This window comes from Cotesia typhae, unplaced genomic scaffold (genome assembly GCF_013202065.1).
Source record: "Cotesia typhae breed Kobodo isofemale line unplaced genomic scaffold, CoteBio_Ctyphae scaffold_45, whole genome shotgun sequence".
In the NCBI taxonomy this organism is placed as follows: domain Eukaryota; kingdom Metazoa; phylum Arthropoda; class Insecta; order Hymenoptera; family Braconidae; genus Cotesia; species Cotesia typhae.
The window spans coordinates 534,309-678,487 of record NW_027423777.1 but is presented as its reverse complement, the minus strand read 5'-3'; the positions used below and the strand labels follow the sequence as shown (position 1 = coordinate 678,487).

General features: G+C 30.2%; 13 protein-coding genes and 2 pseudogenes across 16 annotated transcripts; 7 read left to right on the top strand and 8 right to left on the bottom strand.

The window, feature by feature from the left end:
• Window positions 1-9,612: 9,612 nt before the first annotated feature.
• Phm (Peptidylglycine-alpha-hydroxylating monooxygenase) lies at window positions 9,613-33,382 on the bottom strand. Of its 2 annotated transcripts, none has more exons than XM_074257662.1 (2): window positions 33,183-33,382; window positions 9,613-12,463 (listed from the first exon to the last, which is right to left on the bottom strand). In XM_074257662.1, the coding sequence occupies exons 1-2, from the start codon at window positions 33,303-33,305 to the stop codon at window positions 11,561-11,563; spliced, it is 1,026 nt and encodes a 341-aa protein (XP_074113763.1). In that variant the 5' UTR covers window positions 33,306-33,382; the 3' UTR covers window positions 9,613-11,560. The 2 variants fall into 2 exon arrangements, 1 of the variants encoding a protein (XP_074113763.1); XR_012480816.1 differs by lacking the exon at window positions 9,613-12,463 and adding an exon at window positions 32,294-32,588.
• LOC141536987 (uncharacterized) lies at window positions 24,094-26,081 on the top strand. Its single transcript, XM_074257824.1, has 3 exons — window positions 24,094-24,388; window positions 24,546-25,441; window positions 25,585-26,081. Exons 1-3 carry the CDS (start codon window positions 24,219-24,221, stop codon window positions 26,079-26,081), a joined length of 1,563 nt encoding a protein of 520 aa, XP_074113925.1. The 5' UTR covers window positions 24,094-24,218.
• LOC141536872 (uncharacterized) lies at window positions 26,385-27,975 on the bottom strand. Of its 2 annotated transcripts, none has more exons than XM_074257651.1 (2): window positions 27,659-27,975; window positions 26,385-27,583 (listed from the first exon to the last, which is right to left on the bottom strand). In XM_074257651.1, exon 2 carries the CDS (start codon window positions 27,358-27,360, stop codon window positions 26,428-26,430), a length of 933 nt encoding a protein of 310 aa, XP_074113752.1. In that variant the 5' UTR covers window positions 27,361-27,583; window positions 27,659-27,975; the 3' UTR covers window positions 26,385-26,427. The 2 variants fall into 2 exon arrangements, with proteins under 2 accessions (XP_074113752.1, XP_074113753.1); XM_074257652.1 differs by having other exon boundaries at window positions 26,385-27,561.
• A 3,486-nt stretch (window positions 33,383-36,868) lies between the features above and the next one.
• On the bottom strand, window positions 36,869-39,450 carry LOC141537022 (uncharacterized). The gene is made up of 2 exons (XM_074257861.1): window positions 38,313-39,450; window positions 36,869-37,008 (listed from the first exon to the last, which is right to left on the bottom strand). Exons 1-2 carry the CDS (start codon window positions 39,448-39,450, stop codon window positions 36,869-36,871), a joined length of 1,278 nt encoding a protein of 425 aa, XP_074113962.1.
• A 267-nt stretch (window positions 39,451-39,717) lies between these two features.
• Window positions 39,718-40,871, bottom strand: LOC141537021 (uncharacterized). Its single transcript, XM_074257860.1, has 4 exons — window positions 40,683-40,871; window positions 40,429-40,597; window positions 40,136-40,329; window positions 39,718-40,065 (listed from the first exon to the last, which is right to left on the bottom strand). Exons 1-4 carry the CDS (start codon window positions 40,869-40,871, stop codon window positions 39,718-39,720), a joined length of 900 nt encoding a protein of 299 aa, XP_074113961.1.
• A 10,371-nt stretch (window positions 40,872-51,242) lies between these two features.
• Window positions 51,243-52,235, bottom strand: LOC141537020 (uncharacterized; the record flags this gene model as incomplete). Its single annotated transcript, XM_074257859.1, has 1 exon — window positions 51,243-52,235. A coding segment is annotated over one exon (993 nt), but the record flags the coding sequence as incomplete, so codon positions are not given.
• LOC141536868 (uncharacterized) lies at window positions 52,094-52,915 on the bottom strand. The gene has a single exon (XM_074257647.1). It carries the CDS (start codon window positions 52,725-52,727, stop codon window positions 52,236-52,238), a length of 492 nt encoding a protein of 163 aa, XP_074113748.1. The 5' UTR covers window positions 52,728-52,915; the 3' UTR covers window positions 52,094-52,235.
• A 7,959-nt stretch (window positions 52,916-60,874) lies between these two features.
• On the top strand, window positions 60,875-62,066 carry LOC141537019 (uncharacterized). Its single transcript, XM_074257858.1, has 3 exons — window positions 60,875-61,181; window positions 61,454-61,618; window positions 61,685-62,066. The coding sequence occupies exons 1-3, from the start codon at window positions 61,039-61,041 to the stop codon at window positions 62,064-62,066; spliced, it is 690 nt and encodes a 229-aa protein (XP_074113959.1). The 5' UTR covers window positions 60,875-61,038.
• A 290-nt stretch (window positions 62,067-62,356) lies between these two features.
• Window positions 62,357-62,926, top strand: LOC141537018 (uncharacterized). Its single transcript, XM_074257856.1, has one exon. It carries the CDS (start codon window positions 62,357-62,359, stop codon window positions 62,924-62,926), a length of 570 nt encoding a protein of 189 aa, XP_074113957.1.
• A 6,210-nt stretch (window positions 62,927-69,136) lies between these two features.
• Window positions 69,137-73,051, bottom strand: LOC141537017 (uncharacterized). The gene is made up of 2 exons (XM_074257855.1): window positions 71,755-73,051; window positions 69,137-69,204 (listed from the first exon to the last, which is right to left on the bottom strand). Exons 1-2 carry the CDS (start codon window positions 73,049-73,051, stop codon window positions 69,137-69,139), a joined length of 1,365 nt encoding a protein of 454 aa, XP_074113956.1.
• Window positions 73,052-81,194: 8,143 nt separating this feature from the next.
• LOC141537016 (methionine aminopeptidase 2-like) lies at window positions 81,195-83,457 on the bottom strand (annotated as a pseudogene).
• A 3,937-nt stretch (window positions 83,458-87,394) lies between these two features.
• On the top strand, window positions 87,395-98,571 carry LOC141537015 (uncharacterized). The gene is made up of 11 exons (XM_074257854.1): window positions 87,395-87,708; window positions 88,404-88,662; window positions 88,724-88,786; window positions 89,731-89,934; window positions 90,124-90,280; window positions 90,791-90,935; window positions 91,003-91,085; window positions 91,187-91,492; window positions 97,620-97,743; window positions 97,835-97,914; window positions 97,993-98,571. The coding sequence occupies exons 1-11, from the start codon at window positions 87,395-87,397 to the stop codon at window positions 98,328-98,330; spliced, it is 2,073 nt and encodes a 690-aa protein (XP_074113955.1). The 3' UTR covers window positions 98,331-98,571.
• Window positions 98,572-100,879: 2,308 nt separating this feature from the next.
• On the top strand, window positions 100,880-103,845 carry LOC141537014 (methionine aminopeptidase 2-like; annotated as a pseudogene).
• Window positions 103,846-118,492: 14,647 nt separating this feature from the next.
• Window positions 118,493-119,898, top strand: LOC141536887 (uncharacterized). 2 transcript variants are annotated; one of them, XM_074257669.1, is made up of 3 exons: window positions 118,493-118,707; window positions 118,884-119,468; window positions 119,656-119,898. In XM_074257669.1, exons 1-3 carry the CDS (start codon window positions 118,524-118,526, stop codon window positions 119,712-119,714), a joined length of 828 nt encoding a protein of 275 aa, XP_074113770.1. In that variant the 5' UTR covers window positions 118,493-118,523; the 3' UTR covers window positions 119,715-119,898. The 2 variants fall into 2 exon arrangements, with proteins under 2 accessions (XP_074113770.1, XP_074113769.1); XM_074257668.1 differs by having other exon boundaries at window positions 118,872-119,468.
• A 5,659-nt stretch (window positions 119,899-125,557) lies between these two features.
• Window positions 125,558-126,111, top strand: LOC141536968 (uncharacterized). Its single transcript, XM_074257794.1, has 2 exons — window positions 125,558-125,644; window positions 125,733-126,111. Exon 2 carries the CDS (start codon window positions 125,742-125,744, stop codon window positions 126,078-126,080), a length of 339 nt encoding a protein of 112 aa, XP_074113895.1. The 5' UTR covers window positions 125,558-125,644; window positions 125,733-125,741; the 3' UTR covers window positions 126,081-126,111.
• The last annotated feature ends 18,068 nt before the right edge of the window (window positions 126,112-144,179 follow it).

The following is a 144,179-nucleotide window of genomic DNA, read 5'->3' as shown; positions in this document are numbered from 1 at the left end:
AGTCTACTGTTTATAAATCATTTAACAAAAATGTTTTTAGCTGTGTAAATGAAAATAAATTCAATCAAATTTTGTTTGAAATTAATTGCCTCAAAATTTTTGAGACTTCATGCATTGCTCCAAAATGGATCGAACAACAATTTAATTGTTTTGTTTTTGCATGTAGTTTTGGAAAAAAAAATATAAAAAAAAAATTCCATGGTTTTTTTGATTTTTGATCTGACTTTATTGAAAAAATAATTAAATCTCTTGAATGATTATTATTTTTAATTTTTGTTTTTATTTTTTTTCTCGGATTTTGAAGTTTCCTCAATCTGCTGAAAAATTTTCAGGAGAAATAATATTTAAAAAAAAATTTTTTTTTTTCATTTCTAAAAAAAAATAGAAAGAAAAAAAATGCCACTAAAATTTTCAGGAGATTTGCAGAAAATACTAAAGTATTTTATAAAAAAAAAAAAAAAAATCAAAAATCAAAAATGGCAATCATCCCGAAATTTTTGTTTTCTTCCAAAAGTTTAAAAAAAAAAACGTTGAATATGAATCCACATTATTATTTTCATTTTTTTCTCGAAAGTACATTTAAAAACAAGAATTTTCAAAAAAACAAAACATCCCAGTAAGCCAATTTTCAAAAAAGTTATGGTTATTTACCAAAAAAAAAAAGATTATTTTTTTAAATAACTCATAACTTTATTTTTGGTTGGGTAAGAAAATTCGAAAAAATTCTGACAATTGTTTTCAATAGGGTAGAGAAAGATAAAAAAATTTCAGAAAAATCGTCACCATATAGATTTAGTTTATAACAATGGTAAGATGTGAATTAGCTCATCGGTCGTACGGTGTAAGGGTTAGTTATCGATCTGGTAAGCGCGCGTCTCAGGTTCGAATCTCGGTTAGAACAGATTTTCAATTTATTTCTATAGTTAGCAAATGTTAGGTCTAAATTAAGAATCACACGTTATTGAACTTGCGATAGCTGTACATCAACAATAAAATATAGATATGACACTGTCAAAATCCTTCTTTTATCATTTTTTATCAAATGGCATATGAGCTGGACATAGCATGCCTCTAACGGCAGCCATTTTTATCTGGATCCATTCCTCTTTCCTTTCTTTCTCCTCGTCTACATTATATTAACAAATAAGAACCTTTTTTCCGGTAGAGATGTAGGCTCAGTAGGCTCAATTTATGGTTCTAAAACCGTGATTTCGGCCTAACTTTGGTAAAAGCGGACAAAAATACCACTTGTAGGCTGAAATTATGGTTCTGATACACGCGTCATCGTAGTCGAAAAAATCTAAAACCATAATTTCAACTTATAACTCCTCCGGTAGGTTGTGGAGACTCAAAATATGTTTTTAATTTTGACTCGGGTTAACACCGGACTTACACCGGTTTTTTTTTAACAGAAATCGGTTCATTCATTCAAAAGTTATTGCGTTTTAAAAATCCAAAAAATAGTGTTCTATGAAACTTCTATCAGACTTTTAAACTCAAAGAGCGTAAAAGCACAGAAAAGGTATCTTTTTGAGCTCGAAGAGCTCAAAAAAACGGCTACGTATTAACGGACTTAGCGGGAAGTTGCAGAGATGGCCTTTAGGGTCAACTGTTTTTAAAATTTTTTAATGTCTTATAGCTATAGTTATTTTAAATAAAATTTTAATTTCAATTAGTTGATCTATCTTCTAATATTTTTTCTATCAGTATACGTCTTGTTTCATTTATAAATACATATACATATACAGATATTGAAATTTTTTACGATGTAGTTTTCACTTTTCACTCAAAATACCATATAAGTCTTTGAAAAAAATGAAATTTACTCTTTAGAATGTTCTGAAATTAACTTGAAACTTTTTTGTCTTCGAAAACAGCAACAACTAAAAAATTTGAGTTCCAATGTTATTTGTATGAAAAGTCCATAATATCTTCAGCTAGTCAATAATATCTTCAGCCATTTTTACCGCATATCTAGAACCCCGAGAAAGAAATTCTTGGGCAAAGAATATGCGTTTTGCCAAATCATGACTAACTTTATCGACCGACGAGTATTACCATCAATTATTGACTAAGTCAATCAATAGTTCAATTGTTTTACGAAGAAGAAGCATAATAGTCAAGAAATTTAATACTTATCACGGTTGGAAAACATTATCAATAAATAACAGCGGTATTGATAACCACTCTCCAACCTAATTTTACTTTCACCAACAATATACAGTACCGCTATTAATTCACGGAGGACAGTTTAAAAACATAAATGAAATAAAACCAATATAAATGTGTATATTTATACTTAGAGTATAAATGCTGAGATTTATTATATTCTGGTTAAGGTTAAATGTTTTGCTCCATGCAAATGTATGAATGAGGATCGATTCACGTGCGACTCCTACTGATAATCTTTGTTAACGAATAGCCAAAGATGCCGACAGGTTTAACCGGTTTTCTCTCAATTTCATTTGTCATATATATGTATAGTAGTTATTTGTGTATGTATAAAATAAGATTCAGCACTAGACTAAGAAATTTACAAAGACTTACCACTTCCCAGCATTCCATCGATTGACATCATGACAAGTGGGTCGTGATCATAGTGTAAGATACTCACTATAAGGTCTCTATCATTTTGCTAAACTTCTGAAATACCAAACCACCGAAATAATAAAAAACTAATAAGATAGAAGTGATTATTTGAGTATTTACAATTATTCGCATCAATCATATTACTAACCAACCCGTGTGAGTATTTAGCAAAATATCGTGATCAAATAACGAATGATCATATTATGATGTGGGAATGGCTAATATTCATTACTATAGTATACTATTGAAAATCCGAACAAAAACAGTTTCACTGTAAAAAATCGCGCCAAGTCCACGTTCATAAGATTTTTAAGAAAAAAAAATTTTTTTTCTTTACAAAAAGATGTAAAATCAAAATATTAAAAAGTCCAAGCAACCGATATGATTTTATATCATTTTCAGAAGTTAAAAAACATTTTGTGGTTGCAAAATATTATACTTTTTATGAAATTCGTAAAATCGATCTACTAAGAATGAAAAAAAAATTTGACATACAAAATGACGCACACCAAGTACGTTCCAAAATTATTTCTTGAATTTATAAATTTACAACAAAATTTTTTTTAACTTCCGAAAATTATATAAAATCATATCGGTTGCTTGGATTTTTTAACATTTGATTTTGTATCTTTTTGTAAAGAAAAAAAAATTTTTTTTTTCTTAAAAATCTTATGAACGTGGACTTGGCGCGATTTTTTACAGTGAAACTGTTTTTGTTCGGATTTCAGTATTTTTTGTAATTATATGAAAAATTGACAATTGGTACTGAATTAAATCTTGCGTTAGCTGCATTTTTCATAGCAAACGTAGCAAACTATCTTCTTGAAGCTACAGTTTATGTAGAAATAATTCCAGCGCTCCCTGGCGGGTGTAGGTGCAAGCTGTAAAATATCGTTTCCTAACTGTAGTTTCCCATCTATAGAAGGATGACCATGCATTCTCGAATTATTTAGTCTGTGGCATGTCACTTTCTGCATAAGAAAAAAGTCAGGATCTAAAACTCTGGGTCGCTATAGTTTGTGCTAGTGAATTTAATTAATTTTAAATGGAATTTATTATTTTCAAAGACCATCATTAATTAATATTGATAATATAACATATAACGTATTATGATAGAGTATCATTGAAAACAAAAAAGGTCTGTAGAATTAATAAAATTTTGCAACCTGAAAATATCATTCTGCTTACGGTAAACACAGTCGGTAGCCTGGCGCTCCGTTTACAACGGATTTGAACGGAACTTGGCGCCAGATTCTACCGAATCTGTGGATATAATGTTTTTATTATAAACTGAGTGGACAAAGTTTTCGTCACTCGTGTGTTATCACACTCGCTTAGCTCGTTGCGCCAACCTTTACATTCCGTGAAAAAATATTCTGATCAGATCTGATATGGCTTAATATGGAAATTGGCCATATCAAACTTGATATGGCCTAATCAGGGCTGATATGGCCACGTCGAGATGTAGACAAACTTGAAGAATAAATAAAATTTATCATGTCTGATTTAATTCCGTTGTTTAGAAAATATAAATAGCACTAATTCTTAATTTATTTATTTTAGTTGTTACATTTCAAAATACTTTTTTTTGTATCTTAATAAAAAACGTACTGCAGCACTAATGTTTCTTCAAGGAATACACAAACATATTTTTAGTTAGATGGCGTCTTAAGTAGACCGCCAAAAATTTGGTATAGTCTCAGAACGATACTGTAGAGTTGTGAGAGGTAAACAATGTTTAGCTCTCAGAGCTCAACGACGTAGAGTTGCAGGAGCCGAACGGTATTGTTACCATAAGAATACGTTAACCTATTGAAACTTTTTACAACTAACTAACTAACTACTATAGAGTTTCTATAGCAAAATTTTTTTTCCGTGTAGGACTACCTTTAAATTTGTCCAACAAAACCAATCTTTGCCGCTTCTAAGCTGTTGAAAACGTGCTGGTTGCTAGGCATGCGCTGTAAACGTTCAATAGTATATCTTGGTTTTCCAGGGCTATAATATTGATCACCGATGCCGGGTATCATCAGGGCCAGGTGCTTTTTCTGTCTTAAGAATCTTTGCCGCATCCTGTAGTTCCCTGGTTGTGAAAGGTGTTACGCTGTTTTTCGTATGATGTCTTCTTTCCCGTGGTGAATGTTTGGAAAAAAACTCCGCTACGATGCTGCTCTTTAAAACAGGTGGTTTCGGCGCTTCCAGTGAAGCCTTTCCAAGTCGTTTGACGACAATTTGGTAGGCTTTACCCCAGATGTCTTTGTCAAGGTCGTTACATATCTCTTGCCACAATTTCGCTTTGCTTGCTTTGATATCTCGGTTTAGGTTCTTTTTGGCCTGCTTGTACTAGCTCGAATCCAGATTGCTACCGTGCCAGTTTCGTCTGCGAACCATGCTCTATCTTGAAGGTTTAGATATTGTTTGCCGATGAAGCAAACGTCGATCGTCTCTTCAAAGACTCGCTGGCGAAATAACGTCTGCGCCACATTTATAACAACACTTGCTTCTGTCCGGTCCCGTACAGTTTCTTGTTTGGTGTCCAAAACCAAGGCATTTAAAGCAACGGGTTACTTTCGCAACTGGGCAGTTAACCCATCCGATAATTATACGGGCCTTGTCAAGGATTTTGATCGCGCTAGCCTCGACTATCTTGCAGAAGGCTGCTCAATTGCCTCGTAGTGTAGGTTTCATCAAATTCACATGTTTTATTTCCAGGCTGTCGGTCAAGTCACGTTTGAGTACTTCACGGACGTCGTTTTCGGTAGAGATTCCATCCAAGTCAAGGATCTCGATCGTTGTTTTCGGTGTGAGCATTCTGACTATACCGATCTTAGCAGTTCCTGTTTTTATCGCAGCCATGAAAACAGCAGTGTCTTCAGTCTTGCGACCCATTTATAAAAGAACGCCCCTGCGCTTCGTTTAATTGATAGACTTTATGTTTACTCCAGTTTCTGTCGGGTTAACCTTGGCCTTGATTTCCTTGAGGAGATCGGCGTACGTTCGCCCTTCAGCTGGTTGGACAAGCACGGACTTAGTTATTGTCTTCTTCCTCCTCGGTTTCTTTGAGCCACTCTTACTTGGCTAGTTTTGAGCTTCAGTAGATTGTGCCGCTGGTTCCTGTTCTCTTTCCTTCTTTTTTTTTTGCCAAGTCACTTTGATCCATGTGTCCTCTCGGGCAGTCTTTTTCTGTGCTGGATTGTCACTTGATAAGGAAGGGCTGGGCGTGAAAAGCTGCCTTTTCTTGTTGTTGTGCTTTTTTTGTGATGGCAGTTTCTCAGGAGTGACCAAAAGTGGCTGTGGTTTTGAGGTCATCCACGGAGAAGTTTGAGTGGTTGTCGCCGACGTCGTTAGTGATTTTTTGGCCTGTCTATATGTCATACCAATAGACGTAACCAATTTTCTGATCTCATGATGGAGATTCTTCTTGTCTTTCATAAAGTCGGTTAACTCTTCGATCTTGCTACCGAGCCTCTCTATTGGCGACTATTGGCCGGTAGCGGTCGGTGCAGAGTTAATCCTTTCTCGGTAGGTTTGAATAGTGACGGGAGCAAAAGGTCGTCCACATTTTGGAGGAACTTTCGTTGGCTGTCCATCTTCTTCCATCTGGGCTGTTTTCGTACTCCCTGTAGCATTCTTAGATAGTGGAGCCACGGGGTCCACCCCGCTGTCCGAATAACGGTCAATTGATGACGACGAGTTCAGGCCCGTTTGCACGGCTTCCCTCACCATCTTTTTCTTAATTTTTAATTAAATGGCATGGATCGGACTTGAAAATTAACTATGGCTCAGTCCTGGTTACCAGGCATGGCCCAGACTTGAAAATTAGGGGAGAGTGGGGCAAGACGACCCACCTCAAAAATTGACCAAAAATTTATTTTTATAATTTTTTTTTAATCACCACAAATTCGGGTTATTGATGAATTTTTAGCAATGCGCGTGAAAACAAAGGCAAAATGAGCCACTAAAAAGTTCTAAAGAAGTTATCTTATGATTTCATAACTTAATCATGATTAATAAAGTAAAAATCCTATTTTTCAGCTGATTTTATACACGGAGAAAAAAATATACTAATTTTTACTAAAAAATATAGGTAAAAATTACTAAATTTAGATTGTAATGTTGAACCGCTATTGAAAGTATAGGAAATATTATTAATCATATAAGTATATTTTACTTATCGTGGTTAGTAACTTTTAATATACGCATAAAGGAATTTTTACTATACTGTTTAGTAAAATATACATGTATTTTTCTGGTACCGTATTGCTGTGGTAGAAATACACAATGATACTGTAACTCTCTACGAGTTAGTATCTACTAGATGGCTCCAGTAACAATATTTTTTTTCCGTGCATCGTAAAAGCCATCAGGAAAGCTTTCTAGGACCTCAAAACGTCGAGATCTGATGAAAACTCGATTTTAGAAAGACGGGGTAAAACCAATATCTTCCCGATTTTTTAAAATTTTTCATTTCCCTAGCGGGAAGTTAAAAATTAGAAAAATGTTTGACTCAACAATTCCGAAAAAACACTTTTTTCGGTTTTCTTTCGACAATGATCTCACGAAAGAGTCAACCGATTTTGATCAGGCTGGCAGCTTTCGACGTGGTTCTTTGATGTTAAGAGCTGATTAGTTTTTTGGAATTGATCAGTACAGCCGTTTGAAAGTTATTCCAAAAAAACCACATTTGAAAAAATTTCTTTCTCTATTTTTTTTTATTTTTTCAAAATCTACCCATCCGAATCGATTCAAACTGTTTTCAAAATCGAAATCTGGTCAAACCCTTTCGAATGGCGCCAACCGCGATGGAATCGGTCAAGCCGTTCAAAAGTTATAAGAGGGTCACACACACACACACACACACACACACAGTGACAACAACGCGGGGGTAGACAGGGAAGCTTCCTGTGACTTTAAAACGCCAAGATCTGATAAAAACTCGATTTACGCAAAACAGGTTAAACCAAGTGTGACAGGGAATTTGAATTCCCGCGTGGGGGTTAGAGTCACTGTTATCTTGTCGCGGTGAGTAGGGACTACTCCGTACCTTCTGAGCGTGAGTAGCTAGTTGTAAGACTCGTCACCGGGTCGTACGGGTCGCTAAGTCCCCACCGCTGTCCCCAGAAAAACTAAGCGGGAACGAGACAATAGGAAAATTCGAGAACCTGAGTCAGAGGTTATAAAAGAGCCGGCGAGGATAAAAACAGTACCTTTTGGCGGACGAGACGTGTGAGTGTACAGTGCACAGCGACTAGTAAAACCTACCATCGAAATAAACGTAAGTAAAAATTTGCTCGAGGCTTCACGAAAGAGAGGAACGAAGCGAGCCGTTATATTCTAAATCTTTATTAAAAATTCATCCCGTCAGGCCTTTAGGCTGACGAATTTGTATCTTTGATCCATTATTTATTTTATCGGCATTTACAGGGAGAAATTCGTACGAGATATAATTGAGATCGAGGAGACGAGGAAAGAATTGACGAACTCGAGAGGCTTGAGGGAAGTTGCTGTTCGCAAAATTTTACTTGCTTCTTGGACAACTCCATCGTTGGCAGCAATTTTTGGAACTCCAGGTAATTTAGTTATTCAAGCCATTCTAATCGTAATGAGGCTGAATTAACCAGTCTAAGTTTTTCTTCTGTCGAGAATAAAATAATTGTCTCTAGTAGTCACTACGTATTAGCAAATTCCAATCGAGTTAAGTTCGTCAAGATCATTTAGTAGTTAAGACAATAAAACCTCCAACATTTATCAAGTAACTGGAAATAAGAAAATAAATAAATTCAATTCGGTCTTTTGTTTATAAGTATCAAAATTTAGTTAAAAATTAGTTCAGAAAAATTGGTAAAATTGAACAAGTGCGTAGTTAGAATAAAGGTCATTTATAAATTATGTATTAAAATTTTGGCAAATTGCGGAAGGATAAATTTAGGCCGTTTGGCTAAATTTAATTAAGCAAATTTAATTATTGAGTTTTTGATGAATTTTGGGAATTAGAGAAATTGATAAGGAAAAATTGTCAGAAGAAATTTAGTGAAATTTAGTTGAAGAATTTTGGTTGGAAAATTTGGAAAAGTAATTCTGTAGATTTTGTGATTAGAATTGTATGAAATGAATAAATTAGAAAATCGACAAGTGATTAATTTTGTAAAATTGATAATTTTGCATTAAGAATTGTTAGGGACAAGTAATGGTTATTTGGAATTAAAATTCGGAGAATTTAGAGGTAATAAAAGTTAGAGAATTTGAGTTAGCATCCGGTGGACGATGTTATAGATAAGTAAGGAATAAATGATAGAATTAGGAATCCGTCAGGTGGACGTGGAAATTGAGTAATTTGATATGCCGTCAAGTTGACGAGGAAAAATTTAGATTTTAAGGTATTCCGTCGGAGTGACGAGGTTTGGATTAATTAGTTATTTAGTGATAAGAATAATTGGCAAGGGCCAGCGTAGGTGAGAGGTTCTCACGATTAAGTTAGTTTATAAGGAAATTGTTAAGTTTGTAAATTGATTGAATAAATCATTTTAATTGTTATAAGTAATTTTTCTCAGTTTTATTTACAGCCTTTCTCGGACTTCTCACGACCCTGTCTTTTCCCCTCTCATGCTATCCCGGTTTCTGGGACACCGTGTCTAAAATCCCAGTGGCGCCCTTTCTAAAGAGGAAAGGGGTAGCTAACTGGACCTGGGCTAAACCCCCTGGTTACACAATAACTTCCTGAATTTGAAAAAAATTTGCATTTTTATTTATAGGGAAGTTATAAATGTCTTAATTGTATTCTGAATTTTCTTAATTAGACAAATTATGAAAATGTATTTATTAACTATTACTTCTCAAGAGAAACTTTTTCAATATACTCAAACAAATATCTTATTACGTTTAATTTGTTAATGATGACTTATTTAGTAAGGAAATAGAGTAATAAAGTTGATAGTATTTATTTCACATACCTATATTCTTCAGTCTTCAGTTTAATGACGAGCCAATTATGAATATGTAATGGAAAAATAATGATAGATCTAGTTTGCTTTGAAAAGATAATTACGTTACTTTAATTATAATTTATAATACAATATATATGTATACATATATATTGATACAGCAGACAAAAATACAACTTATTCTTTGTTAATTTTATACTTCATCCATTTAAGACAAAAAATATTCACCCGTTTTATTTGTATTTCTTATCCTCATTTCGTATAACGCTCATATCTAATTTAAGTACATTTTAATATTTTTTCTTTCATAGTTTTGTCATTGTCATTATCACTTTCACGTGATGGATATGATTCTTTTTTTTTTTTTTTCAATAAAAGAAAATATATATACTTTATATAATTCATCAACATAATTCAATGTATACTCTTAGATTTTTCATAATTTAAAGTAAATATAGAAAGATTTTTTACAATTCTATCAAATTAATACTTTTACTTATCCTTTCATCTCATATAAAAATTATAGATTATAACTCCTTTATGAGTGGGCATGATACCTCGTTTATACAAACAGAAACGTATTAAACTCAATCATGTACATCTTTTTTTTCAGCATCTTATACAAAAAAGTTTAAGGGAAAAGAGGCAACATAAGAACTGTCAGATAAAATTTAAATTTCAAAAATTTAATCAGTTAAATGTTTTTTTACTTTTGTAAATAATTTTCCTTCATAAGAATTTTTTTTGGGATTGATCAGTAAAGAAAAAATTCTCTAATCGACAATTGAATAAAAAACGAAATCACTCTTTCAAAATGCAAAACAAAATTTTTCTTAGGAAATTTTATTGTTCTAAGTTATCATTTCTTAACCAACGTTTTTGTAGATTTACATTGATTAAATATTCATCGAAAGTTCAATCCAAATGATTGAAAAAGAATCGTTAAGACTTGATTATAATCTAAATATACTTATTATCATAAGAACATTATCATAAATTTAGTTGGAAATGTTCAAATAAATTTGATAATTTTTGTATTCCTCAAAAAGTCTCACTTTGCCTCTTTTCATCACATAAAGACACAATAAATAAAACTTTATCTAGCTTACTTTCTTGAATTAAAAACTAAATTTAAATTAACAATAATTTTCTATATTTAATTGTAAAAAAAAAAAAAATAGTTTGTAACTATCTTGTACGAATATTTACGATACACGAGTGAAATTCGGCACACGAGGAAGCCATGCTACGAGCATCTCATAATTATTCGTACAAGTTAATTTTTGCACCCGTTTTTCTTAGAAATTTTTCTCCATATATTGGCAAAGAGTCCACAAAAACAAAAATTTCTTGTGTCAAGAAAATTTTAAGAAAAACCAAAGTTATTTTGGAGCAAAAAGAAATTTTCTTGGCTCAAGAAAATTTACCATCAAGTATAGAATTTTTTTTCTGTGCAGTTTATATTCACATTCAACTGTTAATAAATGCAACATTCAATAAAATTGACAAACTTTTAGGAATATTAGTCCAGCTATATAACATCCTAAAACATTCATTACCAACACATAGAAAATTTGCAAGCAAGTGTTACAAAAAATCACGGTAATTTTTTTTATCTTTTTACGTTAGTATTTTCATATTAAAATTCAAAGTACATTTGGTCACTTATTGAAACGAGCCAAGTAGTTTAAATAGTAAAGATGAAACATACATATTATCACATGGAATAAAATATTTTAAAATTAGAGCCCAATTGTTAGCATTTTTCCGGAAGGGGCTGATAATTTCCTTTCATCAGAATTTTTGAATTGCAAATATATTTTCAATTATACAACATCAACTATTTATAGGTAACTATTAAATTAATCTAAAGAACAGATCTTATGATTTTATCCTATAATTGAAAAGATATTCGCATAATAATACTTCCGTTGTAATATCTATTTAAAAAATTCTAGTATTCAGTCTCTAATATTGTTTGTGCATGAATACCAATTAAAATATACAAAAAAAATAATAAATACAATCATTTAAAGCGTTGATGCATTTTCAGGTATATTTTTGAGATTAGCCATCTTCCAATAAAATTCTGGTGGTCCTTGTGTGAAACAATACTTCATGTCAACAGTTTCGTTATTTTCGACGTAATACATTAGATAGAAATTGCACATTTCATCTTCTCCAGTAGAACCAATAAACGTGTCTCGATCTCGAAAACTCTCCATAGTACATCTTGCCGCGAGAATATCGCCTTTTGTTACGGTAACATTGTTGTGAACTGGATAGAACATCTGGGGAGTTAAGGGGTCCCGTTTTCCTAATTCAATCCACTTGTTATCTTTGTTGACAACGTAACCGGAAACAACCTTACCAAGTGCATGCGTATGGGTACGATAGGCAAATGGATGCAGCACTTTATTCTCCATGAACAAACAAGCTGCTTCCATGTGCTCTTTGCTTCTAGCTGGTACGACTCCCATTGTGCCAAGTAAGTAAACGCCAGCGAGTTTGTGTAGCTGCCTTGACGTGTAATGCAAAATTATGCCTGAATCGTCGGTTGTTACGCCGTCTTTGAAGTGATCGATGTGTGCATAATGGACCTGCAGTACTAAATACTTTATTTGAGAATCCTTGCCAACTTTGAATCCTACACCTTCAGGTAACGTCAACGTCGGTGCATCACGTGCCCATGCATATAAAATTTCAGATCCTTCGCTGCAAGGACTTGCCTGTCTGTATTGATCATTATTATTATTGTTAGACTTGGCCGCCATTTCACCACAATTCCACACGGCTTTCGCTGTACCAGGTGCTTTGCAGCCGTAAACCAGTATGTGATGTGCTACGTTCATCGATGCTTTTGGTTCGTAACCTACGATATAATACGTGTTGGACGTATTCATTTTCACCGGTGTACATAAGTATAGTTCGGGCTGAAATAAAAAAAAATAATACATTAATATGCAAGTATTTAATTCAAGTGCTATGTAATCAAATTTTCCCGAATCGAAATTTAAATCGTAGATTCACCGTATTAAACATTCAAATCGTAAGTTGAGCGTATTAGACGTTGAAAACGTAAGATCAACGTATTGAACGTATCCAGCGTATTGTAAATGTGAAGAGAACCAATAATGGGTAAAAATAGTAATATTAATATTGTAGTTTTAATTAAAACTACTCATTTTTAATTTTCTTAGCAGGAAGTTGAAAACTTAATTTTTTTTTGTAAAAATTCAGTGATAAAGAATTTTATAAAATTCTACAAAAAGTTATCATTTTATATACAGATTTATGAGGCAATTTTTGGTATGAAATCGTATGAATAATATTTCATAAAATTTTACATAGTTTTAAAAACTATTCCAACGCTAAAAAATTTCGATAAAACATTTCCGTTAAAAAAACGGTAAATTTTAGCTAAAAATGTAAAATCTCCCTAACAGAACTGAAAAAAAAAATTTTTTTGTCTATTTAGATTTTAAGCATGTGTAGTTATTTAAGTAGTTTTAATATTACATATTTTCACCCGTTGTTGGTTCTCTTCACATTTACAATACGTTGGATACGTTCAACATATATCCTTTTAACGTCCATTACGTTCAAATGACGATTTTAACGTTCAATACGTTGAATCTACGATTCAAATTTCGACTCGGGTTAGTTTTTAGGAATGGAAATCTATAAATTTTTGGCTTTTATGAAAAGAAAGTTGAAAAATTTTCATTTTTAATAACAGTTTTAGGGCAAACATAAACAAAGGGAAAAGGAATACCGGGAATCGAACCCGGATCTTTGAGCTACGCTTCAACAAGTCTTTCAGCTAAGATATTTAAGACATTGTCTACATTTATTATTTAGTCATCATAATAATGCGCAACAGCAATCATATTTTCATACAAAATGGGTAAAAAAAGGTTGACAGTTATTGAAAAAAAAAAATTTGGTTATTCTTAAGGTACCTTCACTGTGCACTAGAAAAAGTCAGAGCATATTCCATTACTCAGAAATTAAAAGTCTTAGTAAACAGATATTTAAACAGCTATCAAATATTTTTGGTTACGTTGATCTTACCACGTGGCTTCGAATACGTTTATATTATAATCTTCATGGCTCTATTATTGGAATTAACTTTAGATTTAGATTTAGGGCGTTGAAAGACATGGAAAGCATACTTAATTTATTAAAAATTTTTGTAAAATTGCAAATGTTTTACGAAAAAAAATATTAGAAAATTACAAACCAGTGTATAGAAAATACAATATACAATACAATTCAAGTGATCTACCAAAACATGTAAAGAAATCTACTGAGATGAGTTATAATTTTACAAACTTCATGTAATTATTCTACACGTATTGTAAAATATCAAACCGTACGTCAGTTACCGATAAAAAATTTCTAAAATTTACAAACATTTTTTGTAATTTGATTTACTCCAATATTTCGTAAAATTCCAGCAAAATATTGAAATTCAAATTACTATTAGGTGGTTGAAAGATTACAAATATTTTTTGTATTTTTAAAACTCTGATTTTTGAAAATTCCATGGTGCATATAGTGTAATTTTATTAAAAGTATTTAATACTTATACATATTTTATAATTTTGCTAAATCATTGATTAATTTTCAACAATAGGTTTTTGAAATTCACAAACATTGTGTGCAGTTTCATTTGCTACATTTTTTTGTTATAAACGATTTTATATAACAAAAAAAAACCTGTTTTTTTTTCTCTTAAATTAATTTTATGTATTATCAGATACTTCCCAGTAATTATTGACATAAAATTTTTTTAGTTTCCATCGATTATTATATATCTATCGTTAGCTTAGTTGATTTTAATGTTCGTAAGCACCTTATAAGTTTTTTCCTTTAATTACTTTAATTACCAATTATATATATATATATATATATATATATATATATATATATATATATATATATATATATATATATTTTTTTTTTTTTTTTTTTTTCGAGCTCCTGAAATTACAAAACACTTGAATAAAATTTGGTCGATGAAATAACGGTAATTGTTATGGAATATTTTCAAACAAATTGCCGATAGATGTATCGTAAATTACAAAAAATATTTTGTAATTGTTCAATACAACCAAAGTCAAAATATTTTGTAAAATTACAACACGTGATTTATAAAATTATAAAACTGTTTTAAAAATATACTTCCATCGTATTTTTTGTAAAATTACAAAAAAATTTTTAATAGAGTAGATCGAAAAAAAGTTTTTTTGACTGAACAAATACTTTATTCTGCGACTTTTGAAGGTTTTTTGCAATTTACCCTAATTTTCGGGCTGTACAGACCAAACCGATCTCAAATTCGGATTTAACGCCGTGAATTACAAAATATTTGGTGGGTTCAGCCTAATGTACAAACCACTTTTTGTTGGGTCTCGGTGTTATTATAGTTGATAATGTTAACGGTTATAATATTATTAATTTCAACAATCCAACCGAGTAATAATGATAATAAAATTTAAACCATATCGATAAGTATTAATTGATACCATTTTAAAATCTAAAGCTTATGACATAAAAATTGACTTGATTCAAGAGAACAAAATCTTTAACCCAAATTATTATTTCAAAGAGCTTATCATATTGAATCAAGCGAAAAATTCTTTATTTAAGAAAAATTTATTGTTTCAATCAAATTAATTTTTTTATCGGTATATTTTTAAGCAAACTTTGATTACTTATAATTTTTCGCTTTAATTGTTTGATATACCCACAGACATCAGGAAGTCCGAATCATTAAAAGTGTAATCAAAAATTCATAGCCTGAGGCTGAAAAATATTTTTTTATTTAAAAGAATCAATCGAAAATTTGATGCTTCTATAAAATAGATCCGGAGGCACTGTCGTGCCTCAAGCCAAGTACACGTTCAACAACACACATGAAATGTGTGTGAACGTGTAGGCGCGAGGCTACAGTGCCTTTATTCTCGAGTCAGATGTCAACATAACCTCACTTTATTTTCAACTTGATTTATTTTATTACTATATACATGTCAACACTTGTCACGCGCTTTAAATAGTTTAATTATTAGTTCTTCTTATAAAACAGCAATAATTATATAATTTTTTTCATTTTTTAGCGTTATCTTAATTTATAAAATTTTCGCTCCCCCGTTTTTCGATACTACGAAAGATTTTACTAATTTCGGTCGAATTTTTTATTTCGAAGTTGGTACTTTTCAATTTTCTGCGTATAGTATACCACCGAGTATTAGAGTTAGTCCGTTTCCATTTAACGCCTGAGATCCTCTCCGGATAGTTACTCTGTTCCAGATTTTTTATTTTTAAGTTGGTACATTACATTTTGTGAGAATAGTATACTACTGTATAGTATCAGAGTTGTTCCATTCCCATTGAAAGTTTGATAAAATAGGCGGTTAATTCAAATCTAGTCTATTTAAAATTGTAATTTTATTCTATTTTAACGTTTAATTTTCATTATTATAATCAATATTATTGTTATCATTGTTTAACTTAATTATAATAATGAATATTTGTTGTAGACATTTGATGTAAATATATAATGTGAATTGTTTTCATTACTTTTTCAGCTTTGAACTGGGATACTCCTAAATGTATCCAGCAGGTGTCACTATGTGCCAGAAAGGCGCGAATTTGAATTCATTTTAAATATTATATTAAAATTAATTCAAATTTATTGTACTCATACATAATCCTAATACATGCCCGGCTGTAAGCTGTAATGCTTTTAGATGCACCTGGCATGTCTGAAAAATTAAGCTGTTATTTTGAATTTAAATTCATTGATTATTTCTTTACATGTATTTATAAAATAATTAACACAACTTTATTTTAGAAAACTTTTTATTATTTTATTTTTTTTTAATACTTGTATATTTCTGTCTTTATCATAATTATTGTTATAGAGATATTATTATTATTATTATTATTATTATTATTATTATTATTGTTATTGTTATAGTTATGAAGATTATTATTTAATTAATCTAACATCCGGCCCTCAGTCGAAGGAATTCTAAGTAAACACATAGCGACGACTAATATAAATTATAGTAGTTATAATTTCAAAAAACGTGGGAAATTTTAAAGTTAAAAAATTCATATGAAATTTTATTATTATCATTGCAATAATAATAATAGCAATTATAATTCTTCCTGTTTATAAAAGGATGCTAAATTATTAGTTATTAAGAAAATTATTCATTTTTATTCCAAATAGCGCGCGAAAATTCAATTTTCAAAATTTCAATCAAAATTTTATTATTATATTTATAACATCTTATTCCTTGAAGGGGAAGGATGCTATACTAAAATAATAATTATTATTTGTTAATACCGATGTACATACACTATTTGTATGACTTGTATCGTTATAAGTCGACTACAATTACGTACAGTAAGTCATTTAAGTGTTTCCAGGTACAAATCAAAATTTACTATCAATTTTAAATCACATTATTTTGTTTCGTTTGCTGATAAGACTATTGATTTCTCGAGTGTTAATTTGAATAATAATATGATTAAGACAATGAATTGTGTATAATTGCCGTAGTTAACAAACGATGGAAATTATCATGCGCAACAATTACTGGCTACCATTAATGATATCGAGTATAGGTTATATATACCAAGCACAAAAAGCTTGCAAAATATTGTACGGTGACTTATTACATGGTGAATAATATAATGATCAGTAAGTAATTTTTTCTCGACTTCTGTTTTTTTCCTTTGATGTAATTATTATCATTCTCTCTTTACAGTGAAGTACAACGAGAATAAGAGCGTAAAAGATGTGATTGTAACAAAAAATGCGAGATATTATGTATGTAACAACTATTTGTTAGTAAATTATGAATAGAACCCTCTACTAAGCCTGCCTATGTATATGGTTGATAAATCCATTTTTTTGTCTCTACAACCCATGCAGGAAACCCCCAGAGTTGACAAAGGGGCCAGGCTTGGGTCAGTACTGGGAAACCTACCTGTGGCGTACCTATATTGGCCCATGCCTGGGCCAGGATGCTTAACCCAGCCTCGGCCATGCCAATGATCACCAAACCTTGGGCCAAGACTGGCTCACCCAGCCTCGGCCATGCCAATGATTATCCAAGTTTGAGCCAAGACTGGCTAACCTAGTCTTGGCCATTCATTGGTGACCCAAGCTTGGGCCAAGACTTGCTAACCTAGCCTTGGCCGGCCCAATGATTGCTCGAGCCTGAGTCAGAATTAGATTCCCCAGCCACGGCCATTCAATGGGAAATCCAAAGTTAATTAATCATTAAACAATAGAATTTTAAACAGTAAATATTTATTGCTCAACGAATATTTGTTAGCAAACGTTAAAATTGAAAATTCATTATTCAACCAAAACATTTGCGTATCGTCAAAATTGATATAGTCTTTAGAAAATTAAAATATAAAATTTACAGTTGAATTTTTAATATTGATAATTTTAAACATTAAAATTTATAATAAGATATTAAAAATATACAGAACGATGTACGAAATCTAAAGTAATATAAGAACGTGACGCTTGCATTTTTTTAATAACTAATAAACATTTGTAAAAAAATAGTTAATTTTCATCCAAACACAATATTAAATAACATAAATTATATAAATAATAAACCGTCACACTTGGTCACCATATAGATTTAGCTTATAAGAATGATGAGATGTGCATCAACTCACCGGTCGTATGGTGTAGAGGTTAGTCATCGGTCTGGGATGCGCACGGCTCGGGTTCGAATCTCGGTTAGAACGGACGCGATTTTCACTTTATTTCTATAACACCGGCCGACAAAAGAGGACTTTTTGAAAGTTGTTTTGATATGAGTGATAAATATCACTAATTTATAGTGTTATAAACATAAAATTACCTACATAATTACTCTATCACATCAGATTTTTTTACAAACAAGAAAAATGGTTTTTTCTTAATTTAAAAAAAATAATCAATTATTATATTATAAATACATATATTTGAAAACTTCTACAGAAAATGTCATATAAAATAGTCGCTATGAATCTATTTTGAGTGAGATCTTTTGCGTTTATCTGTAAAATTACGTCTGGGAGTAATTTTTTTATGGGAATCGTCAATAATATCACGTTTTATCGACCAGCAGTAATCAGCCATCATATTCACATTCCATCGCCCTTGATACCTTGTTTCCATAGTTTTGATGTCTTGGTGAAACCTTTCACCCTGTTCTTCACTATAATCACCAAGATTATCAGGAAAAAATCCAAATGTGAATCTAAAAATGGAGTTTTATGCTCATATTACACCCCAATTTTTGATACTTATTTAATAAATTTGCCACAATATTTTTATAGTCAGGATGCTTGTGATTTCCTAGAAAATTGTTGACAACATCTTTGAACGCCAGCCAAGCTTCTGATTCAGTTGTATTTAATGTCTTGTCAAATTTTTCATCGGTCATTAAAGATCTTATTTGTGGCCCATCGAATACTCCTTCTTTTATTTTTGTATCTGATAACCTTGAAAATTTTTTACTTAAGTATTTAAAACTATCATTTTCTTTATCCAATGCCTTAACGAATTGTTTCATCATACCGAGTTTAATATGAAGCGGAGGTAATAAAATTTTCTTAGGATCAATTAAATTTTCTCGTATCACATTTTTGGTTCCCGGTTTCAGATTTGTACGAGGATTCCATTGTTTTTGAACGTAATGCTTTGCTCGTGCCCTACTGTCCCACTCGCATAAAAACAAGGATATTTCGTGTATCCTGACTGCTGACCTAACAGCATAGTTATAATTTTTAGATCTCCACAAAGCTGCCAACCATGTTCTTCATATTTAATTATATCAAGTACTGTTTCTAAGTTTTCATAAGTTTCTTTTAAATGAACAGAATGAGCGACTGGAACAGAAGCATACTGATTCGTGTTGTGTAATAGAACACCTTTTAAACTCCTTTTCGAGGAATCTATAAAAAGTCTCCATTCTCTAGGAACATATTCGGCTCCTAACTTCCTAATGAGATCAGGAATATTATGACAATAAACTAATGATTCTTCTTGATTGAAAAACGGAAGAAATTCCTCTTCACGTTTCCTGTACCAAGCAAAATGTGTATTAGGAGCTAACAAATTTTTGCATCAAGTCTAGATCCCAGAAGTTGAGCAGATTCTTTAGTAAGATTTAAATCTCTAACTAAATCATTTAATTCACCCTGTGTGAATTTCTGAGGCTGATTTAAAATTGGTTCAAAAACTTCATTAGATTCTTGACGCTGCATATTTTGTTCTGATGATGTTGAGCTAAGATCAGATATTGAACTTGAAAGAGGCACTGGAATATCTGGGCCGTACGGAAGAGGACGTGTTACTGAGGTTACATTTGCGTAGACTATTTTGTTTTTATTTTTAGCATTGAAACCTTTTACATTGGTACAGCAAAAATAACAGTCATCAAAATGATTGACTTGCTCTCTCCATATCATCGGTCTACCAAAAGGTAGAGATGCTTTTTTGCCGTATGTCCACTGCCTTAATAGTTCAACACAAATAGTACTCACAAAGTTCGAAGTCCACGATCTGAGTTGAATTTTAAAGCCAAAATAAGAATTATAAGTCTTTTCCACAAATTCAGTAATTTTCAATTTCTGTTTCAAAGTCATAAAATTTCCACAAATGTAACAAAATGTATCTGGACTATTACGACACTTTCTTGAAAACATTATATTTTTCCGACAGTTTTAAATCACAAAACAACAATTGAATATTTTAAACACCAATAATGAAATGTAAACTATTTTTTTAAATAAACAAACTGACTTTAGCAAACCGTTTGTAAACAAAGTAACTATAAAGGCTTCTTTCCATGTAACACGTTTCGAATGGTCGCGTCGAGGTTCTAACTAATATATTTTCTCACAAGATGTCACTTAATTCGATAAAAAAAGCACCATGACTTATTAATTTAATTCATTTTTACTTAGCAATCAAAAATTGCGAATATATTCGTTTTATCAAAAATCTGATGTGATACGATAAAATAAGGTCTGATTTCGGTATCAGCACTATAAAATTAGTGAAAAAAATTTATTATATCTCAGAAAAAAAAAATCATGTCGGCCGGTGTAATTAGCGAAAGTTAGATTTAAATCAAGAGTCACGGTCTGAATTTGGGCTAGCTCTACATCAAAATTAAAATAAAAAAATAACACTTACAAAATTCTTTTTTTATCATTTTTTATCAAATGGCATAAACCAGACTTGAAAATTAACTATTATCCAGTTCTGGTAACTAGGCATGGGCCAGTAGTGACAATCAAACGTGGCGCAGTTTTGATTACCTAGCCTGGGCCAAGATAGGCTGACAAGCTTGGGACAGCCTTGGTTAGCAAGCATGGCCAAGATTTGGCTACCACGCATGGACCAGCCTAGGCGATCATACCTGGGCCAATGATAACAACCAAGCCTGGCACCCTGTTATCATCCCAGACTTTTACCAAAGCTGGGCCAAAGCGGGTTTACGAAAATGGGCCAGAGATTGACAGCATTGCGCCAAGCGAGGCCCATACCTGGCCCCGTCGTATTTTCCTGTATGGGAAGGGACAAATTTTAAATACTCTGTGAGAATGTAAAAAACGAAAGAACAAATGCAACGTTTTTTATGAAATATGTAATTTCTGTATTTCTAAATGGCGGAAATTGTAATTAAAAAAAAATTTCAATGTAAATATAATTTCTAAAAAAAATCTTAAATTTACTTTGATGATTTTTTTAACTATCTGTTAAGAAAATCGAAGATTTTCAAAAATCGTGAAGTCATTGGTTTTACCTCGTGTTTCGAAAATCGAGTGCTCATCACGTCAAAAGAAGAAATTTTCACAAAAAGATGTAAAATCCGAACAAAAACAGTTCCACTGTAAAAAATTACACCAAGAGCCAGAGAACTGATATGAAAAGCGATTTTACGGACAATTTTTTCAGCCCTTCCTCACCAAGTCATTAACCCTACTGATGATCATTTTGATGCAACCATATGAATCGATAACAATTGAAATTCATGCTTGTTTTCATTATTTCACGGATAAGATTGATATTTGTACAACTAAATAGCTTCCAAACATTTCATTCAGATTGAGAAAAAATGAATCAGTTTATTAATTGAATGAACTGTTAATTAAATTCACTTCATTAGAAAATATAGCATTAATAAATGTTCAAGAAACATCGGAGCCCTATTTTAAAGTAAGATTTATTTCTACTATAAATTAAAAAAAAAACAGGATTTTATCACGAAATTTGATCATTAATTTACTAAGCAATTTTTATAATTAATTCAGTAATCATTTTTCTTGCCACCAGTATATTTTTAACTTCTCGCTAAGACAATTGAAAATTTTTTGAAGGTCACAGAAAACTTACATGAGTATCCCCACGAGGGTGTCAGTGTGTGTGTGTGTGTGTGTGTGTGTGTGTGTGTGTGTGTGTGTGTGTGTGTGTGTGTGTGTGTGTGTGTGTGTGTGTGTGTGTGTGTGTGTGTGTGTGTGTGTGTGTGTGTGTGTGTGTGTGTGTGTGTGTGTGTGTGTGTGTGTGTGTGTGTGTGTGTGTGTGTGTGTGTGTGAACCTCCCATAACTTATGAACGACTTTACCGATTTCATCGTGGTTGGCCCATTTGAAAAAACATCAACGAACTTGGATTTTGAATACAATTTTGACCGATTCCGATAGATGGATTTCAAGATATCTCAAAAAAACCGTGAAAAAATTTCAGAAAAATTTTTGTTTTCAAGTGTCTTTTTTGGAATAACTTTTAAACGGCTCAGTCGATTATCTCCAAAAACTAATCAGCTCTTGATCTTGAAAAATCACGTCAATTGCCGCTTGACCAGTCAAAATCGGTTAATTCGTTCAAAAGATATCGTGAACGAAAGAAAACCGAAAAAAGTGTTTTTTTCGGAAGTACTCCTAAATTTTAACGTTTGATCAATGCGAACTTAAAAATTCTTTACGGGGCTTAAAAAACGGCGTTGAATGCTGCCAGCCACTTGAAAATCAGTTCATTCATTGGAAAGTTATTAAAAGTTGTACATTAAAAACGATGTTTAATCAAACTTCTATCAGACATACAGCAATGCTGTGAAGAGGGAAAGAACAGGAGATAAGGTGATTATTGAACTACTGATATTTGACATCAATGAGTTACCTGAGGGATATTATCACGTTATCACGATTCATCTGAAAAAATTTTGGGTACTCAATGACGCACGCCAAGTACGTCTAAAAAATTGTTTTTATTCGTTAAATTTATCACAAAATTTTTTCAATTATGGAAGATCATAACGGCTACTTGGTCCTTTTTTTTTTTTTATTTTACATCTTTTTGTAAAATTATAATTTCTCCTTGGCATTTTTGTAAATCAAGAGTTGTGAACGTGTACTTGGCGTAATTTTTTACAGTGGAACTGTTTTTGTTCGGATTCTATATTCTAAACGGAAGTATTTAAAATCGCTTTTAATCTTTTAAATACAAGCATTGAAAAAATATATTACGTCTGTTTATAGAAATTCTATACAGTAGATAAATACTTCCAAATGACTAAAAACTACTCGACTGAATAAACATTAGGGTGATTCAAAAAAAAAGAATATTTTTTTTTTCGTTTGGTACTCTGAAAAATAGGTTCCTAGACACCTCTAAGAAAGCCTCTCCAAGCATGAGTTCTTAATTGTAACGGGAAGGTCCTCCTTCTTACAGTTTTCTATTTTTTCTTATTATCAGATAGAAAAATTTATATCTCGCTTCCAACTACTTGAAAAAATATCTTGTTCCTTAGATTTTGTAGGAAATTAAATGCTCTACAAAAAGGTCTCTTACGATTTTTTCGTAAACCCAACCGTTTAAAAGATATTAACGGTTAAAGTTTGATTATTTTTGGGAAAATTTTTTATTTCTTATGAATTTTATAACTCAATGAAAAAAATCATTATGAATGATGAAACTCATAGTTTTGTAGGAAATTTACTGCTCTATAAAAATGGTCTCTTATGATTTTTCGATCAAGTTGAGCGTTTACGAGATATTCATCGTCAAACATCAATGCATATCAATTTTTCTAGTTTTTGATCAATAATTCGAAAAATTTCAATTTATTCTGTGAGTTTCAAGGAAATTTAGACAAATTTGAGTTTTTATTATAAAAGCAACTCCTATAGATGTTTTCTGTTCAAAAATTCATTTGAAAGTTTTTATTCTAATAATATTTTTTTAATTTTATCTTTAATAATTTAAAATCTTAATCGCGTTGTCATTTATTATTATGAAATTTGTTCAGTGCGTATTTTTAAATTGTTTTTCACAAAATATACATAAAATTTTCGTTCGAGGGGATTTTTGTTTTGGATTCCATTTCTTCTTATGTTTGTCTTCTGAAACTAACGCCATCTATGTTTTTTACTCTCAACTATCTTCAGTATCTACCCATTTAATACCGTATTTTCAGTGTTCCTAAAACTGATCATCTTGAATACGTAATAGGGATCGTGCCTCTAGAGTGTCACGCCAACTAGTGACTAAAACGCGAACCTTTTGAGCAATAATAATAATAATACTATCCTTCTGTAACATGTGATTTTCGATAGATTTGTTTTTTTATTGCGATAAATTTTTTAATAATTTACAATGTCTTCATCAATAAAGTCGTGTTGTATAAAAGGTTGTACAGAAAAATCTCGCAAAGAGCAAGGCATAAATTTGCCGGTGAAATTTTATACTTTTCCACAAAATACTAGTGTTTATCCGTGGAAGGAGAGTAAGCGTTTAAAATGGATAAATGCAGTGAAAAAATATGTGTAAGTAATTAACAATTATTACAAAAAATAAATACATCTTTTAAGTTAGTATAAAAAAAAATGTCTTCATATTTATTTTATTAAAGTTAGTAAGCAATCATGAGATAGATAATAATTAAATAATAAAAATATAACCTAAAATTTTTTTTTATTTCAGTAAAAATCCAAAAGACTGGAAGCCAAATAAAAGTACAAGAATTTGTAGTGTTCATTTTATTAACAATAATAAATCAGAGCATCCACTTCATCCATCGTATGTTCCTTCTATTTTTCCGGAAAAAAAAAATACTAAAAATTTAATTCAATCTGTTAAGCGTTTCGAGCGTTTAAAAAATCGTCAATCGAAAAAAAATAACAACAAGGAGTTAATGATAGTTGACAGTGTACAGAATAATAATTCAGCTGAAACTAATATTAACAATAATAATAATAATAATAATGATAATAATAATAATAATAATAATAATAATAATAATAATAATAATAATAATAATACAGGTGTCGTAAGAATGAAGCAAGACCCAGTTGGAATTGAACTTCAGGAAGATTATAATTGTGAAATAAGTGACTTAAACTATTCTCATTCAGTTACTCGAAGTATAAGTTGCCAAACTGAGGAGCTACCAGATCATTCGTCGGAAGATTCTTCGTATTTTTTCTGTAATTTGGATTGCCGAGAAGGTGTGAGTACTGCTGCAGTGCAGGTCCATTTGTCAGTAAAAAAAATGGATGACAAAATGTGTGAGGCTTCTATACCAGTTCTGAAGAAAAATGTCACGGATTCTAGTTGTGATCCTATCAATATTGAATCGATCAAAGCAAACTGTCAAGGCTTTCATGGGATTTCTTCTGTAACTTCTGATGAGACTATGAGCAATTTAACTGGTGTAACATTAGCTCTTTTTTCATGGATCTTAAATCTCCTTCCAGATAGTAAAACTAATAAAGTTGATAAAAAAACCAAATTATTAATAACTTTAATGAAACTAAAAACCGGCTTGTCATTTACAGCACTGTCTGTTTTATTCAATGTTCATCGTACTACTATTTTACGTACCTTCATAAAAACCTGCGGCAGCTTCACATTGCAATGGAAAATTTTATATTTTGGCCCTCTAAAGCTACAGTTCAAGCATCTATGCTCGAAGCATTTAAATTACATTATCCTGAAACACGTGTAATTATTGACTGTACAGAGGTGAACACCGAGGTTCCACCAGAAGTTAAGCACAGAGTTTTAATGTACTCTAATTATAAGCACCATCACACTACAAAATTTTTAGTTGGGTGTACTCCAAATGGATTTATCAGCTATTTGTCGAAGGGTTATGGTGGTCGAGCTGGTGATTGTTTTATTACTAATGATTGCGGACTAATTGATCTAATAAAGCCTGGAGATGTTGTTCTTGCAGATAAAGATTTTCCACAAATACAAACTAAAGTTGAAGAAAAAAATGCGATCTTCGTTATGCCTCCATTTTGTAACAAAGATCAATTTACACCGGAAGAAGTAGACGAAACATATAATATTGCTTCAGTCAGAATACATATTGAACGAGTAAATCAGAGAATAAAGGACTTCAAAATTCTTTCCAAAGTGCCAGTATCGTTGTTACCTCATATTGATGAAATTCTTTTTGTGATTTGTGCTATAATAAACAATCAAAAGCCACTATTCAAAGAACAAGATTAAACGTCTCACAAATGAATTGATAAATTTAACAATTGTAAAATATTTAGGTATAGAGTAAAAACTTTTTTGTCAATGTACAAATATATTTTATTTGTAAATATCATTACAATATTAACGAACATCGAAATAAATATTTTTTTACGAAGTATATTTGGTCATAATACTTGTTTTCTATCTTACACTAATAAAATCTTTTATATTTAAAATGTAATTATAGATAACTAATTACATGGAATAACATTCGTAAGTATTTTTTATTTATATTAGTACTTAAGATAAAAAATTCACTGTTTAAACTTCATTGTTAATCTTTTAATATAATAACAGAAGTAAAAGTTTTCAAGTTTTAGTACATTTTTTGCAAAAAGACATTATCACGTGCTACAGTAATTAAAACACTTCCAAGAGGTGAGTAAACAAATAAATCGCAAAATGCAATGTTAGTCACGTACATTTGCACCTGTATTTGTGTATAAATGCAATGATTTTGACTCAATTGCAAACCGTTCTCGTCATATTTTAAATATTTCACATTACATGTATGATCATGTCGATCAAAAACTGGTATTTTTTTGCAATTGTAAGGACACTTGATCTCAACTAACCGTTTTTGCCAAATATTCGCTCCATATTCTACCACTGCATCAGGTGAGCAGCTTAACCAAGGTTGACATATATTAACGATTAATCCGACTTTCATAACTTTATGTGCTGGATCAATTAACCCTTCATACTCTTTTAAAGCAATGCTTTCCATTTTCCGACCGTATGTTATTGCAGATGTTTCAAGTGTATTTGGAGTCAAAAAATCAGAAATAACTTTATCTACGTCAAAACGATTACCTTTTAGTTTATGGGCATTACTTGCAGTTATTCTTAGAACTCGTTGTTTAAACCATTCATCCGATTGAGATTGATGTAATGTTTGTACACTAATCTTAATAATTTTGTCAACATCACAACAGACCTCACTTATATAGAAATTATATGAATTTTCGTCAATCACAGTGTCTACGGAATAAATATTATTACACGACTGAAGGCTGACTATATCTGTTACCAATTTAGTTGCCTTAGTTTCCATATTTATTTTTTCGTTTATTTTTACTAAGGTTACAAGAGTTTCAGCAGCTATTATTTCTTTTTTATTCCTCTTTTCCAAATTAACCATAGTTTGAAGAGGTGAGCCAGCAAGTGAATCAGGAAAAATGAGAGATTCTAGCTTACAGACTTCAACATTTGAAAACTCATTTTCACGGTAAGGTGGTGGAGGAAACATTTCCCTTATTTTTACTCCTTTTTGGTACTGTTATAACTGTCGTTGGGATGGCTTACCCCATTGTTGACTGATACTAGTTTTTGACGAAGCTGTTTCCGGTGAATTGATGTAGTTGACTACAGCAAAAATATGCTTGCATTTTCCTGATTGTCCTGCTTTACAATCACATTTGCCTTGATTTACATGACGATCATCATTGAGCTAAACATAAAAAATTAATGAACTTGTTAAGATGAATTTGATTAAATATTTAATTACATCAAGAATGAGTAAAAATAATAAACAAATTAATACATACTGTTAGTTTGACATTATAAACTTTAGATACAGTTGTCTCTGCAACAACATTGGCGGTTATGATAACCGGATTATTTAAAATTCTTTTTTCTATCACATTCAGTACATGTCCTGACTCGAAAAGTTTTTTGCCTTTCGAATCGTTCTGACCGCGAATATTTTCATCATTTTTTATTGGCCGAAAACCATACTTTATTATTTTTTCCATTTTTTATAATTTTTTTTCATTTATTATAAACAAATTTTTGCCCATTTTGTACACACTTTTTACACTAGAGCGCGTGAGCGTCAGCTGAAGTGCTGCCTCTACAGTTAGTGCACGATCCCTATAAAATAATTCATTTTAAATAAGTCTTATAATCATCACATAAATTTATTTATCATCAATTAACCTACAATGAATAAAGAAATACGTTTTATCGGAATACCTCTACAAAGAATTTCGGAACGTAAGTTATCAAAAGTGAAAGAGGTTATGCGTGTGTTTTTCTACCAACTTAAAATTTTAAAGTATTCAATCAAACAAAGTGCTAAAAATTCAGTTGACCAAGTTATTGAACTGTGGAGAAAAATCAGATTCCAACTAGTGGAGCTCCTAATGCAGTCAAAAAATTTCTTCGCTATCACAGTCAATGGTTAAAATTACAAAAAAATTTCGATAAAAAGAATTCAGCGCAAAACCAAAAGGAAATGAAATTTCAGACTGATCTTGAACAATTATTCGACATTGTGAGCGAAAAATCCTTAAAAGTGCTTGATGATAATATTAGAAAGTTGTATTTGGATCAAAAATTCGGTACCCATAAAGAGATTATTTCTAATAATGTACCTGTATCAAACTTAACCACAACTATGATAGGAATAGATGAGAGTAGTAAGTATCTGAGATATTTAATTATTATAAAGTCAGGTAGTAGTGTAACTTTTCATAGATGACTAGATGACATTTGACTAGACAATTTTTGGAGTCCTTTCTTAATTATTTGTCATCAAAATGAATAAATTCTATACATTTTCTTCGTTTAATTTATAAAACAGATCTTATTCCAGACTTAGATCAACCGTCTACCAGTCATGCGATTGTTCCAAGTGAAAAATCAGAGTCGTTCTCTACGTATACATTAAGTGGAGTTACAAATTTTGGATCTGATTCAGAGTATGAACCTCCAATTCCGACAAAACGAGCAAAACTTGATGTCTTAACTCCTGAAGTCATTTTTGGACTCGACCGAGCTAATGTCAGCAGTAGAAATGCGATCTTTATTATTGCTCCGGTTTTACTAGCAGTAGGTATTAAAATTGAAGATACAACGCTCAGTTATAGTTCAATTCAACGAGCTCGTATGCTTCAAAGAGAAGACATTGCTAAAGGACTTAATGACAACTTTAAGACACACGATAAATACGTTGTGCATTGGGACGGAAAAATGCTGAATGACCTTGTTGGATCAAAATCTGTGGAACGGCTACCAGTTATTTTAACTGCATTTGGTACCGAACAATTACTTGGGGTTCCAAAAATGAATTCTGGGACGGCAGACAATCAAACATCAGCCATTTTATCGACATTGAGTGAATGGGGTATTACTAATTATGTTAAGGCGATGTGTTTTGACACGACGGCAGTTAATACAGGTAACTTATCAATGATAATTTAATCTAAAAAATATTTAATTATTAACGTTCTAGTTTAATTTTTATTGCTTACTGAATTTCACTTTTGAAATTATTGAAAATTATTTACTCATTTGGATTTTAAATATAATCTACAATTTGTTGAAAATATTAAATTTAACGATAGTTATCTATTTTCTTTATACAGGAATTCATAACACACATGTAAGGCAATTGAAAAGACTTTGGGAAGAGAGTTAATCTGGTTACCATGTCGTCACCACATTTTTGAGATCATATTGAGAAGTGCATTTGAAGTATATTGGCCTGTGTCATCTGGGCCAAACGTACCAATGTTCGGAAGATTTAAAAAATCATGGGATGAAATAAATAAAACTAATTATAAATCTGGAATTGAAGATACTGTTGTTGCTGATATCATTTTGGATAAAAAAATGAAATATCTAGTTTAATTGCACAATCCTTACAGGTATGATTTAACTGCGATTTTAAGAAAAAAATTTTCTTGTTTCTGACAAATTTTTAATTGTTTTTGATAGTTACTACAACCCCGAGATGACTATAAAGAATTGTTGGAATTGTCGTTGATTTTCCTTGGAGAAATGCCTCAAGAAAAATTTTTTCAAACGTCCTGGTGCAATTCATCATGCTAGGTGGATGGCGAAGGCAATTTACAGTTTAAAAATGTTTCTATTCAGAAATGAATTTAAACTTTCTAATAAAGAATTGGACGGTCTTCGGCAAATTTGTATATTTATAGTTACACTGTATTTAAAAGCTTGGTTTTCATCAACTTCTGCAACAACTGCTGCTAATCATGACTTGCAGTTTTTGAAAAATTTATTCGAGTACAAAAATATCAATTCATTGATTTCTTCAGCAACTTGTGAAAAAATGATTTTGCATTTATGGTATTTAAGTGATGAACTTGCCATTTTATCATTATTTGACGATACCGTTTCATTGGAAGTAAAAAAATATTGTTGGAGCTGTTAATACTCGTAACGGTACAGATTCTAAAGCTAAAAAATTTATAATTGATAAAAACGATTTGAATTCATTAACGCAAAAAGTCTGAGTGACTTTGTTTCTAAAAAGTCTTTAAATCTCTTTAAAATCTTTGATTTACCATATGATTTCCTTGATAAAGATATTGAATCGTGGCCTACTAATGACAGTTACATTGAAAATAAAGAATACTTTAACCAATTGAAAGTTGTTAATGATTCAGCAGAACGAGCTGTTGCATTAGTTAGTGAGTATAATCAATGCTTGACAAAAATGAAGAGCAATTCCAATACTTATTGCAAATTATCAAAGAACATCGAAAAAACTACCCAAACTGCAATAGAGGAAATTATTTACAGTAAAAGTGTACCGTTATGTTGAAAATATTGAAAATTATATGGCAGTTGATAATTAAATAAATAAATTCTTCGATAAAAAGTGAAACACATGTGAAACACACTAAATTGAATTATATATTTAAAAAAATGCACTAATTTTTTGTTTTAATGTAATCAAACATGTCCAAGACTAAAAAAACTAATTAAAAAAATAGTTCATAACATATTTCTATTCATAGAAACTCAAATTTGTCTAAATTTCCTTGAAACTCACAGAATAAATTGAAATTTTTCGAATTATTGATCAAAAACTAGAAAAATTGATATGCATTGATGTTTGACGATGAATATCTCGTAAACGCTCAACTTGATCGAAAAATCATAAGAGACCATTTTTATAGAGCAGTAAATTTCCTACAAAACTATGAGTTTCATCATTCATAATGATTTTTTTCATTGAGTTATAAAATTCATAAGAAATAAAAAATTTTCCCAAAAATAATCAAACTTTAACCGTTAATATCTTTTAAACGGTTGGGTTTACGAAAAAATCGTAAGAGACCTTTTTGTAGAGCATTCAATTTCCTACAAAATCTAAGGAACAAGATATTTTTTCAAGTAGTTGGAAGCGAGATATAAATTTTTCTATCTGATAATAAGAAAAAATAGAAAACTGTAAGAAGGAGGACCTTCCCGTTACAATTAAGAACTCATGCTTGGAGAGGCTTTCTTAGAGGTGTCTAGAAACCTATTTTTCAGAGTACCAAACGAAAAAAAAAATATTCTTTTTTTTTTAATCACCCTAATAAACATTTCATTTAAAAGTTTGATATTTTTTTGCATAGTATTATAATCGACTTTTGTTGCATTAAATCTAATAAATAAATTAAAAATACATTCATATTCTCTTGTATTTTATATGAAAGTAATACAAATTTATTTACATCTTTCATTATCATTTATCATAATTTCTAAATATAGTATACCGGTGAAGTAACATTTAGTAAATACATACTGACGAAAGTTTCCTCTGTTTATTAACTGGAGTTCATTTAATAGACGTCATAAAGTCCTTGAATTTCGGATTTTTATGAATGGATTACTCTATTCGCAAGTAAAATCAATACTGCATTATAATTTAACTCTTAATGTCATAATTAATTATTAAACTACATTTGTATTGAATAAATTTATTCCACGATTCATAAATTTTATTTAATTGAGATAATAGATATCAGCTTTAAATTTTAACTCTAAAAATTCATATTTTCATTTTGCAGATAATTGATTAAATTGAATAATCTAATTAAATGTAAGTGCATAAGAAGGAAATAATGAATAACATTGAATAAAAATTTCAAGACTGACATTAGATAAAAAAGTAATTAACTACTTAAATTTTTTACGACGATAATTTAAAGATACTGAAGTTAATAGACTTCGATTATTTTAAAAATTTTTTAACACACAAATGAATAACGAAGAAACCTCTATAAATAAAAATTAAAATTAAAAAATATCTTAAAGATACTCCTTTTCCAGAATTTATTTTTCGTAACCCCAAATATTGTCATTTTATTTTTCTCATGGAATTTTTAATAAAAAAAAAAGGACTGAAACTGATAAAAAACAAAGATGTGATTGCTGTTAGAATATTATGATGATATACTGTAATTATTATTTCATAATCAATTATTGTTTGTTTTACAATAAAATAACAGCTTGAAAAATTTAATAATAGAATTTGTTAAATAAAATGAAGTCACTAAGTTCAAGATTTTTATTTTTACATATGTTATCGATATTTTTCTCAAAAACTGAATTTATAAAGATTCAAGGTTGACTTTAAAGTATAAACGTTAGGTACCAATCATAAGAAAAACTTCATCGTAAGTTTGAAGTGCAACTTTGTTAGCGTGTGAATATCAGCAGCAGTGCTCAAAATGTTACCTAAAAAATGTTAACTATTTTTTATTGTCAATACAAAAGTATCATCTTTTAGATTTGAATTTTCCAAAACTTATTGTTAACTATTTAACTACTCCAGATTGTTAAAAATTTTACGGCAACATCGTGATAACATGTCTCTTATTCAAAAAAGAATTAAAAATGATCTCACATGTTTAATGCCCATAAGAGATAATATTAAAAAGGATTTGAAGGATTAGAAAGTGTTCAAAATGATTAAAAATCAAATCATTTTGAATTTGATTTTTAAATGAGGGGTTAAAGTCAACATTTTAAATGTTTGTTATGTTAATTTTACAGAAGCTTTTACTCAAATTTACAGTTTACTCAAATTTAGATCGAATATGTTATTTTATCAATGCCTAAAAGTGGTATGTTCCGCTTTATTACTATTGTGCAATGTATTATTGTATTAAATGTCGATCGTTAAATATTATATTATCGATTATTCAATAAAATTTAGCTGTCAATAATTAAAAAACTCAATATTAATTCATTAATAATATGAATATACTACTATTATAATTACTAAGATGTTGTGGTTCAATATTTAAAATCATGACAAAAATTACTTACAACATTTGGTCGAACATTCGGCATCAATAAAGGATACTTTTCTATTTCATTGTTACATTGTGAATTATCTATCACAAATGTTATAGATATATACAACAAAATTTTTAAATATTTCTTTTTCATCTTAACAGTAGTACACTTTTAAAAATAAATCCACCTGACAGACACTTGTCACGTACACAAAAAAACGCTGCAATCGATATTTATGAATAAGTTGACTATAGGGATATAAATATCGACGTCATATGACGTCATTAGAAGAGCTGAAGCGCTGCTAGTGACGGCGGGAGAGTTTGAAATCATTCAATTTTCAATAAAAATTAATTATGTGTAATTTTATAAAGTTTAATCTGATTTATACTATGAATATAAGGTAATTGCAAAATTCTAAAATTTTTCCTTATTTCTTACTGATTATCACTTTGAAATTTAACGTTTAAAGATTTCAACTAAATATATTGCTAAGAAAGTAATTATGGATTTCACTGAAATTATAATTATTATATTTTTTATAACATTAACTTAATACTATAATCTACTTTATTTTTCGTGTTTATACAAAAGGAAAAATTAATTTTAACGAAGATAATTTTAAGGGTAGGCTGAAATGAATTTATTTTCAAAATTTTGTTTTAAGTTATTTTTTATGAAAATTATAATACTATCGTGAAATTTTATTTCATTTGTTGTTACTTATAAAATTTATTTCATCCGTAATCAAAAAATTAAAATTAATTAAAATATTTTTATTACAGTTCAGCTTTGAGTAGGACCAAACTTTTAAATAAAGTAAATTTTTTTTTGTACCGATAAATCATTCGGTCAAAAAAATTTTTGCCTTAAAATTGTTTTTTATTAAAACTTTACCGATAAATTTATAAAGTAAGAGTGTAAATCGCTCGAAAATCTTCTTATTGGTTGACTTTTGACTTCTCCGAGCTCGGAAATTTAAAAATTATGTCAAAAAATATTTATTTAAAAATTTTTCAATGGCTATAACTTTTGAACGTCTAGTTCGATTTTAATTTATTTGACGTCATTAAACGCAGTTTTTCAAGTTAAAAGGTGTTTGTAAACACTGGAGTTGATTAGTCAAATGTTTTGAAAATTATTTCAAAAAAACTTTAAAAAAAAATTTTTTTTTTTGGTTTTTACTTTTTGAATATCTTTGAAATGGCTTGACTGATTGACTTCAAAATATAATCAGCTCGAAGGTTCAATGAACATTTTTAAATGCCGTATCGTTCGCTTTGATCAGTTGATTCGTTCTCAAGATATCGTACGACAAAATTTTATTTATATACATACATACAGACACACATAAATAGCCGGACGTCCGGTAGCAACGGCTTCCTATTAGGACCTCAGAATGTGAAGATCTGATGAAAACTCACATTCTCAAATTGGATCGGAATCTATAACTTTCTACATTTGAAAAATATTGATTTTCAAAGTGGGAAGTTAAAAATTTTTAGTTTGATCAAAGAAAATAAATTAACAAATATATTTGTTAAGTATATTTATATTTGTATTAACAAATTAGTTATTTATATTTATATTAACAAGTATATTTGTTAAGCAGTATTTATAAATACTTTTTTTTCATAAATTCCACTCGAAAAAGTTCTATCTCCAGTCGATAAAGTCGAAATTATTATCATCAAAGTAGTTTACGGTTAACCAAGAAGTTGGTGTCAGATACGTTGCCACCAACTTACCGACAACTTGTCTTCAACTTCTAAATTTACAACTGTTGGTGATAAGTTAGAGAGAAAGTTGACGACAATTGATTGCTGCAACATGTCGCCAAGTTTCTTCAGAAACTTGTCGTCAACATGGTTACTGAGTTCATTTCCAAATAGTTGCTGCCAACTTGATGACAAGTTGCGGCGGTAGACCTTGGCTACACGGAAAAAAGTAAACTGTAATAAGTAGTAGTTGATTTATAATAAGTAATGATCAACTGCTAAAAATTAATATTTCAAACATTAAAATCATGATTTTAATAATCACTATAATATTTCTCATTTAAATGTTACAATTTATTGTTTACATGAAGTACTATTTCAAACACTAATATTCGCTATAAAACAAATTTATCAATTGATATTATAAATGTGTTATTTCATATATTATTATACAGTGGAATCCCTCTATATTTGACCTCCCTTTATGTTTGACCAAATTCTATCTATATTTGACAATCCTATCTCCCACTACCAGTTTTTTTCCGACCAATGAAAAAAAACCTTAGTGGCACGTTTATTTAAATGTTAGTGGCGGAAATATTTAAATTTACAACGTAAAAATTTAGTAGAGTGAAGGCGGAACGGATAATTTTTACTTGATTTACTTCTTTTCACATTGAAATTCACTCTAAATCGATTTTATTAATATTGCCAATAAAGAAAATCTGCACAATAAATTACATATTTTTTTTTATCAAATAAAAATGAAAACATACTTGTATTTGGATCCAAAATTTGTATTCAGAGATGTTAAAAATGAATAAAATCCTTTTCTTTAGTTTAATGTAACAAATAAATTATAATTTATTTTACACAGTCCAATATACTTAAACAACAAGACTTAAGAACAATATAATTTCCATTAAATTTTAGTTTAATGTTAATTGAGATAAAAGAAACATAATTAAGTACTTTATAGATTATAAATAGTTTTTATTTATTTAACATTTTACTTCTGGTAAAAATATTATATAGAGATGCATAAAGCACCTGTGCATAGACACCAGAAGGAATATAATACATTTATAAAAATTTATACAAAATATTAGAGTAACTTAGTCAGTAGTATACAAAGTAACTTAAGAATAAATTTACTAATTTTTCACAAAATATCGATTAGTATTAATTAAAGTTTAATTGAACTAATCCATCTCGCAATACGTTTTCTTAATCTTTTATTATAATTTAGTTCTTTCAAATTATTTGGAAGTCGATTGAAGTATTTTATTGCTATGTAATTTGCATTTTTGGTACTTATTGTTCTATTAACTTTTGGAAGAGTTATCTGTTTAGACCTGGTATTAGTTATTCTCTCAAAATATAATGTCTGACAATCATAAAAGTAATAATTTAAAGCTTGGACAATAAAAGATTGTTTAATCTTCAGTGGTCTTAACAAATCATCCGTAATTTTCATTTTGTTTAACAATTTATTTTGCAGATTTACAATCGGTTTGAAAGCGTTCTCATAGGCACCACCCCATGCAATAATTCCATAGTTTACAACACTTTCAGTTTTTTATATAATTAAACAAACGTCAATTATTTATGATATGTCTCACCAACTCTTGACTAGCTTTTTGCATTATTTTCAGTACATCATCTTGATTTTTACCTTTTCTTTGGTATTATTTTATAAAATTATTTAACCCACTCAAAGCTTCTACGAAAGTGGGACAATCACCGTCTACGACGGAATCATGGATTGTCCAATTTTGGTCGTTATAGGAAATATCGTCATCCAGTTCTGCTACTATTTCAGAGTCAGCCTGATCCCGACCAGCAAGGATATCTTCATCTGATAGAGGTTGCCAGCCATTATCATCGATATCACTCCGGAGCCAGCTGTCAACTTCACGGAGAGAAATGGATGGTGGATACCACCATACCAGTATAGGCGAGAACGCCATACAGTATGGTATCGAAGATTTTTATCCATTATGAAATTGTAGACATAGATGATTCGACCATTGCGGGAATGGTAACATCGGCAATAGTTATCGCGGACGCCGCAATGCTAGTATGGCCTTCAGGCCCATACTGGCTTGTCGTATGTTCAATTCTTATGGCAGGTAGACCTAGCCAATATTGCGATATTAGCTATAACAGCATTGGAGTAACAACAATGTTTATTGAATTGCAACAGTAGGTTATGTCCGAACTATATTATGTAAATGATATTAATTATTTCATAACATGATTGTTTTTTTTTTTTGATTTCTACTTTGATATGAATTGGTTTTATTAAAGCAAAATGAAAACAAACATGACAAGAATTTATGTCTGTCTTATAAAAAGTATGAAAGAAATTATTTAAAAAATTTTTTTTTATCTGTTATTTTATTTTTTTTTCATATTATTACTATACACGATTTAATTATGATAGTTTATATCCAGCGTTTAGGAATGTAAATTTTTCCATTTCCAGCTGTTACACACCTTGTCAATGTACAAAATTTTAAGTCTGAGTAAAATAAACAGGACCAGTTTTTATGATTCATACTAATTTCATATCCTTGAAAGTGTTAATCAAAAATATATTCATCAATACATGTAACGACCAAAATTAATTTTTTAATTTGTTCCAAAAAAATTTTATATATATAATAAAATAATGGTCCGTTTTCAGCGGGCATCATCAATACTGTATTTTTCATCAATTCCTGGCTCATATACTTTATAGACGACGTTGAACAAACATTTATTACTCCAGCAGGAAGACAGTGTGCAAATAATCGATAATTAGAATCCGTTTCGATGTTTAAAATTTTAGACAGTGGAGCGGTAGTAAAAGATTCGATTTGCCTCTTAGAATTTCGGAGTAAATTGCTGAATTTCAGTTGATTCTTTACAGCTACAGTATGACAGATATTGACACGACTTATGGCGTTATAGGATGTAATTTTCCCATGTCTATGAAGCCTTTCATAGATGGAGCACTCCATGTTCCCAATAGGTCCAAATTTGAAAAATAAATCGGGATAATGAGTCAACACGTGGTGCTTAAATTTAAGAGAGCTTGGAAATAATGCCAAAAGTTTTTTTAGATACTCAGAAACAAGTACTCTAAAATATGTAATTGTATTTTTATGAAGGGCCTTAGCTGTTGTTATGTCAACAATTTTTTTCAGTAAAATGATAAGGTCCCAATGTTCATCATTCGTAGGAATTAAATCTCCTAATATCAGATTTATATTTCTAATGAGACATAACATTTCTGCTGAAGATAGAATGATACATTCATTTTTTATATGATTAAGAGTAATATCTGGTGTTTTATTCCGTTTTTCTATTGGACCATAATCAAATCCCCGTACTCTGTTATTTAGCGTATTCAAATCAAAATATTTTTTTTTAAAAATGAAATTATTAAATATTTTGCCTAAGTCATATTGACAAACTCCTTCGAGAATGTCATGCATAACGTCAACACACATAGAGTCGATCACATTGTATCCTGGTAAGTAATTGAAGCAGCTTGAACTTTTGATACCAGTTGAATCAAATTTTTTGGTCTCTATTTGAAATTCATACTGACTTTGTGTCCTAAGTAAAGACTCATCAATTTGATAGGTATCTTTTATCTGACTTCGATCAATTAAGCAGAATCTACAGCAATAATTACCAGAAAAACTGCAAATAAAACCATGAATAGCATTCATAGCCAGATTATCACCAACAACAGTGAGTAATGAAAAAAAAATGGTTTTTTCCGATGGAGTTTTTTCAAATAATATTAATCCAGTAGTCTGAAGTTCTTTTAATTCTTCTAGTAATTTATGTAAAATAATTTGATAACTGAAGTCTTTTTCATCCAGAGAATTGAAAAGTAATGTAACAAAAATATTTTCCAACTTAGATTGAAGATTGGGGGGCAAGCAAGGGATATTTATATAAACTGCACCCGTTTTTGCCAGGCCTCTATGGCTTCCTAAGGGATTATTTGTTTCATAGTCATCATGATACAATACCAATGGTAACACCAATTTATCGCCAAAAGATTTTTTCTTTTCTTTCCATAGCTGGCCTTGTAAAACATTTTGAAGTATATTAGATTCATCTGATAAACTACCCATATAATCTTGGATACTTTCAAAAATATTTGGCAATTCCAAAAAATTCTTCAATGTTACAGTTATTGAAATATACTCAATCGTGACTGGAATTTTCACACGATTTGTGACGCCTTCACTATTCCGGTAGTCTTCTCTTTCTCCAATTTTTATTTTTTGAGGAGGAACGTACGTACCATTACTTTTAAAAGCTTCTAATCTTTTAAATTCACTAGTTAAATCTTTGAAAGGATTACTCAAAACATCTTGAGTTTCACGAAAATCATATAAATTTTCTGATCTTTCACCCAAGTCTTCTAAGCGTTGTATTAATCCTGTTATAAATGTGTTTAGAGGTGAATTTTTGACGAAGTTAGAACAGCTATCAATGATGTTTTGTACACGAGCACGAGATAAATCGTTATAATTATATAGGTTGGAAATAAATGATAATGATTGTTCTGTCATATTATCGCTTAAAAGTGGTAAATTAAAAAAGTGTTCATATCTTTTAAATGAAGTCATATTTAAATGATTCAGTATCACAATTTAATATAATTAATGGTTAACTATAAATTATTATTATGTTATAAATTATAAATTACTTTATATTATTGAATCACGATCTTCAATCGTTTAAAATAAATATAATAGAATATCTTATTTTAATTATATCGTAACACTATCACTTCAACTTTAACTGTTATTAAAAACTAAGTAAGATGCTTAAAATATTTAAAGTTTAATCTTCATGTTATACTTGATGAATCCGGTCATTTTTTTTATTTTTACTGGGTATTTGTTGCCAACAGTCGATGTCTTGAATAAAAATTTCTGGATGAATATCCAGATATTGTAGCATGACTCCGGAAATTCGTAATTTCCGAAGAAAAAAAGTTCAAAATTCAATTTCAAAGCATTCAGAGGATTATCGACCTTGTACTTATAGTCATCTACAATGACATAAAAACTGGTGCACTTTTCAGGCCCTCCAACAAACAGCATGTACGGCTGAACAGTTTTCTTTTGTTGTGCAGCGACTCTTTTTTTTTCTTCGACTCGTTCGTTAATTTGCGAGTCAATCTTGAATTTAAATTACATATGAAATCGAAGAAAATTAATACAGATATAGGTGAGTAAAAGTAATATTTACCTTCACAATTGCTAAAAAATCATTCACAAAGTCAGGTTCCTTCAGCTGCTCACTTTTATCATTTTTTTTCTGAGGTGGAGTATCTCCAGACAAATTTTTCCTCTTTTTACCAGATTTTTTTGGGGCAGCTGGCTTAATACTCGTGCTTTTAAGCATGTGAGCTAATAATAATAATATTAAAACTCCATTGTTATCTAAAAAGAACTAAATATTAGTAAATGTCAATCATGATTAGTAAATAAATTAAAATGATACGATTTATATTAATTTAAATAAACATTATTTTAAATTACCATCAGGCTCTTCAGCAAGCAATGAAATTAAATTTTGAGCTACTGCATTGGAGTAAAGTTGTTCATCAATTTTCGAGTATTCTCTAATAAATCGACATAAATATGGCCAATACTCTTCGATGTGTTCATCTGATGCACTCGGTAGAATTTTTTTAAAATCAAGATGAATCTACAATTGTTTAAAATTAAAATCAAAAAATTATCGTAGCGACCATTTTATCTTAAGCAGAAGAAAGAACTGTTGCATCTATTACCAGAGTTACAGCGTTCTCGTTTTTCAGGCACTCAAATTTCGAATAAACTGACTCATTTTTATCCTTTTGCTGAATTAAAGAGTTTCGCCGTTCATCAAAAGTATCAATCCAGTATTGCTCGACTTGATCAAAAGGTTGAATGTTTGTTTCAAGCCACTTAAGTTTTTCAATGATTGTCTCTACAGTCATGTATAGAAGAATAAAGTTAGTATATTAGTTTATTATTTTGAAGAGTATATAAATAAGTAAATGATAATAAATATCATCTGCTGGAAGGGAAGAGGTTTTGCTAATTTTTTCTCGTTGAGGTGTGGATTTTAAAATTCTGCCATCTCGCAGAAATTTTTTAACGAGATTGTAGCGTTCCCACAGTTTGCCACTAGCATTGATTCTTACATCATCCTCTTGGCAAAAAGGTGTGTAATAAAGTCCTGCTTCTTCGTGAAACTGTTCTTCAATTTCTTCAGCTAATTTTATGAATCTAACTTTATCAATTCTATAGTTAAAAGAATTGTATATTTGTAAATAAAAATATTTTTATACTTTCATAATTAAAATCAAATGTTAGTACTTTCTGTCATTATTTTTAAGTGCGTTAATAGAACAAATTAAGAGACGTATGAAATCATATAAAAGAAAGCTTACGCAGTGCATGGTTAATTGATTAATAAGCAGTAAAGCTGTAAGGAAGAAAATTAGAAAATTAATAGGAAAATATTATTATTTTTTTTTAAGAGAACACTAATATTTAATAATTTTTTTTTTTTTTTATCAAACCTACACAAATTTTTCTAATTGATGCTTCCCAACTTCAAAATTTATTTTTCGTAATGCAACATTAACTTCGCGATCAATGACCTTTTTTACTAATAAAGTTCTCATATCGTCAGGAAGAATTTTTTGAGGGTTGTTCTGAAAAGAACTTAAAATAGCTAACCCTTCAAAATCCCGACTCAAATAATTTTTTAATATTTCATTTGGGTCATAAAATGTTATTGCTGAAAGGTTAATTAGGCCGACAGAAGGATCAGATAAAATATTAGATAAACTAATATCTGGCGTCATGAGCGTAACTTGGACAGCTGGGTATAAATAAAATAAAAATTAAAATTAAAATTGTATGTGTACGTATACGTGCGAAATAATAAAATGAAATGTAGAAAAATACATTATTAATGACAATAAATTCAAAAGAAGTCATATCCAATTTATGTATACTTTTCAATTTTTCTTTTACCTCTAACATTTTGAGCTGGTATTAAAAGTTAAGTGAATTTTTAAGTTTTTAATACAATTATTACATATAATATTACAATTATTTCATTTAATACAATTATTACATTTATAGTCATCAAGAAGTTAAAAAAATTTTGTCTTCCAATTTTATATTAGTGCGTCTTGATTGTAAATATATTTTTGAATTTATTATCATTATTAAATTTATAGGTAACACATTGATCAATGGCATTAATAATCATCATATAACAATCACAATAATAGAAAGCAAGGTTATAAAAAAAAAGAAAATAACGCCGTAGCATCAAACTTACGTTGCAATAATTGGTCGCCTTCCATAATCAATAAAAAACAACCCTGATAGCCAGCGCTTTCTCAGTAAGTGTTGACTTCCAGCAGTTACGGTTAATTTATACATCAAGTGGGCGGTAATTCTTCTTTCAACAACACTTGTAAGCAAATTGACGGAAATCTACGGCCGCAACTTGAATACAAGTTAACAATCAAACTTGTAGTTAAATTTCCTTTCAACTTTACTACAATTTGAAGGAAATACTTGTATAGCAAGTTTTGACGTCTATTTGCAGAGTAAGTTATAGGTAACTAATAGGTAATCGCTCGCTTTGCCAACTCTTTCCGTCAAGTTTGCTTCAAATTGCGGACGTAGATTGACAGTAAGTTATAGGTAAGGTGGCTATCAGGGAATCTAAAATAAAAATATTTCAATTTTAGGTTAGTTTGGTTAAAATTAAATAATTTATATAAGTTTATAATTTTTTGGTTATATATTATCTAATGTAAATACTTACGGATTGAGAACAATCGAAGATAAAAATTATTATTTTTTAATTTGTATTGTTTTGATTCACTACAATTTTTACTTCACTTTAGGTCAACTTAACTATTTTTTGTTATCAAACTTTCTAGAAATTTTATTTATCGGTTATGAATGGTAACTAGAACTATATAGTTTTGGCGGTAAGACAATAGTATAATTGCTTAACATGCCACAAATTATAGCGGGAACCACTAGTACCATTGCGTCATCTGCAATGTAGTATGGGTCTCAAGACCATACTGTCTTGCCAAGCCTGCTATACATACGTGTGAAAAACACAATACCACCATTACTATACTACATAGTAAATAACGCCATACTTATGGGACTCGGTACAATACTGAATTGTAATATTACACATACTATTTTGGTATGGGTCTGGAGACCATACTAACATTGTGTTAAACGCCATCCATTTCTCTCCGTGTTGTTCCGCAGAACACATTTTAAATTCTTGAACCCGTTTCATGAGTGTATAGAAAGGTTCATTACCAATTATAATTATTGATGATATTTCGGTTATTTCGCTTGCACTCAACGGAATTAACTTCTTCCAACAATTTCTGATGTCAATGTTAGTTACTTGATCCCACGCGAGAGCACATAAATTACAGGCGTCTAAAAGATTAAATGATTTTAAAAAATCATTGTCTTCAGATTCTTTATGGCTTTCATCGAGTTAAATTTTTTCTATAAGGTCATTGCGATAACAACGTTTAAATTTTTCGATAATTCCTTGATCCAAAGGCTGAATTAATGAAGTGACATTTGGAGGCAAAAACATCACAGTACAAGATTGACACAATTTATTTAATTCCTCGGCCGGCGGATGACAAGCTGCATTGTCCATGATTATAATAATCTTAGTATTAGGATTATTATCTAAGTCATGTTTTTTCTTAATTTCGGGCAAGAAAACATTAGAGTACCAACTTCTCATTATGTTACAGGTCATCCAAGAATTTTCTTGATGAGTGTAATGCACTGGTAAATTTTTCACTCCTTTAAAGCAGCGTGGTTGCGTAGATTTACCAATCATAAGCAAGGGAATTTTATGAGTACCTGACGCATTTGTGCAAGCCATTACAGTTACTCGATTTTTCGGTTTCTTGAAGCCTTTAGCATGGGATTCACTTCTTCTGACTAAAGTTTTATTTGGCATCAATTTCCAATATAAACCCGTTTCATCACAATTGTAAATGCAGTCGAGGCTTATTCCGGTCACTTCCCGTAAGTTGTTTATTTGTTCTCTAAAATTTTCACTGCCTTCGAGATTCGCAGACAACTTTTCACCGTGAATATTTTTATTTCTTAATCCATATCTCTTTTTAAATCTGTCGAGCCATCCATCTCTAGCTACAAAATTTTCTTTCCCATTTAAACGCTTATTAAATAATAAAGCTTGTTTTTGCAAAATTTTGCTAGAAACAGGACGACCCATGCTTCGACGCTGAATAAACCACTTCATAAGCTTTTGATCCAAAAGATTTTTCTCTTGTTTCTTGTAACGCTTTTTATTTATATCCCTATCACAGCTTTGCAAAACTTCTTTGGCTTTTTCGATATTAGAATGATTTTTTTTATCCACGAAATAGCTTGTTTTGACACTTTAAATTCATCAGCTAATAATTTAGCTATTTCCCCAGCGTTTAATCGTTGAACAATATTGAAACGCTGTTCAATCGACAAATTGTTTCGCTTTGCTTGTAAATACAAAATTTTTACATAAGATACAAAATGAATTACAAAAAATTGTCATGTAATTAAAAAACGTTGATTTTAAATCAGCAGACATCTAACAATTTTTTTAATTTTTATTAGAAATAAATTACACAAATACACTGTATAAAAAAACCGGTGTAAGTCCATGTGGTGTACGGTGTTAATAATTCCGGTGTTAAATTCAACACCGAAATCGGTGTAGCAGTAACGCCGTTCGCGGTGTAAATATTTTTTTTTGGTGTTAAATCGGTGTTATAGATTTTCCGGGGTTGATAATATTTTGACTGACACAATTTTTATAATTAAACTTTTTATGTTTGATAATTAAAAATAAATAATCAAAAAAAGTAAATATTTAACTTAGAAAGTTTGAAATAATAAAATATTGAGTCGATAAAAATTTTTAATTAAAATATATACACTCTAAAAAATTTCGATGTAAAAATGGGTGAAATACTGATGTGAAATTCTCTCGATGTAAATTTTCGATCCGTGTTACTTTAACACCATTATTAAAGGACAATTCTAGAACATCATATGAATAATCGGAAACTTCAAAATAGTGCATTTTAGTAATTATTTCATAACTTTTAAGTATTTTTTTTAAGATTTTCGGAATATTTCTAAGATAATTTTAGAATCAATGCAATTTATTTAAAATTTTGTCCTTAAATCTTACGTGGAACCTTTTTTGAATAATCTTAAGTCATTTTTTTAACTATTTGACAACAAATTTTGAATACTTTTAAGACATTTTTCGGATATTTTTGAGACAATTGTGGAAAATTTGTTGGAGGATTTTAGAGTGTTTTTACAACAAATTTGAAACATATTATATTTTTAGAACAATTTTACAATAATTTTGAACGTTTCTTAAATGTTATTCATAGAGATAATTTATTTTTGCACACCGATAGAAATTTTAACTTGACTCAAGAGCAAAAATCTTGAACCAAGAACACCAATTGGAAGAAAATGAATTTCTTGAGCCAAGAGGAAATATTCTTGAGTCAAGATAATTTTCTTAATTCATGAGAATCTATCTTGACTCAAGAATTTTTCCTCTTGACGCAAGAAATTCATTTTCTTCCAATTGGTGTTCTTAGTTCAAGATTTTTGCTCTTGAGTCGAGTTAAAATTTTTATCAGTGCACAGCTGTAGATTTGTCCCGTAATTAATGGATGAAAAATTTTTTGAACAATTTTAGGACGTTTTTGGGACAATTTAAGAATTTACGAATTACCCATTCACGGTGAAATTCAAAGAATTTTCTTTTACAGTCGACGCTCTCTGTATTGGACCTCTCTGTATTTGACCACATTCTTCCTCTATATTTGACGATTTTACACAGCTCTTATGGATAAGGACGAGTCAAATACAGAGAATGGTCTTGTACGGGTGAGTCAAATACAGAGAGCGTTGACTGTATAATGATAATATAATGCTATTATGTAAGCTATGGGAGACTATGTGTTACAATATGAGTTTATGTGCAAATGAAATATCAGAAAAAAAAAAGCAAAGTTATCAAATTATTAATTTATTTCGTTTAAAACATCCATTATATTGTTAGCTTGTTTTATAACATTCATTAAATCAATTTCTGCGTAATTTTAAAAATTAAAAATTTTTAAATGAATTTTACTTGTCTCATTTTGATAAATATTGAATAATAATTGTGTTTTATGGATCATGTAATATTCATACTCCGATACGGTGTAAATTTATTCTACTGTTACACCGTTATTACACCGGATTCTTAACACTGCTACACCGATGTTAATATCCAGGTGTTACATAGCGGTGTTAAAATGAGTCCATTTTAACACCGCTTTTTTTACAGTATAAAAGTATTTTTTAAATATTTTCACTCGTAATTTTTTTAAATTTCTAAATATGGAAATTTTTAAGAAAATCTTTTCACAATAATTTAATTGTTAAAAAAATCGAAAAAATTAACAGATGTCTCTTAATTTCGATATCATTTATTTAAAGTATATTTTAAATATTTTTTAATTAAGATTTATTTCAAATATATTTAGTATTTCGCAATTTACCTTACATTCTTTTACATTAATTGACATTTTTTAGCATTTATTTTATATTATGTTTGGGAAAGTAGCACTAATTTATCGTTATAATATAAGTGTATAACAAGTTATTTATTTAAGAGTATGGTGTTAATGGTTACAATACAATTATTCAAAAAGCCCATTCTCGGCGCAGTCCATATTTATAGCCAGCGTTAAATAAGCGAAGCTAACGCTATCTGTCAACTTTATCATACATTACAATCCTCCCCTTTTTAATCTTTAAATTACATTTAACATTTACATAAATTATAAATTCAGTCTTTCACGCATTTTTATTTTTCTTGTAGATCGTTTTAAATTATTAGTATTTTCTATATTAATCTTGCTATTCATTTTACCCTTCGAACTTCTATTATTTGTATTGGTCTTATTGTCATTATTTTGTATTATTTCCTTTTTATTTACATTGTCATGTTTACAACTATTATTAGAATTAATCGGAAGCCAATTATTGTTTATTACTTTACTCATAACAGATTCTTCAACATTAGTACTGCGATTATCATTACCATTACTATTATCTATACTAGTTTTATCATTCATACACTCATTCTCCGTTTCACGAAGTATTAACTGATCAATGTGACGCTTCCAAACCATATTATCATCTGTCATAACATCATACGTCACTGGGCTATGTATTTTAATAACTACTGCGGGACACCCCCCCCCCTTTCTTATATCTTTAGCATATACCATTTCATTAATTTTAAATTGTACATTTCTATTCCCTACAAAATTTTTTTGTTGTGTTTGTTGCTTATTAATGACAGTAGTGCGTAAGTCAGGTCTCAAGAAATCCAGCCTTGTTCGAAATTTCCTATTTAATTGCAATTCAGCCGGACTAATTCCTGCCGTGCTATGTGGAGTGGCACGACAATAAAATAAATACTTATCTAATGCTTCATCTCGATCATAATCGCTTACTAATATTGCATGCCTTAAGCGCGAAGCGCGCAGGTATGCTCTACTCTCGCCTAAAAATCGTGATTTTGAGTAAAACGTGATTTTCATAATTTTAACGAAAAAAATTATGGATAAAAAGCATATTGAAATAAATAATAATAACTCCCGAACATGTTAAAAAAATTTTCTTATCGATTAACTAAGAGTTCTCAGAAAAAACTCCTTTTTTGATGAATTAAATGAATATGTGCTTGGTATTCACGGGAGCACTGGGCTTGATAACACTACAACTTTGTCAAAAATCACTTTTATGATTAAATTTTTTTAATTTTATTCCTGAGGATGTTTGTCAGAACCCTTGTTAAAATTGCGAGTCAAAATAATTCCGTTTTGATACAATTAATTTTTTTCGATTGTCAGTTCTGTTACTTTTCTGTGATTTCGGCAGCCATTTATATTATTTTTCATAAGACAGGATTGCAATAACTATAAACAAGCCGCAACTATACGTAAATGATGGTATAATAACTAACTGTTTTATCATCGGTTAAAATTTTCCTTCAGCTCGATCTACAGACGGGATAATACTGCTCGCGGGAAAATTCAAAAACAAAAAAATCGAATACACGAAATAATCGTCATATTCCGTTATTGATTTAATTTCATCATATAAAATAAAATCAAAGAAAATATAAAACTTTGTTCGCTATTATTGCATGCCTTAAGCGCGAAGCGCGCAGGTATGCTCTACTCTCGCCTAAAAATCGTGATTTCGATTAAAACGTGATTTTCATAATTTAAACGAAAAAATTATGGATAAAAAGCATATTAAAATAAATAATAATAACTACAGAACACGTTAAAAAATTTTTTCTTATCGATTAAATAAGATTTCTCAGAAAAAACGAGTTTTTTCTGATGAAAAGTGAATAAGAGCGTGGTATTCACGGGTGCAATGGGCTTGACAACACTACAACTTTGTCAAAACCACTTTCGCGATTTAATTTTTTTGTTTTATTCCTGAGGATGTTTGTCAAAACCCTTGTCAAAATTGCGTGTCAAAATAATTCCGTTTCGATACAGTTAATTTTTTCGACTGTCAGTTCGGTGACTTTTTCTGCGATTTCGGCAGCCATTTATATTATTTTTCATAAAACAGGATTGAAATAACTATAAACAAGCAGAAACTATACATACATGATGGTATAATTACTAACTGTTTTATCATCTGTTAAAATTTTTCTTTAGCTCGACCTACAAAGGGGATAATACTACTCGCGGGAAAATTCAAATAAAAAAAAAGAATAATTTTTCTGACGATTTAAATAATTTGTGTATGACGTGAGCGCTTAAGGTATGCTCATTTGGATTTTCCAAACTTTTTTAAATTTTTTTTAAAATGATTTTACAGCATTTTCAGCTAGCCCATTCGAAGCCGGATGATAAGGAGCTGTTAAAACATGATTAACACCGTATTTAATTAAAAATTCTTTAAAATCTTTTGAAGTAAAAGTAGGACCATTATCTGTAACAAGTTGTATTGGTAACCCCCACATAGAAAAATAATTACTAAATACTTTGATAGTTGTCTTAGCAGTTATATTATTCATAGCTCTAATATCAACCCACTTCGAATAAGCATCAATAATTACAATGTAAGCCTCATTTTTATTAAATTCCAGAAAATCCGCATGTAACCTACAATTCGGGCCTTCTGGCCAATTCCAAACATGTAAAACTGACCTATTAGGATTATCTGAATTTTCCATGCAGTGTTTACAAAGCTTTACAATTTTTTCAATATCTTTATCTATCCCAGGCCACCATATATATGACCTAACCATAGACTTCATACGTACAATTCCAGAATGAGTAACATGTAATTCCTTCAAAATAACTTCTCTCAATGACTTTGGTATAATTAAACGATAACCCCACATTAAACAATTATTTTCTATTGTTAATTCTAAGCTGCGATTTTTATATGACGTTAATTCCTCATCTACTTGATTAGGCCACCCTTCGCGTACAAATTTAAAAACTTTTTGTAATTTATCATCGGATGCTGTTTCTCTCTGAATTAATTCACCACTAACAGTAATTAAATTATTATCAATAAAATTAAAATAAGAAAACTCGCTTTTTACCTTCTTTACTTTTTCTTCTATCTCTCTATCAGGCAACCTCGACAAGAAATCTGCTACTTGATTATTTTTACTTTGAATATGTACAATCTCGAAGTCGTAACCCAACAATAAGACTGCCCATCGTTGTAGCCTGCTTGCAGACATCACTGGCATTCCTTTTTTGTTACCAAATATATATATCAGTGGTTTATGATCTGTTTCTAACACGAATTTCCTTCCATAAATATATTGATGAAAAGTTTTAATGGCAAATATTAATGCTAAAGCTTCGCGATCTATCTGTGCGTAATGCTTTTCAGCTTTGTTTAGAGTTCTTGCCGCAAACATAATTGGTCTAATTGTTTTATCGTCACATATGTGTGATAAAACTGCCCCAAGGCCCCATGGCGATGCGTCACACGTTATTTTTATTGGTAAATTTGTATCATAATACATTAACACACTATCCGACGTTAAACTCTCTTTAGCTCTTTCAAATGCCGTTTGATGATTTTCGTTCCACTTCCATAAACAGTTTTTAGCGAGTAGTTCATATAATGGGCCTACAATGTTTTCATAATTCTTTATGAATTTCGAATAATAATTTAGTACACCCAAAAATCTTCGTAATTCTGTAACATCTTTTGGTGGATCGGTGTCTTGGATGACCTTGATCCTTGCATTTGAGACTTTAATACCATCTTGACTTAAAACATAACCCAGAAATTCTACGTTCTTTTTAAATAATTCACATTTCTCGATTCTAACGGTTAAACCGCAATCTCTAAATCGTTTTAAAACCTCTTTTAAACGTTTACTATGATCTTCTTGGTTCTTACCGTAGACTAAAACGTCATCGTAAAAAACTAAGACTCCTTCGATATCTGATAAAGTTGATTCCATCTCCTGCTGAACTATTCCAGGACCGGGTGCCACACCTTGAAACAATCGCTCACACTTAAATAACCCTTTATGAGTAGACAATGTCACGATCTCCTTAGATTCTTCATCCAATTCAAATTGCAAATATGCATTTAACATGTCAATTTTTGAAAATACCTTTGCATCTTTGAATTCCGCCAATAAATCTTGGACTCTAGGTATAGGATGTTGATACTTTTCCAAATGTGGATACAATGTTACCTTATAATCTCCGCATATTCGTATTTGACCACTTTTCTTAAATACAGTAACAATGGGCGTACCCCATTCACTATTCTTAGTAGGTGTTAAAATTTTTTCATTGACCAATCTATCGATTTCTGCTTCTATTTTTTCTTTTAGAGCATAGACTACCGGTCTAGCTCTATGGAAAATTGGTTTTACTCCTAATTTTAATTTTAAATTAATCTTTTTCCTTTTATATGTGCCCAACTTTCCCGAAAATACATCTTCGAATTCTTCAATCAATTTACTGATATATATTTCCCGGTCGTTAATACAATTTATACTCTCAAAATCCTTGCATTTAGTAATTTTAATTAGACCAAATTCTTTAATCCATTCACGTCCCACTATCGGTTTACTACTTCCCGTAAATACATATAATTCTTTCTTTTTATTTATACTGCCATAACATACATTGACCTCTATGAGTCCTACAGGTATCATGATAGCGCCTTGATAAGCCTTAAACTTCCTATCCGTCCTCTGCAATGGAAGATTCTTCAATTGTCTCTTCTTCCAAATTTCTGTCGAGATTGCTGGTATCAATTTCAAATTCCAATAGTTTACCTTCAACAATTAAATTTACTGTTAATGGCTTCACATTATGTATTTGATCTTTAATAATATTAATTCCATTAATTAACTTGTCATTATTTTCTTTTGTTTTATTATCCTTCAATAATCCATTATTTTCAACATAAAAGTTTTCGTAAAGTATTTTAATCCCTTTTCCCACTACACTATCATTCACATCTACATCAAAATAAAACATTTCCGTTAAGTCGTCATCAATATCATCTGTCTCTTCGTCAACAATATAATTATAATTCGTTTTAGCTTCTTTAGAAAAATTGGAATTAACTCTAAAATTTTTATGTCCTGAATTCATTTTATTACCAATATAATTATTCAAGTTTTTCCTTAATTTATTTTTGCATACGACAGCCAAATGACCAACCTGATTACATTCATTACATCTATAATTTTGATATCTACATTCTTTCCTTGTATGATTTTCTTTACCGCAACAATAACATGTCTTATTTGATTTATTACTAAAATCTCTTACCTGTCTTTTATTCTTATTATTAATTATATTTACCGACTCCAATACATTATCTTGTTGTGATGTCATTCTGATTACGTAGTTTGCAGTTGATTCAAATACCGTAGCTAATTCCTTGGCCTTCTGGAAGTTAATTCCTGGTTCACTTAATAATCTTTTCCTCAAAGCATTACTCCGTAATCCGAAAATAAATTGATCCCGTAGATTATCCTCTAAGTTTACACCAAATTCACATTTAGTTGCTGCCTTCTTCAACTTGACTATAAATTGCTTGATATCTTCCCCTTCCAACTGCCTGCATTCCTTGAATTTATACCTTCTTGTAATTGCACTTGTTTCAGATTGAAAATTGTCTCTTAATATGTTTGCTAATTCTTCATATGACAAATTATTTGGAACTTAAGGACTATATAAATCATGTAATAATGCGTACGTCTCGTATCCAATCAATGACAGAAACGTGGATTTCTTTCTTGAATCACTGATACCATTAGCTACGACATAATGCTCGAATCTTTCACTCCACAAATTCCAATTTTCTTCGGCTTTGTATGTATTTAAGCTCCCAACACCACCAGTCATAATTTGCATTGAATTATTTCCACTTTCAACAATTGATGCTGAATTCCCCGTCTGTGTTTTGATCGATATCAATATTTTGTTCAATTCTAGTTGCATTTCCTGCAACTTTAACACCTTATTTGTGATCTCACGATCAACCTCCGATTGCTCTTTATGCTGCTTTTCGAACTGTTGCTTTATCTCTGCAATCCGTTGACTTTCCATGAGAATCTCTTGTTGGTCTCTCTTAACGACCGATCTCTGGTGTTCAATCTGTCTTCTATCTTCTTCTAACTGTCTACGCGCTTCTTCTATTTCTTTATTCTCCATCTTGATCACTAATGCACGCGTTATCAATACATATAATATTTGTCTTTATCCTCGTCGCCAATGTTATGTTTGGGAAAGTAGCACTAATTTATCGTTATAATATAAGTGTATAACAACTTATTTATTTAAGAGTATGGTGTTAATGGTTACAATACAATTATTCAAAAAGCCCATTCTCGGCGCAGTCCTTCATATTTATAGCCAGCGTTAAATAAGCGAAGCTAACGCTATCTGTCAACTTTATCATACATTACATTTTACATTTAATATTCATTTAACATTTAATGTGATATAATTCTATGTAAATTTTAAAGTTAGATTGAGATGGTTGTTTACATATTATTTTGGGATGGCGTCTTTTACCCAGATCCCGATTACATAGATGGCGCCATTACCCAGATCCCAATTACACAGATTGTGATTACATATGTTGTGAATCCGAAAGGATTGATCACAACGCTTTCTATATATTAATATAGAATTACATATAAACAGATGACTGCAATAAATAGTAGCGGGAAAAACCCAGTAAGATTTAAAATATATGTATTTTCAATTGTAATAATATCGGTAAGAAAAATAAAAATCTTTAAATATTGTAAACTTTTCTATTTTAAATTCTATTGTTTAGTATGGGAATTTTTCTATCATAAATTTTAGGGTATAGACAAATTTATAATCACCGAAAATTCCCAAGGAAAAAACCTATAAAACTTTATTACGGTTCTGTAATTTAGACATACAAAAAACTACTTTGTTAAAATAAGTTTACGTTAAATGTAATGGTCACTTAGAATAAAATACCGAACGTTTTGGAATGAATATTCTTTACAGATTGGGAAAACCCAGTAATTTCCATTTATTTTATTGTCATAATCCTCTAAGCGGCTTATTTTCCAAAACGTTCGCTAAAAAAAGATTACTCAAATACCTAAGACTAGGCAATAAAAACCAGACATCCAGGCTGGCCACAAACAACCTGGGAACGTCATGGGCCATCGTGACGTCATTTCAACGTGGACCCATTTGCCAACTCGAGAAGGGATGCTAACTGAAGACAGGAGTTGCAGAGGCGCGCGCAACTACCCTCACTACCCTCTGGGACTCTCCCACCCCCAAAGGCATGAACTCTCAACCGAGGGAGTCGAAAACCAAGGAACTGGAGGACACTTATCAAGAAGCAAGACTGTAGTCCGTCACGCGAAATTTTACTTTTCCTGAAATTATTGTCAGTACTGGTATTTTGTAAACCATTAAATAATAAACGATAGATTTGCGCGCAATGCAAATCTAAATTAAACTAAAATAATCTGAGTGTTTTAAATTCATTTTATATATATAATTTATATTTAATTATTCAAATTTAAATCTATTCTCCCGCCTTAATCTATTTACTGCGAGTTGAACGCCCTACCGCGTTCCAACGGGCGAATTAAAAGAATTCCATAAATTTATTATAGCCAATTTAGGGCTATACAACACATAGATATTCGATGACACAAGATATACATTGCGCAGATCCCGATCACCCAGGTCAAAATTTTATAAACGGGTAGTACATATGTGTTAATGTTTATATTTGTTAATTTTTTCGATTTTAATTCAATATATGAATTAGAAAACATAAAATCGTATATAATAAATCCGAACAAAAACAGTTCCACTGTAAAAAATTACGCCAAGTACACGTTCACAACTCTTGATTTACAAAAATGCCAAGGAGAAATTATCATTTTACAAAAAGATGTAAAATAAAAAAAAAGGCCATTCGGCAGCCGAAATGGAAGTAGATTTCATGAAAATAAATGTAAAAATCTAAAGTTTTGGATGACGTTTGGTAAAAAGAGTGCAACAGCAAATTTCATATTTGGTATAGCGGAATAGGACCTACTTTTGAGATAAAACATATAGTATGGTACTCAAATTGAAGCTTATTTAAAGAGCTTTTAGATGCATTTTACAGAATTTCAATAAGTTATCCCATTCAAAAGTTATTCGAGTAAGAAAGTAAAAAAATGTAAATTTTTATAATTTTGAAAATTGTATAATCCTAGCATTTCTGAATAATTTCAAGTCTACACATATGAAATGGTACTCAAATTAAAGCTTATTTGAAGAGCTTTCAGATGCAATTAACAGAATTTCGACAAGTTATTCCATTCAAGAGTTATTCGAGCAAGAAAGTGAAGAAATATAAATTTTTATGATTTTGAAAATTTCAAAATCCTGGCATTTCTAAATTACATCTACGAACTTGACGTCGGTATCTATCTGTAGAATAATTATGTTGAGTTTGGTAAAGATCCGACGTAAATTGGCGACGCTATCGTCGTGACAAGCCGCGTTATATCTGATATATATATATATATATATATATATATATATATATATATATATATATATATACTAGCTGTTACCCGCCCGCTTTGCTGGGCGTTTACAGAATTGTATTTATACGCGTAATCCCTTTTGAAGTCAGAATTCGAGAAAAGCTATTTCTAGCTGAATTTAACATCATATGTGAATTTATTTTGTTATTAATACGCTGAAAAATATGTAACCTTGAAATTATTAAAATATTTTTAACCGAGAACACCATTTTAAACAAATAAATTTTCTTGAGTCAATAGAAAAAATTATTGCCTCAAGGATAATTTCTGGGCAACAATTGATATCGCGACATGTTAAATGCGTAAGAATTATGAGGTAGATGTGTAGGAGGAGGTGGGTAGATCAAAAGTATTTTCAAATTCAAGGTTTGCAGGAGCTAAAGCTCGGATATTAAAAATCTTAATTGTTAACACCTACCCCCGCAATCCATATTATAAGTAGGCTATCATAAAATCCGCTCTTATAGCATTCCTACATCACATACAAAAGATTCTTACCACATTTAAAACCTGTAGAAGCTATAGCTTGGAAATTAAAAATCTTAATTGTTAACACCCACCCCTGCAATCCATTTTGAGAGTAGGTTGTTATAAAATTCGCTCTTACATCATTTTGAAATCACTTATAGAAGATTCCTACCAAATTTGAGAACGATGGGAGTTATAGCTTGAAAATTAAAAATTTTCATTGTTAATAGCCACCCCGCAACCCTTTATGGGGGTGAGATATCGTGAAATTTGTTCATAGATAATTTCAACATCTCTTACAAAAGATTCCTACCAAATTTGGAGTCCATAGGATTAATAGTTTAAAAACGGGAATTTTTCATTCTTAACGCCCCCGCAAACCCTTTTGGGGGAGAAATTTCTTAAAATTCGTTCTTAGCTGACCTCTACATGGTAAAAGTAATATTCCTACTAAATTTGAAGTCGATAGGAGCTATAGCTTGAAAATTAAAAATTTTCATTGTTAAAAGCCACCCCCGCAACCCTCTGGGGGGTGAGATATCGTAAAATTCATTCATAGATTATTTCTACATCTCTTACAGGAGATTTCTACCAAATTTGGATTCGATAGGACCTTTAGCTTGAAAATTAAAAATTTTCATTGTTCAAAGTCACCCCCGCAGCCCCCATGGGGGGGGGGTGAAATATCGTGAAATTCATTCATAGATTATTTCTACATCTCCTACAGAAGATTCCTACCAAGTTTGGTGTCGATAGGAGCTATAGTTTAAAAACGGGAATTTTTCATTGTTAACGCCCCCGCAACCCCCCTTGTGGGTGGAATTCCGTAAAATCCGTTCTTAGCTGACCTCTACTCGGCGAAAGGAATATTCCTACCAAATTTCAAGTTTCTAGGTCTGATGGTTCCCGAGATATCGTGATGAGTGACTATATAGATATGAATCTCTTATATATATATATAGATATATACATACATATATAAACTTTTGAACCATATGCATTTTCCGACTCAGCTCGACAAGTATAGCCGAAATATAGCAAAATTTTACAAAAGTTCCGTCATGAGGGCCAATGCAATAGTTAGATTTCTATGAAATCTACTAAAAAAAAAACGGACCAAGTAGCCGTTATGATCTTCCATAATTGAAAAAATTTTGTGATAAATTTAACGAATAAAAACAATTTTTTAGACGTACTTGGCGTGCGTCATTGAGTACCCAAAATTTTTTCAGATGAATCGTGATAACGTGATAATATCCCTCAGGTAACTCATTGATGTCAAATATCAGTAGTTCAATAATCACCTTATCTCCTGTTCTTTCCCTCTTCACAGCATTGCTGTATGTCTGATAGAAGTTTGATTAAACATCGTTTTTAATGTACAACTTTTAATAACTTTCCAATGAATGAACTGATTTTCAAGTGGCTGGCAGCATTCAACGCCGTTTTTTAAGCCCCGTAAAGAATTTTTAAGTTCGCATTGATCAAACGTTAAAATTTAGGAGTACTTCCGAAAAAAACACTTTTTTCGGTTTTCTTTCGTTCACGATATCTTTTGAACGAATTAACCGATTTTGACTGGTCAAGCGGCAATTGACGTGATTTTTCAAGATCAAGAGCTGATTAGTTTTTGGAGATAATCGACTGAGCCGTTTAAAAGTTATTCCAAAAAAGACACTTGAAAACAAAAATTTTTCTGAAATTTTTTCACGGTTTTTTTGAGATATCTTGAAATCCATCTATTGGAATCGGTCAAAATTGTATTCAAAATCCAAGTTCGTTGATGTTTTTTCAAATGGGCCAACCACGATGAAATGGGTAAAGTCGTTCATAAGTTATGGGAGGTTCACACACACACACACACACACACACACACACACACACACACACACACACACACGTGCGCTTCCCAGACCGACGACTAACCTCTACACCATACGACCGGTGAGTTGATGCACATCTCATCATTCTTATGAGCTAAATCTATATGGTGACCAAGTGTGACGGTTTATTATTTATATAATTTATGTTATTTAATATTGTGTTTGGATGAAAATTAACTATTTTTTTACAAATGTTTATTAGTTATTAAAAAATGCAAGCGTCACGTTCTTATATTACTTTAGATTTCGTACATCGTTCTGTATATTTTTAATATCTTATTATAAATTTTAATGTTTAAAATTATCAATATTAAAAATTCAACTGTAAATTTTATATTTTAATTTTCTAAAGACTATATCAATTTTGACGATACGCAAATGTTTTGGTTGAATAATGAATTTTCAATTTTAACGTTTGCTAACAAATATTCGTTGAGCAATAAATATTTACTGTTTAAAATTCTATTGTTTAATGATTAATTAACTTTGGATTTCCCATTGAATGGCCGTGGCTGGGGAATCTAATTCTGACTCAGGCTCGAGCAATCATTGGGCCGGCCAAGGCTAGGTTAGCAAGTCTTGGCCCAAGCTTGGGTCACCAATGAATGGCCAAGACTAGGTTAGCCAGTCTTGGCTCAAACTTGGATAATCATTGGCATGGCCGAGGCTGGGTGAGCCAGTCTTGGCCCAAGGTTTGGTGATCATTGGCATGGCCGAGGCTGGGTTAAGCATCCTGGCCCAGGCATGGGCCAATATAGGTACGCCACAGGTAGGTTTCCCAGTACTGACCCAAGCCTGGCCCCTTTGTCAACTCTGGGGGTTTCCTGCATGGGTTGTAGAGACTGAAAAAAATGAATTTATCAACCATATACATAGGCAGGCTTAGTAGAGGGTTCTATTCATAATTTACTAACAAATAGTTATTACATACATAATATCTCGCATTTTTTGTTACAATCACATCTTTTACGCTCTTATTCTCGTTGTACTTCACAGTAAAGAGAGAATGATAATAATTACATCAAAGGAAAAAAACAGAAGTCGAGAAAAAAATTACTTACTGATCAGTATATTATTCACCATGTAATAAGTCACCGTACAATATTTTGCAAGCTTTTTGTGCTTGGTATATATAACCTATACTCGATATCATTAATGGTAGCCAGTAATTGTTGCGCATGATAATTTCCATCGTTTGTTAACTACGGCAATTTTTCACAATTCATTGTCTTAATCATATTATTATTCAAATTAACACTCGAGAAATCAATAGTCTTATCAGCAATCGAAACAAAATAATGTGATTTAAAATTGATAGTAAATTTTGATTTGTACCTGGAAACACTTAAATGACTTACTGTACGTAATTTTAGTCGACTTATAACGATACAAGTCATACAAATAGTGTATGTGGGGTATTCCATGCCAAATCGACCACTTTTGACCCCGACCCTTTTCGATTTGGCCGAAAGTTTTCCATCCTTTTCTACCCTATAAAAAACGGTTCTCAGAATTTTTTTGAATTTTTTTACCTAACTCCAAAAAAGTTATGAATTTTTCAAAAAAATGGCTTTTTTATTTTCAAATAGCCATAACTTTTCAAAACTAAACATTTAGGTACCTTTTTTTTTTTTAAATTTTTGTTTTTAGATGTACTTTCCGATAAAAAATATTAAAAAATTTTTGTAAGTCAATACATATGGAATTTTTCAGTTTTTTGACAAAAATCAATGATTTTTCGAAGTTCGACATTTTTTTTTTTAATTTTTTTTTTCTAAAATAAACTTTAATCAATTCCACAGTTATCCCTGTAGAACCCAGATTGGGCCGATTTCTCTTTCTATTTTTTTTATTCAATTGAAATAATATTGTTAAATTTTCAAAAATGGAAAAAAAATTTTTTTTCATAAATTTTATTTATATAATGAGATAAATACAATTCAACGATTTTACGGCATTACATTCACAATTTAGAGGCTTCATCGATGACTGTAATTAGTAAGATCAATAATTGATGCAGCTAAAATTAATTACTTTTCTCTCTGTCGTTTAAATATTTTACAAATTCTGTGTTCATTCGAATTCGAAAAGTTTTTAACTAGTAAACAACCATTTTTGTCCGGAATTATACAATGTAGTTGTTGAGTTCCTGTAATCGGTTTCGTTTTCAAAAATCGATCATTTAAATCATTTACTGCTGTGTCATAATCTTCTTCTGGGGAAAACTTCACTATAATATTCGGCAAGTTATCCGGTGCAGAAGCCCATTCAAAAAGTTCTTCTGGTGTCGTTATTTGTTTGTCTACCGCGAGTTGGAGACTTGCTCTCGCTGCAAGTCGTTTGAGAATACCACCGATTCCATCACACGGACCTTTCCCATGGGCAGTCGCAAAAAAATGCCATTCAGCAGGAATATCAAAATCATCTTCGTGGTAATATAAATTTACAAAGTTTTTAAAGTTTTTAAATTGTTGAGGAGCTCCATCAGAAAAATAATAAATCTTGTTACAACGTTCAGGAAGACTTTTCACGTAATCAGTTATTATTTCGATGAAAACATGAACAGCAACGGCATCATGTTTGTTAGAATCTGAGATAATTACTAAACTTTTGTGTTCAAGTTTGTTATTTACTGTATAATAAATAACGACTGGAAAAACTGTTGCCTGATTATTATTCCAGTGAAAACCAGCTGCCGCATTTTGTACTACGAAGGCATAATTTTCTGCAAAATCACAAATAATAACGTATTCGTTTGGTTTAAATGTTTCTTTCAATGTCTTCAAGAATTGGGCTTGCTCCTTAGCAATGAACGAATGAGGTAGAAGAATTTCTAACTCACTACAAAATTTTTCCACAAATTCTTCTGTAGGCTTAATAATAGTTTCTAAACTACTTCTCGGTTTTGATATCCAATATTTATATGTAATATTCTCGATTTCCCGGTCCTCAAAACATTTTAGTAAAATTTTAGTCAACTCATCGACCCCAGGACAGTTTTTACATCCACCTAAATAACACTGAAAAGATGGATTTTCACATATAATCATGCTCAAGTAATCGCTGTAGTGTTTAATGGGCTTTTCTGTGTTCCTTGTCAAAGAATAAATATTTGCACCTAAAATAACAGTAATTTAGTAAACTTAAAATTCACGCATTTATAATTATTAATTATTAATTCTTCTGAAGAAGAAAGCAAAACTTTTTTCAAGCTGTCGGATACCCGATTTATTTTATTGTTCAAAAATTGATTATCATTCAATTTCTTCGATGGAATCGGTGATTGATTTAACAATTCTAATGCATGGTTTATTACGGGTAATTGAGTTGCAGCGCTAACTTGGGATCCTGAGCTTGATTGTGATGCTTTGGGTTCGCTATCAAATGACATGGAACCTTAAAAAATAATAGTGAAACATATTCGCTCCGAGGGAAGGCATGGTAGGGGAATTTAAATCGACTGAAGCGTTCGCAGTGGTCACTTTGAACATTACGGGAGGCTACTATAACCGAAATTGTAAACAAAAACACGTTGAAATAATTTTTTTCTTTTTAATTTAAATAAATTAAATGAAAATGAGACACCAAAGTTGTTGTGTAGTGAATTGTCAAAATACGAGCAGAAAAAGTGAGTGCAAATTTTATAAATTTCCTACCGCTAAATGGAAAATAAATCAACGGAATCAGTGGATAGCTGCGGTTAAAAGGCTAAAGTAAGTAGTTCCATAACCTTATTGTTATCCAAAAAAAAATAATTTGGAGTATTATAAATTTTTGTAAAATTGTTAAGTTTAGAAAACGTAGATAATTTTTTTTGCAATTCTGTAATGAAAAAGCAAAGAGAAAATTTATAAGTCAATAAATTGTAATATTATAGAAATTTAATGATTAAAAGAAAAATAAAAGTTATCACAGAGTGAAAAAATTTTAATTTTGCAAAGATTTAAGATTTTGCAAAGAAATAATCAAAAATATATATTTGTAGTGTTGATGGATCACCGTGGGTTCCCAAGCCATATGATTGTATTTGTAGTGACCATTTTATTGGTGGTAAAAAATCAGAAGAGGAGTTGAGTCCTAGCTACATTCCAACAATATTTCCTTCGATTTACAAGTCTCCGAAAGTTAATGAATCTCCGGTCATAAACAGGTAAAAATTATTTGGTAAAACTAGATTAATGTTAACAACATAATTATAATAATTTCATATTTTCAGATACAAGCGTTTCATTAACCGGCAGATGAAAAAAATATCACCCCCAAAATCAAGTTCTGAACTCACTGTATTAGAACCGATGGAAGTGATAAATGAATATGATAATCCTCCGATTGTGTCTTTAAAAGTTGATCAAGAGTGTCAAGTTGATTTTTATTCAAACTCTGATGTCAATTCTCAAACCTTTATTTGCAATCGTTATGTCACAAATGATTTGTGTCATGCTGAAACTCAGACAGAAATAGTTGAAGATACTAGGCCGATAAAAATTCATGCTAGTAATAAAAATTTGTTAACAAAGAATGTGGTACAGATAAAAAAACGTTTGCTGATAAGGAAAGTCAAGCGGATAATAAAATCTTCAGAGGATTCGCATCGGTAACAAAGGATCAAGGAATCATTGATCTGGCCGGTGTATCATTCCCAAATTTTGATTTCTTATTGAGTAGACTATGTACATCTACGTCACGAAAATACGCTGTATCAAAAAAAGACCGACTATTAATTTTTTTAATGAAAATTAAAACTGGATTAACATTTTCGGCACTTGGTGTATTATTTAGTGTTCACAGAACAACAATTTCAACAATTTTTTATGAAATCCTACAACATCTTGCTAGTGCGACAAGAAATTTAGTATTTTGGCCTGATATCGACGCAGTACAAGAAACTATGCCTGATTGTTTTCTACCTGATTATAAAAACACTAGGGTCATAATTGATTGCACTGAATTCCGAATAGATATTCCTACAAGTGTCGACAACCGTGTTTTTACTTACTCACAATACAAAAAGAATTTCACGGCCAAAGTTCTTATTGGTATAACTCCTGGAGGCTTCATATCCTTGAGATCTGACGTAGCTGGAGGACGGAAATCCGATTCTCAGCTTACAATAGAGTCAGGATTGTTGGATTTATTGGAGGATGGTGACATAGTTTTAGCTGATAAATGTTTTCCAGATATTAAAACAGTGATTGACGCAAGCGGCAAGAAAGTGCAAATGGTCATGCCGCCTTTTCTAGAGAAAAAGAATGAATTTTCAAGTGAAGAAACTCAACAGACATACAGTGTTGCAAGGGTTAGGATTCACGTCGAAAGAATAATGCAGCGGTTAAGGACTTATCAAATATTGCATAAAATTCCACAACATTTGTTCCATTGCATTGATGATATTTTGCACATTTGTTGTGTTTTGGTAAATTTACAGCCTCCAATTATTTCTGAAAAAAAACGATCCTGAAAATGAGGGATAAAAATATTTTAATACTCATAAAAGTTGGTCAGTGAGTACTTGTAAAAATACAAATTTATATTTGTAAAAATTGTACATTTATTTTCAGCTATTAATTAGATTAATAATTAAGATTTTTGTAAAACATGTAACGAATAATAAAATACTTTTAAATTGATAGTATTGTAACAGACAATAACACTCTTTACTAACTTAATAAATATTAATTTTTTTTTAACTGATTATTAACTGATTACTCTTAGCTTATTTATTAAAATCACAACAATTGGTGCTTTTATACTGTTATAAATTATTGAAAATAAATTATTATATTGAAATATTTATAAGATCACTTCTGGTAAAGCTTCGTTTTTGGTTTGAATTTTCATCTTCATTATTACTACTATCTAAATTATCAGTTTTTTCATAATTGTTACTAGTATTTTCTTCATTAATGTCAGTAGTTGCTACTGTTGCAAACAAAGCGGGCAAATATTGTTCAAAATAGAATTTCTCGCTCTTCAAAATTACACTTTTTAAAAATTCTTCATCTCTGTGGACTTCTATTAGACAACAGCCATCTTCAACTGGTGAAAAAATAAAGAGATCACAAACACTCATACCACTGACGTACATTTGTACTTGAACTTGAGTGTAATAAATATCAGACTTTTTGAGATCCAACTTATTATTCATAAATTCCAAATACTTAACGTTACTAACTTGATCAGCATCATTGATAACCGGTTTATTTTCACAGGTACTAGGACATTTAAATTCAACAATTTTGGAAATACAACCGTAATCAATGACGGAAGATTCCATTTTTAAACCGTATTTAGTAGGGCTGCTGTCAATTTTGGATGGATGTAGCATGTCTGAAACCAAAGTTTCAACTGGTTTCCTGCTTAGAACTTTTATATGGTGAACATTTGAACTTGCAGAAATTCTGAAGCGTCTAGCTTGGAACCAATTGTTACAAGAAGACTGCTTAACAGTTTCACAAGACATTTGGATGATCTCATTTTCTGATAATTGCACGTTCTTCAAATAAAACTCACGGAGATTCGGATCCAGATTATACTGACTTTCATAAATAGAATATTCCTCGCAAAAAATTAAAAAATTTTCTACACATGCAGCACATTCTTCTTTCTCTAAATTCAGTTCTACTTGCGCCAACAGAGAGTTAATCACATTTCTAACTGTGTGTTTATTATTTTTGCTAAGCTGTGCTTCCATAATTCGTTTCAAAGGTGAATCGACTCTAAATCAGTCAATAAAACATTCTGAGGCTCATGTAATTGAGTGTATTTATGCGGCATAATTTTTTTGAAATACTCTCCTTTAGAATATTTGTGTTTAGCAAATTGGCGAGCGCCCGGCTTACCCCACTGCTGCTCGTGACTCGTTTTTGAAGCACTTTCTTCATTATTGATGAAATAAATTAACGCAGCAACGTGTTTACACTTGTCACTCTTATTATATACACAATTACAGTGTACATCTGTCACGTAACGTGCAGAGTTTATCTGAAATTGAAATAGAACAATCTATTAATTATATAATACTTAAACATTATTTACAGTAACAAAATAAATGATTCAGATGTGCATTACGTCTAAAGAAGTAGCATAAGGTGTAGCGTGAACCGATGCTTGCCGAATAACGCGAGATTTTATCAAAAACTTTCCAAGTTTCGTTGATGTTCCTCGACTTCTCTCACATGTCCAGCATCAACAAGTTTTTTGCCTTTGGACATTGTTTCCGGCTGAAATTCTATTTGATGGGTGATGGACTGAAATCCTGTCTTTATAATAATATCCATGTCTTTGGTTCAACTAAAAATAATGAAAAAAGTAATGAATTAAATTATTATTTACTTATTCTATTGAGAAAAACATTTCAATCATTATTTTTTATTTTTTTATTTTTTTAAGAACTATTCCGAGATTTTGACATAAATTTTAAGCAACTTAACCTTATAAATGTTTACTGCATTTCTTTATTTATTTAATCATTATACTTGTATTTTTGGTACGTTAAAGTCAATTATAAAATGTCAATAGATATTTAACGTTCACATTTTTTTTATGACTTGTTTATTATTTATAATATTCTTTTAATAAACTTTTTCTTTGGCTATTGACAAACATATAAAAACATACACTGATAGCCTCCCGTAGTTCATATTTAGTCTGGCGCTGCAGTCACACTCGGAGCGAATAGCTACTAGAAATGTATTCAAGTAACGTATAAATAATTAAAAAAACTTACGGAATGATAAGGATAATGGGAGATCCATGGCAGTTGTATTACTATCATTATCAGCCTGATCATTGTTGTCATTATTGTCACTATAGTTGTCTTCACGGTCACTTACATCAGCACTAGGATCATTACGAGCATTTGTTTGTTGCTTCACTAACTCTGAAGCTTTTTTTCGACATGAACTGCATAATAAATAATTATCATCTAATCCTAACGTTACTTTCATAATATCAGTCGCCGGACGTAAACCAATTTTTTTAAAATGAGATTCCAACTCAAAAGGATTACAACACCGATCAAATACCTTTTTTGACGCCATAAAGACAAATTAAAAAAGCGCTTATAAACTAGAGAAATTATTTATTTATACAACAAATGTAATGACAATCTTTTATAAAACACTAGATTGCACAAAAGATTTATAGGTTATGCTTTAGATCTCAAAATGAAAAAGCCGCACTTTTAATCAAAACATACCCTGATAGCCACCTTACCTATAACTTACTGTCAATCTACGTCCGCAATTTGAAGCAAACTTGACGGAAAGAGTTGGCAAAGCGAGCGATTACCTATTAGTTACCTATAACTTACTCTGCAAATAGACGTCAAAACTTGCTGTACAAGTATTTCCTTCAAATTGTAGTAAAGTTGAAAAGAAATTTAACTACAAGTTTGATTGTTAACTTGTATTCAAGTTGCGGCCGTAGATTTCTGTCAATTTGCTTACAACTGTTGTTGAGTGAAGAATTACCGCCAACTTGATGTATAACTTAACCGTAACTGCTGGGAGTCAACACTTACTGAGAAAGCGCTGGCTATCAGGGTACTAGCTTATAGCATCTAGTTTACTGGCTATAGGTAAGTCGATAATTGTTATCCCTAGTTTATCGATCTAATTGATATATTAAAATTTGAATCTTACTAAATACAGTCATCGATGAAGCCTCTAAATTGTGAATATAATGCCGTAAAATCGTTGAATTGTATTTATCTCATTATATAAATAAAATTTATGAAAAAAAAATTTTTTTCCATTTTTGAAAATTTAACAATATTTTTTCAATTGAATAAAAAAATAGAAAGAGAAATCGGCCCAATCTGGGTTCTACAGGGATAACTGTGGAATTGATTAAAGTTTATTTTAGAAAAAAAAATTAAAAAAAAAAAAATGTCGAACTTCGAAAAATCATTGATTTTTGTCAAAAACTGAAAAATTCCATATGTATTGACTTACAAAAATTTTTTAACATTTTTATCGGAAAGTACATCTAAAAACAAAAATTTAAAAAAAAAAAAGGTACCTAAATGTTTAGTTTTGAAAAAGTTATGGCTATTTGAAAATAAAAAAGCCATTTTTTTGAAAAATTCATAACTTTTTTGGAGTTAGGTAAAAAAATTCAAAAAAATTCTGAGAACCGTTTTTTATAGGGTAGAAAAGGATGGAAAACTTTCGGCCAAATCGAAAAGGGTCGGGGTCAAAAGTGGTCGATTTGGCATGGAATACCCCATGTACATCGGTATTAACAAATAATAATTATTATTTTAGTATAGCATCCTTCCCCTTCAAGGAATAAGATGTTATAAATATAATAATAAAATTTTGATTGAAATTTTGAAAATTGAATTTTCGCGCGCTATTTGGAATAAAAATGAATAATTTTCTTAATAACTAATAATTTAGCATCCTTTTATAAACAGGAAGAATTATAATTGCTATTATTATTATTGCAATGATAATAATAAAATTTCATATGAATTTTTAACTTTGAAATTTCCCACGTTTTTTGAAATTATAACTACTATAATTTATATTAGTCGTCGCTATGTGTTTACTTAGAATTCCTTCGACTGAGGGCCGGATGTTAGATTAATTAAATAATAATCTTCATAACTATAACAATAACAATAACAATAATAATAATAATAATAATAATAATAATAATAATAATATCTCTATAACAATAATTATGATAAAGACAGAAATACCCGGGAAAAAATGAATTTGCCTAACCATATATATATATATATATATATATATGATTATATATTAAATATATATAATTATATATTATTATATATAAATTTTTATATAAAATATATATAATCATATATGGACTAATGTATTATATGTATGTTTTATATAAGTCTATATATGATTAGATCTGATTAGATCTGACTTATATAGGTCTATATATGATTATATATAAGTCTATATATAATTAGATCTGATTAGACCTGAGTTATCTAGGTCCATACATGATTATATATAATTAGATCTGATTAGACCTGAGTTATCTAGGGCTATATATGATTATATATAAATCTATATATAATTAGATCTGATCAGATCTAATTTATATAGGACCATATATATATATATATATATATAATCAAACGTAAAGCTATGTACATAATTATATCTAATCAAACGTAAATTATAAATTTATCAATGATTATTGATTTTATGTTCTTTAGTAATTTTAAGATAAGTATAAGATCTGAATTTTTTTATTAATAATTGCAGATAAAGAGCTAAGTTTTATTTTATTTTATATTTCATTACTATTATTTATAAAACAATACTAAATTAATAATACATTTTGCTTATATATATTGAAGTAATACACTTATAATAGATTATGTATAATATTTCCTAAATTTTACATGATATATTTATTAGTATTTTAATAGAGTATACTTTGTTGAATTAAATCTGATTATATTCCCGAAGAAAATGATTTTGCCTAATCATATATAGTTATATCTAATTAATAATTAGTAATTATATATAACCATATGTAGACTTATATATGATTATACCTACTCATACTTGACTAATATGAATCTGTATGTAATCAGATCTGATTATATACGGGTCCATATATAATTAGATGTGATCAAACTTGGCTAACATAATTACCCTTTTATAGATTATCATGTATTATTAAATTATATATAAGTTAATATATAATTATATATAGGTTCATGCATAGTCAGACCTAAGCAAACATTTTTTTAGATATCACTTAAAGTGCAAAATGATGTTTTACAATACGCTTAAATAGTTATAAAATGAAAAATTTATTGCACTTCCTATAGGATGTCTTGGTTTGCCCTGCTACTGTTTAATAATAAAATGATTATTGGAATAAATATGTTGTTATAATTAGGTTCAGTGAAATAAGCGAATCAAGAGTATCAAAATTTAATATAAAATTAATTTTTATATTATATTTCTGATAAATTGATTTGATACGTTATATACTTCATAGAATCATCAATACTTAAAAGACGACAGCATAGCAGCCGGGAATTTCGAGACGCACTGGGATCATCAAAGTTAAGCAGCATTGCGCGTGGTTAGTAATTGGATGGGTGACCGCGTCGGAGTTATAGCTGCAAAATCATATGTGATGATTTTTTTTTTTGTTACAGGATTAGGTACGCCGAAATCAAATATTATATCCCTAAAAATAACCACATATTTAATTAGGGGTAATGATATATAATTTAATGTTGTTACATGTAGTTATATATGAGTACATAAAATTATATATAACTTATATATGATTATATATAACTCATATATGATTATATATAACTTGTATATGATTATATATAATTAGACCTGGCCAATTTTCAGGTCTAATTATATATAAGTTATATTATATATAACCATATATAATTAGGCAAAATCATTTTTTCCCGGGTATACAAGTATTAAAAAAAAATAAAATAATAAAAAGTTTTCTAAAATAAAGTTGTGTTAATTATTTTACAAATACATGTAAAGAAATAATCAATGAATTTAAATTCAAAATAACAGCTTAATTTTTCAGACATGCCAGGTGCATCTAAAAGCATTACAGCTTACAGCCGGGCATGCATTAGGATTATGTATGAGTACAATAAATTTGAATTAATTTTAATATAATATTTAAAATGAATTCAAATTCGCGCCTTTCTGGCACATAGTGACACCTGCTGGATACATTTAGGAGTATCCCAGTTCAAAGCTGAAAAAGTAATGAAAACAATTCACACTATATATTTACATCAAATGTCTACAACAAATATTCATTATTATAATTAAGTTAAACAATGATAACAATAATATTGATTATTATAATGAAAATTAAACGTTAAAATAGAATAAAATTACAATTTTAAATAGACTAGATTTGAATTAACCGCCTATTTTATCAAACTTTCAATGGGAATGGAACAACTCTGATACTATACAGTAGTATACTATTCTCACAAAATGTAATGTACCAACTTAAAAATAAAAAATCTGGAACAGAGTAACTATCCGGAGAGGATCTCAGGCGTTAAATGGAAACGGACTAACTCTAATACTCGGTGGTATACTATACGCAGAAAATTGAAAAGTACCAACTTCGAAATAAAAAATTCGACCGAAATTAGTAAAATCTTTCGTAGTATCGAAAAACGGGGGAGCGAAAATTTTATAAATTAAGATAACGCTAAAAAATGAAAAAAATTATATAATTATTGCTGTTTTATAAAAAGAACTAATAATTAAACTATTTAAAGTGCGTGACAAGTGTTGACATGTATATAGTAATAAAATAAATCAAGTTGAAAATAAAGTGAGGTTATGTTGACATCTGACTCGAGAATAAAGGCACTGTAGCCTCGCGCCTACACGTTCACACACATTTCATGTGTGTTGTTGAACGTGTACTTGGCTTGAGGCACGACAGTGCCTCCGGATAAATATTATATTAATACTAATCACTGTGATAAATATTAATGAATTTCATTAATTATTAATAAATTAATTGAGTAAAATTTTGTACATCCATATAAATACTTGTCAGCTGATCAATTGATTATTTTAGTGTACGTGAGAGGATAAATAAATCCGAACAATAACAGTTTCACTGTTAAAAATTGCGCCAAGTCCACGTTCATAAAACTCATCTTAATAACATCTGCACTTTGCAAAAAAAAATAAGACTCGTTACAATAATTTTCATTCTATACGAAAAAATACCAAGAAACCGTCATAATGTTGAAAAAATTGAAAAAAATTTGTTGAAAATTTAAAAATGAGGAAAAAATTTTTTTATCGTACTTGGCGCGCGTCATTGAGTACCCCAAATTTTTTCAGGATACATGAACATCCTTTTAATGTTTCAACATTTGTAAGTAAGTCAACCTATAAAATGCATAAATGTAATTAATGAAATATTATTTTATGATACGTTTAACAAAAGTTAGGTAAAATCAACATGGCATACGTATTTTATTTGAAATTTTTAAATTCTCCGCACATCGTTTATGATTTCAATAAAACGCCCTCTCCTGTTCGGTTATACAATTTGCTTACAAGTGAATACGCCTGCATACGTTGACTCTGTAGTGGAATCACTGCGAAGATTGAGTTGACTAAAAAATAAAACATATGGCCGACTAAATTGAGAAAATGCGGTGTGATTGCCAATGAAAATGTGTTAATTACAATTAAACGAAGCACGATCAAGTTGCTTCATGAAAGCTTAATGACGGAACTGAAAAAAATTGAATTAAAAAATTTTGTGTTATTTCAGATATCTTCACCAGACTACCATATTGACAGCTATTTTCACTAAAAATCTGAAAAAAATTTTCGAAACGGATTTTTACACTGAAACTGATATTAATCCAGTAAGCAATGTTTTTAATTCGTTGAGTATACTTCAATGATGTGAATCTATAAACATACACTGAAAAAAAAGTTTTTTTCCTCCCAGAAAACTTTTTCCTATAGTTAAAAAAAAAGTATTCTTAAAATAAGAATACCAACGTTTACTAACCATAGGAATACGTTTACTAGATATAAAAAAATATGGTATTCTTATTATTAAAATACCAAAATCAATATGGCCGACTTAACCTCGCTTGGTCGACACGAATCTGCACGATAGATAATTATGAGATACCATACTTTTATCATTCTTTATTTATAAATAATCTATCACACTAAAATTAATAAAAATGGAAAATAGTATAGTAAGCCTTTCGTTTTTATTTTCAATTCTTATCGTTGTCAAAAATTGCTATTTCTGGCTAATAACATTATTTTACTAATAATTTATTAGTAATAACTTTACTATTATAAAAATTGATTATGAGGAAAGAATGTATTATTAAAATGAGTTATAAATTTGAAATAATAACAAGTAATATAATAAAATTTTTTTATTTCTTAATCAGTTTTATTTGTTATTCATATTATAAATAGTAAAGATAAAAACTTCAATTAAAATGCGGTGGTTACTTCTAAAAACAATGACGCAATATAATATAATTTTTATCAGCTTTTGATGTAAAACTTAGTGGTTTAAAATTTAATAAATTATCATAGCTTATAATAGAACAAACTGGCATCATATCTGTAACTTCATAAACATGTTCATGTTCTCGAAATATCGTTTGAAGTCTTTGATAAATAAAAAATAGCGTATCATTTTGAGTAAAAATAAATTTAATAACTCCAAATACTGGTTCATTATTATTTTCATTCGTATATAGGACCATATTTGGCTTATAAGTACTACCATTTTTAGTTACCCAATTAACCTTGTATATAGTAGTATTAATAAAATTCGGTTGTTGATTCAAGCTATCGTTGAATATTATTGGTAAATCACTAAATTTACAAGATGACGAAGGCCCTTCTTCAAAAACAGGAGCAATATTCATTGCATAAAGTTGGCTGGCAAATTTCAATTGATGTTTAGTAACAATTGTTTGAGCAACATTTTTTTTGCAGTTACTCACCGAAGCTGGAACTGTCGATTCTCTATGCTTTCCTTCAAACCGCATGCACCAAAAATTAATTGGAGGTCCATATTCTCTCAAAATTGTTGCCAAATGAGTAGAAATATGGTCTTTCGGTTTGAGTGACCTTTTGAGTACATGACGAACTAAGAAAGAATGTTCTTTCAATAGAACTCGTAACATCAAGTGACATTCAACCTGTATTGATGGACAAGTAATTATATCAATAATTTGTCGAAGGAGAGAGTAAATCTTCCAAACTGGATCATCCTTAGGCACCAAATCCCCTACTAATAGACCAAAATGTCGAACAAATGTAAGCATTTCAGCAGCTGACATTCGTAGATGCTCATTTTTGTAGTCATGTTCAGATATTGGTAAAGGTATACTTGATTCAGTTTCACCCCAACAATGAATATTTATCCAGTGATTTAATTGCTGCAATGTAAAATATTTCTTTTCTGATATATAATATTTCATCATAGCTGCCATATCAAACACACAAATGCCTTCAAAGACATCATGCATTATGTCATTTGAATAGTTTTCAGTAACATGAAAATTGTTCAAGCGGTGAAAAGCACTTTCTTCTTTGATGCCAGTTGCAGAAACCTCATTTAGAAGTAGATCTTTAGCGTATGAAATTTTAGTCCTTATGTAGACAGGGTCTTCAAGAGAAGCCATTGATCGTTGATCCTTGTCCATTTTACAAAATCTACACGCATAATTAGCGTTAAAATTTTCTACAAAACCCAGTATTGAGTGAAGGCCCAAATCGTCACCCACAATTAAGCCCAATTTGAAATAAACTTGGGTTTTTCCGTGTGGTAAATCAAGCTCCAATCCGTTTGTTTCCAAGTCATTCAGCATATCGATAAGAAGTCTAAAAACAGCAGCATTTCCAAACTTCTCTCTGTCTTTAGAGTAAAAAAGGAGCGCGTGGAAGATCGTTTCTAATGAAGACTGATAATGTGGTGGAAAACAGGGCAATGTTATGTAACATCCACACAACTTATTGCATCCTGAGTGACTACCAAGTGCATTACCAGTCTCATAGTCATCGCAAAATAACATAATAGGAAAAACTTTTTTTGATTCAAAATCCTGTATCTTCCGTTTCCCCTTTCTCTCCTGTGATGCTATAAATTTTTTGTTGAAGAACCATCCAAGAATACTCAGATTCTTTTGGGTATGATAATTGAAAAGCATAAAAACTTTTGAAAGCAATGTCTACAGCTTCAAGAAATGACGTAAGTTGATAAGTAATGTTGTTAACGTGGACGTTATATGATTCTATTTTACTTATACCAATAACTGAAACAATCGGTTGTTCCGTTAAACCAAAGTTTTTAAATTATCTCTACGAATTTTTAATTCAGCTCTTAAATTTAATTCATCTTTAACGTGCAGTATAAATCCTTTTTGAACTTCCTCTTTACTCGGTCGCCATGGTGATAAAGTACCTGTTACACTTTGAAAAGGTCCAGGCGCAGGAAGTAAAAGTGGCAAGAGTTTCAGAATAGAAACTTTTTGAGCTCTAAATAAATAATACACAAAAATTAATTATTATTATAAACAATAAAATATGAGTTTAATAGATTTTTACCTGTAGAATTTAAATCCTCACTCTGGCTCAATGAAGAAATTTTTTTAAGAGAAGTTGTATTGATTCCGCTTTTCTCTTCTTATTACTTGAATAAGAAACTAGTTGTTTGCAAATAAATCGAAATTTAGAGATAAATTCGAGGTTTTCGTCGGATGGATGGTTAAGAAATCAATATCAATCTAGTAAAAAAATTAATAAATTAAGAATATATAAAAAACAGTAATAAATACGATTGTATAAATTTTACCAATTGGTGACCATTGGTCACGTGTTTTAGGACTGTAAACGACTCAACGTAATTTCTCATAGAAGTATCAGCAAGTAAGTGTGAAATCCTTTTCTTAGATGTATCAGCCCACAACTTTTTCACTTCAGCCCAAGGGTCTATGTTTTCCTTCAGCCACTTCACTTTCTCTGCATACTCTTCATCTGTTAACTCTGACTTTAAGTCACTTGTGAAACCTAAATGCACGGATCCAGAAATTTCATTTCGTTTTCGTTTTGTAGCTATTTTTTTTACAATAGCTCCACTAGCTAACAAATTAGCACGATACGCATTATTGTATTTAGAGTGAAATTTTCCCTTCGGCAATATTTTTGTTTTAGTAACTTTATCGTGACTATAAGGAATGTAATACGTTTCCTTGACTTCCGTAGGAAAAAGATCGACGATCAATTGACATAGCTCCACAAAACGAGCTGGAGATATCCTGTAAATAATTAAATGTATTATTAAAACAAATATTAAATAAAAGAACAAATTAACGGTTCCAGTTTGTAAAAAAAAAAATGAAATTTGCAATAAAATAAAGAGGGATTTCTGAAAAAAAAAAAAATAATAATAATAATAATTTAATTAAAATTGCTAAAAAATAATAAATCTTACACTAATTCAGGAGATGTACATATTTCAATGCTAATTATAAAATCTACCAAGTCATTTCTAAAATCTTCTGGTAAATTTCTATGCAATTTATAATGACTTAGAATTGATAATCCAGTCGCCGAAGTTCTTAACACAGAAACAAGATCTGAGATGGGATTTCTAAGATCAACACTCAAATCTGCATTGTCGATTTTACTAAAATCTAAATTTTGAAATTTCAAAGCGAAAGACTTCTCAATTTCAAGGGATGATGGAAAGCTGGAGTCATCGTCAACTAGAATAGTCAAAAAAAAAAAAAAAAAAGAAAAGAAAAATATACGAGAATCAGAAAACAATGCATAATTAAAAAGGAATGAAACAAGTAGCTTTTTATAATTAAATAAATTATAAAAGGTTGATAAAGCGAATGAGTACCTGTTAAATCAAAATTAGCAATGTTAACTTCTGAAGTGCTTTGACGTCTATCAACATTCTCAACCACAACCTACAGAATAAATAAAAAGAAAGAAAATTTGTGATTCCGTTTAAAGCACGCAAATAATTGTTATTAAACAAAAATTAATAAATAATCCTACAGGTTCTATTATTACTCCAAATTCTTTCTTCCATCTAGTTAAAAATTTAATCTGAGGACCTGTCTTTTTAATTAGTTTTTGAATTATTTCTTCATTGAGATTTTTAAATGCAATTTCATCCACTTCTTCATCTACAATAGAAAAGAATTATCCTTCATTTTTCACCTAAATATCAATATTTATAAATTTTTTATCAACCGCCTAATTTCATACAGAATTATATAATATTATTAAAAATGAAAAAAGAGGTTAAACGATACACAATAAGTTAGAAAAATAATAAATTTAATATTTATAATTATGATAATTATAAATAAACTCATGGATTTGATACTGTAAAACAATTAAATAATTATTATAATCATACAATAAATAATTAATTGAATGAATAATAATTAAACAATATAAAGAAAATAATTACCTTCAAAGATTTGTTGGAGAGATGATAAATTCCACTCTGACAATTTTTCTTGTACCCAAGAATCCATATAAGTAAAGGGGTAAATGCCAATAATAATAATAATTAATTCGTATAATTATAAATTATTTAATTAAAATAAACAAATACTTGGTAAGTAAACTCAAACACGAGGTAAACAACAAAATACGCGTTCACTGTAAATTGGAGGGAAATGAGAAAAATAGTGGCGCCACCGTCACGGTTGCCATGGTAACATAGAATTTTGTTTTAGCCCTGGTAAAAAACTTGGTATTCTCAGATTTAAAATACCAGTTTTCTTGAATCTAAAATATTTAACTGGACTTTTACTGCATACAAGTAAACTCGACTAAAAAATATTTTGTATTCTCGGTATAAAAAAACTTTTTTTTCAGTGTAACAATGTACGAAATCATATATTATATAATTAGAGCTGATAAGATATAATATATATATATATATATATATATATATATATATATATATATATATATATATATATATATATATATATATATATACAATTATACATATTTACATTACATAAATTCAAGCGAAATCGTTTTTTTTCGGGTTGAAATTCGTCCGAAAAAATTTGGGGTACTCAATGACGCGCGCTAAGTACGATAAAAATTTTTTTCTTAATTTTTAAATTTTCAACAAATTTTTTTAATTTTTTCAACATTATGACGGTTTCTTGGTATTTTTGTATTTAACTTTTTTTGTATAGAATGAAAATTATTGTAACGAGTCTTATTTTTTTTTTTGCAAAGTGCAGATGTTATTGAGATGAGTTTTATGAACGTGGACTTGGCGCAATTTTTAACAGTGAAACTGTTTTTGTTCGGATTTCATATCTTTTTGTTAAGTGTAATTTTTGCTTGCCTCTTAATACATTCTTAATTTTAAAATTGAACTTTTCCCGCGCAAAATTCGAAATATGTAAATAAATTAATTAATGCAGGTAAAGCTATTATCATATGAAAGGTTATTTGTTCGTTAATTTTGAAAATCAAATCCTAACAAAAAAATTAAAATTCTGTTTCTCTCATAGTAGCTAGTAGCATTAAAAAACTTAACGTGACTGACCCGTGTAAACTCTTTGGTTTCAATCAATTAACTAGCTTATCAATGGGGATTTTAAATTTTTTATGTATATATAGTTAAAGTTTAACATTTTTTTGAATTAAAAAAGTTGTTAATCTAGATTTAATGCTCTACTACACATTAATTTAACAATAACAATAATTATTTTGGTAATGATAAACAATGATAATGATACTTCTAACATCAATTTATCATTACAGATATAATAAATTTCATTTTTATAATGATTATTATTGTTATTGTTACAATGACATTATTGTTAATAAAAGGGACAATGCATCATACGCATAATTGTAATACATATGGCCTAAAAATTACAATTATTCGAAATCCGCTCGATTGAATAACAATGCCACCTACAGGCAACGACTAAAAAGTCGTAGAATGTGTACACTATCCAATGAGAATTGCCTAAATCTTGAACTGCTGGCCTGAAGGAAGAAAGTACAACTCAAACAATCTTTAGCCTGTTGTATATTTAGTCTAGTTAATAAATGAAATTCAATAGAAAGAATAGGTTTGAAAACCATCCACATATGAAGTTGTTTGATAGTTTGTTCTAGAAATTTTGTATTTATAAAGTATTTTAACATTCTTAATTTCAAAATTAAATTTTTCTCGCGCAAAATTGAAAATTCATAAATGAATAAATTAATGCAGGCATAGTTATTCTAATATGATAGGTTTTTTATTCGTTAATTTTGATAATCAAATCCTAATAAAAATATTGAAATTCTGTTTCTCTCATAGTAGCTAGTAGCATTAAAAAACTTAACGTGACTGATCCGCGTAAACTTCGCGGTAAAAAGCGATTAACTATCTTATTAATAGGGATTTTACATTTTTATTTATATACAGTAAAAATTTTAACATTTTTTTGAATTAAAAAAGTTGTTGATTTGGATTTAATACTCTAATACACATTAATTTAATAATAACAATAATTCATTCAGTAATAATAATGATAATGATATTTTTAACCTCAATTTGGTATTACCGATATAATTAATTTCAGTCTCATAATTTTTATTATTAGTGTTATTGTTATTATGACATTGTTGTAAGTAAATGACAGAATACACCATGCGCATAATTGTAAGATTACAATTTCACCTAAAGATTACAATTATTTGAAATCCACTTGATTGGATAACAATGCAACCTATCGGCAACGACCACAAAATCATAGAATGGTACACTATCCAATGGGAATAACCTCTGATTAAGATTGTTCATGTACAAAAAACCTTTGTTCCAACTTCAAATTGTTTATTTCTTGTTTAATTAACATTTTTAATAAGCTGAATATTTGTATTCTAAATATTTGCACTGCGCATGCGTCAACTTTACGTTTAGACTTTCAGCGCGGACTTTTGAAAATTATATTGACCAGCACAGTGATTAGAGTAAGTGTATTTTTCTTGTAATTTCAATTATAGAGGTCACAGGACAAAAGGGCAACGTGTAGTTTTTAATAACTTTATAATAAGTTTTATTTCAATAAAGTATTGAAATTTTTGTTAATTGTTATGGATTTTTTTTTTTTTTTTTTTTTTTAATAGTTCGTAGTATTCATGAAAATAGAATTGATGAAAATAAAAAAAAATGTACATGCATTGATTAACAATTCTCTCGATATTTTTAAAAAATTTAGAATGAAATGAATATTTATTAGTTATTTATTTATTTACTTAATGACATTGATATTGGCTGACGTCTAACAATTTTTATTTAATTATTTGAATTAATTAAATAGTAATTCTCAAAAAATTACACTCGTAAATTTTTTAATTTTTTACACATGAGATGTGCTTGTCACTATAATTTTCAAAAGACCGCGCTAAAAGTCTATATACGTAAAGTTGACGCATGCGCAGTGCAAATATTTAGAATGCATACATACAGCCAATTAAAAATGTTAATTAAACAACAAATAAAAAATGTGAAGTAGGAACAAATGTTAAATATACATGAACAATCAAAAATAGAGGCTTGATGACCCAAATTGTTACCAAAATATTAAAAAATGCGACAGGGGGGCTAACTTAAAGGTACATAATTAATAAATTCTTTTTAAAATAAATAAATGGAGAACGATCAAATGTTGAGAATGAATAATAAAGAACAAACGAAAAGCTGAAAACGTGATAGAAAAAAAAAATCAAAAATTAAAAGAAAAAAATTTGGGGTTCTAACTTCAGTGAGCTATCCCGTTGAATCTACAGTTTATGTAGAAATAATTCCAGTGCACTCTGGTGGTTATAGATGCAAGCTGTGAATTAACTTTTTTCAGTGTAGTTGCGTATCTATAGTAAGGTTACTACACATTTTTATTTTATCTAGTCTGTGGCGGTGACTTTTCTCCATGAAAAAAAAGTCAGGATCGAAATTTCTGGGCTTACTATAGTTTGTGCTGATAAAATTTAATAATTTTAAGTGAATTAAATGTTATAATTGATTATAATTAATTAATATCAGTAAAATAGAGTATGACTTACTTTTATGATATATCATTTTGGAAAAAGGAGTACCATATAATTAAATAAAATTTTGCAACCTCGAAATACCATCTACAGATTCGGTAGAATCTGGTGCCAAGTTCCGTTCATTTCGTTGTAAACGGAGCGCCAGACTACCGAATGTGTTTACCGTAAGCAGAACGATATTTTTAGGTTGTAAAATTTTATTAATTCTACATAACTTTTTTTTCTCCAATATTACTCTATAATTATACATTATATGTTATATTATCAATATTAATTGATAATGGTCATTGAAAATAATAAATTCTATTTAAAATTAATTAAATTCTCTAGCATAAACTATAGCGACCCAGATTTTTAGATTTTGAACTTTTTTCTTATGGAGAAAGTGACATGCCACAGACTAAATAATTCGAGAATGTATGGTAACTTTCCACTAGATGGGAGACTACAGTTAAAAAAAGAAGTTATGAGCTTGCGTCGATGCTCACTAGGGCTCGTCAATGTTACTCTAACACAAACTGTAGTTAGAAAGTTTACGATTTTATAAAATATAAATATTATGATTGATAATTTGTCTATCAATCTAAACCAAAGGATATACTTGATGGAATTTTATTAATGCTTATTAGTTACTCTACGAGAAATAAAAGTTTAACGTGATTTTATTGTCACAATGGTATGAGCGGCACATTAATAAGTCTACCAGTTACTTCTCTACCCCTTTAACACGTCTACCATAACTAACTATACCACTAGACAGCTCTACCAATTGCAAGTATACCAGTTACTTCTCTACCAACATTTAAGTCAACCAATCAGAAAATCTACCCGTTAAAAACCTTACCGCAAAACAACTCTACCAGTTTGAAACTCTACCACGTGTCAAACTATACCACAACAATCTCTACCGTTAATATCTCTACCAAAATCAATATCAACCATATAAAAGCCTACCATTTTACATCTCTACCAGTTTAATATCTACCAGAAATAACTCAACCACATAACAACAATACCAAAATTAATTTATACCAAAAAATAACTCTACCGTAATACAGCTCTAACATTTTTTAAGTCTATTAAATTAAAACTCTACCATTTCAAACACTATCAATTTTTTGTAGTAAACGCGTGAAGAAAATATTGCTTAACGTTCGTTGGTACAGTAATGAATTACCAATCTTTAAAAATTATCTAGATATAATTTGAATTATGGCGGCAACTGATAAATATAATACAATTGAAATTTTCAATATTAATAAAAATCGGCTTGTTTACTTAAATAATAACAATGAACAGCTTGCAGTCACTATGCGATTTTATTTGCACATATGTTAAATATTTTTTTTTTTTAAACAGGTAGACGGCTGTATAGATACTCACTATTGTTTTTCATTTCTTAGAATAGAAAACAGCAACTTGTTTTAATTTAAAAATTTTTAACAATTAACATTTCAACAGAAAAATTATTATAGAACATGGACAAATCCATAATCTGATTTATCTTTCTGACTCTATAAAAATCCTATATGTATTTTTGACCATATGTTCTTTAAGGAATTTTCTACAGGATTGGATATTTCTATCACTTAAAAATGTTCTGAAAAATTTAGAGGACGCGTTTTCGCATTTCTAAATAATTTATTTCAACAGAGCTAAAATGCTAAAATACTCTTTTTTTTTTTTTTTAAAGAAATATTTTAAATTACAAATTTTTAAACTAAATATTTTGTTTGAAAAGTTCAAAATTTATTTATTATTTTATTTAAAAAAACAATTCTTCTGCAAATAATTATGGCTTTGTATTATATATTTTAATCAATGACAAATAAGAAATTAACAATTTCATTGTAATTAAATAGAATCACGTTATTTTTAAGTTTTTAAATTTAAAAAAGTTGATTAGTAATAATGAATAATAACAGGGAAAAAATATAAAAAGAAATAATATACTTAATGAAGTACTATTAATCTAATTTTTTATCATTATGTCAATAAACTATATATATTCTTATAAATAAAAAAATGATGTCAGTAAAAAATATTATACATTTTTATTTTCTAAATATTTTCTAAATACAGATTATGATGGTTGTAGTATTTGACAATCCAAAAATGTTTTATACGTTAACAATACTTGTTATAAAATAAAGATTAATCAGAATAGCATTATTACGCCTATTATTTTTCGTTATAGTGTACTTTAGAGTTTAAAAATTGATCCATACAAAATATAATATATTAGTAGTAATGATAATTTTGTGGTCATCACCACGTAAAATAATTTCTATACAAGTTGAACGTAATATCAGAGTATGTTCAAACTGAGCAGTGTAGCAGCCTTTTATATCAACCAACGGAGCAAAGATCTTTCAATGTTGTTTAATATTTAACATTAGTACTTCCAACACGATCTAGCCAACGTTTACAAAATGCTAAAGTATCTATAACAATAACAAATATCAATATTAAAAATGTTTTTAACGAAAAAGAGTAATGATTTTTTTTTCTTTTGAATACTTACTGAAATTTTTGTTAATAGTATTTGACAATGATTTACTACTCTGTAATCTTAATATGGTACAAAACCAACTTCAAAGCTCTTCATGTATTGAGAACAATCATCATCATCATCATCATCATGTACATTATGTTTCAATAGCATAAAATTCATTTTTTCCATACGTGTAGCTTCTCCACCACGTACAATAGGAACAATTTTACCATCATGAATACGATAAAGCGCAATAGAATGACCATTTAAATTTTTTATTAATTGAACTTGATAAATTTTACCATCAATTTCAACCTGATATGAAGCCATAACTTCTTGAATTGCAGCATCTACTTCACACAACTGTACATCAATGCTATCAGCTTTTATTCTAGTATTAGTTGCATCACGTACTGCTTCAATAAGTTTATCATATTTTAGATTTAGATTTAGATTTTGTTTATTTAATGCCAAGGCACAGGCCAAATGGCAATTTCAATTACATAGTAAATACAGTTTTTACAAGAAGCAATTTCTGTGAGTACATAAAATAATATAATATAGTAAATATTGCACTATAATTAATTCAATTTATTTATATATAAACAAAGTAAAAAGGAAAATCATAATAAACTTGAAACTTAATGTATAAAAACAATAATTTTTAAATATAGAATTTTAATGTTATCAAATCAGATGAAAATTCCGCACAATAATTTGCGAATGGCAATTTCTTTATCCTTACTTTAATCCTTAATTTGCAATGAATTTATTTAAGTTTGTTATTTATTAGAATTTGTTTTAATTGTCAAGATTTAATAAATAATTAAATACTTCTTTTTTGAAGACTTGTAAGCTACTCGAATTTACAATTTCGCGTGGCAGTTCTTCCCAAAGCTTTATTACAGTAACCAAAAAAGATTTCTCCAAGTAGCTTGTAGTAAAAAGAGGTAGTTTGAAGGAGGTGTGCTTTTTTGCAGCCAATCGATTTGAACGTCGAACATCAGCTTCCTCAACGAATAAATTACGCAAGTACTCCGGTTTTCCATTCTCGAGCAATTTTATTTTAGATTAATTGATGAAGTAAAATCACATTCATTTACTCTACTATTAATGTAGGTACCAAAATCAATTTTAAATCCATCATATTCAAAAACGGTTTCATCACCAGCATATGGACTATTAATAGGGGTGCGACATACAGTACAGCCTTCATTATCAGCACCATTACCAACAGCTTCTTCTGGCCACGCAGCATTCTGATGCCAATTTTCTAAAATTTTAATTGACAAGTCAATGTTGTCAATTATAAGATCTGCAAAATATGCATAAGAATTTTATTAAATTCTCTCATTTTATACTAATATAATTTATAATTAAAATTATACTCTACCATTTTTAATTTTTTCATTTGATATAAAGTCCGTTACTTCGCTATTCAGCGTCGCTTTTAAAAATCTTTAACTGTAAAGCTATAAAAAAAAAAAAAAAAAAAAAAAAAGCAGAGAGAGAGAAAAGTAAATAATTTGATAATGACTGGAATAAAAAGAGACAGGTATATTAAATTTTAAATCATTATAAACTAACGCTTCTTCAAACAGGTGTTATCTAAGACGCCATAGTTGTAAAATTGCTGTTTTGGCTTCACAAAGTTACTAGCTCTGGTGATCCATTCCTCTTCCTGTGTTTTAATTCTTTCAACTACATTTCCTAAAATGAAATGAATTATTATTATTATTTTTATTTTTATCGTTATTATAGCTGTTTACAATTTGTGATAAACAAATATGTACTTGTGAATTATACTTACTCAATTTTATGTAAATTTTTGATTTTTATGTATTACTCAAAAAAATAAACTTTTTCAAGATAAAAATCATAAGCCATGCTAGTAAACAATTAATTCTACTTTTACCTTATAATGAGCCCACTAAATTTTTGAAAAGTTTCAGAGCCATTAAAAAATATTAAGCTTTTAAAATTAATTTTGCTAAACATTGACTTTTATGAGAAATGTCATTTTTATTCTATTGTACAAAAAGTGAAATTCAGTTTTCAATAAAAATAAAAATAATTTGAGTAAATAACATCTAATATTTTACGTGTAAAAAAGTCAAAGGGACATAAGAGAAAGGGAGCATAGGAGAAAATCTAACTTTTTAGAAAAAATGTTGACAAATAGATTCTACACACAAGTTTGATCTAAAAATTACCAGTCAAGCATGCAACTCAGAAATATTAAATAATATATATATATATATATATATATATATATATATATATATATATATATATATATATATATATATATATATATATATATATATATATATATATATATATATACACATACACACACAGACATAGTGACAACCTCGCGGGGATAGTCAGGGAAGCTTCCTATGACCTTCAAACGTCGAGATCTGATGAAAACTCGATTCTTGCAAAACGGGGTAAAACCAATAACTTCCCGATTTTTGAAAATCTTCGATTTTCTTAGCGGGAAGTTAAAAATATTTAGTTATTTTGATTTACTTATCTAACTAAAGAAAATGAAAAAGATTGAATATTTTATTAAATCATATATCTACACTACCCAAATTTTTTATTCTTACCCGCATGTATAATACAACGGAATATTTGATTTCCACTGTGGGGAGGTTTGAAATAATTCCCGCCGCTAGTGATGAAGAAATTTCACCGGATACTGTTTTCAGATATCTAGTTAACTCGGGCTGGAATTCTAATAATCGCTCCCAAACAGCATGGTATACATTAAAATCTCCTCTTATACTCAATAACACATATATTGCTGGACATAAAGTGTTATCATGTACGATTGATATTATAATCAACTCCTTGGCACGTGGTTGATCAGGAAGGTGCTTTATTTTAATATTAAAATTAATAAATTTATTAATATACGTTTCAATTAAGAACTTTTAAAAATTAATTTGAAAAAAATCTTAGTTAGGTGGGAGCCCTAATTATTGATAGGGACCCACCTCGGATGCCATAAGGGCGTATAAAAAAATTTTTTTTTCCGGAACTGACGCACTTTTGTATGAAACGTGAAAAAATGCAAAAAAACAAATTTTTTCAAACTAAAAATTTTTTTGGACTTAGAAAAAATAATAAAATTTTTATTATACGCCCTTATGGCATCCGAGGTGGGTCCCGGGAGCCATAAGGGCGTATCAAAAAAATTTTTTTTTTGGGAATCGACGTACTTTTGTATGAAACGTCGAGAAATACAAAAAAAATTTTTTCTTCCAACTAAAAATTTTTTTTGGAATTAGAAAAAATAATTGAATTTTTATTATACGCCCTTATGGTTCCCGGGTGCCATAAGGGCGTATAATTTTTATACGCCCTTATGGCATCTGTAACGCGATATGTAAAGCAATGAAATTATTGAGAAATCCTAATATTGTCATTTAAATAAATAAATTATCTCATGTCACCAATTGACAAATAAATTAATTACTTGATTCAAGATATAATAATTTTTAAATCTGTACATTTTACTTAAGAATTTTAATATATATACATACCAACTAATCATTTCATCCTTTAAAAGTTTCAATGAATTAAACATGTTTCTCATGCTTTTTCTTTTAACTCTGCCACTAAAGCATCAACACGATATTGAAAGTGCGTAAACAAAGGCTCATGATCGTGTTGGCCATATACTAGAATTAATCCACTGGCAGTAATTGAAGCCGTAACTTGACAAATACGATCCATTACCGCATATGCACAATAAAATTTATTTTCTTCGCCTAAACGATAAATGTGCCCTTTATCAATAAATTCATTAAAATTATTGGCCATGGTCTTCGTGAAATCTGTAAAATAATTATTGTTATTAGAATTAACTATTTTAATCCATCAGTATATTTAACATAGTCAAATTGATTAAAATTTCAATTATAGTTTGACTAATAACTAAAGTTAAAACGATTAGCAATTCGCGTCCATGTAAAACTCTTGGTTATTCCTAGCAAAATTATTAATATATCACATAAATTTTTTTCATAATTAATTGAATTCAAATATTTTTAATTTAAATTCCCGGGAATAAGACTCACCAAATTTAATTTGATTAAAAAAATTTTTTTTTTTTTTACTAAAAATTCGCTCAGTATTTCTACGTTAAAAATTATTAACCTTTCACATCGAGTGTAAGACTCTAACAGTTAGAGTCTAACTGCTGCTGCTACCGGTTGTACACCAAGGAGGAACAACAAGTTTTCGTTCTTAAACTTGAGCATGCGCAGTAACTAATATATATGAAATTAAACAAGTATTTCTTTTATATTTCTTGCAAAGACAAACAAATGAATTCCACATGAACTAGAAATTTGATACATTTGAAATTTTTGTAATTTCTCGAACAAATTAAGTATAGTACTAAAATTATTTAAAAAAATTCACGCTTTTATTTTTCTTCAATTTCTTCCTGTAAAATTTTTGGTTTAATATTTAATTTGCTATATAATTTATAAACTATCTGATAGTCTTTGAGTCTATCACCATTAAAAAAATTTTAACTACAAAAAAACTGCGTCGAACGCTGCCGATTGAATAGCTCGAAATATATACCACAGGTGATTTAGAGCTTGAATAACTCAAAACTTTGAAGTAGATCATTTTTCGTACGTTTTGAGCTCGTACACAGCGGGAAGTTTTGGGGATGGTTAGTGGGGTTAAATTTTCCAGATTATTTTTTCATCTCGTATTTTAGTGTCGTTTCTCTTTTGAAGATTACGGTAATAACTCTAAACTAATGCTCGCCATTGGTTCGGACTTCCCAAGTCCAAGGCAGTGGTACCAGATCGCGTGAAAAAATTTCCCCTTCCAAGACCTCTAGTCAGCCACACAACGTAAGCGATGTGTGTCGGTGAGCCAGAAAGGAGTGTGAATATTCGTCCGATAGCACGGGGCACGGGTCTGTGTTCTTACTAATATTCACGCACGGGTACTGGCACGGGTACAGATATAGATATAGTATTTACATTGGCCCGTGCCTCGTGCCATCGGGCGAATATTCACATACGCCAGAAAGACACCGATCGCTACTGGCGGAAAGAAGAGAAAAATACCACTGTCATGTGGTGTAAAGGAAAAACACACACAACGATTACTCGCTGTCCGTGTGAAGCCCGAGAATCCGAGCGTACCCAAGATAGAAATTAATTACGCGGAAAAAAATTTAGCATCCTGGAAACAGATTTTATGAATTTTTTTTTTTCGGCTGACAAATTTATAATATACCTACAACCGGTTATAATTCACAATAATTGCTAATGATAATTGTTACCCGATATGTCAAGCACAGTTTATATATAATTTGTAGCACATTTCTAATAAGAGTTCTTATGGGTGTGCGGTAATATTTTCGACTCCATTACGCGCTTTAAGTCGCGGGTTTAAATCCGCGGCCGGGTCTTCTTTTTTTTATTATCTATTGTGTTTCTGTAATTTTTCTTGTCTTTTCTTGTCTTTCCGTCTGCCGCGATCGTCTTCTCGCGGCTCCTGTCGGGTTTTTGAGTCACCGACACACATCGCTTACGTTGTGTGGTAAACTCGAGGTCTTGGAAGGGGAAAGTTTTTCACGCCATCTGATATAGTATTGCTGAGTGGCTGACCAGTAGTTGCAGTGCGTCGCTCGACTGAAATGGTTGAGAACTTTCGTGTCTTTATTTCCAGTGATAGTCTATTAAAAATTAATCAACCTTAATATTATTATAATTCAGTGTTGATCTGGACAATTAAGCGTACGAATTACGTATTAAGATAATTATTGTTTTAATAATTTGCGATGATAGGTCTTAGAGGTCAGCGGCTTAGAACATTGCGGTTTCTTCATGATGGTCATATGTACCATCATGATGCGCGATACAACAATGGGGATGAGGATTACGTGTGTTCCTTGAGAACATCAAGAATATCAAGATGCCCGGTTATAGCTTCTGTACACGACGATGGTGAAGTCGAAGTTGTAGGGATTCATACTCATGGTCAACGTTTCTCGGCAGAAGAGTTGAGGAAGCAGGAAATGGTGACAGAGTTGAAACGACGAGCTGTAGCTAGTAATGAACCACCGAATGAAATACTGAATGCGGTTTCTCGCGAGTAAGTATAAAGAAAAATATACATATACTGAATTTTCTATTTTTTTAAATTTTATCTGTGAAATTTTTTTATAATTTATTTGTTTTTATTAATTTTTTGACAATACTTGAAACATTTAGAAATGTTGCTTAATTTTATTTAATCATGTCTTTTTCTCATTTTTGGTGTGTATTATTACTTGCAAATTTTACAAAGAAGTTATTTTTTTACTAGTAAATTATTTATAGGAGTTTGTCGCATAAAAAGATATGCGAGTGTAGCTTAATATCTATGAGGTCATATATTAAGCTCTGTTCAAATTGTATTATTTAGTTGCTAAATAATAATGGTTTTCGTAGCAAGGGCATATATGCTTATTAAATGAGTGAAGTTGAATTTGTTTTATCAAAATTTTGATATTTTGTCAACACTAAAACTAATTTTGATTGCAATCAAAATACGTATTTTTTTTTTATCAGAATAACTCCTCGGTTAGAATACCACTTTTTTTTTCTTCACTGCACATACAGACATGTACGCTTCCTTTTTTACATCAGTTATTAAAAATCATCATATTTTTTCTTTACTTGATTTTATTTGTAGTCAGCATAATGCGATTCATATTTTTTTTTTTAATTGAATGAACGTTAGGAGACATAAACGTTTTTAGAACTTTAACTTGTATAATGAATGTACTAATAAATATATTTATTAAGGTTTATAGACATTGCTGACATTATTAATCCAGTCTCTGCTCGAGCAATAATTAATCGGGAACGAATCCAACTCCGTCCTCCAATGCCTCAAACCGTGCATCATGTGGGTCCTATGTTAGATCGTTATTTACAAGCTGCAGAAATTTATCGCGGAGAAATCCAGGCGAGTGATGGAAGTATTGCAATAGTATTTGGAAGCCAACGGATGCTAGAACGCTTAAACGAAACTGTTGAGTTGTTTGTCGACGGACCATTTCAGGTAAAAAGTTATTTCTACGATATACTAAAAATATTTATAATAACTATGAATTGATTTTTAGGCTATCCCAGATCAACCTCGCTTTATGCAGCTCCTAATAATTCATTGCCGTAAATTAGATATGGTGATTATAAACAATTAAATATACTAAAAAAATCCCGAGTAAAAAAGATTTTATAAAATTAGATACAATTATGTATAATTATATATAATTATATAAAAAAATGGTCCGATAAAATTGGATAGAAATGATATATAATTGTATAGAATTTTATAAAGTTGTAAAGGCGAATCACATAAAATTTTATATAATTTTATGCAATTGTGTCTCATTAAATATAATTCTATACAATTGTATCTAATTATATATAATTTTATATAATTCTCCTTCATGATTTTGAATAATTTTATATAATTGGATATAATTATATAGAATTATATAAAAATTATATCCAATTGTATATAGACGATATACAATTATACATATAATCGTATCTAGTTATATAAAATCTTTTTACTCGGGATAAGAAAAACTCGTAGATTGAAGATAGAAATTCTCTTTCAAATTTCTCTCTTGCTTTTGGAAATTTAGTTCAAAAAAAAATTAAAATAAATAACCGTACGAATAAGCCTTTTATGACATTATTCTGTAAAAAAAAAAAAAAAAAAAAAAATTAGTATTTGAAAATAACATTCACACATAGGTTAATTCCAGGTTTATTTTTCTGCACAAATTAAAAAAATCTTGATATTTTTCTGTAGGACCAAGTTTTTAGAACAATAAGGAAACTTTTTAAGAGATAATGAAAAAATTTTTCGTTATTGGAGAATCGGTTTAGAATAAAATATCATCAGATATACACCACATAAATTAATCTGTGAAACCTAAAGTTACGAGGTTAAAGATATAAAAAAATTTTGAAATTGACCGTAATACTTTCTTTTTCGAAACAATTTTTCTCGACTAAGAATATTTATATTCAAAAATTTTCTTATTAATACGATTATGAATGTAAAATAGTTTTATACATATAATACTTAATTATAACATATAATTGATATACTCAGGGGCTTCCTGCACTATTTATTTTATGCGAGAAAAGAACAACAGCAATATATGAAAAGATTTGGGAATATATATTGGATCGGTCACCTGAGATGGAAAATAATTTAAAGTATGTGTCTGGTGATTTTGAAAAAGCTGCAATTTCAGCTGTCAGGAATAAAATGCGATGGGTCATCTTTAGAGGATGTTGGTTTCATTTCACACGTGTAAGTTAAATTACAATTTTTCTATAAAATAACAAATTAGATTTTTCCACGTACATTCTAAGAGTTAATTAAATACATGTACTTAAGTATTTTAAAAAGTTTAAAAACGTCCTGCTGAAGTTAAAAAGTATTTGATTGTGACTGAAATTAATTTTGTGATGTGATTATTTATTTTTTTGTATATTTCAGGCTGTAACAAGAAGGTGGCGTAGATTACGCCTCATTAGAGCTCCAGAAGCTGTACTTCATCTAACTTGGGTTCTTCCATTGGTGCCAGCGTATCTTTTCCAAGAAGCATTTGAAATAATTAGAACAGAAGCTCGTGTAATCGAACGAGATCATCCTCGTATTATGTTTTTATCACATATATTGAGACATACTGGCTACCTCAAGCTGCTCGAGTATCAACTCGAAATTCACCAATTAGAACAAATAATGTTGCCGAGGCGTTTAATAGACAATTAGTAACCAGACTTGGAGGTGCTCACTTAAATTTATTTTTATTCATTGGTAATTGAAAACTCATTATGTCTATATTCTTAAGATATTTAACGTAAAAAAAAAAATTAACTGTCGAAATTTTTAATATCAATTCAGTTAAACGTCACAATTATTGTATGATTCTCTTTAAAAAGATATGTTCTCTTATTATTCGGCTATAATATATAGCAATTAAAATTTTTGAAGTTTTTATTGAATTGTATTATGTATTTTTCAAAATTTTCAGACTTCAAAGTGTTTCTTAAGAACGTAATAATTGCAACTTACTTAATATAAAAATTAAAAATTATTCAAAATAAAGGTCTTACAATATCAAAAAATAATATAATAAACTGAAAAAATTCATTTATTTCAGAAAGATTAAATTCAATAATTAGAGATGAAGAAATCAAATGGCGTAGGTTAGATCAAGGTCATGATTTAGCTGCTGAACGTCGTGCTTACCAAGCGTCAGTGGACAGTCGTATAAGGAATTATCAAATAGCCCTTGATAATGGGAGGTAATATAAAAACAAAAACAAATTTATATCCCAACTTACTTGACTATTTCAATTTCTAAATTTATAGATTCACGGTAGCAGAATTTCTTCGTACAGTCGGGTTACAACGAGTCCACGTGGCTGTTGCAGATGCCAACATACGACTACAAGGTAAAAACTAATGAATAATATGATTTTTAACTGCTACGTTGAATGATACAAAATTGACAAAAATAAATTTTTTATCAACTTCCACAAATTTAAATTAATAGACGAACAATTTGATTCTGACGACGAAATGCCGTTGTTAAGAGATTTGGCTGATCCCGTTGGTGCAAATGAAAATTTGCCTGTATTACCTGCATTACCGCCAATTCGAGAAGCGCGTCGTCACCGTCGTCGAGGCGCGAGGAGAGGTGGTGGAGTTGAGGTTGGCGGAGAAGCTGTTATTAACAATCAGCAAATCGGAGGTCGAGGTAGACCTCGTGGTAGACCTCGTGGAGCGCGAGGTGGCCGTCAAGTACATATCCCTCCAATTGCAGCCGGTATTGAACAAAACCAGCCTGTAATTATTGAAGGTAATAGTAGTTCCTTGAAATGACACTACAGCGTGTCATTTTTGTTTAATGTTTTTGCATACAGATGTTTTATGCATGCTTTCTTTGATGTGTATAAATTTTTGCATGTCTTCTACAAAATAGGAAACCGTTACGTACAATCAATTCTTTTTATTATATAATTATAGCTGAAATTGTAGCACCTGGCCCAGAAAATAATCTACCACGTGATGGCGGCAATAATAATAATAATGGTGAAATTTACGATAGAATTGAAGTAAACGAATTTGAAAATGATGAATTAGCGGATGGCAATGCAAGAACTTGTTCCATTTGTCTTATTAACATACCTAAAATGATAATTCTACCGTGTTTCCATTTATGTTTATGTTTCCGTTGCGATTTCGGTCGCCAATTAATCGACGCGGATCGACTTGAGGTTAACGCAGGATACCGACCGACGTGTCCTGTATGTCGAACCCCCATTGATAGTTCTCGTGAAGTATTCACAGCTTGATAAAATCAAAAATTCGGTTTTTATTGTATTTCGTTAAGATAATATATTTTTGTTTATTTTTAAAAATTTCTACAATGGCATGCTGGGAAATAAAATAAAAAATGTTAAAATTTTATTTGTTCGTTTGTAAAAGCATGCACTGTTAATTTCAAATACAATAATAAAATTCCAGTGTTTTTTTTTTTAAATTTAATTGCTTATAAAAATTATTATATATATACCCTATTTAACCCCCTAAGGTAAAAGCCCTAATTATTGACACGGGTGTAAATATTGACACCCTAAATTATTTTTAAATACATTCAATCATCTGTAATAAGAATGACTATCACATAAATTTTTATTAAATTCCGATTAATTAAAAAATTGAAAAAAATTACTGTCAGTTCGAAATATTAAATATTAATTATAAAAAAAAAAAAAAAAACAAAATTAGCACCAGTTCATCAAACCAGCTTACGAACGTTTATTTTCTTGACAACTTTGATCAAAAAAGCATTGAGAAAAAAAAGTTGCCGGTCAGTCCTCCATTTTTGACGAAGCTATCGGTTATTCAAAAAAATATCTAACAAATGTTATTTTAAATGAGCTGAAATAAATTTTTAAGAGTATACTTATTATTTTTTTTGTTTCTAATAAAACACAAAAAACTGTATCAATCTGTATGATTGATATCAATATCTGTATCAATCTGTATCAAAAAACTGTATCTTCTTCGTTTTTTTAAGTTATTTTTTCTAAAAATTTGAAATTTTTTTATAGTTACAACTTTTAATGTATGAAAAAGCTGCTTTTAGCGATTACTCAAGAAAAAAAAGTAATGCTAAAAGCAACAATTTTGAAAAAAATCAGAGGTTCAAACACTCATATTTTTAGAAAAAAATTATGACTAAGGAAAAAAATCAGAGTGAAATCAATAATTTCCAGATTTTTTTTAATTTCCAATTCTCTCCGTGAGAAATTGAAAATATTGTGATTTTTAAAAATTCGTCACTTTGGTTGGATAAAAAAATTTCCAAAAAGAAAATTATTTTTCAACTTCTAATCTCAAAATTTCTTTTCAAATAATTACGATGAAGTTAATTGAAGAGTCTCAACAATAATTTGAAAATTTCAGTAGAGAGTAGGGTGGGTCAAAAAAATCGAATAATTTATGTTTGACTTTATACTCTGAAAAATAGGTTCGTAGACACCTAAAAAGAATTCTCTCCAAGTATAAGCTCTTAATTATAACGGGAAGGTCCTCCGCTTTGCGGGTTTCTATTTTTTTCGAATAATCAGATAAAAAAATTTATATCTCGCTTCCAACTGCTTGGAAAATTATTCCGTGGCATAGATTTTGTGAGAAATTGAATGCTTTACAAAAAAGGTCTCTTATGACTTTTTCCAAAAACTCAACCGATTAAAAGATATTCATAGTTGAAGTTTGGCTATTTTAAGGAAAATATTCGTTTTTATTATGAATTTTATAAGTCGATGAAAAAAAATTATTTCGGATTGCGGAACTCATGATTTTGTAGGAAATTTACTGCTCTACAAAAATGGTCTCTTATGATTTTTGATTAAGTGAAGCCGTTACGAGATATTCATCGTCAAACATTAACGAATATCAATATTTCCAGTTTTTGATCAATAATTCGATAAATTTTAATTTAAACTATGAGTTTCAGGAAAATTTACATAAATTTGAGTTTCGATCGATAAAGAAATGTTATAAACAATTTTTTTAATATTGTTTTCAGTCTTGAGCTTGTTTGATTGCATTAAAACAAGAAATTAGAGCATTTTTTCGACATATAGCCAATGATTAGTTTAATTTGAAGTGAATGACATATTTCTTTGTCAAATTTAATATGAAAAGTATTGAATCAAGTGAGAAACAACCAGTATTTAACTTTTTTATAGATAAATTTTTTATTGAATTATCAATTGCAATATAATTGTCTATATTTTTAACATAACAGTACGCTATTACTATAAATAATTTCTTTTATTACAATTTGGGAATGTTTTTGATGTTCTTTGACAACTTGCAATAAGTACTGGAATTGTTCTTCATTTTTGTCAAGCATTGATTATATTCACTAACTAATGCAACAGCTCGCTCTGCTGAATCATTGACAACTTTTAGTTGTTGAAAGTATTCTTTATTTTCGAGATAACTCTCATTAGTAGGCCATAATTCAACATCGACATCAAGAAAGTCATACGGTAGATCGAAGATTTTGAAAAGATTTAATGACTTTTTAGACACAAAGTCACTCAGAGTTCTCTGCGCCAATGAATTCAAATCTTTTTAGCAATTACAAATCTTTTAGCTTTAGAATCTGTACCTTCACGAGTATTAACAGCTTCAACAATACTTTTTTACTTCTAATGGAACGCCATCGTCAAACAGTGATAAAATGGCAAGTTCATCGCTCAAATACCATAAGTGCGAAATCATTTTTTCACACGTAGCTGAAGAAATCAAAGGATTGATATGTTTGTACTCCAATAAATTTTTCATAAACTGCAAGTCATGATAAGCAGCAGTTGTTGCAGAAGTTGATGAAAACCAAGCTTTTAAATACAATGTGACTATAAAAATACAGAAATGACGAAGACCATGCAATTCTTTCTGAGAGAGTTTGAATTCATCTCTGAATAGATACATTTTCAAACTATAAATGGCCTTAGCCATCCATCTAGCATGATGAACAGCACCAGGACGTTTGAAAGAAATCTTTTCTTGAGGCATTTCTCCAAGGAAAATCAATGATAATTCCAATAATTCTTTATCTAACTTATTATAACATTTCTTTATCGATCGAAACTCAAATTTATGTAAATTTTCCTGAAACTCATAGTTTAAATTAAAATTTATCGAATTATTGATCAAAAACTGGAAATATTGATATTCGTTAATGTTTGACGATGAATATCTCGTAACGGCTTCACTTAATCAAAAAATCATAAGAGACCATTTTTGTAGAGCAGTAAATTTCCTACAAAATCATGAGTTCCGCAATCCGAAATAATTTTTTTCATCGACTTATAAAATTCATAATAAAAACGAATATTTTCCTTAAAATAGCCAAACTTCAACTATGAATATCTTTTAATCGGTTGAGTTTTTGAAAAAGTCATAAGAGACCTTTTTTGTAAAGCATTCAATTTCTCACAAAATCTATGCCACGGAATATTTTTCCAAGCAGTTGGAAGCGAGATATAAATTTTTTTATCTGATTATTCGAAAAAAATAGAAACCCGCAAAGCGGAGGACCTTCCCGTTATAATTAAGAGCTTATACTTGGAGAGAATTCTTTTTAGGTGTCTACGAACCTATTTTTCAGAGTATAAAATCAAAAATAAATTATTCGATTTTTTTGACCCACCCTAGTAGAGAGTTAAAAGTATTGAAGATAAAGAAAACACTTTTTCACTTGAAAGTATTTCAATATTATACAAAATAACATTTCAACTTATAAATATTACTGTACACCTTATCGTTAAGAAAATATTATAAAATGATTAACTTAATTAATATGAACATTGACTCAAACTCTAAATTTTTCTCACTAAAAATTTTCGTATCCGCGGAAAAAATTTCTGTTTATTTTTGCTCAGAAAATTGATCACATCGTATATCTAAATTATTTAGTTGAAGATATTTTCACTTAAGTATACATAATAAGCGAAATTGAAATAATTCTACCTTGCAAATTGACAGTAAAGACATAATTTAAAAAAATTCGAAATATTCGAACTATTCGATTCGAATTTCGAATCGAATATCACTATTCGATTCGATTCGATTCGAACACTATTCAGACACCCCTAATTAATAAGTAAATATCACTGATTGTCATTTTAAAAAATTGACTATAGTAAAAACATTACTAGAGACATTAACACAAACAAAATGTAACGATATTGATATTTGATTGCTTTAAAAAAATCAAATCATAACTTCGTCCCTAATAGTGTCAATAATAGGGGCTTTTACCTTATAAGAGGTAGAAGAACCGTTCTTAAATATCTTAGTTGTATTTTCGACTACTTAGAATAACAATGACTATGCAAAAATTGGAATATGAAAATTAAATTTTCATTGAATTTTTAAATTTTAACATCCACGTTGACGAAATTTTGGATATTATCATGTTTCTAATTTACTCATGTAATTGGTTTTGAACTATAAATGGCCTAAACAGACATTAAATTAATATTACAGCTTATAGTAACAAAATTAAACTAATATAATCCATTTTTTTTTAGTATGTGAATGAAAAAAAAAATTAATTAGTTACGTAAAAAAAATTAGTAGTATCAAAATTTCACTGTTGGAATAATATTTTTGTAATGTCATTAATATTATTAGTTATTACAAGTAAGTATAAAGTACTAAATTATTGAATATATTATCAGTAATTAATTATCTGTAGAAAATTTCTTAGAGAGCATGATCAAATATATGTACATAAAATCTTCATAGAGTAGGAATAAAATATCAGATTATGCACATATATGTATTGGGACAAGTCCCATAACAATTTTACTGTAAAATAGTTGATTGGTAAATTAATTAATTATCAAAAAAATAATAATCCAAGAAAATTTGCATTATGGCAGTATTTTTGGTTCAATTTTCATAATTCAATTTTTAATGAAATGACGAACAATATAAGATCCTCAACAGTTATATCTTATTTTTGGATGTCCATATACTTCTTTGACGTAAAAATTTTTTTCCTCGAAGATAGAAAGGTGTATTTCGAAAAAAATTCACCCTTTTGAAATGAAATTAAGAAATTTTCACATTCCCCAACTCGATATTGAAGAATTAAAAAAATTAAAAGCTTGAAATTTTTAAAATAGTTATAGTATTATAATTAATTTGTTAAAGAAATTAAAAAAAAGAAAGAAAATATATCAAGTTCTTTTGACATAATAAAAATAATAATAATATACCTAGCTGCTTAAAATTGTACTAATGATGTTTTTGAGCTCTCCGAGCTTAGAAAGATAGGTATTCTATGCTTTTGTGGATACCCATTTTCTGTTAATATTTTATTTATCGACGCTAAATTTTTTGAATTGTATTTTCGTTCCGCAAGATAGAAAGCCTTGTCTACCAAACTGTAAATTATGCCAATTTTTTGAGAGTACGGGTGTTCTGATAGATAGTTAATATTTCTTCCTGAGAAGGTTGGTTTCTTATATATATCGGTTTCTAAATGATTGTCAACTCTAATTATCGTAAGATCTAAATAATTAATTTCTCTGTTAATATTTTCTGTTTCAATCGTGAATTGTAGTCTTGGGTGGTAATTGTTGAAAGTATTGTGTATTTCAGTAATTTTGTCAGACGGTAAACATATTAAAAAATCATCTACATATTTTTTTATAAAATCTACTTCAAAATTAATATTGTTGTAACTAATTTCTATCAGTCTATCTAAAACTATTTCAGCTATTATAGGAGATTATAGGGTGAAACGTTGTGACAGTAGAGAAATAAAACAGTCTAAAAATGGATCGGGATACTCGGCTTATTATAACACATTCCTTCAACATCATCAAATTATAGCGACCGATCTTCACATCATCCTTTCAAAATAATAATAAGAATAATTTATTTCATTTTAGGAAATGTAGTTGAAAGAATTAAAACACAGGAAGAGGAATGGATCACTAGAGCTAGTAGCTTTGTGAAGCCAAAACGGCAATTCTTACAACTAACGCGCCTCAGACAATACCTGTTAGAAGAAGCGTAAGTTTATAATGCTTTAAAATTTAATATACCTATCTCTTTTTATTCCAGTCAATATGAAATAATTTACTTTTTTTTTTTTTTTTTATAGCTTTACAGTGAAAGATTTTTTAAAAGCGACGCTGAATAGGGAAGTAACGGACTTGATCTCAAATGAAATAATTAGAAATGGTAGAGTATAATTTTATTTATAAATTATATTTGTATAAAATGAGAAAAGTTAATGAAGTTTTTATGAATATTTTACAGATGTTATATTTGACAATATTGACTTGACAATTCCACATTTCGAGAATCGGCATCAAGATGTCGCGCGTCCAGAAGAAGATGATACTACTAATGGTGCTGATAATGACGATGGTGCTCGTGAAGCAGTGGTTGTAAATCGAGGAAATTGCTCAATTTGCCTCACAGCTTCGTCGACAATAGTAGTGCTGCCGTGCTTCCACTTATGCTTATACATGCCTTGTAATACAATGATGCAGCACCATTATAATCGTCAGTTAGCAGAAAATGAAGCCTTATATCCAACTTGCCCCGTTTGTCGTACACGTATTGACAGTACACGTGAAGTGTACACAACTTAATGAAGTTTGTAAGTAATCGTATGTACAATGGCTGGATCGTGTTAGATGTACTAAATATCAAATGGCATTAAAAGATCTTTGTGATAAAGCTGCTGGTGAAGCTTATCCCCCATTGGTTGATATAAAAGGCTGCTACACTGCTCAGTTTGAACATACTCTGATATTACGTTCAACTAGTATAGAAATTATTTCACGTGGTGATGACCACAAAATTATCATTACTAGTAATATATTATATTTTGTATGGATCTGAAAAGTATTTTTTTGTTTTGTTTATCTGGTAATTAATTAATTAATTATTAATTATCCGTTAAAATAATAATGAAATACATAAATTTAGAAAATAAAAATGTGTAATATTTTTAACCGACATTATTTTTTTATTTATAAAAATATTTATAGTTTATTGACATAACGATATATAATAATATAATTGGATTAATAGTACTTGATACAGTATATTATTACTTTTTATATTTTCTCTTTGTTATTCTTAATTACCACTAATTAACTTTTTAAATTTAATCTTAAAAATAACAAGTAAAATAACATAATTATATTTAACTACAATGAAATTATTAATTTCTTATTTGTCATTGATTAAAATATATAATACAAAGCCATAATTATTTGCAGAAGAATATTTTTTTTAATAAAATTATAAATCAATTTCAAACTTTTAAAAGAAAATGTTGAAATTGTTCAGTTTCTAGTAAGTATAAAGCACCACATACTGTAAAAGTGGTCCCATGCATTTATGAAACAAAAAAATTATTTTTTTGTTAATGAATAAGTTTATGTTAAAATAAAAAAAAAAAAAACTATTCAATTTTCATAATCCAATTTTTCCATGAAATGACGATCAATATAAGATTCTCAAAAGTTATATATTATTTTTGGATGTCTATACACTTCTTTGATGGAAAAATTTTATTTTCCTTGCAGTTAAAAAGGTGTGTTACGAAAAAAATTTACTCTTTTTAAAAGGAAAATAATAAATGATTCAAATTCTCTCAACTCGATGTTGAAAAATAAAGAAAATTAGTAACGTGATTGATTTATCGTAATTGTTGTTATAAAAAATTTTAATGGTGATAGACTTAAAGACAATCAGATGGTTTGTAAAATATATAGCAAATTAAAAATTAAGCGAAAATTTAACATGAAAAAATTAAAAAAACATTAGAAAAACGGTAGACCCTGAAGGCCATCCCTGCAACTTCCCGCTAATTCCATATACCTAGGTGCTTAAAATTGTACTAATGATGTTTTTGAGCTCTCCGAGCTTAGAAAGATAGGTATTCTATGCTTTTGAGCTCTTCGAGTATACAAACTAGGAAATTCAGGGTAATTTCAAAAAAAAAAAACACTTTTTTCGGTTTTCTTTCGTTCACGATATCTCTTGAACGAATTGACCGATTTTGACCGGATTAGCGGCGATTGACGTGGTTTTTCAAGGTTAAGAGCTGATTAATTAAATAATAATAATAATGGGATCAAATTTCGGAAGTTTTAAAAGAAAAAAAAATATTCATGTCAAATTTATTTGTTTCATCTTTTAAGAAATGTAAAATAAATACTTACAGTATTTACTGTGCATACATTAGTTACTGCGCATGCTCAAGTTTAAGAACGAGGACTTGTCGTTCCTTCGTGGTGTACAGCCGGTTGCAGCAGCAGTTAGAGTCTTACACTCGATATAAAAGGTTAATGATTTTCAAAGCCGAGATATATTAAGCAAGTGTTTGATTAAAAAAATAGTAAATGTAGTATATAAATAAAATAGGAAATAAAGGAAAATTTCATAGTGCATATACGGTAATGGATCGTATATGTCAATTTACGGCTCCAATTACTGCTACTCCAATTACGGCTCCAATTACGGGAATTCATTCTAGTATATGGCCGACATGAACATGAGTCTTTGTTTATTAATTAACTAAATTGCGATGATGCTTTACTAGCAGAGTTGAGACGAAAAAGCGTTACAAACATGTTTGATTTATTAAAAATCTTAAAAGAGGTTAGATGGTTTGTATTTATCATAAAATTCTTAAATTAAATGTAGCTAATCAAAAATTTTTAACTCTTGAATCAAGTAATTATTTTTTTTTAATAGATGACTCGAGATAAATTATTTATGTATATGACAATATTAATATTCCTCAATAGTGTAATTGCTTAACATATAAATATGATTTTTTTACAGCTATTTAAATGTATCTTATAATTTGTCTGATGCGGTGATGTTATTTAACATCAACGAAGCGAGAAGCCAGAGAATGATGATTATAGAAAATTTTAATGACATGGAGACCCTTTTAATACACGATGAACTAAATTGGGAACGCTATTTAATTGATCGTGAATTGAATTATTGTGAATTGGTCATAATAACGACTAAAGACATGTTTCACCGTTTCTTCAGATCTACAGAAATTTACATACCATACAAGACTGAGATAAGTAAAACTCAAATATTTAACAAAAATTAAATAGTAAGCTTTTTTTTCAAATTAATTTTGAAATTTACAGAATATATTTAGACAATGGAGCCTTCTAAATTCCCTCGAGCAACCCAACAATTTTCTTCAGTGTTTCTGTCGAGTAATCTTTTTACCGAGTAAGTCGTATTTTATAAAAACATATTTATAGTAAGGTAGTACACCCGTAAATAAAAGTGTCATATGGTCCTTATTAAGTAGACGTCGGTAGGTCCGAAAAAATTACGGAGTGAACTTGAAATGATATCCGTGTTAATTGTAAAAAATATCGCGTTCCATAAGGTTTTCATTTAGAAATTATGTCACCGCGAAACTAAACGATTGTATTCGTTTTGCTCCTGTTTATAATATTTCTGAGTTGCATGCTTGACTGGTAATTTTAGATCAAACTTGTGTGTAGAATCTATTTGTCAACATTTTTTCTAAAAAGTTAGATTTTCTCCTATGCTCCCTTTCTCTTATGTCCCTTTGACTTTTTACACGTAAAATATTAGATGTTATTTACTCAAATTATTTTTATTTTTATTGAAAACTGAATTTCACTTTTTGTACAATAGAATAAAAATGACATTTCTCATAAAAGTCAATGTTTAGCAAAATTAATTTTAAAAGCTTAATATTTTTTAATGGCTCTGAAACTTTTCAAAAATTTAGTGGGCTCATTATAAGGTAAAAGTAGAATTAATTGTTTACTAGCATGGCTTATGATTTTTATCTTGAAAAAGTTTATTTTTTTGAGTAATACATAAAAATCAAAAATTTACATAAAATTGAGTAAGTATAATTCACAAGTACATATTTGTTTATCACAAATTATAAACAGCTATAATAACGATAAAAATAAAAATAATAATAATAATTCATTTCATTTTAGGAAATGTAGTTGAAAGAATTAAAACACAGGAAGAGGAATGGATCACCAGAGCTAGTAACTTTGTGAAGCCAAAACAGCAATTTTTACAACTATGGCGTCTTAGATAACACCTGTTTGAAGAAGCGTTAGTTTATAATGATTTAAAATTTAATATACCTGTCTCTTTTTATTCCAGTCATTATCAAATTATTTACTTTTCTCTCTCTCTGCTTTTTTTTTTTTTTTTTTTTTTTTTTTATAGCTTTACAGTTAAAGATTTTTTAAAAGCGACGCTGAATAGCGAAGTAACGGACTTTATATCAAATGAAAAAATTAAAAATGGTAGAGTATAATTTTAATTATAAATTATATTAGTATAAAATGAGAGAATTTAATAAAATTCTTATGCATATTTTGCAGATCTTATAATTGACAACATTGACTTGTCAATTAAAATTTTAGAAAATTGGCATCAGAATGCTGCGTGGCCAGAAGAAGCTGTTGGTAATGGTGCTGATAATGAAGGCTGTACTGTATGTCGCACCCCTATTAATAGTCCATATGCTGGTGATGAAACCGTTTTTGAATATGATGGATTTAAAATTGATTTTGGTACCTACATTAATAGTAGAGTAAATGAATGTGATTTTACTTCATCAATTAATCTAAAATAAAATTGCTCGAGAATGGAAAACCGGAGTACTTGCGTAATTTATTCGTTGAGGAAGCTGATGTTCGACGTTCAAATCGATTGGCTGCAAAAAAGCACACCTCCTTCAAACTACCTCTTTTTACTACAAGCTACTTGGAGAAATCTTTTTGGTTACTGTAATAAAGCTTTGGGAAGAACTGCCACGCGAAATTGTAAATTCGAGTAGCTTACAAGTCTTCAAAAAGAAGTATTTAATTATTTATTAAATCTTGACAATTAAAACAAATTCTAATAAATAACAAACTTAAATAAATTCATTGCAAATTAAGGATTAAAGTAAGGATAAAGAAATTGCCATTCGCAAATTATTGTGCGGAATTTTCATCTGATTTGATAACATTAAAATTCTATATTTAAAAATTATTGTTTTTATACATTAAGTTTCAAGTTTATTATGATTTTCCTTTTTTACTTTGTTTATATATAAATAAATTGAATTAATTATAGTGCAATATTTACTATATTATATTATTTTATGTACTCACAGAAATTGCTTCTTGTAAAAACTGTATTTACTATGTAATTGAAATTGCCATTTGGCCTGTGCCTTGGCATTAAATAAACAAAATCTAAATCTAAATCTAAAATATGATAAACTTATTGAAGCAGTACGTGATGCAACTAATACTAGAATAAAAGCTGATAGCATTGATGTACAGTTGTGTGAAGTAGATGCTGCAATTCAAGAAGTTATGGCTTCATATCAGGTTGAAATTGATGGTAAAATTTATCAAGTTCAATTAATAAAAAATTTAAATGGTCATTCTATTGCGCTTTATCGTATTCATGATGGTAAAATTGTTCCTATTGTACGTGGTGGAGAAGCTACACGTATGGAAAAAATGAATTTTATGCTATTGAAACATAATGTACATGATGATGATGATGATGATGATTGTTCTCAATACATGAAGAGCTTTGAAGTTGGTTTTGTACCATATTAAGATTACAGAGTAGTAAATCATTGTCAAATACTATTAACAAAAATTTCAGTAAGTATTCAAAAGAAAAAAAAATCATTACTCTTTTTCGTTAAAAACATTTTTAATATTGATATTTGTTATTGTTATAGATACTTTAGCATTTTGTAAACGTTGGCTAGATCGTGTTGGAAGTACTAATGTTAAATATTAAACAACATTGAAAGATCTTTGCTCCGTTGGTTGATATAAAAGGCTGCTACACTGCTCAGTTTGAACATACTCTGATATTACGTTCAACTTGTATAGAAATTATTTTACGTGGTGATGACCACAAAATTATCATTACTACTAATATATTATATTTTGTATGGATCAATTTTTAAACTCTAAAGTACACTATAACGAAAAATAATAGGCGTAATAATGCTATTCTGATTAATCTTTATTTTATAACAAGTATTGTTAACGTATAAAACATTTTTTGGATTGTCAAATACTACAACCATCATAATCTGTATTTAGAAAATATTTAGAAAATAAAAATGTATAATATTTTTACTGACATCATTTTTTTATTTATAAGAATATATATAGTTTATTGACATAATGATAAAAAATTAGATTAATAGTACTTCATTAAGTATATTATTTCTTTTTATATTTTTTCCCTGTTATTATTCATTATTACTAATCAACTTTTTAAATTTAAAAACTTAAAAATAACGTGATTCTATTTAATTACAATGAAATTGTTAATTTCTTATTTGTCATTGATTAAAATATATAATACAAAGCCATAATTATTTGCAGAAGAATTGTTTTTTTAAATAAAATAATAAATAAATTTTGAACTTTTCAAACAAAATATTTAGTTTAAAAATTTGTAATTTAAAATATTTCTTTAAAAAAAAAAAAAAGAGTATTTTAGCATTTTAGCTCTGTTGAAATAAATTATTTAGAAATGCGAAAACGCGTCCTCTAAATTTTTCAGAACATTTTTAAGTGATAGAAATATCCAATCCTGTAGAAAATTCCTTAAAGAACATATGGTCAAAAATACATATAGGATTTTTATAGAGTCAGAAAGATAAATCAGATTATGGATTTGTCCATGTTCTATAATAATTTTTCTGTTGAAATGTTAATTGTTAAAAATTTTTAAATTAAAACAAGTTGCTGTTTTCTATTCTAAGAAATGAAAAACAATAGTGAGTATCTATACAGCCGTCTACCTGTTTAAAAAAAAAAAAAATATTTAACATATGTGCAAATAAAATCGCATAGTGACTGCAAGCTGTTCATTGTTATTATTTAAGTAAACAAGCCGATTTTTATTAATATTGAAAATTTCAATTGTATTATATTTATCAGTTGCCGCCATAATTCAAATTATATCTAGATAATTTTTAAAGATTGGTAATTCATTACTGTACCAACGAACGTTAAGCAATATTTTCTTCACGCGTTTACTACAAAAAATTGATAGTGTTTGAAATGGTAGAGTTTTAATTTAATAGACTTAAAAAATGTTAGAGCTGTATTACGGTAGAGTTATTTTTTGGTATAAATTAATTTTGGTATTGTTGTTATGTGGTTGAGTTATTTCTGGTAGATATTAAACTGGTAGAGATGTAAAATGGTAGGCTTTTATATGGTTGATATTGATTTTGGTAGAGATATTAACGGTAGAGATTGTTGTGGTATAGTTTGACACGTGGTAGAGTTTCAAACTGGTAGAGTTGTTTTGCGGTAAGGTTTTTAACGGGTAGATTTTCTGATTGGTTGACTTAAATGTTGGTAGAGAAGTAACTGGTATACTTGCAATTGGTAGAGCTGTCTAGTGGTATAGTTAGTTATGGTAGACGTGTTAAAGGGGTAGAGAAGTAACTGGTAGACTCACGGAGCTTAGATAAAAGGAGAACGATCGTCATGTATAAAAATGTCTACAGAATATTGAGAAAATAAAGTTTTATTGCAGAGTGCGCTGCAATCGCAGCGATCCCCAATTTAAATTTAGCGGTTGATTATTTATCAAACGAAGGTTTTATTTATTTTATGCAAATAAAAAGTTGAAAATTTCACGAAAAATAGATCAATACATAATTAAGAAAATAATTGGATGAAGTAAATTATACGGTGACGAAAATTTTAATATGAAAATTTGATTATATATTAAAAAATATACTGAAAATTAATTTTAATTGCGTTAGTACTATAAAAATGACGATATTAGAATAAGATTTTTCAAAAAATGAAAACTGTATTATTGTGTTACTAATTATATAGAACGGGAATAAAGCAGGAAATTGCAGGAAGGGTAAATTCTTATGAAAATATCACCTTATAAAAAAATAACAATTTATTTATTTACATATTTAAAAATAATAATTTTGACGGACAAATGCAACTAATGAAAATTGTTTTTATATTAATTTCGAAATTTTTCTGAGCTTCTTGCTCTTACTTTTTCTATTTGTATAATTACGATTTATTGAATTAGCTAAAAATGTCCTCTTATAGTAATAAAATAATTTAATAATTTCTTCATTAAGCTTAATCGATGTTCTTCGCAGCCTACATATGGAAGTAATTTTTCTTCGGCTATTTTATCCAAGATTTGACTCATCGTATTCATTTTAACAGTTTTCGTCCCAACAACTTGTAATACGATATTTTCTAGGCGTTCAATTAATTTATATAAATTTTCACTGGGACGTTTACAAGAATCACCCATCGCATCAATGACTGTATTACGATCTGAAAATTCATCAGACTCCAGACTACTTAAGCAATCAAAGCACCGGGAGAAACGTTGCATTTTCCTGGTGACATAGCCAGCAATATATGCTATAACATATGTACTTGTGTGTGGGACATCGTAATCATGATGTAAATGTGGATCCCGGTGATCAAGTTCTTCTTCACTGCTTTCATCCAATAAAGTTTCGAACGGTTGTTCAGCTACGCTTACGTTCGTATTATTGAAATCTTCTCGTAAATGATCACCACTAGAACTCGAATTTGTAATATCACCGTTCAACTCTGGATGATCAGGTTCTTCTTCACTGCTTTCATCCACCAAATTTTCGAAAGGTCGTTCAGCAACACTTACATTTAGATTTATATTACTATCCTCTTCACAAAATCCATCTTCAATAATTGTATCAATTTTTTCCAACCACTTCAATTTCTTATCTTTGGTTATTAGCAATGACTCTTTAGTTTCCATTAAAGATTGTAACAATTCTACAGCAGTAACGTTTGATCCTTTAAGTGGAGTAACCAACCAATGAATATGAGCAAAGTAGCCTAAAAACTTGACCAAATAGGATTGGATCGGGATGTTCGTTACACCCGCAAGCGCTCCTGACAATGCCAAAGAATTGCTGTAAATAATAATACAATGAAAAAGATGTAAATAAAAATTTCAAATATTTTAAATAATAAATATTCAGAAGTTATGAAATTTTTGACACTGAGTATAATATAAAATGTAAGTTTCTGATAATAATGTTTTAAATCGTCAATCCTAATAAATATCCGCAAATGATCGTATTAATAATTAACAATCGTTACTATGAACGATAATTTATTTAAAATCGTAATTTTTATGTAATTTTGATGTTCTACAAAATGAACTTAATGCTTAATTATAGTTAATGCTGAGAGAAACTTCTTGACACACTGAACAACATCGGAATCTGCGAAAAAATGCTAGAAATAATCAAAGAAAGATACTCCAGATCAGTGTACCAAATTGGTTCTGGAACCTTCGAATCGTTTGAAGGAGTTTCACACTGGGTGGACCAACGACAACTCCAACTAAGTAGATAAAAATAATCAAAGCAGCAATACAACAAACAACAACGATGACAAACGGAATAAAATACACGACACAGGCAGCCAAAAAGCATTAACTCCAAACAAGTTAAAAAACCTAATACTGAACCAAGTAACATTGAACCAATGGAAGATGCAGAACATACAATAGCACAAAAAAATGTACCACGATACGAGTCACTCAGCTACATAGATGATGCCTTGGTCCCTTTGAAATTGTAATCCAACCTACCCCGGGAAAAAATGATCAGACCTGATCATGCCTGTTCATGCATGATCAGGCCTGAAATCAGTTATGATCATGCCTGTTCACATTTGCATCTGTGTAACATCAGAATAGTATAATTTCTTCACTCAAAAAATAAACCACACCAAGCACAAAATCTAGACCCAGAACCAGAAAAATTCGCACTTCAGTCCCATGGTGAAATGCATCAAGGCCCTGGAAGAAAGGTAAAATGTCTTACATAGTAAGAAGCAAATCCACTAGTAAAGCAAAAAACTTGGCAAGAATACACAACCACTCTCAACGAAAATGCACCCTTAATCATGATTTGAAGGAAATTTAAAGCCTTCAAGAACCGAAGATTGACGTCCTCGTATGTTCGACCAAACCAAGAACGCACAGTCGACCTGAAAAAACGAAACTTTATAAAAGCTGATTGCCAAAAGAGCCAAATAAAATGTTATGACTCCATAGCACAACGATTCATTAGATAAGACTCTGATACCACCGCAGAACCCCCATCGGAAAACTTCACGATCTCTCAAACAGAATGAAACTCAGCTATTTTGCGGAGCAAATCAGGGACCAGGCCTAATCTCAATCAAATCGGTGACGACATAATGAAGCGTCTACCTGAAACTATAACATTGCAAATTCTCGGCTACTTTAAATACCTCATCGAATAACAGAATTATCCTGAGTCCTGGACAGAGCACCAAGTTTACCTACTTCCCAAAGGAGACACCGGGAAATTCAGACCGATCACTAAATGGCAATTAAATGAAGTAAACGTAGCGAATATTTTTATTTTACTTACTTCTAACTTATCTTGATTTAAGCGAGCTGTCATTAAATAATCAAAATGACATTCCTCATGTAAGAAATTTATCAGTTCAAGCGTTCCTCCCAATGTTATCTTCAATCCTGTTAAAGTACTTGTGGTAATTGCAAAATTAAAATCTTCCAGAATTTCAGTGTTATCAGTCGATTGCTTCTTATTTTTTCTATACTTCTGCTTTTCTTCACAGGCTTTTGCTTCCCAATCCCTCAAATATACATCAAAGTCCGTGATTACCTATAATATGAAAATAGTTTATCTAATAACTGTTAAAAAAACATGGGATAAGAAGGCACACAAGAAAGGTTTACTCGAAACAAGAAGAAAAACTAGACTCCAGAACATTTTTTTGAAGACATTCATTAGTTACAGCTCAGAAGAAAAATTGTTAAGCGAAAAAAATTTACTTAAACCCATAAAATTTTCTTAGTTCTAGAATTTCTTTATCTTGGCTTACGATTCTTTGTATGATAATAATAAGAAAGAAATGTATTGAAAAAGACAGACTGTGGTATGATTGCAAGATAAAAAGATTTTTGCGACTAACAATCAATGAAACTGAATAGAAGCATGCGGTTATAATAATGAAAGTAATGTAATCCGTCGGAGGAACTGACTGATTACATTTGGTTAATTTATTGCGTGCGTAGCACGTTTCTGTTTTGTCTTACGCAATAAATATATAATAGTATTCAACAATAACATTTTTAGAGAGTGTTGCAAATTTATATGAACATCGCCTTCTTTAAGTTCTTCCAGTTTCTATTACTTACTTTGAATCTAATTACGAAAAAAGCCATTAATTTATAGATCGATTGATTGATTGATTAATTGATTAATTGATTGATCCATTGATTGATTAATTGATTCAGCTGAAAAAAATTTGATGATTCGCAGAAATCTCAGGTTCGCTGGTATGCTGATCCTATTTCAAATTCGTATTTGATTGTGATTGTACTGAAAATTTAAAATCGATTTTTATTCATTATAATTTTGATACCTTCTGCATAGGACATTCTTCAGGACGTAAAGCGTTAACAGGGGTTCGAGAACTCATCGCTTTAATGAGATTATCAACTCTTTCCATAAATTTTACTGTAGCCTCACAATCATTCAAATCGTAACAATTATTCTTGAACGTTAGCATTGCAACTCTTACGGATTTTGAGAAAAGCTGAAAAAAGTAAAATGTACAGTTAAAAAAATTAAATATAAAATTAAAAAGAAAATTTTCAAGTTACAAATAAACAATGAACTAAGTACTGTTTCAAGCAATCGAGCTGTATGAAATAATTGAAAGCATTTTATGAAATATATTAAATACCTCTTCAGCTAAGCGGACGTTCATTTTCTGATAACCCTCTGGATTTAAATGCTCAGGTGTTAATTTATAAGCAACCTTCAAATTAGCTTTCAAATGGTTTTCGTATTTCAGTAAAGCTTCCCAGTGGCTTTTCCTCACCATTCCATCAGGCGTCTTGAGTAAAAAAAAAATAAAATTTTTATTTACACTGCTGTATAAAAGTTGAATGAATTAAAATAATCCTAACAAGAAATAAAGCTGTACACGGGAAAAAAATTTATTTCAGTCAAGAAAATGTTTGAAAGACTGAAGTCTTCCGAATTCTAAGCAAAAATTTATTTGTCTGAAGATAATTTTCTTTTGTCAAGTGAAGTTTTCAACTGAAGAAATTTCCTTCTTTTTACAAAATCTTTTTGCTGTATAAATTATTTTATTCAGTCAAGAGATTTTTTAACTTTAAGCAAGAAATGGAATCGGTACATCGGGCCAACATATATCTACCTGCGTCTCTCGAATTATTTAAATTCTGATAAGTATAGACTATCAAGTTTCTGCAATTGAAATAAAATACAGATAAAACAATAAATTTTTATCTGTTTGGTGCATTTGAAGTTTATTCCGGAAAACATCGCTAAACTGGAATTATATATAAAATAGAAGATAGTATATATGTGTATAATACAATTTACCCAGAAACTTGACCCCTCCATAATTTTGGTTCGAAAGCATTTAAGCAGGTGTGGGAAGTCAGACATGAACCACAATCGTCTAGAAGTATCATACGGGTGCGTGCAACTAAATTTTTGGTCCTCGATCCCAAAAATTTTCCAAACTCCACGATTCCATTGAGCACCGTCTGAAGTTATAACATCAACGTTCAGCCCACTGTTCTCCAATTGAATGACACAATCAATAATCAATTTATGCAGAACTTCCTTAGTAACTGCTGTCTTGCTTAAAAAGTATCCTAACACCTGCACCCACTGACCTTGAAACGGTTGAAACATGAATACTAGTGCATGATCCGCTCTTTCATTAATTAAACTATCTGGAGTGTATTCACCAAGATTGACGAACCCATTAAACTCCATACTTTTAGTGTTCAATTTAACCGCCTCACTTAATGCAATTTCATCTAATAACAGAGTACCTAAAAGAAATGTATAAAATATATATTTACAGATATAATTACGATCCGAAACCCACGAAGAAAGCGAAAAACTACGCCCATGTTAATTCAATTGCGTTCAGAACAGTAGCTGTATGGTTATCAATGATATTTATATTACAATCTAGGATAATAATGGGAAAGATGCAAAAATTAAAAATATAAAATATTGTTAATTTTCCATATTTTAGTACTTGCAGATAAATATTCTTCAAATTAAAATTGTTCTTTCTGAAATATATTCTAAAATATTTCCCTTCAGAAGTATATACTTATACGGAATATTAAGCTTTCGTTTGTTAATACCTACTATAAAAAAGCGTTAGTAAAAGAAAAGTTTGTAGTTATATGAATGAAATGATGTATACCCCTTCTGTTACATTCAGGCATACGGGAAGCTTTTAATCGTAAGGTATCAAATATTGCCTTAGGGAAACCAAAAGCACTATCTAACTTGCTTATATACTTATTTAGTGTATCTTTACACGGCAAAGGTAAGATTTGGCGAGTACGAAGTTTTTCATATACAGCAGGGCCTTTTATTCGTACCATCAAACACTCATACACCCATTCAATAGTGTAACGTCGCTGTTTTTTGTTTTAACTTTGGCTGCTTGAAAGCAAGCACGAACAGCTTCTTTTTGAGCTTCCGGTAAATGAGATATTTCTTCTTCTAATATTTGTTCTTTGACCATAGCGCACTGGCCTCGTAACCCTTCTATCTCATTTCTTAATTCAACATTCTGTGTAGTAATACAATTATAAAATTGTTTTAAAAATATTATAATACTAAGAAACTAACATTTTTACACATTTACAGTAATGAGTATAATTTAAATTAAAATTTGTGCAACAACAAATAAAGTTAAGAAAAGAAGCGAAAAACATTCACCGAAATATTTTTAGGTATTAGTTCAGAGTCATTATTTGATTTTATTACCTTCCTTTGCAAGCGATGAAGTCGTTTTGATTTCGATTGTAGTTTACGTTTCATTGTCATGTAGCGTTTATTTTTGTCACAATTATTTTTCCTTTTAGAATTTAATAATTTTTTACGCAAATTTCGGCAATTTAAACATCTCCTTTCTATTTTATAACGTTTATATTCTTCATGTGGATCTAAAATTCCGTAGCATTTATCCGAACATCTATTTTCCAAAAAGATAAATATTATAATAATGGTAATTATGTCAATTACGTACATTTATATACAAATAAAATTAACGTGCAAATTTATTTCGTTTATAACTGTGAACAAATGAAATGAACTTAAATACTTTTTTGAAGAAATCCAGAGCCACTGCAAAATTGTGATTTCCCAATTGTCCTTAATAAACTCCAAAAATCAGTCACAGATGATATTGGATGTTCATAGATACAGAAATTCCTGTTTCTACAACAGTGATCTGTAAAGAAATGCGTTCATTAGTAGGACATACAATATCTAAAATCTTGCTATAACTAAATGTAATTTTTCTTACCATGATAGTAAAATCGGTACTAATCACAATTTTCAATTTCACTTTCATTAAAACACTATCGATATGAAACAGAATTATATTTGTATCATCGTCGAATGTCCTGGACCGACTCCAATTAAATGGCAGGGCTTTATCTTTCAACATATTTATAATTATCTTTAAAGAAAACGTGCTTGAGTTTTCATCGGGATCAATATTAAAACCATTTGTGGAGGTTTGATCTTCAACTATATCATCTACATTATTGTGAACATCAGAAGTATCAATTAGAATTTGTTGTTCAGGTACAAATTCGTTTCCCATACGATCACAATTCAAAGATTCATCAGTAATCGTCTCTTCACTGTTTTCATTTTGTACAAATTTATTTTTTTCAGCATTTTGATGTATCTGAAGTTAATTTTTTATTTTTATTTCCTCGTTAAACTATAATTATTTTTTACTGGTATTATTATTATTATAATGACTCTATTCTTACCTCTTTACTTTCACCCACCAAAATATTTGTTGATTTTGGGACAGCACCCAATGCTAAATCACATTTGATCCTAGGTGATCTATAAACACTCCCATCAGGCAAATTGATTTTGTCTTCTTTAATAACGTCTTTATCTTTGAAATGGAGTTCACAAATAAAACTATTTCCAGTAAGTGTTTGTGACAATGCTGATTGCCATTCTTGGAATTTTCTAGGACACTAAATTATTAAATAATAAGAGATATTATTACTTGATTGACTTCTTATATTTACATATATATATTATCTAATAAGGTTATGTCACATACTTTTGGAACTTTGAATAATGCCGTTTGACGTTTCTTTAATTGTTTTCTTTTATTTCTCTCCGCTTTCCTACCACTCACACAATTATTTACCGCACAAACTTTAACCATTTTTAATCACTCTTTTTTCAGTAATTTTAATAATACTCAATTTTTCAATAAATAAATTTACTTGATGTGTATATTTTCATACAGCTATATAAAAATATTTTGTGACGTCAGGGGGATCGCAACGATATTACTGCCGTCCTGGTGGTAAAAATAGACACTGAAATTATGCCACTTTTTCAGCGGACAATTCATAGCATACAACGGCCTATGCCGATCGTTCTCCTTCTATCTAAGCTCCGTGGGTAGACTTATTAATGTGCCGTATGAGCACTAATTTTCCGCGGCAAAAGTACATAATTTGAATTGAAAATTTTTTCAATCACATAAAATGTTGAAATTTTTTTTTAAAAATAAAATCTCTAGAATTTACTATCTATCAACTTTACATATGAATTTTTTTAAATTAAGTTCTATTTATTAACTAGAGTCAATATCTACAAGAGCTCACATTGTTTGGATTTGGTTTCTATGGAATAGTCAGCTGATCATTGCCTTAGTAATTCTGTTCGAGTGTTCTACAGACATAGGTGGCACTGCTATACTGCGACCAAACTGCGCGGACATTCAAAACGACAATATTCTGTACATAATGCTTATATTCATTATGAGTTTGATGAATCGTATTATTTACTAACAACATAATTATGATAATAATAATATGTAATAAAAATAATCATGCTAATAATAACAATAAAAATGAAGATAATACTGATAGTCATTATAATGATAACAATAGATTGATGTTAAAAATAATTGCATTCATAATATTGAACAATACGATTATTTTATTAAATTATTAAGGATTGTAGTATTAAATCCAAATTCACAATTTCCTAAATTACAAAAAATATAAAAAGATTTTCCTACGATTTTATAAAATATAAATATTATGATTGATAATTCAAGTCTACCAATCTCATCCAAAAGATATACGCGACTAATTTTCATGAAATTTTATCGATGCTACTAGTTTCTTTACGGAAAATAAAAGCTTAATTTATTTTTATAATAATTTTATGAACATTTCATATCCGTGGGAAAAGTACAAACTTTAAATTAAGAATGTAAAAAATTTCTTATGAATACAAAAAAATTTACAGAGTAAACTACTAACTAAACTATCCAACAACCTTCTATGCGTATATTGTTAAACACATTGTTCTAATTTAATTTAATTTATTAACCAGACCAAATAGATAATACGCTAAACATTGTTTGAGTTTTACTTTCTTCAGATATACCAGCTGTTCAGGGTCTCGAGAATTCTCATTAAGCAGTGTGTACATTCTATGATCTTTTGGTCATTTCCTGTAGGTGGCATTGTTATTCGATTCAGCGGGTTTCAAATAATCATAATTTTTAGATAATTCGTATTGTAATTATGCATTTGATGCATTATCTTATTTACTAGCAACAATATCATAATAATAATAAATGATAATTTAGGAGCTGATTTTTAAAATGGTATCTTTTCATTTTTGATTAATCGAGACACACAGAACTGATTATCTCCAATTCTAAATATTTTTATTGAACTTTTTAATTTTGCTATAAAGTGCTATCGGTTATGAAGCTACAATTTGATTTTGATTTAGGAATCTTCATAATTCTTGAAGTAATAAATATTTAAGAATTAAAAAAACTGCTTTTTTTAAAATATGAAAAGATTCCCTTTTGAAAATCAGCTCCTCAATTGTAATCATATCATAATAACAAATAAAAATAATAATAGTAATATTTATAATAATGGTAATATCGACAAAACCAAAAGTAATAATAGTTATAATACTAAAATTATAATATCGACAAAGCTAAAAATAATAATAGTTACAATATATTAAAAGTAATTATATCGGTAATAATAAATTGATGTTACAAATAATAGTAATATTAATATTTATTATTATTATTATTATTAAGTTTTAAACATCATAAAATTAATAACAGTAATAATAATAATAATAACAACACCAATGATGGCAATACCACAACTAATTACAATCGGCTTATTAATTTGAGTAGTGTTTATAACTGGTCAAAACTAGTGGAAATTCAGGACCCTGATAATTTCTTCATTACACTTAATGATAGTATTAAATCACTAGTTAATAATGCCAAAAGCAAGCCTAGAAATGTCCACAATAAAAATAAACCGCGAAATCAATGGATCACTAATGGTCTCATGATCTCATGTAAGACTAAGGAGAATCTTTACTATATGTGGAGATTAAATAAAAATAATGTGGAACGTGAAATTCAGTATAAATCCTATTGTAAAATTCTCAATAAAGCAATTAAATTAGCTAAATGTAATTTTGAAGCGAGAAAAGTAAAAGACTATCATAATGATAGTAAAAAATTATGGAATTATGTGAACAGTATGCTAGGGAAAAACTCTGTAAATAAGGATATTGATTTCTTAATTAATAATAATGATAAAATTGTTGCTGATAAGAAGGATATTGCAAATAATTTTATCGATTTTTTTAGTAATGTTAGAAATAAACTTGCAAACAATCTTGGTTATCTAGAAGAAGTAAATATTGAAAGAACTGTAGAACCCAACTGTAATAGTATTTTCTTATCGCCAAAAATCAGACTGAAATTGAAAAAATTATTAATGAAATGAAAGAGAAATCAGGTGGAGTAGATAATATTCATAGTAAAGTATTAAAGTGCATTGCCAAAGATATTAGTTTACCTTTAGAATATATTTTTAATTTATGTATTAGTAATGCAATCTGGCCTAACGAGCTGAAAAAAGCTGATATAATACCAATTTTCAAATTGGCAATAAACACCTGGCAACTAATTACAGGCCAATATCACTGATATCTAATTTAGCTAAAATATTTGAAAAAGTAATTTATGTAAGATTGTACGAATTTTCTATAAGTAATAACTTGATCTCAGATAAACAGTTTGAATTCATGAAGAACAGAGGCACTGATGATGCTCTAGCTTTTGCTTCTAGTTTTATATACGATAATTTAGATAAGAATCGTGCATCAGTACTGGTTTTCTTGGATCTAGCCAAAGCTTTTGATACAGTAAATCATAAAATTTTGTTAGATAAATTGTGGCGCAAAGGAATCAGAGGTCTACCTCATAAATTGATTGTAGATTATCTAACAGGTAGAGAACAATGTGTGAAATTAAATAATTGTTCTAGTGATTATAGATTAGTAAAAATTGGTGTTCCTCAAGGGACTATCTTAGAGCCTCTTCTCTTTATAATGTACATAAATGATATATTTAGTATTCTACCTCCTCAAGCGCTTGTATCATATGCTGATGATACAGTAGTTCTATGTAGTGGATGTAATTGGTTGGTCGTTGCTGACCGTTTAACTGACTGGTTAAATAAGCTAGACCATTGGTTAAAAGGCAATCAGCTAACGCTGAATGTTGATAAATCTACTTTTATTAATTTTGGTTGTTCTACGGACAGTGTACCTAGTAATTTTCATTTGTTCATTAAAGATAGAGAGTTGAAAAGAGTTGAAAGTTGTAAATATTTGGGGATAGTTTTTGATTGCCATATGAAATGGAACATACATATTTCCGAACTAATGAAAAAAGTCAAGTACTTTACCTTCCTCTTTTATAAATTAAGTAATTGGTTAAACCCATTAATACTGAAAATTATTTATCATGGTCTTTTTGAAAGTGTTATAAACTATGGAATTATTGCATGGGGTGGTGCCTATGAGAACGCTTTAATACCGATTGTAAATCTGCAAAATAAATTGTTAAACAAAATGAAAATTACGGATGATTTGTTAAGACCACTGAAGATTAAACAATCTTTTATTATCCAAGCTTTAAATAATTACTTTTATGATTGTCAGAAATTATATTTTGAGAGAATAACTAATACCAGGTCTAAACAGATAACTCTTCCAAAAGTTAATAGAACAATAAGTACCAAAAATGCAAATTACATAGCAATAAAATACTTCAATCGACTTCCAAATAATTTGAAAGAATTAAATTATAATAAAAGATTAAGAAAACGTATTGCGAGATGGATTAGTTCAATTAAACTTTAATTAATACTAATCGATATTTTGTGAAAAATTAGTAAAATTATTCTTAAGTTACTTTGTATACTACTGACTAAGTTACTCTAATATTTTGTATAAATTTTTATAAATGTATTATATTCCTTCTGGTGTCTATTAGGGTGATTCAAAAAAAAAGAATATTTTTTTTTCGTTTGGTACTCTGAAAAATAGGTTCCTAGACACCTCCAAGAAAGCCTCTCCAAGCATGAGTTCTTAATTGTAACGGGAAGGTCCTCCTTCTTACAGTTTTCTATTTTTTCTTATTATCAGATAGAAAAATTTATATCTCGCTTCCAACTACTTGAAAAAATATCTTGTTCCTTAGATTTTGTAGGAAATTAAATGCTCTACAAAAAGGTCTCTTACGATTTTTTCGTAAACCCAACCGTTTAAAAGATATTAACGGTTAAAGTTTGATTATTTTTGGGAAAATTTTTTATTTCTTATGAATTTTATAACTCAATGAAAAAAATCATTATGAATGATGAAACTCATAGTTTTGTAGGAAATTTACTGCTCTATAAAAATGGTCTCTTATGATTTTTCGATCAAGTTGAGCGTTTACGAGATATTCATCGTCAAACATCAATGCATATCAATTTTTCTAGTTTTTGATCAATAATTCGAAAAATTTCAATTTATTCTGTGAGTTTCAAGGAAATTTAGACAAATTTGAGTTTTTATTATAAAAGCAACTCCTATAGATGTTTTCTGTTCAAAAATTCATTTAAAAGTTTTTATTCTAATAATATTTTTTTAAATTTTATCTTTAATAATTTAAAATCTTAATCGCGTTGTCATTTATTATTATGAAATTTGTTCAGTGCGTATTTTTAATTTGTTTTTCACAAAATATACATAAAATTTTCGTTCGAGGGGATTTTTGTTTTGAATTCCATTTCTTCTTCTGTTTGTCTTCTGAAACTAACGCCATCTATGTTTTTACTCTCAACTATCTTCAGTATCTACCCATTTAATACCGTATTTTCAGTGTTCCTAAAACTGATCATCTTGAATACGTAATAAAATAATTCATTTTAAATAAGTCTTATAATCATCACATAAATTTATTTATCATCAATTAACCTACAATGAATAAAGAAATACGTTTTATCGGAATACCTCTACAAAGAATTTCGGAACGTAAGTTACCAAAAGTGAAAGAGGTTATGCGTGTGTTTTTCTACCAACTTAAAATTTTAAAGTATTCAATCAAACAAAGTGCTAAAAATTCAGTTGACCAAGTTATTGAACTGTGGAGAAAAAATTAGATTCCAACTAGTGGAGCTCCTAATGCAGTCAAAAATTTCTTCGCTATCACAGTCAATGGTTAAAATTACAAAAATATTTCGATAAAAAGAATTCAGCGCAAAACCAAAAGGAAATGAAATTTCAGACTGATCTTGAACAATTATTCGACATTGTGAGCGAAAAATCCTTAAAAGTGCTTGATGATAATATTAGAAAGTTGTATTTGGATCAAAAATTCGGTACCCATAAAGAGATTCTTTCTAATAATGTACCTGTATCAAACTTAACCACGACTATGATGGGAATAGATGAGAGTAGTAAGTATCTGAGATATTTAATTATTATAAAGTCAGGTAGTAGTGTAACTTTTCATAGATGACTAGATGACATTTGACTAGACAATTTTTGGAGTCCTTTCTTAATTATTTGTCATCAAAATGAATAAATTCTATACATTTTCTTCGTTTAATTTATAAAACAGATCTTATTCCAGACTTAGATCAACCGTCTACCAGTCATGCGATTGTTCCAAGTGAAAAATCAGAGTCGTTCTCTACGTATACATTAAGTGGAGTTACAAATTTTGGATCTGATTCAGAGTATGAACCTCCAATTCCGACAAAACGAGCAAAACTTGATGTCTTAACTCCTGAAGTCATTTTTGGACTCGACCGAGCTAATGTCAGCAGTAGAAATGCGATGTTTATTATTGCTCCGGTTTTACTAGCAGTAGGTATTAAAATTGAAGATACAACGCTCAGTTATAGTTCAATTCAACGAGCTCGTATGCTTCAAAGAGAAGACATTGCTAAAGGACTTAATGACAACTTTAAGACACACGATAAATACGTTGTGCATTGGGACGGAAAAATGCTGAATGACCTTGTTGGATCAAAATCTGTGGAACGGCTACCAGTTATTTTAACTGCATTTGGTACCGAACAATTACTTGGGGTTCCAAAAATGAATTCTGGGACGGCAGACAATCAAACATCAGCCATTTTATCGACATTGAGTGAATGGGGTATTACTAATTATGTTAAGGCGATGTGTTTTGACACGACGGCAGTTAATACAGGTAACTTATCAATGATAATTTAATCTAAAAAATATTTAATTATTAACGTTCTAGTTTAATTTTTATTGCTTACTGAATTTCACTTTTGAAATTATTGAGAATTATTTACTCATTTGGATTTTAAATATAATCTACAATTTGTTGAAAATATTAAATTTAACGATAGTTATCTATTTTCTTTATACAGGAATTCATAACGGTACATGTAAGGCAATTGAAAAGACTTTGGGAAGAGAGTTAATCTAGTTACCATATCGTCACCACATTTTTGAGATCATATTGAGAAGTGCATTTGAAGTATATTGGCCTGTGTCATCTGGGCCAAACGTACCAATGTTCGGAAGATTTAAAAAATCATGGGATGAAATAAATAAAACTAATTATAAATCTGGAATTGAAGATACTGTTGTTGCTGATATCATTTTGGATAAAAAAATGAAATATCTAGTTTAATTGCACAATCCTTACAGGTATGATTTAACTGCGATTTTAAGAAAAAAATTTTCTTGTTTCTGACAAATTTTTAATTGTTTTTGATAGTTACTACAACCCCGAGATGACTATAAAGAATTGTTGGAATTGTCGTTGATTTTCCTTGGAGAAATGCCTCAAGAAGAAATTTTTTCAAACGTCCTGGTGCAATTCATCATGCTAGGTGGATGGCAAAGGCAATTTACAGTTTAAAAATGTTTCTATTCAGAAATGAATTTAAACTTTCTAATAAAGAATTGGACGGTCTTCGGCAAATTTGTATATTTATAGTTACACTGTATTTAAAAGCTTGGTTTTCATCAACTTCTGCAACAACTGCTGCTAATCATGACTTGCAGTTTTTGAAAAATTTATTCGAGTACAAAAATATCAATTCATTGATTTCTTCAGCAACTTGTGAAAAAATGATTTTGCATTTATGGTATTTAAGTGATGAACTTGCCATTTTATCATTATTTGACGATACCGTTTCATTGGAAGTAAAAAAATATTGTTGGAGCTGTTAATACTCGTAACGGTACAGATTCTAAAGCTAAAAATTTATAATTGATAAAAACGATTTGAATTCATTAACGCAAAAAGTCTGAGTGACTTTGTTTCTAAAAGTCTTTAAATCTCTTTAAAATCTTTGATTTACCATATGACTTCCTTGATAAAGATATTGAATCGTGGCCTACTAATGACAGTTACATTGAAAATAAAGAATACTTTAACCAATTGAAAGTTGTTAATGATTCAGCAGAACGAGCTGTTGCATTAGTTAGTGAGTATAATCAATGCTTGACAAAAATGAAGAGCAATTCCAATACTTATTGCAAATTATCAAAGAACATCGAAAAAACTACCCAAACTGCAATAGAGGAAATTATTTACAGTAAAAGTGTACCGTTATGTTGAAAATATTGAAAATTATATGGCAGTTGATAATTAAATAAATAAATTCTTCGATAAAAAAGTGAAACACATGTGAAACACACTAAATTGAATTATATATTTAAAAAAATGCACTAATTTTTTGTTTTAATGTAATCAAACATGTCCAAGACTAAAAAACTAATTAAAAAAATAGTTCATAACATATTTCTATTCATAGAAACTCAAATTTGTCTAAATTTCCTTGAAACTCACAGAATAAATTGAAATTTTTCGAATTATTGATCAAAAACTAGAAAAATTGATATGCATTGATGTTTGACGATGAATATCTCGTAAACGCTCAACTTGATCGAAAAATCATAAGAGACCATTTTTATAGAGCAGTAAATTTCCTACAAAACTATGAGTTTCATCATTCATAATGATTTTTTTCATTGAGTTATAAAATTCATAAGAAATAAAAAATTTTCCCAAAAATAATCAAACTTTAACCGTTAATATCTTTTAAACGGTTGGGTTTACGAAAAAATCGTAAGAGACCTTTTTTGTAGAGCATTCAATTTCCTACAAAATCTAAGGAACAAGATATTTTTTCAAGTAGTTGGAAGCGAGATATAAATTTTTCTATCTGATAATAAGAAAAAATAGAAAACTGTAAGAAGGAGGACCTTCCCGTTACAATTAAGAACTCATGCTTGGAGAGGCTTTCTTAGAGGTGTCTAGGAACCTATTTTTCAGAGTACCAAACGAAAAAAAAAATATTCTTTTTTTTTGAATCACCCTAGTGTCTATGCACAGGTGCTTTATGCATCTCTATAGAATATTTTTAACAGAAGTAAATGTTATTATTATTATTATATCCTAATGGCTATTAGTATTATTATTATATCCTAATGGCTATTATTCTAATAAGAAGTATAATTTTGAATTTGATGTATTTGTATGCAGTATTTAACTTAACATGTAATATTCATAAATAAATATTACTATAATAATTATTGTTATTATTTAATTATTGTGCATTGACGTATTTAATCTAAATTAACAATTTTTTGATTAAAAAAAAAGCGTTAAAAATTTCTTTATGTATATAAAAATTTAAAATTCCCATTGATCATCTGGTTTATTGATTAAAACTGAAGATTAAACGATTCTTAGTCATATTAAGTTTTTTAATGCTACTAGTACTATAAAATAAAAAAACTAATTTTTTGATCAGGATTTGAGCTCTTTAATTAACGAACATACGACCTTTTATATAATAATATCTTTGCCTGCAATAATCCATTTATTTGTGACTTTTTAATTTTGCGCGGGAAAAGTACAAACCTTAAATTAATAATGTTAAAATTTTTGTATGAATACAAAATTTTTCGTATAAACTACTAAATATTCTTATATGTCTATATTCTCAAACATTTTTTTCTTATTGAATTTTATTTATTACCTAAACTAAACACAGAACAATCTAAGCATTGTTTGAGTTCTACTTTCTTCGGATTAGTAGCTGTTCAAGGTCTAGAAAATTTTCATTGGACGGTGTACATATTTTATGATCTCTTGGTCATTGCCTGTAGGTGGCACTATTATTCAATTGAGCGGGTTTCAAATAATCATAATTTTTAGATGATACCTAATATAATTATGCGTTTGATGCATTTAGTTATTCAGTAACAACAGTTTCACTAAATATTTTGAGAATGCATAATAATCCTTTACTAGACGGGAGACTAAAGCTAAAAAAAGATATTTCGCAGCTTGCACTTACACCCGTCAGGGACTGCGCTGGAAATATTTTTACATCAACTGTAGCTTCAAGAGGATAATTTGCTATGAAAAATACAGCCATTTCAAGATTTAGGTTAGTAACGTAGAAAAGTGAAGTAAAATCTTAGAGAGACTCTCACAAATGTTAATAGAATAAAGTGTCGTTGCTGTACTTATTTTGTTATTTATTGACTTTTCAATTCGAGTAGAACAGTATTACATTTGGACAATAAACTTTTTAAATGACAAAATATATCAAAATAAATTCTTTCAAAATAAATTCTTGCTTTTTCTAAAATTTCTATTATAACAGTAGTTCATACCTTATTTTCCTAATATTAATTAATTGAAAAAATATGAAAAAATTGTTTAGTTCTATGAATCAGAATTATTTCGGTTCAGACAGCGTTGAATATAACTGCTTATATTTTGTCCCTATTATAATTTTTTATTTAGATATCTCTGCATAGGAACACTTTTTAACAAGAAATCTAATTTCTAATGTTTCATATTTTTGATAACAATAATATTAATTATAATACTAAAAGTAATAATATCAGTAATAATAAATTGATGTTAAAAATGACAGCAATAATAATATTTATCATTATCATTATTATTACTAAAATAATTGTTTGTTATTTTCATTGAATTAATGTGTATTGCAGTATTAAATCTAAATTAAAATTTTTTCTTATTAAGAAAATGTCAAAATTCTCTTTGTATATATAAGAAATGTATAATTTCCGTCGATAATTTAAGTTATCGATTTAAACCGGAGGCGTTTACGCGGATTAGTCAGTTAAAATTTTTTAATACCACTAGCTAATATGAGAAAAGAAAACTTTAATTTTTTTTATCAGAATTTGAGCTGTAAAATCAAAGAACGAACGACTTTTCATATGATTATAGCTTTGCCTGAAAAAATTCATTTATTTATGAATTTTTAATATTGCGCGGGAAAAGTTTACGTTTGAAATTAAAAATGTAAAAGTATCTTATGAAACAAAAAATTTTATAGAACAAATTATCATACAACCTCCCATGTTTATGTTTAAAACATATTTTTTTAATTAAATTTTATTTGTTAACCAGTTTAAACACACAAACATTGTATGAGTTATACTTTCTTCGGATAAACCAGATGTTCAGTGTCTGGGGAATTCTCATTAAGAATTGTGTGATTACAGAATTAACATTCTGTGATCTTATGGTTATTGCCTGTAGGTGACACTGTCATCCAATTGAGCGGGTTTCAAATAATCTTAATCTCTTGATAATACGAAACATGACTATGCGTTTGATATATTGCGTCATTTACTAACAACAATATCATAATAACAATAAATAATATTGGTAACCATAATAAAAATAACAATAATAGTAATTATAATACTGAAAGTATTAATATCGGTAATAATAAATTGATGTTAAAAATGAAAGCAATAATAATGTTTATCATTATCATTATTATTACTAAAATGATAGTTGTTATTAATAAATCCGAACAAAAACAGTTTCACTGTAAAAAAATTGCGCCAAGTCCACGTTCATAAAACTCATCCCAATAACGTTTGCACTTTACAAAAAAAAATAAGACTCGATATAATAATTGTCATTCTCTACAAAAAGAAGTGAAATACAAAAAAATACCAAGAAACTGTCATAATCTTAAAAAAATTGAAAGAAAATTTGTTGAAAATTTAGTAGTTAAACAGGGGGTGCATAGCCAGTCGGTAAAACAGATTTGTGGGTTCGTACACACAGTAAAGTGGGATCTACATTACCGATTGTAGGTTCGTGACAAGTATCATCTGTGGATATTGGCGACCTGTTTTTACCGACAGTAGGCGTTGCCGGCGGTAGATATGTATGTCATTTTGAGGTTATGGGTGAGGTTTTTATCGAGGTTATAGGTAGCGCTGGTGGGGAATTCTGCCGCCATCTTACTATCCGCCATTTTTTAAATCTTACTATCCGCCATTTGGTGGCTGCTATCCGCCATTTTGAATTTGAGTTCAACATTTTGAGGTTAAAAAGCATCCTCAACTATTAACCTGCCTTCGGCTCAGCCATAACAGATCAATAGTTCAGGATTACGCATTTGTAGTATGGTATATCCATGTTCTATATATTTAAAATGAAGTTATGTCAACTACTTGCGAGAAGGATTTCACGCAACGCCATCTGGTGACAGCGTGCATTACTTCTAACCGCGCAGTAGATGACTCATTCTGTTCTAGAATTTTCTAACTGCGTAGTAGATGACGTCATCAGACAGGCTTGAACCTGTTCAAGGTCATATAACTGCGCAGTAGATGACTCATTCTGTTCTAGAATTTTTGAGTCTGCTATCTGATTTCCGCCATCTGGTGGCTGCTATCTGAGTCTGAAATCCGCCATTTTGAGTCTGCTCTCTGAAATCTGCTATCTGAATTTTACCATCTGGTGGTTGCTATCTGACTCCGCCATTTTGAGTCTGATTTCCGCCATTTCAAATTTTGATTCTGATTTCCTGCATTTTTGTTAAAAAGATGCACCTGTGATCTCAGCATCAATAATAGTTGCTTAGATCACAGGTGCATTTCATTGTTTATATTCTGAAAAGATTAATATATTCAAACTGTACGTATGAGGAGTACATGCGAGAAGATACGCCATCTGTCGAGATTTCTGTCTACTTCTAAACAGGTCTGAACCTGTTCAAGGTCACGGTAACAGCGTAGTTCTCTTTGCTTTATTCCTAACTGCGTAGTAGATGACGTCATCATACAGGTCTGAGCCTGTTCAAGGTTGCATAACTGCACAGTTTTCTTTGTTCTATTTCTAACTGCGTAGCAGATGACGTCATCAAACCGTTTTTGAGGTAAAGGAGTGGGGGGTAACTGCGTAGTATCCTCTGGCTATAAAAGCAGCGCGCTCAAGCCGTACTTCACAAAAACGAAATACACGTCTCCAGTAAAGTACGAGCTGGTGGTGACTACAAGTTGAAGTACAAGTTCTTGGTGATATACATCTTCTACCTATCAGTATTACTAATCGTAAGTATTCATTTACTGTCTAATCAAAATATGAATTAAATGAAGAATCATTTAATCAACCATTACAATTAATTAAAAATTTTTACAGCAATCAATCATGGATGTAACCAAGATAAATGAGGTTAATTGTCTTACTGGGATTCTTCCTGTTAAGAAAATGAACGAGTTGGAGTTTAATCGAGAATATAAGATTAACGATATCAAACCTATTACAACTGAGTATGGAACTAGGATTGTTGCTAATATAAACGATGAATTTAACATTTATCTACCATCAAGAACTACTCAACATCTAAAAGATGATAACTTCATGAAGAGTTTGAATGAATTAATAGATTCAAACTATCTGTTTCTGCGTTATCATGGTGGAAAATATAATAAATTTGAATTTATTAATTCTAGTCTTGATGTAAAAATGACCAGTGGAATTATTTAATCAATAAAATATTGGATTTCAATATAAATAAGTCATTGTTTTTATTTATAATTCCTCACATTTTTAATTTAAGATTAATATTTATAATTCAAATTCAATAAGTTATACTTAATCATAATTTTTTAAGTTACTTATCATAATGATAGTTTGAATTTCGCGCTTCTTGTACTAGAGCCATCTACTATCAGTTTATTCTTAGAGCGTGAAAGCTGTCAATTCATAAATATTAAACAAATTTTCTAGTTATATATACATATATAGAATAATACATGACTTTTAATTTAAATAAAAGATAAATAATTATTATTAGTTTATAATATTTTGTTATTAATATTATTAATATTTATTTAAATTAAAAGTTATGTATTATTTGATAAACTAATATGGGGTTGATGTGCTCTGTATCGTCAAATCCAAAAATCTTCTAGCGATATATTTTGAAAATCAATACTCAGTTTTTATTTTTAAATGGTTATATAAAATAATGCATGACTTTTAATTTAAACAAATATTAATTATAAAATTTTAGAAAACAAAAACTGATTATTGATTATCATAATTAAAAAATCAAAAACCATTACGCCATCTGTTGATAAGTATTAATATCAGTAGTAGTGTTGGAAAATTATTTGAATTTAATAACTAACAATAATTAATTCTATTCTGAATTAAATGTGTTAGGATGAAATAATAATAACAATTGTAATTCATTTATTTTAGATTTATTGAGTGCTTACAAACCAATCTTTTAAATTTTTACATTTTCCAAGGCACATAAATCAGATAAACGATCATGATAATTACAAAAATGATTGTTACAAATTTTCATACTTTTTAGAGAGGGACATTTGAAATTATCGAGATCGATTACAATTTTATTATTACAATCAATTAAATTTTGAACCCATAACTTTTTCTCGATACCTTTGACATAAATAATTTTTTTATTACAAGTTAAATAATTGAGAACTTCTTTGAGCTTGTAATATGAAGTTGTTCCAGCATTCCAACCGATTCCATGATAATTTCGGATTAGCCAGGTATTCAGACGTTGATAGTTGACTGGTAACACCTTCCAGTGATATGGCGGTTGAAATAGTGTGTATGACAACTCTTCAATATTAACAATATCATGTTGAATTGTTATTGAGGCCAACTCCTTAACAATGAAGCGATTATCAGCTCCTCTGAATCCTTGAACGTCTAGAATGATCTCCATTTTTACTGCTCTTGACAACGAAGAGTTACTGAATGATGACTCTTACAATCAATTCAACCTTTTTATAACCCGATCTCTGGATTTTATCCCCACCACTCGATAATCTTATTGGTTAATTAATAATTTGATTGGTTATTCAAACTACGTCGTAGAGTTTTAAACTGCGTAGTAGATGATGTCATCAGACAGGTTTGAACCGGTTCAAGGTCTCGTAGCTGTGCAGTTTTTCTTTGTTCTATTTCTGTTGGGTAGTAGATGACGTCATCTCATTTTTACAGGTTATGTTTATGCTTTCCCGCCATTTAACTCATTTTACAGGTTATGTTTATGCTTTCCCACCATTTAACTTATGATTTCAGGTTATGTTAAACTTCTTGTGCGTCATCTATCATAACTGCGCAGTTTCTATTTTTAGATTATGAGTCATACTATTCTAGAATTTTTCCAACTGCGCAGTAGATGACGTCATTACCTTGCTATAAAAGCAGCGCGCCGCGAGCATACTTCATCGAAGTGAAGTACGAGTGAAGTACCATAGTGTTGTGTGTTAGACAATATCAAGCTTTTGAAATCTGCTGTTCTGAAACTGTTTTCTGAAGCCTGCTACCAGCTGTTGAAATCTGCTACCTCGTGCTGGAATCTGCTACTTGAAATCTGCTGAAGAAATCTCAATCATGGCACCGTACCGTAAACATCCTGTTACCGATACAATGCATGAAATTGAGAGATCAACAACTTTCAAGCGTGTCAAAGTTGAAGATAAAACTCCAAGCCCGTTGATGTTCAAGAGGATGTGTGAACTTGAGGTGGGAAAAACTTACAAGCTAACTGGGATTAGAACGGTTATGACAGATCATGGACTCAACGTTGAAATCGATCTGGAAAACCACTTTTCAACGTTCTTCCCTGCTACCACCAACCAGAAATATCTCAACAATCCTGATATGATATTTAAAATGAAATTTTTAATCTTATGCAATACTTAAAATCGACACTACATTGGGGCCAATTATAATAAATTTAAGCTTATTAATCACTCTGGGAAATCAATTACAGAAATTGTGAGAGAATTGTGTTTTGATATGTGCACTTAACTTTTATTCTAAATAATTGTTTTATACTTAACTTTTATACTAAATAATTTTTTATACTTATTCTAGTAAGGTTTATAGTTAAAAACGCAAAATTACAAAAAAGTTTTTTCTTTATTTGCTATTTTTAATTACATTAAGTTTATTGATTATTTTTAATTACAATAAGTTTATTGATTAGTATAGGATCAATAATTTTATTTAATTCTTGTATTCGTCGGCGAAATCGTTCTCCGTCTCTTGCTGCTTGTTCCCATGGACCTTTCCTCGTTTGTCTGGATGCAAAGTCCCACACATACATGTAATGTATGGTGGGCTTGGGGTCAAACTGTACCATTAAGTAAGTTTTCTCACAGTGCTGCTGATGGGATTGTACTCAACTATTCGGTCGTGAATTATTAAGCAGTAAGCAGCAGTTTGATTTGGAAACTGTGCTGACGATTCAAACTCCAGACGTATATCCACAGGTCCAGACTTGATTGACTCGTTCTGCTTGGAACAGTCAATTATATACAGAGGTGCTGTACTTAGAAATTTTTTCTTAGCCAATAGCGGTTCAGCTTCTTTCCCATAGTAAGCACTTTGAAAATTTGTGTACATATCATACATCAAGGCATACTGATTATGCACAATGTTGAGGTTCAAATTTCCATATGGATAACTCTGAGAGTTCAAGAACAGCTTAATGTCTCTTATGCTGCAGTGATCAAACTCGCTTGCGTTTTGATTCGATTGATTCTTTCTTGCTGTTTGGAATCCAAGGATAACAAAACGAGGTTTCTCAAGCTGATTTGTTGTTTTGATTACCCAAATATGCTTGTTGGTAGCTGGTAGCAGTGGATACTCATACAATTCCCAAGTCCGGAAACTGATTGGAATAGCTGGATCGGAGGTTATGTAATTCAACACCTCGATTTTTTGCTTGTCAGACATTGTTATGTATGGTACAATCCACTCAATTTTTTGAATCGTAATTGAAACATTTTCATTCTCAACGGTAACAACATAAGCATTTTGATCAGTATTTGATCTGATCAGTATCAATTCATGCTTGGCATTCACGATAATTCGTTGATAATCTTCAGCAAATCCAAGAATGAAACTCAGCGGTACTGAGACATCAAAGTAACCGCTATTATCAGTCAGCTTGTTGTCATCTTCATTAACAATCCAACCAGCATTTTCCAGAATATTTTGTTGTCCCGGACTCAGAGAAGCGTATCCTTTCATAACACTGGTGATACCAACATTCTTACATCTATCGATTTCTACACCATTGAGCTCATAACGTATCTCTTCAAACATATGACAAACAGCCATGTTGACCATCTTCGTAGTAGCACTTACAGCAGTACCATCAGCCTTCCTCATTCTTCCATAAAAATGTAATGTGCTCTTGCTTGGGAGCAAGCACAGATCTTGATGTTGAACAGCAATCCTGATTTCATCACTGTTGTTGAATGTTGATGATGCATATGGTAAGTGTGAATGAGCTTCACAGTGTGCAATAGACTCATCGAAAATAATTGATTTTTTTATATCTAAGATTTCCGCCGTGGTATCACACAAGCTAGACAATAAAAATTTATTTTTATCTTGTGAATTTTCCACGTAATTTTAGTCCTAGACTTTTTAGGAACTCTGCATTTTGACGTGTCAACACTTTCAGAGCTCGATGAGGACTGATAATCTTTGGACATCCTGCAATCCTTTTATACCCGTTACCAGTCTTTGTCTCATATACGATACCCATTACAGGCTTTTTATATGCAGTCTTATCGTTATAGTCTCGCCACGGAAATTTGCTATTCTCCCGTCCTGATCAACAATGCGGAGCCTCAAGTTGTGTATTGCTCGTACGGCGACTAGTAGGTAAATGATGTTTGTTGGCACTTCCACTATCTTATATCCTACTGGAACCCTCGGGAAAAATTCATGGATTGTGTGATTCTTCTCACCATTGATGTACGATCCAGTAGTTATATTGCACTCGACTCTCAGAGCATTGATTTTCAATATTTTGACTGGTAAATCAGATTTATGTGCTGTGTTAGGTTCAAGCACGCGGTTGGTAAATCCAAGTAATGATCCAATGGAATCTTCAGGCTCAAAATTTATATATTGATCACATCTTATTTCACTTCTCAACTCATTGTTGTTTGCTTTTAAAGTGAAACTTAGTTCAGGTAATGTCTTGTTTATATAAGTTTCAATATCTTTAATTTCATAAATCCCTGTTGGTATAGTTATTTCTTGAAATCTCTTGATTGTACTTCTTTTGGATCTTTTTGATGACACATAAAATTTATTAGCACCAACATCAATATTTGGTATTGAATTAAATGTTAGGAGCTTAACAAGCCCAAGTACATAATTTTTGTTGGTGATAGCTCAATCGGCGGAAAATAATTTGCCTCCAGTATGGAGGAGTTTCCGGATAGTGTCAAGGTGAATGACTCTGCCATGACTGACGCTTGTTGTCTCGACTCACTTCAATTTATAGTTGTCCAGCCAGGAATTTTAAGCACAAATGTCCACATATGATTGTATCAAAGTCTTGATATCTTCTTTATGATTGTACTTTACTCTACCTACATCGAGATATTTCATCAAGTCTTGTGGGGGTTGTAGATTACCAAAACTATCAAAGTAAATTACTTGATTATGATTCTTCTTGTATGCAACCCAGTGAGTTCCAGGTCCAAGTTTATCATCTAAATTTATTATTGCTGATTTGTTTGTCTTTGGTCCAGATTTTGGTAAATCATTTCTCATGAAAACTCCACGAAAATTTGAAATTTTAAGCAGCTTGGCATACTTTAATAAGTCGATGTTAGTCAGTGCTCGATGTGGTAGCTCTACTGGTTTTTTGACTTCTTGCAGCAAGCTCCTTCTGGGTATGGTTTCAGATAAAGTCCCATACCACTGCGGTAAGGTTTGAGGTATAATCCTCTACCTACAGCTATTTCCTCCATCTTCAAGTTGTGACGTTTCTTTTCAGCTAATTGATTTTTGGCTGCGCTGGCATCGTTCACAGCTTTTGCAACACCTGCAGCTCCACCTGTTAGAGCACCAACCGCTGATTACCCTGCAAACAGGGGAATCAAGAATGGAAGTACTCCACCAATCTTTGATGGAACTGGTAGAATACGAGGCAATCGAACGTTTTTCTTCCCACCAACTTTCTTGACAGCTTTGCGGGCACCTCCAAGAGCTGTTTTAACTGGATCTCCACCAGGCTGCATGGACTTTTTAGCTTCATCAACAATCTGTCTCAGAGCAACATCCTTCTTCTTGGTTGTCTTTCTTTTGACTGTCTTACGCTTCATTGTTTTTCTTTTAATTGTCTTACGCTTGGTAATAGGTTTTTCTTTTTTAAGACCCATACCGAAACGTCTTTTCAACTTCATGATTTTATTCACACTCCAAGCAGCAGCTTTTTCACCAATAGTAGCGTCCCTCGCTTGAAATCGTTGCCACGCTTTCTCATCAAGAATTTTATCAGCCTCGTGACGGGCTTCTAAATTTTCACGATTTTTAGAGTAAGCTATATCGTGTTACTTACACGCAGAGTCCAAAGGATTTATGCCAGGATCACCTCGAGCTAACCTTTTGGCTAACTTTGTTCCCGGACCACAATACTGATATCCTGGTATGTGAAGTTCAAGTGGAAGCTTATTGATTATGTTGTTGAATAAACCTTCACCACGTCTGCTCTCAGACATGTCACATCAAAGACTGACATGCTAATCTATATAAGCTGGTATATATACCCCTTGAGCTGAGAATCTAATCAACAGTCATGGGCAGCAAATCAAGAGCTCAGTTGCCAGTTATCAATTTTGATCAAATTGTTCAAGGGACCGGTGTGAAACTCAAACGACACGGTGCATTACTTCCCAACAGTATCCGTGCAGTGTTTTGCGGACCATCAAACTGTGGAAAGACCAACGCTCTACTGTCTCTTATTGTACATCCAAACGGTTTGAGGTTTGAGAATATATATCTTTACTCAAAGTCTCTTAACCAACCAAAGTATCAGTTCCTGGAGACGCTGCTTAAACAGATTGATGGTATTGGATTCTTCACATTCAGTGAACATGAAGCTGTAATCAAGCCTGAAGATGCTAAACCTAACTCCCTGATGATATTTGATGATGTTGCTTGTGAAAAACAAGATCACATCAAGGCTTTTTTCTGCATGGGTCGACACAAGGATGTAGACAGCTTTTATCTCTGTCAAACTTATACACGAATACCGAAGCATCTGATTAGAGATAATGCAAACTTTCTCGTGCTATTCTGTCAAGATGAAATGAATCTGAAGCATATTTATAATGATCATGTCAATACAGACATGTCGTACAACTCATTCAGAGATTTATGCTCGGCATGTTGGAATAAATATGGGTTTGTGGTAATAGATAAAGACAGTGAATTGAACAGTGGTAGGTATCGCAAAGGATTCGACTGCTTCATTAGTATAAATTGAGGTACTTTAGAGTGTGATAGTCATACATGCTGTAGACGTTAACCTGTCAACATGAAGCCTGAAGAAATATCAAAGCAGAAAGATATTCTGCATCAGATATCTCAAGCCAGTGATGCCATCCGACGGAAGCACAAGATGTTGAAGTTGGGTAAAGATACAGCTGAGAAAGCTATGGAGGAAATGTTCAAGCCTATTGTGACACCACTCCAGAGTATAGTTGAATCTTCAAAGTTGAAAGGGGAAAATATTAAAAAGAAGAAAAACCACAGGTTGAAAAACAAGAGGTTGAAAAATCTTTATATGATGATCCAGAAGTATACAACAGTTTAATAACAGATGATGAAAGTTCATTTGAGAATACAGCACTTGCTATTACTCAGCCACCACCATCAACAAGTACTCCAGCTCGTAGAAATCCTCTTCTCACTAATTATCTACAACGTTTAAGTAAAAACATAAAGATAATGATATGAGATATGGTGTACGCAGAAAACGCGGTGAAATGCATATGGGTGATTCACCTATTTCATTTGCAAATGATACAATAACTGTCAAAGAAAAAAATTATCCAATAACTCCTGGGTTGTTGGAATTATTATTTAGAAAATCACCAGAGGATGCACTCATCACCCCAGATGATAAGAAAAAGTACTTGGACATAATTCAACATACCAACGCTCATAGGAAAAATTATGACCCAAATCGTACTATTTATGAAGATACAACAATCAAGTTCAATAAATACATTGCTGATTTTATCACCAAGTTCGGTAAAGGGTTACCAAAATATATGATTGCAAGAAAACAGAGATTACCAATGGACTATGTTTACTGGGATGATCCAAATGAACTAGTTGATCGTTTGCGACTACTTATGGCATCTCAAGCTGCTGGAAATCCAAGTCACACGAATGAAATCATATCAATTATTGAAGAGCTTAGGGAGGCTGGAGTTATATATTAAAAGCTTCTGAAAAATTAAATCATTCACACGCTGACAGTCAAAGTGTTCATAACCATGAGCATCGATATATTTGGACGTCCATTAGACAATAACTTAGGTCAACGAGGGCCAGCTGGTAGAGGTTTCAATGTAACTTCTGATGGAAACTATAACATTGAGAATAAAAGGCTGTGCAATCTCGGTAATCCTTCAAATGAACATGATGCGGCGACAGTGCAGTTTGTACTGAGACAGATGTCTGAACTGAATAAAAGTATAGACAGTGAACAGAAAGAGATTATTTCACATTTACACTCTGAAATAGTAATACTGAAAGCTGCTGTGGGAAATTTGCAGACGACTATTGAGGAAGTTAAAGCAGTACTTTCTTCTCACCAAAATAATATCAAATATCTCACTGAGAAACTCAATGAACGACAAAAAGACAGTGATAGCTGAAGAGCTTCACAAACCAGCTCGCAGGAACTATAAACGTCGTCATGTTGACATCCGAGGTCTCGATGAGACTTGGCAAGCTGACTTGGTTGAGATGATTCCATATGCGACAGTCAATAAAGGATACAAGTATCTGCTTACAATCATAGACATATTTTCTAAATATGCCTGGGCAGTTCCAATTAAATCAAAAAGTGGTGGAGATGTCACTAGTGCTATGAAGTCTGTACTCCAGCAAGGTCGTGTTCCTAAGAATCTCCATGTTGATCAGGGTAAAGAGTTTTACAACAAAGAATTCAAAGATCTGATGAAGCAGCACAAGATAAATCTTTACTCAACATTCAGCAGTCTCAAAGCATCCATATGTGAACGTTTCAATAGAACACTCAAGAATAAAATGTGGCGAGAATTTACAGCTCGTGGCAGCTACAAGTGGACTGATATACTTGATGACTTGGTGAATACTTACAACAACACCAAACACAGTACCATCAAAATGAAACCTGTTGATGTTACCGCTGCTCAGGAGAAACAACTATTGGAAAATATATATCAACCACTGAAAACCAAATCGAAGCAGAAGTTCAAAGTTGGAGACAAAGTCCGAATCAGCAAGTACAAGCATGTTTTTGACAAAGGATACACGCCAAACTGGACAACAGAAATCTTCACAATCAAATCGGTGCAGAATACGAATCCAACGACGTACAAGCTCGTGGACTATCAGGATCAACCAATTGAAGGCGGATTTTACAACGAAGAACTCAGCAAAGTCAAATATCCAGATGTATATCTTGTTGAAAAAGTAATTAGAAAACGTGGAAATAAATACTATGTTAAATGGTTAGGCTTTGATACTAAACATAATAGTTGGATCAATAAATCAGATATATAAAACACAAATTATATTTACATTGTTTTTATTTACAAAACCTTAATACATAAATCCTTAAAAATATATTTACATTATTTTTACTATTACAAAACTTTTTGTCTCTTATTATTATTTTCATCATCTACAAGTTTTCTTTTCTTAAAATCTAAGGAGCCTTTATAACCCCAAGGCACAGTATCAGTGCTTGCCTCAATGAGTTGACGTTTGTCATCAGCCCAACTGAGAGCAAGTTTCTCCTGTTTTACTGTGTGCACTTGATGTTTTTTGCTTTTTATCATATACTGTTCTTTCTTTAACAGCAAATTTTCAAAAAGGCATCTTTTGAAGTCATCAAACATGATAGTCTTCAAGGCTGATCCTCCGATACCCTTTGCCCGTTTCTTAATCCTATCCTTTTCCTTTTCAGGATCATGGATTTCGAAGGCATACAATTTGACTCTGAGACCCACGAACTCGGACATGATTTTTCCATTGTTCTCATCCTTCATGAGTCCCAGAACCTTTTTGTTAACAAGGGGCATGTTGAAGACGTTGTTAGGTGTAATCGGAAGTATCAAACCTTGAGATATCACGTTTGATGTCTTCATAGATGTTGGGTACATTGAATTGATAAATTAAACTGTCTGTATCGGTGTACAATAATTTAGAGGTTTTTGCATAATTTTCAAGCACATAATTATAGTGGAAGTCATAAATAAAAGTCTTGGATAAATCTAATATACTAAAGCCTACATATATTGGTTTGTTGAAGCAGACTCTAGCTTTTTTAAGTTCTACTATAACCATGTCTTCATCGAAAATTGTAAGGCTGTGGAAGTTAGGTCTACATACTAAATCGGATACATTGTATCGACCTTGCCACTTCGTTCTCAAATATACATCTTTATATTTTCTTACATTTTCCATCGTCTTTCCGAAAACTGCGTTATTCATTAATTTATAAAAATTTTTTCAAACTCATTTTTCGCTAATTTTCGGCAATCAGTATTTTTATCAATGTATGACTTGAGCCAGTCTGACTGCTCAAATTTCAAGACTCGATGTATTTTCTTAAGTTCTAAGCCTAAATCTAAACATTGTTTTAAATTCTTATAATGTATTACATAATTAGACTTATCATACAGAGTTGTTGTTAATTTTTGTTGTTTGCTGCCAGGTGGTACAAAATGTTCTGGGCATAAAGGTAGATCTTTGTGTAGATCATGTAATTTCTCAGGATAGTGTAGGTCCACTTCAAGGATGTAGCCTACACTCTCATCATCATTGAAAAACTGATCTACATTGTCTACATTTTCAACCCATTCAAATTTACCCTTGGGTAAAGACATACTCATTGCTGCTCCATACAAATTATTTACATCGTAGTACATCAAGTATGTTTCGGGGTTGTTTGAATCAAAATCTTTGCCCATATACCGGTTGTTAGCTTCAGCATGTCTATTAGCATACATCGATACCCCACCACGAACACCCTTTTCAATGAAAAGAAGCATCTCAGGATCAGTTAACAGTTCAAGTTCTACTTCAGTATGCTTTAACATTGCAGAGTTTGAAAGACCTGGTGCTGTATAAAAATGTAGGGCATCTAAATTATATGTCTTAAAGCAACTGCGTCTAAAATTCTCAAAAACATCAGCCAGGAGAAGTACATCAGTCTTCAAGTACAAGTCTGAGTACTCACCTAACGTATTGATACCGAATTCATTCCAAACTACTTGAGCAAAAGCATGATCATCATCAGAAATAGTTGAGTTTGTTAATTTTGAATAAAATGATTGTTGGTCAGGTAATTGTCTCTCATCTAGTCTGTCAATGCTGTCAATGTACTCATACGGGAATACACCCTTACGTATTGCTAATTTAAATTTGTTAGGGTCAGGGTAGTGTAGTCGCGTAATCTGTTTGTCTTTATCATCAAGGTATGAAGCTAATTTCTCTAAACTGAAGGCCATGAATCTAAAAGAGTCAATAAATCTTAGAGAGACTGAAGTATTTTTAACTGATTTTGTGAAAGAAATGTAACGCTCTTTATTGATTGGTAATAATGAAATTTCACCCTCAAATACTGTAGCTAAGGATTTAATTATAAAGTGTGAGTCATAGCCAGATAAATTATGAAAGACAACTGAAATAATGGTAGATTTCTGATAATTAACGTTACATGATTTATGAGCTGCGTTTCTATAGTTACCCGTGAAGTGACAATGATCATAGACTTTATCTGTTGTAGAAGTGATTGGTTTTTCACAGATGTGACAGTCAGTTGCCTGATTGTGTCTATCTTGTTGCTCTTTCGTTAAAGGTTTCATTTTAATGGGATTCTTCAGAATTTTTTCAAAGTCCAGAGCTAATGACTCTAATTGTTTAACAAACCAGTTTATGCAATCAGGAGAACGGTTCAATTCGAATTTGGAGAGGGTGTTATCATAGCTGCAGTGTACATAGTAAGCAATACTGTGTGGAACATGTTTATGAACTGTCTTTTCATCATCTTCTGGGGGTTCGAGTGTGCATTCTAGATCCGCGTAAACTACAAACGGTACAGTATCTTTAGATTTGAAATCTTTAAATTTTAAAATTTTATTTTTTTCACTAGGAAACTCCATACGAACTTTATTAGATTTGAAACAATCTGCTCGGTGTTCTAAATAACATTTTTCTAATTTGAAATGATTCAAACAACGATCACAAAAGTACAATTTATGTCTTCCTAGAGTTATTTGACTTTTAATTAGTCCGGATAGATTATGTATCCACGCAAAGTGATAGACAGACTCAATATTATCTAAATTATTGGTATAATTTACACTTTTTTAATCATTAATAAATGTATTGTTGGTGTTTCTGACTCGAAGTTACTTAAATATAATGGAATAATCGTACTTTTTCAGACTTTTTACCCGTGAATTCAGAATCTATACCATATACGTTAATGCTAAGATCATTTATTTTTTCAAATTTTGGTACATCATTAAGTTTAATTGGAAATTGAATACCTTCATAGTTCAATCTGATGCTGAAGTGGCAATATCTTGTAGGGCTTTCTGGAACCGATACTGGTGGATGCAAGGCAGCGTTGACACACTACAGGAAGCAGAACTCGTCATTGTTTTGGATGTTGGTAACCGCACTCTTCCTGATAATATCCCTCGGTAATTTGACGAAGGTGGAGTTTCCAACTTGGGTTGGTGCGAATCTTGACATGGTCACCATCAAGCTGTTCGGTCCAAGCAGACTCCATCCGAACCCTCATGTTCAAATTCTTCAATTCTTTGAAGTAATTTGTCGTATACATGTTCACTGTACCAATCCTGGAGAGATGTAGCAGGGAGAATCTCACGACTTTTAGTGATGAAAGACTTTCGCTCTTCTACATCTTCTTGTTTCCGGAATGTACAAAAGAGTTCAACATTCACTTTCAGCCCTGCCAGATCTCTCAAGACACTCTGTACCTTGTTGATGATGATGTCCCGTGAGGCCTGGAGAAATGATGCTGGATCTTTGTGATGCTGGTTGACAACACATCCAGTCTGGATATTACCAGCGAAAGCGTTTTCCAAGTCCCGCCATTTGACTCCTTGGTTAAGATCTCCACCAACAACTAGGTTACCGAGTCTGGAGAACTGATCGGCAAACCAGTTGAGTTGGTTGATGTGTGCTTGAATACTTCATCTCACTTGAATTGTTGTTCCGGGATCCAGTAATATTGTGTTGAAGTATTCAATGGTCTCGTTACACACTCGTGAACACCTTTCACGATGTTCATGAGTCAGCTGCTCTCCCAACAGATCAGCATACGAGGTTGCAATTGTATCCACCAAGTTTTTTAAAGCCTCAATGAGGTTAGGTTGGGCCATCTTGGAAAGACACACACTTAACTACTATCTATTTACACAATATTATAGGTTATGTACACTGTAGGTTATGTACACAGTTTATAGGCTATGTTCACTGTTTATGGGTTATACACTGTTTGTAGGTTATATACACACTGAATTTACACGAGAATATACACTGTTTATAGGTTATATACACTGTTTATAGGTTATGTACACTTTTAAAGGTTATGTCACTGTTTATAGATGATGTACACTACACAATAGTTTTTGTACACTGGACTATACTCGCGTACTTCACAACATTGAACTTCACTACATTTTATAACACTGAATATTGTTTAATCACGAGAGATGTACTTCGTTTTTGTGAAGTACGGCTTGAGCGCGCTGCTTTTATAGCCAGAGGATACTACGCAGTTACCCCCCACTCCTTTACCTCAAAAACGGTTTGATGACGTCATCTGCTACGCAGTTAGAAATAGAACAAAGAAAACTGTGCAGTTATGCAACCTTGAACAGGCTCAGACCTGTATGATGACGTCATCTACTACGCAGTTAGGAATAAAGCAAAGAGAACTACGCTGTTACTGTGACCTTGAACAGGTTCAGACCTGTTTAGAAGTAGACAGAAATCTCGACAGATGGCGTATCTTCTCGCATGTACTCCTCATACGTACAGTTTGAATATATTAATCTTTTCAGAATATAAACAATGAAATGCACCTGTGATCTAAGCAACTATTATTGATGCTGAGATCACAGGTGCATCTTTTAACAAAAATGCAGGAAATCAGAATCAAAATTTGAAATGGCGGAAATCAGACTCAAAATGGCGGAGTCAGATAGCAACCACCAGATGGTAAAATTCAGATAGCAGATTTCAGAGAGCAGACTCAAAATGGCGGATTTCAGACTCAGATAGCAGCCACCAGATGGCGGAAATCAGATAGCAGACTCAAAAATTCTAGAACAGAATGAGTCATCTACTGCGCAGTTATATGACCTTGAACAGGTTCAAGCCTGTCTGATGACGTCATCTACTACGCAGTTAGAAAATTCTAGAACAGAATGAGTCATCTACTGCGCGGTTAGAAGTAATGCACGCTGTCACCAGATGGCGTTGCGTGAAATCCTTCTCGCAAGTAGTTGACATAACTTCATTTTAAATATATAGAACATGGATATACCATACTACAAATGCGTAATCCTGAACTATTGATCTGTTATGGCTGAGCCGAAGGCAGGTTAATAGTTGAGGATGCTTTTTAACCTCAAAATGTTGAACTCAAATTCAAAATGGCGGATAGCAGCCACCAAATGGCGGATAGTAAGATTTAAAAAATGGCGGATAGTAAGATGGCGGCAGAATTCCCCACCAGCGCTACCTATAACCTCGATAAAAACCTCACCCATAACCTCAAAATGACATACATATCTACCGCCGGCAACGCCTACTGTCGGTAAAAACAGGTCGCCAATATCCACAGATGATACTTGTCACGAACCTACAGTCGGTAATGTAGATCCCACTTTACTGTGTGTACGAACCCACAAATCTGTTTTACTGATTGGCTATGCACCCCCTGTTTAACTACTAAATTTTCAACAAATTTTCTTTCAATTTTTTTAACATTATGACAGTTTCTTGGTATTTTTTTGTATTTCACTTCTTTTTGTAGAGAATGACAATTATTATATCGAGTCTTATTTTTTTTTGTAAAGTGCAAACGTTATTGGGATGAGTTTTATGAACGTGGACTTGGCGCAATTTTTTTACAGTGAAACTGTTATTGTTCGGATTTAGAATACATACATTCAGCTAATTAAAAATGTTAATAAAACAACAACTAAACAATTTGAAATAGGAACAAATGTTAAATATACATGAACAATCAAAAACAGAGGTTTAATAACCTAAATTGCAACCAAAATATTAAAAACATGCGATAGGGGGGCTAACTTAAAGGTACATTATTAATAAATTCTTTTCAAAATAAATAAATGGATAACGAACAAATTTTGATAGTGAACAGTAAAAAACAAACAAAGAGCTGCAGACGTCATAGAAGAAAAAATCAAAAATTAAAAAAAAAAATCTCTGGGGTGCTAACTTTAGTAGGCTATCCCGTTTTGAATCTACAGTTTATGTTGAAATAATTTCTGTGCACTCTGGTGGCTGTAGATGTAAGCTGTGAGTTACTTTTTTTAACTGTAGTTTCGTATCTATAGGAGGATTACTACACATTTTTATTTTATCTAGTCTGTGGCATGTCACTTTTTACATCAAAAAAAAGTCAGGATCGAAATTCGTGAGCGCGCTATAGTAGGTGCTGATAAAATTTAATAATTTCAAGTAAATAAATTGTGATAAGTGAAATAAATAAATTAATACGGTAAAATAAATAATGAACAACTGTTATAATAAAAAATTAGTGGAAAAAAAGTACCGTAGAATTAAATAAAATTTCGCAACCTCAAAAAACCGTTCTGCTTACTGTAAATACAGTCGGTAGTCTGGCGCTCCGTTTACAACGGGATTTTTGAACGGACCTTGGCGCCAGATTCTACCGAATCTGTAGATTAAACTAAGCAATATCAAGTTTCATCATTGAAGCTTAATGACCGAGCTAAAAAAAATTGAATCCAAAAATTTTATATAATTTCACCACACCACCATATTGATAGTTATGTCCACTAAAAATTAAAAAAAAAATTAAAAAATGGATTTTTTCACTGAAACTGATAATTAATCGAGTAAGCAGTGTTTTTAATGAGTTGAGTATGCTTGACTAATGTAAATTTATAAGTATAAGAATGTATGAAATCATATATTATGTAATTAGAGCTGATCAGCCCGAATATGTATAACTATACATAATTACATAAATTCGAGCAAAATCGTTTTTTCTCGGGTTGAAATTCTTCCGAAGAAATTTCCCATGTAGGAAAGAACAACGGGCCTAAGCTTACCCCAGACTTGGCCCAACTCTGTACAACTCTGGCCCAAGCTTGTATACCAGACTTGGCCCAATCTTGGCGAAAGTCTGGAATGATAACATGGGGCCAAGCTTGTATGCCAGACTTGGCCCAGTCTTTGTTGCCACGACTGGGCCAAGCTTGTATGCCCGAGTTTACCCCGAATTAACCCAAAGTTGACCCAGAGTTGGCCCAGCCTTGGTTACCATGACTGTGCCAAACTTACTCAAATCTGCAAAATTAATTTTAAAAAGTAGAAAATCTTAATTAAATGAGCGATTCTCTGTTTCAATGTAGTACTAACGCAAGTTTGTGACGTGTAATTACTTATTAAAGCTTACCCGATTTAATGTAGAGAAATAAAGTATTTGACGGAACCGAGATTCGAATCCTACCCATACAAAGTTGCCGTTAATGAAAACAATCCCAACCATCGGCCGATATCTGGCAGCCAATGATTGGCCAGTTATAGGGATATGTCAACGGGCCATACTTGGTTAAACGCTGGTCGCCGTCTATTGCGGACATTAATGTTTTGTAATTAATATCCATTTATCGCCCAAAGTCTGGCTGTTCTTGGCCAATTTGTTATTTTATAATAACACAAATTTGGGTTTTCGGAGATGCATTACGCGAAGTATAATATTTAAAAAATGAAAAAAGATATTGTAATGTTTATTTAAGATTATTATTGATACAAATAGAAGTTATATATAAACTTATATAAATAAATAAAAAAAATATATAAACTTTTATATAAGATTATCGTAAATCTAAACAAAAATAATGAGTAAATAAAACAAGACAATAAAAATTTTAAATGTGATTTTGAAGTTTGACTTGAGAAAAGAATGGCATAATTTTTTAAACAAACATATAACTATTGGAAGGATCAACTATCCCTTATTAGAAAAAGAGATTTAAAAAGATTAAAATTGTTTGAAAAAATTGAAAAAGATTTGATTTTTACTACTACATAGATATACACTTTACATTGAGGTAATCTTTTTGAATCTCTTTTTCTAATAAGGGATTAGCCTAAATAGGTTTGGTGCAAATTAAATTTAGAATAAAAAAATAATCGTCTTCAGACATTTAAAAACTTTATACAAAAATCGACAAAATTGAGTACTAATAAATTTCATAATCTGTATATGCAGTAATAAAATATATTTCAATAATTCAAATAGCTAAGTAGAATTTTTCAGTTAGATTCCAGCATGCAGCGCAGCCGGTAATGATTGAGACTTTCACGCAGACGAACCAGGTTCGATTTCCACTTCCACTTATCCTTCAAAATTTTTTCAGAATATCCGACTAGGATCGATGCTCCTGTGCTACATCTTCTACTACTTGACTTCATAACGCCAATACGACTATAGGAATCAAAAATTCTACGGCATATCGGCTAAATTTTTAGTTTTTTTTTTTTTTTTATTTTAACATACTCAGCCGATGATCAGCCATTAACGGCCCGATAACTTTTTTTACAATCGGCCGATAATCAACTGCCGTTAATGGGCCGTTGTTATCATTTGGACATTCAGCCGTCCGTGGGCCATTAAAAGTCGCCAATGATCGGCCGTCAACCAGTATCCTTCGCCCGTCGATGGGCCATCCGAGGGCCGGTTTTCGAACTTTGTATGGGTAGTTATTTATATTGATTATTTTTTTTTATGGTGATGATATTTCTAAATATTTATTCCAATCAAATAAAATTAATTAAAAATTTACAAATATTTTCCTTAGTTATTGAGGCTTGGCCCAAAGCTGGCGTGTCATGGATCGACCAAGGTTGGGTTACCCAGTCCCGGGTCAAGGCTGGCGTGCCACAGAACGGCCAAGGCTGGATTACCCAGGCTTGGCCCAAGGCTGGCATGCCATGGATCGGCCAAGGCGGAGCTACCCAGACTTGACCCAACGCTGGTTTACCGAAGAAACGGCCAAGGCTACTTTACCCAGTCTTGGGCCAAGACTGGGACACCAAGCTTGGTACCCCAATATTGGCGCAAGCTTGGCCCCGGCGTTCAACTCTGGCGATTCCTACATGGGTTGGGGTACTCAATGACGCGCGCCAAGTACGATAAAAAAATTTTTTCTTAATTTTTAAATTTTCAACAAATTTTTTTCAATTTTTTCAACATTATGACGGTTTCTTGGTATTTTTTTGTATTTAACTTTTTTTTGT

Excerpts from the sequence above, each read along its gene's own strand:
- LOC141537021 (XM_074257860.1), bottom strand. The coding sequence starts at position 40,871 with ATGACTGTAGAGACAATCATTGAAAAACTTAAGTGGCTTGAAACAAAC. Across the intron at positions 40,598-40,682 it reads ACGAGAACGCTGTAACTCTG|ATTCATCTTGATTTTAAAAA; the intron begins GTAATAGATGCA and ends AAACAATTGTAG. Across the intron at positions 40,066-40,135 it reads ATTTTTTAGCAATTGTGAAG|ATTGACTCGCAAATTAACGA; the intron begins GTAAATATTACT and ends TTTAAATTCAAG.
- LOC141536987 (XM_074257824.1), top strand. The coding sequence starts at position 24,219 with ATGTCTTCATCAATAAAGTCGTGTTGTATAAAAGGTTGTACAGAAAAA. Across the intron at positions 24,389-24,545 it reads AATGCAGTGAAAAAATATGT|TAAAAATCCAAAAGACTGGA; the intron begins GTAAGTAATTAA and ends TTTTTATTTCAG. Across the intron at positions 25,442-25,584 it reads TCATCGTACTACTATTTTAC|AGGTGAACACCGAGGTTCCA; the intron begins GTACCTTCATAA and ends TTGACTGTACAG.
- LOC141536868 (XM_074257647.1), bottom strand. The coding sequence starts at position 52,727 with ATGGAGAATAAAGAAATAGAAGAAGCGCGTAGACAGTTAGAAGAAGAT.
- LOC141536968 (XM_074257794.1), top strand. The coding sequence starts at position 125,742 with ATGGATGTAACCAAGATAAATGAGGTTAATTGTCTTACTGGGATTCTT.
- LOC141537015 (XM_074257854.1), top strand. The coding sequence starts at position 87,395 with ATGATAGGTCTTAGAGGTCAGCGGCTTAGAACATTGCGGTTTCTTCAT. Across the intron at positions 88,663-88,723 it reads TTGTCGACGGACCATTTCAG|GCTATCCCAGATCAACCTCG; the intron begins GTAAAAAGTTAT and ends ATTGATTTTTAG. Across the intron at positions 91,493-97,619 it reads CCAGCCTGTAATTATTGAAG|GAAATGTAGTTGAAAGAATT; the intron begins GTAATAGTAGTT and ends ATTTCATTTTAG.
- LOC141536887 (XM_074257668.1), top strand. The coding sequence starts at position 118,524 with ATGAAATTTCAGACTGATCTTGAACAATTATTCGACATTGTGAGCGAA. Across the intron at positions 118,708-118,871 it reads GATGGGAATAGATGAGAGTA|ATCTTATTCCAGACTTAGAT; the intron begins GTAAGTATCTGA and ends TTTATAAAACAG. Across the intron at positions 119,469-119,655 it reads CACGACGGCAGTTAATACAG|GAATTCATAACGGTACATGT; the intron begins GTAACTTATCAA and ends TTCTTTATACAG.
- LOC141537018 (XM_074257856.1), top strand. The coding sequence starts at position 62,357 with ATGCCTGATTGTTTTCTACCTGATTATAAAAACACTAGGGTCATAATT.
- LOC141537022 (XM_074257861.1), bottom strand. The coding sequence starts at position 39,450 with ATGACAGAACAATCATTATCATTTATTTCCAACCTATATAATTATAAC. Across the intron at positions 37,009-38,312 it reads AGTTTGTCAATATGACTTAG|GTCTACCTGCCATAAGAATT; the intron begins GCAAAATATTTA and ends AATATTGGCTAG.
- LOC141537017 (XM_074257855.1), bottom strand. The coding sequence starts at position 73,051 with ATGTTATTTTGCGATGACTATGAGACTGGTAATGCACTTGGTAGTCAC. Across the intron at positions 69,205-71,754 it reads TAATTGGGTAACTAAAAATG|CTTTGAACTGGGATACTCCT; the intron begins GTAGTACTTATA and ends TTACTTTTTCAG.
- LOC141536872 (XM_074257651.1), bottom strand. The coding sequence starts at position 27,360 with ATGTTTCCTCCACCACCTTACCGTGAAAATGAGTTTTCAAATGTTGAA.
- LOC141537019 (XM_074257858.1), top strand. The coding sequence starts at position 61,039 with ATGAAAATGAGACACCAAAGTTGTTGTGTAGTGAATTGTCAAAATACG. Across the intron at positions 61,182-61,453 it reads GCTGCGGTTAAAAGGCTAAA|TGTTGATGGATCACCGTGGG; the intron begins GTAAGTAGTTCC and ends ATATATTTGTAG. Across the intron at positions 61,619-61,684 it reads GAATCTCCGGTCATAAACAG|ATACAAGCGTTTCATTAACC; the intron begins GTAAAAATTATT and ends TCATATTTTCAG.
- Phm (XM_074257662.1), bottom strand. The coding sequence starts at position 33,305 with ATGAAAAAGAAATATTTAAAAATTTTGTTGTATATATCTATAACATTT. Across the intron at positions 12,464-33,182 it reads CGAATGTTCGACCAAATGTT|CCCGAACTATACTTATGTAC; the intron begins GTAAGTAATTTT and ends TTTTTATTTCAG.